The sequence below is a fragment of the Macaca mulatta genome, chromosome X (assembly GCF_049350105.2).
Source record: "Macaca mulatta isolate MMU2019108-1 chromosome X, T2T-MMU8v2.0, whole genome shotgun sequence".
Lineage (NCBI taxonomy): Eukaryota > Metazoa > Chordata > Mammalia > Primates > Cercopithecidae > Macaca > Macaca mulatta.
In genome coordinates this window covers 138,114,700-138,230,372 of record NC_133426.1, presented here as the reverse complement: position 1 = coordinate 138,230,372, position 115,673 = coordinate 138,114,700, and the positions used below count along the sequence as shown (strand labels likewise).

Here is a 115,673-nt window from a genome sequence, read left to right as displayed (position 1 = left end):
AGGGAGTCAGGACAAGAACCACATGGCCTGGGCAGGCACAGTGGCTCATGCCTGTAATCCTAGCACTTTGGGAGGCCGAGGCGGGCGGATCATGAGGTCAGGAGATCCAGACCTTCCTGGCTAACGCGGTGAAACCCCGTCTCTACTAAAAATACAAAACAAAAACAAAAAAACTGGGCGTGGTGGCGGGCGCCTGTGGTCCCAGATACTCAGGAGGCTGAGGCAGGAGAATGGCGTGAACCTGGGAGGCGAAGCTTGCAGTGAGCCGAGATTGCGCCACTGCACTCCAGCCTGGGCCACAGATTGAGACAACGTCTCAAAAAAAAAAAAAAAAAAAAAGAAACACATGGCCTGGTGCCTAGATTTGCTCTTCTCCAAGACCTTAGGTGTCAACATTTGTTTGTTTGCTTGTTTGTTGTTTCCTTAGGCATGGATTCCTGAGGTCTGCCCCAATACTACAAGACAATTTGATATAAGAAAACACAGCAGATACAATGCTGAGTGAAGAAGAGTAGAAATGAGAAGATTGGTTGTGCAGATACTGAGTTCTTGAAAAGAGGAGATGCTTGATGAGAGTGAGTGGATTACACCCCGGTGTAATATCCAATGGAAAACAAAAACAAAATGCTAAGAGTGGAATAAGTTTACACAAATTGAGCAAACTGCTCAGTAGTTCTAGTTTCTGGTGGCTTTGTCTCTTCTTGGCCTTTTTTTGAAATGTGATGGGCGGGAGAATAGCACCTAGAGCAAAGTCAGTTGGCTTTTTCCATACCATACTGCCATCATGCGGAGAGAGTTTCATAGCATCCAAAGCCCTGAGCATTTCCTCCATGTGAGCCCTGGCAGTTGAGGAAGGAAAAGCCAGTGGAAGCTGAACAGGCCTGAGACACAATTTGATCTTCCTACCCTTTTCTCTGAGGCCTGGCAGAAGCAATGAACAAATGCAAAGTCTCCGTGAAGTATCTGCTGAATGAGAGACCAGGACTGAGCCAGCTGCTTCCAGGAGGTTTTGGCACAGGAAGTAGAGGACAGGGCTCAGTTTCCTCATAGTGGGGACAAGGCCAGAAAATGATACAGCCAAGTACAGACCCTTGGGGCGTTTATGTTAAGAATATGCCCTTGGGAGCTTTAGGCAACCTGGTTGTCCTTGTGTTGTGGGGCTGTGACATTTATAGCAGCAGTGTTGGATGGCAATAACAGGCCAATTCCAGGAGCCATCCAATGTCACTCACACGGTCCTCAATACACTAAAATTATAAACACCACTGCCTATAGCTAGAGGGATCACTGTAGAGCAGTGAGGATACATTGACATGCCTGTGTGGGCCAGATCATCTTTTAGGAGAGCCGATTTGCGAAAGTGCATGAAGGCCAAGAATGTAATGAAAGGACTAAGCAATTATCTGAGCGCACAAGCCAGCAGCTTCTGTGACTTTATAAGTACAGGAGAAAGTCTTTTCAAGCCATTCTACTGTTTCAGCCTCCCAAGTAGCTGAGATTATAGGCATGTGACACCACGCCCAGCTAAGTTTTATATTTTCAGTAAAGGCGAGGTTTCGCCATGTTGGCCAGGCTGGTCTCGAACTCCTGACCTCAAGTGATCCACCTGCCTCGGCCTCCCAAAGTACTGGGATTACAGGCATGAGCCACCGCACCCAGCCTTCAGTGTTTAATACACAGTTGTATGGCATTGCTTTTCTCTTGATCACCACATCTTTTTAACTTCTTTGCAAATCCCACCTCTTTGTTACTAATGTGAAAATATAGGACTGATTCCTAACTGATAAACAGTAACACACATACACAGTAAACTCATAGGACATAGTTGTAAGCCGTTGCAGTTTAATGAACCAGGAAAATGTTTGTGTTACAATGTTATATAATGAAACCGTAAAACAAATTCCTGGGATCTATCTGATTAGCATTTATAGTCATTCCTGTATTTGTGTACATGCAAGTAGGGTTGTATGTGTCTGTCAAGCTTGAGAGTTATCTGGACTCTTATGTTAGAGCCCCACTAAATAACAGCCTCCCTCTCAACATACAAGGCCTACTGACTAGGTCTGAACATGGAGTAAAACTCCCAGGCAACCTGGATAGGGAGTCAGGAGAAGAAACACATGGCCTGGTGCCTAGATTTGCTCTCCTCCAAGACCTTAAATGTCAACATCTTTTTTTTTCTTTCTCTTTAGACATGGATCCCTGAGGTTGGTCCCCAATACTACAAGGCAATTTGATATCATAATAGAACACTGCAGACACAATGCTGAGTGAAGAAGAGTAGAAATGGGAAGACTTGGTTGAGCAGAAACTGAATTCTTGAAAGGAAGAGATGCTCGATGAGGGTGAGTGGATGACACCTCAGTTTAATATCCAATAAATGCCAAAAGTGGAATACCTTTACGCAAATGTAGCAAAATGTTAGGTAACCATAGTTTCTGGTATCTTTGTCTCTTCTTGGCCTTTTTTTTTGAAACGTGATGGGCGGGAGAGGAGCAACTGGAACAAAATTAGCTGGCTTTTCTCGCACAATACTGCCATCGTGCGGAAATAGTTTCATAACATCCAAAGCCGTGAACGTTTTCTCCCTGTAAGCCCTAGCAGCAGCGGAAGGAAAAGTCGCCCAAGACAAGTTGACATTCCTACCCTTTTCTCTGAGGCCTGGCAGAAGCAATGGACAAATGCAAAGTCTTAGTGAAGTATCTGCTGAGTGAGAGACCAGGACTAAGCCAACTGCTTCCAGGAAGTCCTAGTACAGGAAACAGAGGACAGGGCCTCAGTTTCCTCATAGTGGGGACAAGATTAGAAGATGACACAGCCAAATGCAGACCCTTGGGGCATTTATGTCATGAATATGCCGTTGGGAGTTTTAGGCAATCTGGTTGTCCCTGTGTTATGGGGCTGTGACATTTACAGCAGCATTGTTAGGTTGCAATGGACAGGCCACTTCCAGGGACCATCTGTCTGAAGCCAGTGTCATTCACATGGTCCTCAATACACAAAAATTCTAAACACCGTTGCCTACAACTAGAGGGACCTCTGTAGAGGAGTGAGGATACATTAACATGCCTATGAGGGCCAGATCATCTTTTAGGAGAGCCGATTTGCTAAAGTGGATGAAGGCCAAGAATGTGATGGAAGGCCTAAGCAATTATCTGAGCGCACAAGCCAGCAGCTTCTGTGACTTTATAAGTTCAGGAGAAAGTCTTTTGTCATAATGGGACCCCGATGTCATCTCAGTTCTCTCAAGGAGGGCAGATAGGTGGCTCTTTCCTGTTCAATGTCCTTGAGAGGTATGGCATTGTTTAGGCCTGAGCAAATCATTATGTACTGCATCCAAGCTAGTATTTTCTCTAGCAGCTTCAAATCCATTTCCTAATGAAGATATCCAACCTTTGGTATGGAGACCTCCAGATACTCTATGACTCATAATTGAAGAATCAATAAGGGTGACTAAAAGTGTATGGGTGACTTGATCCTCATGACATTCTTCCTCAGAGTTTATTATCTTAGTATCTGAATTCTTAATGAAAGGAATTAATGTTAGTCTGGTTCTGCACTGTGACATTACAGTGCTTCAAGAGCTTGTTCAGGTATGACCTCTCCTGGCCTCTGAGGATTCAGGCAGGCATTCCAGGGTAAGGCATTCTAGGGTAGCCTGGCTTTTTTGACATCTTTCACTGTGTCTAGCTCTCACTCTAGCTGGTTTTGTTGAGTTGAGTGATGATCTGCAGACATAGATGATATTGGCATGCATGAATGTCCTGGAGACTCTAGGGGAAACATTTCCCCATGATCCCTGTTCCTGGAAAGGACAAAAAGGATATCTTACCTCCCCGGAGTATTTCACCTAAAGTAAACTTAGACATCTGCTAAACTGCCTCCCTCCTATGGAGGAATAGTTTGATCCGACCATTTTCATGGAAGAATACAGACCTACCTATGGGACAGTGTCTCATATCTGAAGGTAGAAATGCTGGTGGTGCCAAACCTAGAATTCTTTAGGCTAAGTGATCTTTTATTCACCCCTTGCTAGCTATCTTTAATAAAGTGGCTATGTGCCTGGGCAGTGGATGGAAGCCTGGAAAGGAAATCACAGCTAGCCAACTACCAGTGGCAGTGACAAGGAGATTGATTGGTTTATTCTGCAATGAAAGGTAGTGTGGAGGGGCAATGAGCCTCTCATTCCCATTTAGGTTGGATACATGTCATTCATCTGTACCAGGTAGTCCCTTTATCCCTCACAATTTCTTTCTTTCTTTTTTTTTTTTAAGGCCGAGTTGCCTTCTGTTGCCCAGGCTGCGGTGCAGTGGCATGATCTCGGCTCACTGCAACCTCTGCCTCCTGAGTTCAACCAATTCTCCTGCCTCTGCCTCCCAAGCAACTGGGACTACAGCCGTGCACCACCACAAACAGTAAATTTTTGTATTTTTAGTAGAGACGGGGTTTCACCATATTGGCCAGGCTGGTCTCCAACTCCTGACCTCGTGATCCACCTGCCTTGGCCTCGCAAAGTGCTGGGATTACAGGCGTGAGCCACCGCGCCTGGCCCATCACAAAATCTTAATTTTATTCTCTGTGTCTTCATAAATAACCATTCCCTGCCTCTAATTTAGGGAGAAAAGAAAAATTATAGAACCTTGAGGATTAAACCTACCACACCGTAAGATAAATGATAAAGTATGTGTTACTCTACTTCTAACATGTCAGAAACTTAAACCAAACATATAGTCAAGTATGTATTCTATAGAGCCAGTATGCACATTGTGATGTATCTGTAATAATTTAAACAAAAAATTGGCCAGGTGCGGTGGCTCACGCCTGCAATCTCAGCACTTTGGGAGGCCGAGGTGGGCGGATCACCTGAGGTCGGGAGTTCAAGACCAGCCTGACCAACATGGAGAAACCCCATCTCTAATAAAACTACAAATTTAGCCAGGCCTGGTGGTGCATGCCTGTAATCCCAGCTACTTGGGAGGCTAAGGCAGGAGAATCGCTTGAACCTGGGAGGCAGAAGTTGCGGTGAGCCGAGATCAGGCCGTTGCACTCCAGCCTGGGCAAAAAGAGCAAAACTCCGTCTCAAAAATAAATAAATAAATAGTGTCTGCTTTTCTAAAGGAATGTTTTTGAGCATATATTTTTCAGATTTTCCTTCATTTACACTGAAGACTTGAAATGTTGAAAACAACGTTTAGTATTGATGATATTTAAATGAATTAATGCTCTTGAAAGCTTTGTTAAAATACATACTTGATCTGCTCCAAACCACAATGTAGAGTGTAACCCAATTTCAATACAGATTTATTATTTGCATGAAATTAGGAATGTATATATAGCCGGGTACAGTGGGTCGCACTTGTAATCCCAGGACTTTGGGAGGCTAAGGTGTTTGGATGCCTCGAGGTCAGGAGTTTGAGACCAGCCTGGCCAATATGGCGAAACCCCATGTCTACGAAAAATACAAAATAATTAACCAGGCCTGGTGGCCTGTGCTTGTAATCCCAGCTACTAAGGAGACTGAGGCAGGAGATTCGCTTGAACTTGGAGGTTACAGTGAGCCGAGATTGCGCCATTGTACTGTAGCCTGGGTGACGGAGAAAGTTTTGGTCCCCCCAAAGAGAAAAAGCGTGTATATATATACACGTATATATTTATTTATATCTATATTTTTATATATTTATATATGTTATATAAAAATATATATTTATATATAATCATATAAAAATCCATTATTTAATATAATTTATGTATTTATATTTAAAAATATATATTTATGTATAAAGTATATAAAAATATATATTTATATATTTTCATATATTTATATATATATTTGTATATATTTCCATATATATGGAAATAATCCACATGGTTATTTTTTGCCTTGACAAATTGTATGGTAGTGCTTTTCATCTTTATTAGCACATTGATTTTTCTCAATCTTTGTCAAGCATTATTCTTTAATTAACTAATAGGAGAATACTGTAAGACTTATATCTAAAATACAAATTATTAAAAAAGACACACACAAACACACACACCACTTAAAGTCTCAGGAAATGCCTGAAGAATATGTAGTGTCATGGGACCATGCCGTGTTTTGATGTTAAATGATGAGACCATGAGCTGAAACTCTGAGTAACCTAGACAGGAACTGAACATGTGTAGTATGAGTATCATGCCATGTGGAGCACATATGGCATGCAGTAATGACAGCTTTCTGGTTCCTCCTCTATGATTCTTGCCAAATTGTTGCCTACAATGCAACACATAAGCTAGAAGATGAAGAACTTCCTGGTTGTCGGGGAGAGGGGCCAGGTCAGAGACCACCAAGGTCTGTAACTTGTTTGCTAGAGAAGGTCTCTGAGGTTCAAGCGATTTTATCCTTGTCCCTTCATTCCCAAATTTATTCCCTGAAGAGACAGTTTGATGCCATGTAGACTACTGGACCTATAAGTCTGAGGTAAGTAATAATCATATAGACTAGGTTAGGAGGATTTTAAGTCTCTGAAGGAGTAAGATTCCCGATGAGGGTGGGTGGTTTAGGCCTTGGTTTGATTTAAGATGGAAAACAAAACAAAAGTGCCAGAGTAAGACCAGATGGCTCCAAACTCAGCAAAAAGCAAGGCAGCCATATTTCCTTGTGCCTTTGTATCTGGGTGGCGTTTTTTCAGACAGGGAAGGCGGGAGAAGAGGGATCCAAGACACATCTTGGCACATCTAGTGCACTACTGCCATCGTGCGGTGGTAGTTTAAAGACACCCTAAGCCACAACAAAGTTCTTCCCCTGAGGACTACCTGTTGGAGAAGGTCTTATCTGTGGGGACGTGGAAGAGGCCTGGGCCCCATACTGATCCTCCTTGCCTTCTCGTCCAACGCCTTAAAAGAGATGTGGACTTTGGCAGTGTCTTGGTATAGAACCTGGAGAGTGAAGAAGAGCAAATCCTGTAAATTTCCCTCGGAAGAACCCTGTCCATTGTGCGCGGATACTGATGCCACAAGAGACCCAAAGACCTGTAGCAAGATGACAACATGGGAAAGCCAGCCAACTCTTGCTCTAAGGGGCAGTAACAGGAGACAGATGCCCACAAGAGCCAGAATTCGTCTTTGAGTGAGTTCCTGCTGTCCTGCCCACACCAGGATGAACCGAGGTCCCGCCCCGGACTTCCTGTGCCAGGACAGCCTGGCAGCCGCTGCCTCACTTCAAGCCCCTCACTCTCCAGTTTCTACACCAAATTACCGTCAATGTCCCGGCCTCTCTTAAGACCTTAGAGGAGAAGGCAACAAGACCTAGTCTGGAGCCCAGTCCTTTTCCACCTCGGCCCAGATCAGACCTTCCCCCACCGCGCGACATCCTGGGAAGGAGTGCGTAATGGCGGAGTCTGTTTTTAAACAACTTCCTCACGGTGGCAGTAGTGCTTCACATTTTCACTGAAGCCCTATTTTGGAGCGCTCTTCTCCCGCCTTTTATGTCTGAAAAAACGCCACTCAGAGACAAAGGCGCCACTAAATCTGGATGCATGGAGATTTGTCCAGTTTGGTGCAACCTTGTCTTACGGTTAAATTTTTACTTTCTTTCTGTCCATCTGAAAACAAAATGAGGCCTGACCCTCCCATGCTCCTCAGGAATCCTGTTCTTTCAGAAATTAAATATACTCCTCACTGTGTCTATCTGGATAGGATTTACTACACAGTTACAGTCCAGAAAGTTCCATAGCATCGAATTGTCTCCTTCAGGTGATAAACTTGGTGGATAAAAGTGCAATAAGGAAAACGTTATTTGAAACTTGGAAGAGACCTTTGGCAAACAATTTACAAATCCTGGTGGTCTTTGACCTGGCTCCCCTCCCAGAAAACTGGGGGTTCTTCATGTTCTAGCCTCATGTGTTGTTTATAGTCAACAATTCGGCATGAGCCATAGAGTAAGGTTCAGATAGCAGTCATTACTCCCTGCCATATATGCTCCACATGGCGTGATCCTCATAGTCCCTATGTTCAGTTCATATCGAGATTACTCAGTTTCATCTCATGGTCTCAACATTTAACACCAGAACACAACATGTTTCCATGCATTACATATTCTTCAGGCATTTCCTGAGACATTAGATGCTGTGTGTGGCGGGGATGGGTGTGTGTGTTATGTCCTGTCCCTTGGAGCAAGAGTTAGCAGGCTTTCAGGCAGTATTACGGTATCATGGTCCTTTGTTACAGCAGTCTGAGAACACCAAAGACAGGCCTGTTCCAGGTGTGATAAAGCAGGAGCCAGTATGTTTTCTGATAGTCTCAAAGGCATCTAGTCTAGAGACTGAAAGGACCTAAAGTTTCACATCTTCTAGTAGAGTTGTTTTTTGGTTTTGTTTTTTTAGATGGAGTCTTGCTCTTTCTCCCAGCCTGGCGTGCGGTGGCACGATCTCAGCTCACTACATCCTCTGTCTCCCAGGTTGAGGGAATCTCTTGTCTCAGCCTCCCGAACAACTGGGACTAAAGGCAGGCTCCACTATGTTCGGCTAATTTTTGTACTTTTGGTAGAGACGGGGTTTCACCATGTGGGCCAGGCTGGTCTCGAACTCCTGACCTCAGATGATCAGCCCGTCTCGGCCTTCCAATATGCTGGATTGCAGGCATAAGCCACTGTGCCCGGTCATTCTATTTATTTATTTATTTAGTGGAGTCGTTTCACATAAAGAGATGGGAACCAAAAGGAGTGAAAAGGATTGAAAATCAATCCACATTTTAAAAGTGCTTGTCTGTTGGAGGTAGCATTACCCATGATCTCACTTTGTTAGTGGTGGCAGAGAACCAAGTTACCCCAAGTAACAGGCGGCATGTCCATATGGGTCCAGAGGAACTTCAGTCCTGTCACCTCAGAAGAAAGAACTCGACTGAGGGGCATAAAGCAAAAAATGAGACTGAGGCAAAATTCAGAGCAGGAGTGAAAGTTTATTTAACAGGCTTTAGAACAGGGAAGAAAGGAAAGAAAGAACCCTTGGAAGAGATCCAAGTGGGTGCCTGACTGGCCAAGAGAACAAAAAGACCTTTTAACCTTGACCCTGGGACCTTTTAGGCTCACCTCTTTCCCATGATTCTTGCTTTAGGGTGAGCTTTCTGCATGCGCAGTGCTCTCCTTACCGTTTGGAATTGAGCACTGTGCAGTGTGTTCAGGGAGTTATACACATGCCCATGTGAGGCTTTTTTCTTTTTCCTGGTGGCATGCACCCGGAACAACACATTTTGCCATTTTTTTCTCTTAACACGCATGCCCAAGAAGCTGCTTCTCCCTGGGGCCTGCATTCAATTCACATGCTTAATATTAACAGGTGTGGATCATCAAAAGATTGTCTCTCCCAGGCTACCAAATTATCAATTTTAGAGGGGCAATATGATCACTGCCGAACCATCATGTGACATTCCTACTGGGTGGGGGAGAGCCCTTTCCTGCCCTGCTCATTGTCTATCTAACTACTTGTAACTACTTTTTCGTATATGACTATTCTGTCAGGCACATTATGAAGAAGGATGAGTGTTCCTACAAATTCAAAAACAGGTAGCAAAAGTGACATCAATGACAATGGTGCAGTAGACACTTTCTGTTAGTCCATCTCTCCAGAAAAGCAACTCAAAACAATCAATAATGTATAATTAGAAGATCATTTTCTCAGCACGATATATGGGGCATTTATTAAAACCTACAGCTAATAATATAGTCAAGAGGGAAAGATGGAAAACTTTGCTCCTAAAATCATGAACAGGAGAAAAACACCCACTGTTGCCACTTGTCTTAAACATTATACTTAAAATCTAGCCGGAGTCATCAGTCAATGAAGATATATAAAACGTATCTCAGTTGAAAAGAAAAAATGGAAATTGTTTCTCTTCACAAATATGATGATCATATAAAAAATGCTGCCAGGCACAGTGGCTCACACCTGTAATCCCAGCACTTTGGGAGGCCGAGGCAGGTGGATCACCTGAGCTCAGGAGTTTGAGACCAGCCTGACCAATATGGTGAAACCCCGTCTCTACTAAAAATACAAAAATTAGCCAGGCGTGGTGGTGTGCGCCTATAATCCCAGCAACTCAGGAAGCTGAGACAGGAGAATTACTTGAACCTGGGAGGCTGATCTTGCAGTGAGCCCAGATTGCACCACTGCACTCCAGCCTGGGTGACAGAGTGAGACTCTGTCCCCCAGCCACTCCCCCCCAAAAAAAAGGAAGAAAAAAAAAAGAAAAGAAAAGTCTCCCTTGATTCACAGTTTGCTCTGTAAAATGTGAGATCAAGACAGAGAGCTAGCTTCTCTTCCATTTTGGTGTCCCTTGCAGGAATGCTATTCTTGCCTCAATCCCTAGGAGGCATCCTGACTGCCTGTAGGAAGAAAAATCCCTGAGGGGGGTAGTCTGAGACTGAAAGTGGAGTTGAAACTAGCAACCCCAGTACATTAAATTTAGGGGACTCTTCTTTTATTCAGGCAAAGATCTCAAACCAGAGAGGAACATCAGCAGCAACATGAAAATGAACAGGAATGGAAAAAGAACAAGAAAGGCTGGTCTTAAATAAAATAAAGTCAAAAACTGTAAAGAGAGACAAAGAAGGTCACTGTGTAACAGTGAAGATGCCAGCCGGGTGCGGTGGCTAACGCCTGTAATTCCAGCACTTTGGGAGGCCGAGGAGGGCAGATCACGAGGTCAGGAGATCGAGACCTTCCTGGCTAACATGGTGAAACCCCGTCTCTACTAAAAATACAAAACTTAGCCGGGCGAGGTGGCGGGCGCCTGTAGTCCCAGCAGCTCTGGAGGCTGAGACAGGAGAATGGCGTGAACCCGGGAGGCAGAGCTTGCAGTGAGCCAAGATCACGCCACTGCACTCCAGCCTGGACGACAGATCGAGACTCCATCTCAAAAAAAAAAAAAAAAAAAAAAAAAAGAAGAAGATGCCAATTCAGCAAGAGGATAGAATAATTTAAAATATGTATGTACCCAACACTGGAACACACAAATATATAAGGCAAACATTTGGAGATCTAAACGGAGAGATAGACTGGTGTACAACAATAGTGGGAGACTTCAGTACCCCACTTTCAGTAATGGACAGCTTATCTAGACAAAGAAACATTGGAAGTAAACTGTACTCTACACCAAATGAACTTAACTGACATTTACAAAGTATTTCATTCGACTGCTGTAGAATATACATTCTTGTCATCAGTCAGCACATGGAACACTCTCCAGTACAGAGCATGTGTTAGGCCACAGAACAAGGCTCAACAAATTTAAGAAAAGACCCGAAAATATGAAATTACTAGAAGAGACTGCGGAAATGCTTTAAGACATCATTTTGGGCAATGATTTTTTTGTAAGAGACCTCAAAAAGCACTGGTAATCAAAGCAAAAATGGACAAATGAGAGTAAAACTTCTGCACAGCAAAGAAAACAATAAAGTGAGGAGGCAACCTACAGTAAGAGAGAATATCTTTGCAAACTTAAAAAAACTCAGCTCAATAGAAAAAAAACCAAATATATCTGATTTACATATGTGCAAATGATCTGAATAGACATTTCTGAAGGAAAGACACACAAAGGGCTGATGGATACATCTAAAAGTGCTCAACGTCACTAATCATCAGGGAAATGCAAATCAAAACTACAATGGGATACCGTGTTACCCCAGTTCAAATGTCTCTTACAAAAAAGACAGAGAGTAACAGATGTTGGCTAGGAAGCAGAGAAAGAGGAAAGCTTGTATAATGTTACCTGCAATGTATATTAGTACAGCCTCTATGAGACACAGGATGGAGTTTCCCAAAAATACTGAAAATAGAATTACCATATGATGTAGCAATCCCACTTTTGGGTATATATCCAAAAGAAAGGAAATCAGTACATCAAATATAAGTATATATACATTGCATTCTCATGTTTATATGCATTCTCATGTATATTGCAGCATTATTCACAGTAGTCAAGATATGGAATCAACCTAAGTGTTCATTGATGGATGAATGGGTTAAGAAACTGTGGCATACATATAAAATGGAAGATTATTGATTTGAGCCAGAAAAAAGAATAGAATTCTGTCATCTGCAGCAACATGAATGGGACTTTAGGACACTATATTAAGTGAAATAAGCCAGATACAGAAAGACAAATTATCACATGTCCTCACTCTTATGTAGGAGCTAAAGGAATCCATCTCATGGAATGTATAGAGTAGAATGATGGATACCAGAAGTTAGGAAGGGAAGGGAATGAAGAGAGGTGGGTTAATGACTACAAAAATACAGTTAGACAGAAGAAGTAAGTTCTAGTGTTCAATAGCACAGTTAGGATGTCTATAGTTAACAATTATTTAATGGCTATTTCCAAATAGATAAAACACATTTGAAATGTGCCCGAACACAAATAATAAATGCAGTAGGGGATAAGTATCGCAGTTGTCTTTTTTTGGTTATCACACATTTTATGTGTGCATCAAAATATCATGTGTACCCCATAAATATGTACAATGATGATGCGTCAATTTAAAGAATAGGCAAAGGTCTTAAATATACAATTCTCCAAAGAAGATATACAAATGATCAACAATTACATGAAAAGATGCTTCCATTATTGGTGTTTTCAGAAATGTAAATCAGAACCACTTCATGATGCCACTTAACACCCACTAGAATGGATATTACTTAAAAAGAACAAATATGGGTGGCGAGGCGGAGAAATTGGAACCCTTCTGCAGTGAAGGTGGGAATGCTAAATTGCGAATCTGCTATGGAAAACAGTTTATCAGTACTTCAAAAATTTAAACATAGAAATAATCGTATGACCTAGCAACTCTACTCCTAAGTATACTCCGCAAACAATTGAAAACAAATACTCAAACAAGTACATGTATATACTCACTGTATATATTTATTAACAATACCCAAAAGGTGAACACAAGCAAACATCAATCACTTGATGAATGGATAAACAAAATGTGATATATACATATGGATATTATTCAGCTACAAAAAGAAATGAAGTACTGACATGTATTACAACATGGATGAAATTTGAAAACATGCTAAGTGAAAGAAGAAAGACAAAAAAGGCTACTTATTGTGATGATCAGTAGTGAAGGAAAGCAGATGAGTGTTTGCCAGGGGCTCGGCATAGAGTGGAATGGGGAATGACTGCTTCGTGGGTCCAGGGTTTTCTTTTGTGGTGATGAAAATGATTTGCCACTACATAGAGGTAGTACTTGCACTGCATTGTGAATGTACTCAATGCCACTGAATTTCACACATTTTAATGGTTAATTATATGTTATGTGAATTATATGAACAGTTTAAAAAAGTGCCAGTATTTTTAAACCTATCATTATTTCCAAGAATAAATAATTATATTTGAAAAGTACTCAAGTTATCAGTGAAGAAAACTTGTTTTAACAATTATACTATGGAGGAATTTGAACATTAGTTTATAAATGTACATATTATATATGCAAAGGAACAGATCATAATACGTAGCCCAAATATTTTAAAAGTGATTATTTCTTCTCACTAGGTTTGACCTACCATATGTTTTCTGCTTATAATTCTTATAAATAAAATATAAAAAGTTATATTTTATAAATAAGTAAAATATAAAAAAGTTCAGGCACTCAAAAGTATATATTGATATGGATATATTCAAAGATTATAAGGTGATGCTGAGGATTTTGGACAAAATTTCAAATAGTATGAATCCAGTTATATTGAAAGTAAAATGTGTGCAGGACTCTGTGTATATTCATATCTGTTCATATGCATATATAAATGTTTAAATACCATATACATGTTTTTTTACACAGGATCAGACTGTATTCCCCAGGCTGGAGTGCAGTGGCATGATCATGGCTCAATGCAGCCTCAACCTCCTGGACTCAGGTGATCCTTTCACCTCCACTTCCTGAGTAGCTGGGACTACAGGTACATGCCACCATGCCTGACCTTTTTTTTTTTTTTTTTTGGTAGAGACAGGGACTTGCTAAATTGCCTAAATTGCTAATTGATAAATTGGTCTTGAACTCTCAGGCTCAAGAGATCCTCCTGCCTCAGCCTCCCAGAGTGCTGGGATTAGAGTTGTGAGCCACCACTCCGGCCAATGCCATATATTTTAAATTATGGTCAGTGTTATACTGAGTGTGCGTTTGAATATGGTATTTTTGGCCCACAAATTCATATCTTTAATCCACAGACATTAATGAAACATTATAGCTGCATGTGAATGGTGTGAACACATCCATCTTAAAGTTTTCCTGGGGTTCACATCTAAGTGACTGAATATGAGACGTGCCTATTTCAGTTATCATTTATTGAATTTTGTTTTCTTTCTTTTGAGATTTTAAAGATAAAATTTGAAAGTAAGAATTAGAGATAAAAATTCAGGAATAATTTTAAAATCCTAATTTTCAGAGGCATAACTATGTAAAATATATATATTTATATATGTTTATATATGTATAAATAGATTTTGTAGATTAAAAAGAGCAAGGTGAGATCTTAATTCTTAATGACTAGTCCAATCACACAGTTCTTTGCAAATATTTTATTGTCCAAAATCCAGAAATTGCAAATTTTATATGGCAATGTCAAAAACCTGTCAGAAATCAAATTTTAGAATGAAAATCTTCATTCATACTATGGAATATTCATACTAAAATACAGTGTATAGCTAAATCCAATTTAAATGTAAATTCATTGTGTTGACTATATATAGAACTTTTTACCTACATATTGAAAAAAGGAATAAATATGGAAAAGGGTGTCAGTGTTTAATATACAGTTTTATAAGACTGCTTTTCTCTTGATCAGCACATGGGTTTTTTGTTTTGTTTTGTTTTTTGTTTTTACTTCTTTGCAAATTCCACCTTTTTGTTGTTACTAATGAGAAAATATAGGACTGAATCCTAACTGGAAAACAGTAACACATATACACAGCAAAGTTATAGGGCACAGTCTTAAGCCATGGCCATTTAAAGACACAGGAAAATGTTTGTGTTCCAATGTTAAATAATGAAACCATGAGACAAAATCCTGTGATTCATCTGACTGAAATTTATAGTCATTCCTGTGTTTGTGTCCATTCAAGTCGGGTTCTGTGTCTCTCTCAAGCTTGAGAGCTATCTGGTCCCTTATCTCAGAGCTCCACTAAATGGCAGCCTCCCACTCAACATATAAGGCCCAATGCTTACATCAGAACATGAAATAGAACTCCTAGGGAACCTGGGTAGGGAGTCAGGACAAGAACCACATGGCCTGGGCAGGCACAGTGGCTCATGCCTGTAATCCTAGCACTTTGGGAGGCCGAGGCGGGCGGATCATGAGGTCAGGAGATCCAGACCTTCCTGGCTAACGCGGTGAAACCCCGTCTCTACTAAAAATACAAAACAAAAACAAAAAAACTGGGCGTGGTGGCGGGCGCCTGTGGTCCCAGATACTCAGGAGGCTGAGGCAGGAGAATGGCGTGAACCTGGGAGGCGAAGCTTGCAGTGAGCCGAGATTGCGCCACTGCACTCCAGCCTGGGCCACAGATTGAGACAACGTCTCAAAAAAAAAAAAAAAAAAAAAAAAGAAACACATGGCCTGGTGCCTAGATTTGCTCTTCTCCAAGACCTTAGGTGTCAACATTTGTTTGTTTGCTTGTTTGTTGTTTCCTTAGGCATGGATTCCTGAGGTCTGCTCCAATACTACAAGACAATTTGATATAAGAAAACACAGCAGATACAATGCTGAGTGAAGAAGAGTAGAAATGAGAAGATTGGTTGTGCAGATACTGAGTTCTTGAAAAGAGGAGATGCTTGATGAGAGTGAGTGGATTACACCCCGGTGTAATATCCAATGGAAAACAAAAACAAAATGCTAAGAGTGGAATAAGTTTACACAAATTGAGCAAACTGCTCAGTAGTTCTAGTTTCTGGTGGCTTTGTCTCTTCTTGGCCTTTTTTTGAAATGTGATGGGCGGGAGAATAGCACCTAGAGCAAAGTCAGTTGGCTTTTTCCATACCATACTGCCATCATGCGGAGAGAGTTTCATAGCATCCAAAGCCCTGAGCATTTCCTCCATGTGAGCCCTGGCAGTTGAGGAAGGAAAAGCCAGTGGAAGCTGAACAGGCCTGAGACACAATTTGATCTTCCTACCCTTTTCTCTGAGGCCTGGCAGAAGCAATGAACAAATGCAAAGTCTCCGTGAAGTATCTGCTGAATGAGAGACCAGGACTGAGCCAGCTGCTTCCAGGAGGTTTTGGCACAGGAAGTAGAGGACAGGGCTCAGTTTCCTCATAGTGGGGACAAGGCCAGAAAATGATACAGCCAAGTACAGACCCTTGGGGCGTTTATGTTAAGAATATGCCCTTGGGAGCTTTAGGCAACCTGGTTGTCCTTGTGTTGTGGGGCTGTGACATTTATAGCAGCAGTGTTGGATGGCAATAACAGGCCAATTCCAGGAGCCATCCAATGTCACTCACACGGTCCTCAATACACTAAAATTATAAACACCACTGCCTATAGCTAGAGGGATCACTGTAGAGCAGTGAGGATACATTGACATGCCTGTGTGGGCCAGATCATCTTTTAGGAGAGCCGATTTGCGAAAGTGCATGAAGGCCAAGAATGTAATGAAAGGACTAAGCAATTATCTGAGCGCACAAGCCAGCAGCTTCTGTGACTTTATAAGTACAGGAGAAAGTCTTTTCAAGCCATTCTACTGTTTCAGCCTCCCAAGTAGCTGAGATTATAGGCATGTGACACCACGCCCAGCTAAGTTTTATATTTTCAGTAAAGGCGGGGTTTCGCCATGTTGGCCAGGCTGGTCTCGAACTCCTGACCTCAAGTGATCCACCTGCCTCGGCCTCCCAAAGTACTGGGATTACAGGCGTGAGCCACCGCACCCAGCCTTCAGTGTTTAATACACAGTTGTATGGCATTGCTTTTCTCTTGATCACCACATCTTTTTAACTTCTTTGCAAATCCCACCTCTTTGTTACTAATGTGAAAATATAGGACTGATTCCTAACTGATAAACAGTAACACACATACACAGTAAACTCATAGGACATAGTTGTAAGCCGTTGCAGTTTAATGAACCAGGAAAATGTGTTACAATGTTATATAATGAAACCATAAAACAAATTCCTGGGATCTATCTGATTAGCATTTATAGTCATTCCTGTATTTGTGTACATGCAAGTAGGGTTGTATGTGTCTGTCAAGCTTGAGAGTTATCTGGACTCTTATGTTAGAGCCCCACTAAATAGCAGCCTCCCTCTCAACATACAAGGCCTACTGACTAGGTCTGAACATGGAGTAAAACTCCCAGGCAACCTGGATAGGGAGTCAGGAGAAGAAACACATGGCCTGGTGCCTAGATTTGCTCTCCTCCAAGACCTTAAATGTCAACATCTTTTTTTTTCTTTCTCTTTAGACATGGATCCCTGAGGTTGGTCCCCAATACTACAAGGCAATTTGATATCATAATAGAACACTGCAGACACAATGCTGAGTGAAGAAGAGTAGAAATGGGAAGACTTGGTTGAGCAGAAACTGAATTCTTGAAAGGAAGAGATGCTCGATGAGGGTGAGTGGATGACACCTCAGTTTAATATCCAATAAATGCCAAAAGTGGAATACCTTTACGCAAATGTAGCAAAATGTTAGGTAACCATAGTTTCTGGTATCTTTGTCTCTTCTTGGCCTTTTTTTTTGAAACGTGATGGGCGGGAGAGGAGCAACTGGAACAAAATTAGCTGGCTTTTCTCGCACAATACTGCCATCGTGCGGAAATAGTTCCATAACATCCAAAGCCGTGAACGTTTTCTCCCTGTAAGCCCTAGCAGCAGCGGAAGGAAAAGTCGCCCAAGACAAGTTGACATTCCTACCCTTTTCTCTGAGGCCTGGCAGAAGCAATGGACAAATGCAAAGTCTTAGTGAAGTATCTGCTGAGTGAGAGACCAGGACTAAGCCAACTGCTTCCAGGAAGTCCTAGTACAGGAAACAGAGGACAGGGCCTCAGTTTCCTCATAGTGGGGACAAGATTAGAAGATGACACAGCCAAATGCAGACCCTTGGGGCATTTATGTCATGAATATGCCGTTGGGAGTTTTAGGCAATCTGGTTGTCCCTGTGTTATGGGGCTGTGACATTTACAGCAGCATTGTTAGGTTGCAATGGACAGGCCAGTTCCAGGGACCATCTATCTGAAGCCAGTGTCATTCACATGGTCCTCAATACACAAAAATTCTAAACACCGTTGCCTACAACTAGAGGGACCTCTGTAGAGGAGTGAGGATACATTAACATGCCTATGAGGGCCAGATCATCTTTTAGGAGAGCCGATTTGCTAAAGTGGATGAAGGCCAAGAATGTGATGGAAGGCCTAAGCAATTATCTGAGCGCACAAGCCAGCAGCTTCTGTGACTTTATAAGTTCAGGAGAAAGTCTTTTGTCATAATGGGACCCCGATGTCATCTCAGTTCTCTCAAGGAGGGCAGATAGGTGGCTCTTTCCTGTTCGATGTCCTTGAGAGGTATGGCATTGTTTAGGCCTGAGCAAATCATTATGTACTGCATCCAAGCTAGTATTTTCTCTAGCAGCTTCAAATCCATTTCCTAATGAAGATATCCAACCTTTGGTATGGAGACCTCCAGATACTCTATGACTCATAATTGAAGAATCAATAAGGGTGACTAAAAGTGTATGGGTGACTTGATCCTCATGACATTCTTCCTCAGAGTTTATTATCTTAGTATCTGAATTCTTAATGAAAGGAATTAATGTTAGTCTGGTTCTGCACTGTGACATTACAGTGCTTCAAGAGCTTGTTCAGGTATGACCTCTCCTGGCCTCTGAGGATTCAGGCAGGCATTTCAGGGTAAGGCATTCTAGGGTAGCCTGGCTTTTTTGACATCTTTCACTGTGTCTAATTGAGTGATGATCTGCATACGTAGACGCTATTGGCATGCACAAGTGTCTTGGAGACTCTCTGGGAAGCATTTCTCCGTGACCCTTGATATCTTACCTCCCCAGAGTATTTCACCTAAAGTAGAGTTAGACAACTGCTAAACTACCTCCTATGGAGGAATAGTTTGACCTGACCATTTTCTCAGAAGAATACAGATACCTGTGGGACAGTATCTCATATCTGAAGGTAGAAATGCTGATGTACCCAAACCTAGAATTCTTTAGGCTAAGTGATCTTTTATTCACTCCTTGCTAACTATGTTTAATAGAGGCTATGTGCCTGGGCAGTGGATGGAAGCCTGGAATGGAAATCACACCTAGCTGAATCACAGTGGTAGTGACAAGGAGGTTGAATGGTTTCTTCTGAAATGGAAGATAGTGCGGTGGGGCAATGAGCCTATCATTCCCATTTAGGTTGGATACATGTCATTCATCTGCACCAGGTAGTCCCTTTAGCTCTCACAAAATCTTAATTGCATTCTCTGTGTCCTCATAAACAGCCATTCCCTGCCTCTGATTTAGGGAGAAAAGCAAATTGTTGAACCTTGAGGATTGAACCTACCACACCATAAGATAAATAGCAAAGTAAAGTGTATTTTACTCTACTTCTTTTTTTGGGGGGGTGGGGGGGTGAGGGGAGGGACAGAGTCTCGCTCTGTCACCCAGGCTGGAGTGCAGTGGCACAATCTCGGCTCACTGCAAGCTCCATTTCCCGGGTTCACAGCATTCTCCTGCCTCAGCCTTCTGAGTAGCTGGGACTACAGGTGCCCATCTCCATGCCCGGCTAATTTTTTGTATTTTTAGTAGAGATGGGGTTTCACCGTGTTAGCCAGGATGGTCTCGATCTCCCGACCTGGTGATCCGCCCGCCTCGGCCTCCCAAAGTTCTAGGAATACAGGCGTGAGCCACCGCGCCCAGTGTATTTTACTCTACTTCTAACATGTCATAACCTTAAACCAAACATACAGTCATGTATGTATTCTAGAGAACCAATATGAGCATTGTGATGCATCTGTAAAAATTTAAACAAAAAATGAATAGTGTCTATATTTCTAAAGGAATGTTTCTGAGTGTATATTTTTCAGATTTACCTTCATTTACACTGAAGGCTTGCGATGTTGAAAACAACGCTTACCATTTATGATATTCAAATGAATTCATCCTCCTGAAAGCTTTGTTAAAATACACACTTGATCTGCTCCAAACCACAATGTAGAGTGTGATCCAATTTCAATACAGATTTGTTATTTATATGAAATTAGGAATGTATGTATAGCCAGGCGTGGTAGCTCACACATGCAATCCCAGCACTTTGGGAGGCCAAGGTGATTGGATCACTTGCGGGGAGGAGTTCGAGAACAGCCTGGCCAACATGTCGAAATCCGTGTCTACTAAAAATACAAAACAATTGGGGCTGGTCACGGTGGCTCACGCCTGTAATCCCAGCACTTTGGGAGGCCTAGGTGGGCGCATCACGAAGTCAGGAGATCAAGACCATCTTGGTTAACACAGTGAAACCCTGTCTCTACTAAAAACACAAAAATTAGCCAGGCGAGTGGCATGCGCTTTTAGTCCCAGCTACTCAGGAGGCTGAGGAAGGAGAATCACTTGAACCCGGGAGGCAGAGGTTGCAGTGAGCAGAGATCACACCACTGCACTCCAGCTTGGGCAACAGAGTGAGATTCTGTCTCAAAAAAAAAACAAAAACAAAAACAAAAAACAATCCAAAAACAGGTAACCAGGCCTGGTGGTGTGCACTTGTAACACCAGCTACTCAGGAGGCTGAGGCAGGAGAATCACTTGAACCTGGAGGTTACAATGAGCCATTTCACTCCAGCCTGGGTGATAGAGTTTTGGTCTCAAAAAAGAAAAAATAAAGTGTGTATGTGTGTGTGTGTATATATATATATATGTATGTATATATATGCATGGAAAAATCCAAATTTATTTATTTATTGCCTTGACAAATTGTATTGTAGTGCTTTTCATCTTTATCAGTACATTGATTGTTCTTACTCTTGGTCAAGCATTATTCTTTAATTAACTAGTGGGAGAATACTGTAAGACTTATATCTAAAAGACAAATTATAAAATACACACGCATACATACACACAAACAGACATACCCTCAGGAAATACTTGAAGAATATGTAGTGTAATGGGAACATGCTGAGTTTTTATGTTAAATGGCGAGACCAGGAGATGAAACTTTGAATAACCTTGATAGGAATTGAACATATGTAGTATGAGTATCATGCTATGTGGAGCATTTATGGCATGCAGTAATGACAGCTATCTGGTCCCTCCTCTATGCCAAATTGTTGCTTACAATGCAACACATGAGCTAAAACATGAAGAACTCCCTGGTTGTCTGGAAGGGGGGCCAGAACAGAGACCACCAGGATTTGTAAATCCTGCTGGTCTGGGAGACTCAAGCAATTTTATGCTTGTGCCTTCATCCCCAAATTTATCCCCGGAGGGAGACAGTTTGATGCCATGGAAAGTACTGGACCTATAAATCTGAGGTAAATCATAATCATATAGACTAGGTAAAGAGGATTTTAAATTTCTGAACAAATAAGATTTCTGATGAGGGTGGGTGGTTTAGGCCTTGGTTTGATTTCAGATGGAAAACAAAAGCAAAAGTGCCATAGTAAGACCTGATGACTCCAAACTGGGCAAAAAGCAAGGAAGCAATGTTTCCTTGTGCCTTTGTCTCTGGGTGGTGTTTTTTCAGACAAGAAGGGCGGGAGAAGAGGACTCCAAGACACCTGTTGACACATCTAGAGCACTACTGCCTCTGTGAGAACTTAGTTTAACGACACCCTACGCCCTATGCCTAAGCCATGTCAATGTCCTTCCCCTGAGGACAATCCTTCCACCTGTTGGGGAAGGTCTGGCCTGTGGGGAGAGGGAAGAGAGTTGAGCTCCATGCTGCTCATCCTTGCCTTCTCCTCTAAGACCACACTTTTGGAGGCCGAAGTGGGCAGATCGCCTGAGGTCGGGAGTTCGAGACCAGCCTGGCCAGCATGGTAAAACCCCATATCTACTAAAAATACAAAAATTAGCCGGATGTGGTGGCAGGCGCCTGTAATCCCAGCTACTCAGGAAGCTGAGAATCGCTTGAACCTGGGAAGGGGAGGTTGCAGTGAGCCGAGATCTCACCATTGCACTCTAGCCTGGGCCACACAGCGAGACTCCATCTCACACACACACACACACACACACACACACACACACACACACAAAGACTGGACATTGGCAGTGTCTTGGTATAGAACCTGGAGAGTGAAGGAAAGTAAATACTGTGAATGTCCCTTGGTAAAACCATGCTCCTTGTGCGCGGTACTGATGCTACCAGAGACCCAAAGACCCGTAGCAAGATGCCAGCATGTGAAAGCCTGCCAACTCTTGCTCCAAGGGGCAGGAACAGGAGACAGATGCCCACAAGAGCCTGCATGTGTGTTTGGGTGGGTTCCTGCTGTCCTGCCCGCAAGTTGGGGAAAGCAGGCCCTGCCCCGGAACTTCCTGTGCCAGGACTGCCTGGCAACTGCTGCTTCAATCCAAGCCCCTCACTCTCCAGGTTCTACACCAAGATACCACCAATGTCCAGGCCTCTCTTAAGACCTTAGAAGAGAAGCCAAGAAGACGTAGCCTGGAGCCCAATCCTCTTCCACCTCGGCATAGATCAGATCTTCCCCCACAGTGAGGCTTCCAGGGAAGGACGCTGTAATGGCGGATTCTGTGTTTAAACGATTTCCTCACGGTGGCAGTAGTGATTCACGTTTTCATGAAAGCTCTGTCTAGGGGCCCTCTTCTCCCGCCTTTTCTGCCTGAAAAAACGCCACCCAGAGACAAAGGCGCCACCAAACATGGCCACCAGGAGATTTGTCCAGTTTAGTGCAACCTGGTCTTACTGTTGAATTTTTGCTATTTTCTTTCCACCTGAAAACAAATGAGGCCTAAACCACCCATGCTCCTCAGGAATCTTGTTCTTTCAGAAATTAAAATATACTCCTTGCTGAGTCTATCTGGGTATGATTTACATCACACTGTTACAGGTCCAGCAAGTTTCATGGCATTAAATTGTCTCCTTCAGGTGATAAATTGGGTGGATAAAGGTACAATAAGGAAAAAATATATCTGAAACTTGGAGAAGATCTTTGGCAAACAGTTTAAAAATCCTGGTGATCTTTGACCTGGTTCCCCTCTCGGGCAACCAGAGAGTTCTTCATGTTCTAGAATCACGGGTTGCATTGTAGGAAAAAATTTGGTTTAAGTCATAGAGTGAGGACCAGAGAGCAGTCATTACTCCCTGCCATATATGCTCCACATGGCTTGATCCTCATAGTCCCTATGTTCATTTCCTGTAGAGATTACTCAGTTTCATCTCATGGTCTCAACATTTAATACCAGAACACAGCATGTTCCCATGCATCACATATTCTTCAGGCATTTCCTGAGACATTAGATGCTGTGTGTGGGGGGATGGATGTGTGTGATATGTTCTGCCCCTTGGAGCAATAGTTAGCAGGCTTTCAGGCAGTATTACCATATCATGGTCCTTTGTTGCAGCAGTATGAGAACACCAAACACAGGCCTGTTCCAGGTGTGATAAAGCAGGAGCCAGTATGTTTTCTGATAGTCTCAAGGGCATCTAGCTGTCTAGAGACTGAAAGGACCTAAAGTTTCACATCTTCTAGTAGAGTTGTTTTTTGGTTTTGTTTTTTTAGATGGAGTCTTGCTCTGTCACCCAGCCTGGAGTGCGGTGGCACGATCTCAGCTCACTGCATCCTCTGTCTCCCAGGTTGAAGGGATTCTCTTGTCTCAGCCGCCTGAACAGCTGAGACTACAGGTGGGATCCACCATGTTCGGCTAATTTTTGTATTTTTAGTAGAGACGGCGTTTCACCATGTGAGCCAGGCTGGTCTCAAACTCCTGACTTCATGTGATCAGCTCGTCTTGACTCCCCAATGTGCTGGATTACAGCCTTAAGCGACCGTGCTAGGTCGTTCCTGTTTTTAAATTTTTTATTTATTTACTTTCTTAGTGTAGTTGTTACACATAAAGGGATGGGAACCAAAAGGAGTGAAAAGGATTGAAAATCAATCCACATTTTAAAAGTGCTTGTCTGTTGGAGGTAGCATTACCCATGATCTCACTTTGTTAGTGGTGGCAGAGAACCAAGTTACCCCGAGTAACAGGCAGCATGTCCATATAGGTCCAGAGGAACTTCAGTCCTTGCCTCCTCAGAAGAAAAAACTCAACTGAGGGGCATAAAGCAGAAAAAGAGACTGAGGCAAAATTCAGAGCAGGATTGGAAATTTATTTAACAGGCTTTAGAACAGGAAAGAAAGGAAAGAAAGAACGCTCAGAAGAGATCCAAGTGGGTGCCTGAATGGCCAAGAGAACAAAAAGACCTTTTAACCTTGATCCTGGGACCTTATAGGCTCGCCACTTTCCCATGATTCTTCCTTTAGGGTGAGCTTTCCGCATGCGCAGTGCTCTCCTTACCGTTTGGAATTGAGCACTGTGCAGTGTGTTCAGGGAGTTATACACATGCCCATCTGAGGCTTTTTTCCTTTTTCCTGGTGGCATGCACCTGGAATGTCATATTTCGCCATCTTTTCTCTTAATATGCATGCCCAAGAAGCTGCTTCTCCCTGGGGCCTGCATTCATTTCACACTTTTAATATTAACATGTGGACCATCAGGAGATTGCCTCTCCCGTGCTACCAAATTATCATTTTTTAGGGGCACAATGTGATCATTGCTGAACCATCAGGTGAGATTCCTATTGGTTGGGGGAGAGCCCTTTACTGCCCTGCTCATTGCCTATGTAACTAACTGTAACAACTTTGCTTTTTCATGTATGACTGTTGCATCAGGCAGATTTTGAAGAAGGATGAATGTTTCTACAAATTCAAAAACAGGTGACAAAAGTGACATCAGTGAAAATGGTGCAGTAGACACTTTCTGTTAGTCCATCTCTCCAGAAAAGCAACTCAAAACAATTAATAATGTATAATTAGAAGATCATTTTCTCAGCACGATATATGGGGCATTTATTAAAAACCTACAGCTAATAATATAGTCAAGAGGGAAAGACTGAAAGCTTTGCTTCTAAAATCATGAAGAGAAGAACATCCACTTTTGCCACTTCTATTGAACATTATACTTAAAATTCTAGCCCGGGGCATCAGGCAATGGAGCTATATAAAAGACAACCCAATTGAAAAGAAAAAATTGAAATTATTTCTCTTCACGAATGCGATGATCTTATAAAAAATGCTTAAAAATCCAGAAAAAAACAACATTAGAGCTAGTGAACAGTATCTCACAAGCACAGCAGGATAGAACATTAACTCGGAAAAATCAGTTGTAGTTTTATTTGTGTACACTAGCAATGAATAATCTGAAAATTAAGAAAGCAATTCCCTTTACAATAGCATCAAAATGAATCATATTTTTAGGACAATAGTTAATAGATGTAAGTCTTATACATTGAAAATCACAAAATATTGTAGAAGAAGTTAAAGATAACCCTGATTTTAAAAAAGGACATCCCGTGGCAATGGGTTGGAAGACAAAATATTTTTAACATACCAATACTACCCATTGAGATCTATAAATTTAATGCAATCCTTCTTATTATCCCAATGAGCATTGGTTGTTTTTGTAAAAAAGGAACACAAATTCTAAAGATCCTGTTAAATTGCAAGAGATCTGATAACCAATGTAAAGTTTGAGTAAGAAAAATCAAGGCGGAAGAGTCACACTTCTAGATTTCAAAACTTACTAGAAAAGCTAGAATAATCAAAGCAGTGTGATAATTAAGTAAGAATACACACAGTGATTAATGGAAGAGATGGAGAGTCTGGAAATAAACCCAGACATTGTCGTCAATTCATTTTTGACAAAGTTATTAAGGTCATTTCATGAGTAGTTAATAGAGTCTTTAACAAATAGTACTTAGACAACTGGTTATGCACATGCAAAAGGATGAATTTAGGCTGGGCACAGTGGCTCATGCCTGTAATTCCAGCACTTTGGGAGGCCAAGGCAGGCGGATCATTAGGTCAGGAGATCCAGACCATCCTGGCTAACACAGTGAAACCCCGTCTCTACTAAAGAATTAAAAAATAGCTGGGCGTGGTGGCGGGCACCTGTAGTCCCAGCTACTTGGGAGGCTGAGGGAGGAGAATAACGTGAACCCAGGAGGCGGAGCTTGCAGTCAGCTGAGATTGCACCACTGCACTACAGCCTGGGTGACAGAGCGAGACTCCGCTCAAAAAAAAAAAAAAAAAAAGCAAAAATTATCGGGTGTAGTGGCATGTGCCTGTAATCCCAGCTACTGGGGAGGCTGAGGCAGGAGAATCGCTTGAACCCAGGAGGCAGAAGTTGCAGTGAGCCGAGATTGCCCCACTGCATTCGAGCCTGGGCAACAGAACAAGACTCCATTTAAAAAAAAAAAAAAGAAGAGAGAGAGAGAGAGATATCAAAAAGATAACCAATGGAAGAAATTTGAAAACACCTTAAGTGAAAGAGACAAGACTAAAAAGACCACTTACTGAGATGATCAGTAGTGAGGGAAAGTAGATGAATGTTTGTCAGGGGCTGGGCAGAGAGTGGAATGGGGAATGACTGCCTAATGGGTCCAGGGTTTTCTTTTGTGGTAATGAAAATGCTTTGCCAATAGATAGAGATAGTGCTTGCACTGCATTGTGAATGTACTAAATGCCACTGAATTTCACACATTTTAATGGTTAATTTTATGTTATGTGAATTTTACCAACTCAGTTTTAAAAAGTGCCAATACTTTTAAAGCTGTCATTATTTCCATGAATAATTAATTCTATTTGAAAAGTACTCAAGTTATCAGTGAAGAAAACTTGTTTTAACTATTATACTACAAGGTGGCCTGATATGGTGCCTCATGCCTCTAATCCTAGCACTTTGGGAGGCTGAGATGGGAGCGTCACTCTAGTCCAGGAGTTCGAGATCAACCTGATCAACATAGCTAAGCCCCGTATCTAAAATTTAAAAAAATAAATAAATAAAAAACAGTTATACTACAGGGGAATTTGAACATTAATTTATAAAAGTTGGTATTATGTGTGCATAGGCAAGAGTGATTATATCTTCTATGTTTGACCTACCGTGTGGTTTCTACTTTATAATTTCTTAAACTTCTCCTAGAGTAAAATATGAAAAAATTACAAGCACTCAAAAGTATATATTGATGTAGATATATTCAATGAGTATAAGGTGATACTGAAGATTTTGTACAAAATTTCAAGCATTAGGCATCCAATTATATTTAAACTGTGTCGAGTGTGTGTGTATTTATATCTGTCTGTAGGTATATTACAAAATTTTAAATGCTGTGTATGTATGACTTTTTAGACAGTGTCTCACTCTGTTGCCCAGGCTGGAGTGCAGTGGTATGATTATGGCTCACTGCAGCATCAACCTCCCTGGGCTCAGGTGGTCCTCCCACCTCTGCTTCCTATGTAGCTGGGGCTTCCGTTGCATACCACCATGCTCACCTATTTTTTGTATTTTTTGTATAGACAAGGTCTCACTATATTGCCAGGGCTGACCTTGAACTCCTGGGCTCAAGCTATCCACCTGCCTTGGCCTCCCAAAGTGCTGGGATTACAGTTGTGAGCCACTATGCCTGGCCAATGCCATACATTTTTAATCATGGTAGATGTTATAATGAGTATATGTTTGAAAATGGCATTTTTGGCCAACAAATTCATATCTTCAATTCATCGTTATATAAACAGAGACACTAATGAAGCATTCTAGCTGCATGTGAGTGGTGTGAATGCATCCATCTTACAGCTTTCTTTTTGTTTTTGTTTGTTTGTTTGTTTGTTTGTTTTTTGTTTTTGTGAGACGGAGTCTCACTCTGTAGCCCAGGCTGGAGTGCAGTGGCATGATCTTGGCTCACTGCAACCTCTGCCTTCCGGGTCCCGGTTCAAACAATTCCCCAAGTTCAAACAAATTCCCGGTTCAAACAAATCCCAAGTAGCTGGGATTACAGGCATGCGACACCATTCCCAGTTAATTTTTGTATTTTCAGTGGAGATGGGGTTTTACTATGTTGGCCAGGCTGGTCTTGAATTCCTGACCTCGTGATCCACTCACCTCGGCCTCCTAAAGTGCTGGGATTACAGGCATGAGCCACTGTGCCTGGTCATACAGTTTTCTTAGGTTATACATCTAGGTGACTGAATGTGTGAGATGCCTATTTCAACTACAATTTATTGAATTTTGTTATCTTTCTTCGAAGGTTTTAAAGATAAAGTTTTAAGGTAAGAATCAGGAATAAGAATTCTAGAAGAATTGAAAATTCTAATTTTCAGAGGTATAAGTATGTATTATACATCTGTTTATATTGTAGATAAATATGTATTTATATGTTTATGTATGTTTAAATATATATATTTTTTAGCCAGGCACGGTGACTCACTCCTGTAATCCCTGCACTTTGGGAGGCCGAGGCGGGCAGATTACCTGAGGTCCAGAGTTCGAGACCAGCTTGGCTAACATGGCAAAACCCCGTCTCTACTAAAAATACAAAATTAACTGGGCGTGGTGGCGCACACCTGTAGTCTCAGCTACTCTGGAGGCTGAGGCAGGAGAATCCCTTGAGCCCGGGAAGTGGAAGTTGCAGTGAACCAAGATGGCATCACTGCACTCCAGCCTGGGAGACAGAGTGAGAATCCATCTCAAAAAGAAAATTAATATATTTATATGTATTTATATATGTATATGTATTTTTTAGATTTAAAAGTGAAAATTGAGAACTTATGTTTTCATGAATAGTCCAAATAAGAAGTTCTTTGCAAATATTTTATTGTCTAAAATTCAGATATTACAATTTTTTATGAGAATATCAAAAACTCCTCAGCAATCAGATGTGAAACTTTTAATTCTTCAACCTTATGTATAGCTAAATTCAACTAAAATGTAAATTTATTGTGTGTTTGACTGTATACATAGAACTTCTTATCTGTATATTGAAAAAATGGGAGTAAATATGGAAATGGTTATCAGTGTTTAATATATAGTTTTATGACATTGCTTTTCTCTTCATCAGCATATGGTTACTTTTTTACTTTGCAAGTTCCATGTCTTTGTTACTAATGAGAAAATATAGGACTGATTCCTAATGAAAAAGAGTAAGACATATACACAACGAAGTTATAGGACACAGTCTTAAGTCATAGCCATTTAATGACACTGGAAAATATTTCTGTTCCAATGTTAAATAATGAAACCATGAGACAAAATTCTGTGATCCATCTGATTAGAATTTATAGTCATTCCCGTATTTTTGTCCATTCAACTAGGGCTGTGTGTGTTTTGTCAGGCTGGAGAGCTACCCAAACCCTTATGTTAGAGCCCTACTAAATATTGCCCTCCCTCTCAACATATAAGGCCTAATGACTAGGTCAGATCGTGCGGTAAAACTCCTAGGGAACCTGGGTAGGGAGTCAGGACAAGAACCACATGGCCTGGTGCCTAGATTTGCTCTTCTGAAAGACCTTAGGGGTAAGACTTTTTTTTCTTCTCTCCTTAGGCATGGAAGCCTAAGGTCTGTCTCCAAAACTATAAGACTATTTGACATCATAATAAAACACTGCAGATATGATGCTGAGTAAGAGTGGAAATGGGAAGACTTGGTTGTGCAGTAACTGAGTTCTTGAAAAGAGGAAATGCTTGATGAGGGTGAGTGGATTACATAACTGTTTAATATCCAATGGAAACCAAAAGAAAATGGCTAAGTGGGGGAACATGTTTACATGAATTGAGCAAAATATTGGGTAGCCATAGTTTCTGGTGTCTTTGTTTCTTCATGGCCTTCTTTTTGAAATGTGTAGTCATGTATGTGTAAACATTCAAACAAAAAGTTGATAGTGTCTACTTTACTAAAGTAATATTCTTGAGGCTGTATTTTAAGATTTACCTTTATTTGCCAGGCGCAGTGGCTCATGCCTATAATCTCAGCACTTTGGGAGGCCGAGGCTGACCGATCACGAGGTCAGGAGTTCGAGACCAGCCTGGCCAACATAGTGAAACCCTGTCTCTACCAAAAATACAAAAATTAGTAAGGTGTGGAGGCACACACCTGTAATCCCAGCTACCTGGGAGGCTGAGGCAGGAGAATCACTTGAAACCAGAAGGCAGAGGTTGCAGTGAGCTGAGATTGTGCCTCTGCACTCCATCCTGGGCGAAAGAGTGAAACTCTGTCTCAAAAAAAAAAAAAAAGATTTACCTTTATTTATATTGAAGGTGTGAAATGTTGAAAAATAAGACTTAGTACTGTGGACATTCAAATGAATTCGTGCTCCTCAAAGGTTTCTTAAAATACACATTTGGTCTGATCCAAACCACAGTGTACACAGTAATCCACTTTTAATATAGATTTATTTTTTGCTGAAATTAACAATGTACTTATTGAGAGATATGAATGGAAATAATCCAAAAATTCATGAGTTGCCTTGACAAGTTGTATGGTAGCGGTTTTCTTCGTTATTAATACATGGACTATTCTTAATATTTGTCAAGCATTATTTTTTAATTTACTATTTGGAGAATACTGTAATCCTTATACCTAAAAGACAAATTATAAAACTCTCAGAGAAACACACAATTATAAACACACACAGCCCCATAAAGTCTCAGGAAATACTTGAAGAATATGTGATGGCATGGGCACATGCTGTGTTTTGATGTTAAACGATGAGACCATTAGATGAAACTCAGAGTAACCTTGACAGGAATTGAACATATGTACTTTGAATATATATGGCATGCAGTGATGAGCATCACCTGGTTTCTTCTCTAGTGGCTCATGCCAAATTCTTGCCTACAATGCACCACAGAAGACGCATAAGGCTCTCAGAATAGGGAGAACTCCCTGGATGTCTCACAGGGGAGCCAGGTCAAAGAACTCTGGGATTTTAAAATTGTTTGCAGGAGAAGATCTTTTCCGCTTTCAGCCCTTTTCTCCTTTTTGTGCGTTCACCCACCGAATTTATCCGCTGAAAGAGACGGTTTGATGCCACGGAAATTACTGGACCTGTAACTCTGAAGCAAATAAAACTAACACAGACTAGCTCAGGAGACTACGTAATTTTCGAAAGAACAAGATTCCTGATGAGGGCAGCTGGTTTAGGCCTTGGTTTGATTTCTTTTCTTTCTTTCTTTCTTTTTTTATTTGAGACGGAGTTTCTCTCTTGTTGCCCAGGCTGGAATGCAATGGCGCGATCTTGCAACCTCCGCCTCCCGGGTTCAAGCGATTCTCCTATCTCAGCCTCCCGGATTCAAGCGATTCTCCTATCTCAGCCTCCCGAGTATCAGGGATTACAGGCATGCGCCACCACGCCCGGGTAATTTTGTATTTTTAATAGAGATGGGGTTTCTCCATATTGGTCAACCTGGTCTCGAACTCCCGACCTCAGGTGATCTGCCCTCCTTGGCCTCCCAAAGTGCTGGGATTACAGGCGTGAGCCACTGCGCCCGGCCTTTGGTTTGATTTCAAGTTGAAAATCAAAAGAAAAAGTGCAGCAGTAAGACCAGCAAGCTCCAAACTGCAAGATACAAGGCATCCAGGTTTGGAACGCCTTTATTTATGGGTGGCTTTTTTTTCAGGCAGGAAGGGCGGGAGAAGAGGACTCTGAAACAGGGTTTCTTCCTATATCTGGAGCCATACTGCCATCGCGAGGATGTCGTTCAAAAAAAAAAAAAATCCTTCCGCCATTACAGGGTTCTTCCCGTAAGGACTACCTGTTGGGGAAAGTCTGATCTGTGGGAAGGGGGAAAAGGCTTGGGCTCCATTCTAGGTAGGAGTCCTTGTCTTCTCATCTAAGGCCTTAAAAGAGAACTGGATATTGGCGGTATCTTGGTATAGAACCTGGGGAGTGAACATTCTGAAAGCAAATCCTGTAAACTTCTCCTGGAATAACTCTGTTCTATGTGCGCGGTACTGATGCTACCAGAGACCCAAAGATCCATAGCCAGCACGAGAACGTTGGCTGACTCTGGCTCCAAGGGACAGGAAGAAGAGACAGATGCCCGCAAGAGCCTCCATGCGTCTTTGGGAGGGTTCCTGCAGTCGTGCCCACACCAGGAGGAACCGAGGCCCCGCCCCACGACTTCCTGTGCCACGACAGCCTGGCGGCTGCTGGTTTAGTCCAAGCCCATCACACTCCAGGTTCTACACCAAGATACCGCCAGCGTTAAGGCCTCTCTTCAGGCCTTAGAGGAGAAAGCAAGAAGACCTGGAGCCCAAGCGTCTACCACCTCCCACAGTTCAGACTTCTCCCCACAGCGAATCTTTCCGGCAAGGACGCTGTAATGGCGTATTATGCCTTTATACGATTTCCTCACGGTGGCAGTAGTGCTTCACATTTTCAAGAACTCCCTATCTTGGAGTCGTTTTCTCCCGCCCTTCTTGTCTGAAAAAACGCCACCCAGAGACAAAGGCGCCACCCAATATGGCTGCCTGGAGATTTGTCCAGTTTGGTGCAACCTGGTCTTAACGGTTGAATTTTCGCTTTTTTTTTTCCCCCATCTTTAAACAAAATGACGCCTAAACCACCCATGCTCATCAAGAATCTTGTTCTTTCAGAAATTAAATATACTGCTCATTGAGTCTATCTGGGTATGATTTACCTCACACAGTTACAGGTCCTGGAAGTTGCATGGCGTAGTGTCTCCTTCAGGTGATAAATTGGGTGGATGAAGGTACAACAACGAAGATAGATATCAGATGGATAGATAACCAGTGCAAGAAATTTGAAACATGCTAAGTGAAAGAAGGAAAACGAAAAAGGCCACTTACTCTGATAATCAGTAGTGAGGGAAAGCAGATGAGTGTTTGCCGGGGGCTGGGCAGAGAGTAGAATGGGGAATGACAACTTAATGAGTCAGGGGTTTTATTTTGTGGTAATGAAAATGATTTGCCACTAGATAGTGGTAATGCTCGCAGTGCATTGTGAATATACACTCAATTTCACACATTTTAATGATTAATTTTTTGTTTTATGAATTTTACAAATTCAGTTTTTAAAAGAGCCAATACATTTAAACCTATCATTTCCATGAATAATTAATTATATTTGAAAAGTATTCAAGTTTTTAGTGAAGAAAACTTGTTTTAACAGATATACTACAAGGCAGCCAGGCTCGGTGCCTCATGCCTGTAATACTAGCACTTCGGGAGGCCGAGTTGAGTGCATCGTTTGAGGCCAGGAGTTCGAGATCAGCCTGGTCAACATAGCGAAACCCCATATCTAAAATTTAGGGGAAAAAAAAAAAGAAGAAGACAGAAAAAGAACCAGTTACACTACAGGAGAATTTGAACATTAGTTTATAAAGTTCATATTATATGAGCATAGGGAAAATTGATTATTTCTTCTCACTGTGGTTGACCTATCGTATGTTTTCTGCTTTATAATTTCTTAAAGTTCTAGAGTAAAATATGAAAAAAATTCAAACACTTGAAAGTAAATATTGACGTAGATATATTCAAAGAGTATAAGGTGATGCTGAAGATTTTGTACAAAATTTCTAACAATATGAATTCAATTATATTTAGAGTAAACTGTGTTGAGTGTGTGTGTATCTGTCTGTAGGTATATTACAAAATTTTAAATGCCATCTATATATATGTATTTTATATATATATATATATATATATATATATATATATATATATATATATTTTTTTTTTTTTAGACAGTGTCTCACTCTGTTGCCCAGGCTGGAGTGCAATGGCATGATCATGGTTCATTGCAGCATCAACCTCCCTGGGCTCCGGTGGTCCTCCTACCTCCACTACCTAAGTAGCTGGGGTTTCCATTGCAAGCCACCATGCCCGGCTATTTTTTGTAGAGACGGGGTCTCACTACATTGCCAGGACTAGTCTTGAACTCCTGGGCTCAAGCTATCCACCTCCTTGGCCTCCCAAAGTGCTGGGATTACAGTTGTGAGCCACTGTGCCCGGCCAATGCTATATATTTTTAATCCTGATAGGTGTTATAGTGAGTATATGTTTGAAGATGGTATTTTTGGCCAACAAATCATGTCTTTAATTCATCATTATATAAACAGAGACACTAATGAAGCATTTTAGCGGCATGTGAGTTGTGTGAATGCATCCATCTTGTAGTTTTCTTAGTTCACACATCAAGGTGACTGAATGTGAGAGATGCCTATTTCAACTATCATTTATTGAATTTTTTAATCTTTCTTTTAGGATTTCAAAGATCAAATTTTAAGGAAAGAATTAGGAATAAAAATTCGAGAAGAATTAAAAATGTCAGTTTTCAGAGGTATAAGTGTGCATAATACATACGTTTATATTGTATACAAATATGTATTTATGTTTATATGTGCATAAATATATTATACTTAAAAGTACAAATTGACTTCTTATTTTTTGTTTGTTTTGAGATGGAGTCTCACTCTGTGGCAGAGGCTAGAGTGCAGAGGCACAGTCTCTGCTCACTACAACCTCTGCCTCCCCTGTTCAAGCGAGTCTACTGCCTCAGCCTCCTGAGTAGCTGGGATTACAGGTGCCTGCCACCACGCCCAGCTAATTTTTGTATCTTTAGTAGAATCAGGTTTCACCATGTTGGCCAGGCTGGTCTCTAACTCCTGACCTCGTGATCCACCCGCCTCGGCCTCCCAAAGTGCTGGGATTACAGGCGTGAGCCACCGCAACCGGCCGAGTACTTATGTTTTCATGAATAGTCCAATCAAGAAGTTATCTGCAAATATTTTATTGTCTAAAATTTAGATATTGCAAATTTTTTATGAGAATATGAAAAACTCCTCAGGAATCATATGTGAAACTTTCTTCAACCTTATGTATAGCTACATTCAACTAAAATGTTAGTTTCTTGTTGTGGTTTTTTTATACTTTAAGTTCTAGGGTACATGTGCACAACGTGCAGGTTTGTTACATATGTATACATGTGCCATGTTGGTGTGCTGCACCCATTAACTCGTCATTTACATTAGGTGTAAACTGTATAGATCGAACTTTGTCTCTGTGTTGAAAAAATGGGAGTAAATATGGAACTGTTTGTGTGTGTGTTTGTTTTTGAGACAGAGTCTCGCTCTGTTGCCCAGGCTGGAATGCAGTTGCATGATCTCAGCTCACTGCAACCTCCGCCTACTGGGTTCAAGCAATTCTCCTGCTTCAGCCTTCTGAGTAGCTGGGACTACAGGCATGCGCCACCATACCCGGCTACATTTTTGTATTTTTAGTAGATATGGGGTTTCATCATGCTGGCCAGGCCGGTCTCAAACTCCTGACCTCGTGATCTGCCCGCCTCAGCCTCCCAAAGTGCTGGGATTACAGGTGTGAGCCACCACGCCTGGCCCATAATATGGAACTGTTTATCAGTGTTTAATACACAATGTTATGGCATTGCTTTTCTCTTGATCAGCATATGATTATTTTTATCTTCTTTGCAAGTTCCACAGCTTTGTTAATAACGAGAAAATATAGGACTGATTCCTAACTGAAAAACAATAAGACACATACAAAACAAAGTCACAGAACACAGTCACAGCCTTTTAATGACACTGGAAAATATTTCTGTTCCAATGTTAAATAATGAAACCATGAGACAAAATCCTGTGATCCATCTGATTAGCATTTATAGTCATTTGTGTATTTGTGTCCATTCAAATAGGGCTGTGTGTGTCTTGTCAGGCTGGAGAGCTCTCCGTACCCTTATGTTAGAGCTCCACTACATATTGGCCTCCCCCTCAACATGTAAGGCCTACTGCCTAGGTCAGATATGGAGTAGAACTGCCAGGGAACCTGGGTAGGGAGTCGGGACAAGAACCACATGACCTGGTGTCTAGATTTGCTCTTCTCCAAGACCTTAACGGAAAGCTTTTTTTCTCTTCTCTCCTTAGGCATAGCTCACTAAGGTCTGTTCCCAATACGAGAAGACTATTTGACATCATAATAAAACACTGCAGATATGATGCTGAGTGAAAAAGAGTAGAAATGGGAAGACTTGGTTGTGCAGAAACCAAGTTTGTGAGTTCTTGGTTGTGAGTTCTTAAAGAGAGGAGATACTTTATGAGGGTGAGTGGATAACCTCTCAGTTTAATAGCCAATGGAAACCAAAAGCAAATGACTAAGAGTGGAGTATGTTTACACAAATTGAGCAAAATGTTAGGTAGTCATAGTTTCTGATGTCTTTGTATCTTCATGGCCTTTTTATTGAAGCATGTAGTGATGTATCTGTAAACATTCAAACAAAAAGCTGATAGTGTCTACTTTTTTAAGGCAATATTCCTGAGGCCCTATTTTAAGATTTACCTTTATTTATATTGAAGGCGTGAAATGTTGACATATAAACTTAGTACTGTTGACATTCTAATGAATTCACGCATCTGAAAGATTCGGTAAAATACACACTTGGTCTTATCCACACCACAATGTGCACAGTAATCCACTTTTAACACATTTATTTTTTGCATGAAATTAACAATGTATGTACATATTGAAAGATATGCATGGAAATAATCCAAAAGTTCATGAGTCGCCTTGACAAGTTGTATGGTAGCAGTTTTCTTCATTATTAATACATGGATTTTTCTTAATCTTTGTCAAGCATTATGCTTTAATTTACTAGTTGGAGAGTACTGTAATCCTTATACCTAAAAGACAAGTTATAAAACTCTCAGAGACACACACAAACACAAACACACACACCCCATAAATTCTCAGGAAATATTTGAAGAATATGTAATGACATAGTGACATGCTGTGTTTTGATGTCAAATGATGAGACCATGAGATGAAACTCTGAGCCATGTTGACAGGAATTAAACATAGGTACTATGAGTGTCATGTCATTTGGACTATATATGGCATGCGGTAATGAGCGTAACCTGGTTTCTCCTCTAATGACTCATGCGAAATCGTTGCCTACAATGCACTACAGAAGGCTCTTAGAATACGAAGAACTCCCTGGATGTCTGATCAGGGAGCCAGGTCCAAGATGCTTTTTGTTTTGTTGTGTTTTGTTTTGTTTTTTGAGACCAGTCTTGCTCTGTTACCCAGGCTGGAGCGCAGTGGCGCGATCTTGGCTCACCGCAACCTCCCTCTCCTGGGTTCAAACAATTCTCCTACCTCAGACTCCCAAGTAGCTGAGATTACAGATGCCCGCCACCATCCCCAGCTAATTTTTGCATTTTTAGTAGAAACGGGGTTTCAGGGGTTTCACCACGTAGGACAGGCTGGTCTCCAACTCCTGACCTCAGTCATTCCGCCCTCCTTGGCCTCCTAAAGTGCTGGAATTACAGGCCTGAGCCACCGCACCCTCCCGCTTGGGATTTTTAAATTGTTTACTGGGAAAGATATTTTCCATGCTTTCAGCCCTTTTCTCCTTTTTGTGTGTCCATTCACCGAATTTATCCCCTGAAAGAGACAGTTTGATGCCACGGAAATTACTGGTCCTGCAACTCTGAAGTAAATCAAACCCACGCAGACTAGGTCATGAGGATATTTCATTTTTGAAAGAACAAGATTCCTCCCGATGGAGGCAGGTGGTTTAGGCCTTGGTTTGATTTCAAGTGCAAAACAAAAAGAAAATGTGCAGCAGTAAGACCAGCTGGCTCCAAAATGGGCAAAACAGAAGGCATTCATGTTTGGTGGCGCTTTGTCTATGGGTGGCGTTTTTTCAGACAAGAAGGGCGGAAGACCTGGGCTCAAAGACAGGGCTTCTTGGCATATCTGCAGCACTGCTGCCATCGCGAGGAAGTCGTTTGGTGAATCCCTACGCCGTTATTATAGCGTTCTCTGAGGACTACATGTTGGGGAAGGACTGGTCTGTGGGGAAGTGGAAGAGGCTTGGGCCCTTGCCTTTTTGTCTGAGGCCTTAAAAGAGACATGGACATTGGCGATATTTTGGTATAGAACCTGGAGAGTGAAGGTTCTAATAGCAAATCCTGTAAACTTCCCTTGGAATACCCTTGTTGATTTTGCACGGTACTTATGCTACCAGAGACCCAAAGACCCATAGCAAGATGCCAACACGTGAAAGCCCGCTGACTCTTGCTCCAAGGGGCAATTACTTGAGACAGATGTCCCCAAGAGCCTCCATTTGTGTTTGAGTGGGTTCCTGCAGTCCTGCCCACCCTAGGAACCGAAGTCCCGCCCCACGACTTCCTGTGCCAGGACCGCCTGGCAGCTGCTGCTTCATTCCAAGTCCCTCACTCTCCAGGTTCTACACCAAGATATCGCCAATGTCCAGGTTTCTCTTCAGGAGTTCCAGGAGAAGCCAAGAAGACCTAGCCTGGAGCCCAAACCTCTTCCACTTTCGCACAGATCAGACCTTCCCCCATAGCCAGGCTTCCCCGAAAGAAGCTATAATGGCGTATTGAGTCTTTAAACCATTTCCTCACGGTGGCAGTAATACTCCATATTTTCAAGGAAGCCCTATCTTGGAGCCCTTTTCTCCCGCCCCTCCTGTCTGAAAAAACGCCACCCAGAGACGAAGGCGCCACCCAATATGGCTGCCTGGAGATTTGTCCAGTTTGGTGCAACCTGGTCTTACTGTTGCATTTTTCCTTTTTTTACTCCGTGTGAAAACAAAATGAGACCTAAACCACCCAGGTTCATCAGGAATCTTGTTCTTTCAGAAATTAAATACACTCCTCACTGAGTCTATCTGGGTATGATTTACTTCACACAGTTACAGATCCAGCAAGTTTCATGGCATAAAATTGTCTCCTTAAGGTGATAAATTGTGTGGATGCAGGTACAACAACAAAGATATCAAAGAGATAGATGACCAATGCATGAAATTTGAACACGCTATGTGAAAGAAGGAAGTTGAAAAGGGCCACTTATTGTTATGATCAGTAGTGAGGGGAAGCAGATGAGTGTTTGTCAGGGACTGGGCACAGAGAGAGCCCAATGCGGAATGACTGCTTAATGGGTCCGGGGTTTTGTTTTGTGGTAATGAAAATGATTTGCCACTATGTAGTGGTAATGCTTGGACGGCATCTTGAATGTACTAGATGCCACTCAATTTCACACATTTTAATGGTTAATTTTATGTTATATGAATTTTACAAACTCAGTTTTAAGAAGTGCCAATACTTTTAAACCTATCATTATAATTATATTAGAAAAGTGCTCAAATTATCAGTGAAGAAAACTTGTTTAGAACAGTAATACTACCAGGTGGCCGGGTGCCGCATGCCTATAATCCTAGCACTTTGGGAGTCCGAGATGGGAGGATCGCTTGAGGTCAGGAGTTCGAGGTCAGCCTCGTCAATATAGCGAAACCCCGTATCTAAAATAAAAAAATAAAAAACCGCTGGGCGTGGTGGCTCACACCTGTAATCCCAGCACTTTGGGAGGCCGAGGCGGGCGGATCACGAGGTCAGGAGATCCAGACCATCCTGGTTAGCACCGTGAAACCCTGTCTCTACTAAAAATACAAAAAAAAAAAAAAAAAAAAAAAAAAATTAGCCAGGCATGGTGGTGGGAGCCTGTAGTCCCAGCTACTCAGGAAGCTTGCAATAAGCCGGGATCACTTCACTGCACTCCAGCCTGGGCGACAGAGCAATACTCCATCTCAAAAAAACCAAATCAAACCAAAACATAGCAAAACAAACAAAAAAAAGTTATACTACAGAGGAAATTGAACATTAGTTTTAAAAAGTCCATATTATATGTGCATAGGGAAAAGTGATTATTTCTTCTCACTATGTTTGACCTACCATATGTCTTCTGCTTTATAATTTCTTGAAGTTCTTGTAGAGTAAAATATAAAACAATTTCAAGCACTCAAAAGTATATATTGATGTAGATATATTTATTCAAAGAGCATAAGGCGATACTGCAGACTTTGTACAAATTTCAAACATTATGCATCCAATTATATTTAAAGTAAACAGTGTCAAGTGTGTGTGTATTTATATCTGTCTGGAGATATATTACAAAATTTTAAATGCCATATATCTATACATATATATATACACACACACACACACACACACATATATATATGAGACTGTCTCACTGTTGCCTAGGCTGGAGTGCAGTGGCATGATCATGGATCAATGCAGCATCAGTCTCCCTGGGATCAGGTGATCTTGCCAACTCTGCCTCCTATACGTACCTGGGGCTTCTGTTGTACCCCACCATGCCCGGTTATTTTTTGTAGACACAGGGTCTACTTACATTGCCAGGGCTGGTATTGAACTCCTGAGCTCAAGCTGTCTACCTGCCTCGGCCTCCCAAAGTGCGGGAATTATAGTTGTGAGCCACCATGCCTAGCCAAAGCTATAAATTTTTAATCATGGTAGATGTTATACTGAGTATATGTTTGAAGATGGCATTTTTGGTGAACAAATTCACATTTTTAATGCATTGTTGTATAAACAGAGACACTAATGAAGCGTTCTAGCTGCATGTGAGTTTTGTGAGTGCATCCATCTTACAGTTTTCTAAGGTTACACATCTAGGTGACTGAATGTGAGAGATGCCTATTTCAACTATCATTTATTAAATTTTTTTATCCTTCTTTTGAGATTTTAGAGATAAAATTTTAAGGTAAGAATTAGTAATAAAATTTGGAGAATAATTAAAAATCCTTATTTTCATAGGTATAAGTATGTAAAATACATATGTTTATATTGTATATAAATATATATTTCTATGTTTATGTATGTACAAATATACGTATATTAGATTTAAAAGTCCAAGTTGAAAACATGTTTTGATGAATAGTCCAAAGAAGAAGTTCTTTGCAAATATTTTATTGTAAAAAATTCAGATATTGCAAATATTTATGAGAATATCAAGAACTCAGGAATCAGATGTGAAAATTTTAATCTTCATCATTATGCATGGCTAAATTCAAGTAAAATGTAAATTTATTGTGGTGGTTGACTGTATATATATAACTTTTTATCTATATACTGAAAAAATAGGAGTAAACATGGAAATGGTTATCAGTGTTTAATACGCAGTTTTATGATGTTGCATTTCTCTTCATCAGCAGTTGGTTACTTTTCACTTTGCAAATTCCATGTCTTCAGTACTAATGAGAAAATACAGGACTGATTCCTAACTGAAAAGCAGTAAGACACATACACAACAAAGACGTAGGACACAGTTGTAAGTCATAGCCTTGTAATGACACTGGAAAATATTTCTATTCCAATGTTAAATGACGAAACTATGAGATAAAATCCTGTGATTCATCTGATTGGGATTTATAGTCATTCCTGTATTTGTGTCCATTCAGCTAGGGTTGTGTGTGTCTTGTCAGGATTGAGAGCTATCTGAGCCCTTATGTTAGAGCCCCACTAAATAGCCACCACTCCCTCAACATATAAGGCCTAATGACTAGGTTAGAATATGGAGTAAAACTCCCAGGGAACCTGGGGAGGGAGTCAGGACAAGAACCATGTGGCCTGGTGCCTAGAGTTGCTCTTCTCCAAGACCTTAGGGGTAAGCTTTTTTTTTTCTTCTCTCCTTAGGCATGGAAATCTAAGGTCTTTCCAGAATACCACAAGACTACTTGATACCATAATAAAACACCGTAGATATGATGCTGAGTGAGTAAGAGTAGAAATGGGAAGACCTGGTTGTGCAGAAACTAAGTTCTTAAAAGGAGGAGATGCTTGATGAGGGTGAGTGGATTACATCTCAGTTTAATAGCCAATGGAAACTAAAAGCAAATGGCTGAGTGGAATATGTTTACACAAATTGAGCAAAATGTTGGGGAGCCATAGTTTCTGGTGTCTTTGTCTCTTCATGGCCTTTTTTTTAAGAAACATGTAGTGATGTATCTGTAAAAATTCCACAAAAAACTGATAGTGTCTACTTTACTAAAGTAATATTCCTGAGGCCCTATATTAAGATTTACCTTTATTTATATTGAAGGCGTGAAATGTTGAGATATAGGACTTAGTACTGGGCCAGGCAAGGTGGCTCTCGCCTGTAATCCCAGGACTTTGGGAGGCCGAGGCAGGTGGATTATGAGGTCGGGAGTTTGAGACCAGCCTGACCAACATGGTGAAACTCCAAGGGCGTGGTGGCACACGTCTGTAAACCCAGCTACTCAGGAGGCTGAGGCAGGAGAATTCCTTGAACCCAGGATGCAGACCTTGCAGTGAGCTGAGATCCCACCACTGCGTGCCAGCCTGGGCCACAGAGCAAGACTCTGTCTCAAAAAAAAAAAAAAAGACTTAGTACTGGTGACATTCTAATAAAATCATTCTCCTCAAATGTTTGTTAAAATACACACTTGGGGTGGCTGGGTGCGGTGGCTCAGGCCTGTAATCTCAGCACTTTGGGAGGCCGAGGCGGGCAGATCACGAGGTCAGGAGATCCAGACCATCCTGGCTAACACGGTGAAAACCTGTCTCTACTAAAAAAAATTACAAAAAATTAGCCGGACGTGGTGGTGGTCGCCTGTAGTCCCAGCTATGTGGGAGGCTGAGGCAGGAGAATGGCGTGAACCCGGGAGGCGGAGCTTGCAGTGAGTGGAGATGCGCCACTGCACTCCAACCTGGGTGACAGAGCGAGACTCCGTCTCAAAAACAAAAACAAAAAAACAAAACACACACTTGGTGTGATCCAAATCACAGTGTACACAGTAATCCACTTTTAATACAGAACAAGATTCCTGATGAGAGCGGGTGGTTTAGACCTTGCTTTGATTTGAACTGGAAACCAAAAGAAAAAGCTCAGCAGTAAGACTAGCTGGCTGCAAACTGGGCTAAATATAAGGCACCCATTCTGCAGGGCCTTTGTTTACAGGTGGCATTTTCTCAGACAGGAGGGGCTGAAAAAGAGGGCTCTGGAAAAGGGCTTCTTTGCATATCTGAAGCCCTACTGCCATCCTGAGGATGTTGTTTAACAAATCCCTAAGCCATTATGACAGTGTTCTTCTGAGGACTACCTGTTGGGGAAGTTCTCTGTGGGGAGGTGGAAGAGGCTTGCTCCATGCTGGGAATCCTAGCTTTCTCGTCTAAGGCCTTAAAGGACACCAGGACTTTGGCGGTGTCTTGGTATAGAACCCGGAGTGTGAAGGTTCTAATAGCAAATCCTATAAACTCCCCTGGGAATAAATCTGTTTGTGCGCGGTACTGGTGCTACCAGAGACCCAAAGACCCGTAGCAAGATGGTAGTACGAGAAAGCCTACTGACTCTTGCTCCAAGGGACAGGAAGAAGAAGAGACAGATGCCCACGAGAGCCTCCATGTGTGTTTGAATGGGTTCCTGCAGTCCTGCCCACACTTGGAGGAACCGAGGCCCCGCCCCACCTCTTCCTGTGCCAGGATCGCCTGGCAGCTGCTGGTTCACTCTAAGCCCCTCACTCTCCAGGTTCTACACCAAGATACCACCAATGTTAAGCCCTTTCTTCAGGCCATTGAGGAGAAAGCAAGAAGACCTAGCCTGGAGCCCAAGCGTCTGCCACCTCCCACAGTTCAGACTTCCGCCACAGCAACTCTTTCCGGGAAGGACGCTGTAATGGCGTTTTTAAACGATTTCCTGATGGTGGCAGTAGTGCTCCACATTGTCAAGGAATCCCTATCTTGGAGCCCTTTTCTCCCGCCCTTCCTGTCTGAAAAAACGCCACCCAGAGACAAAGGCGCCACCCAACATGGCTGCCTGGAGATTTGTCCAGTTTGGTGCAACCTGGTCTTACTGTTGAATTTTTCCTTTTTTTTTTTTTTTCCATCTGAAAGCAAAATGAGGTCTAAACCACCCAAGCTTCTCAAGAATTCTGTTCTTTCAGAAATTAAATATACTCTTCACTGAATCTATATGGGTATGATTTACCTCACACAGTTACAGGTCCTGGAAGTTCCATGGTATCAAATTGTCTCTTTCAGATGATAAATTGGGTGGATGAAGGTACAAAAACAAAGACAGATGTCTAACAGATAGATATCAAGGAGATAGAAAACCAATTCATGAAATTCGAAACTCTAAGTGAAAGAAGCAGGACTGAAGCAGGAGATGTAAAAGCAAAAAAAAAAAAAGAGAGAGAAAAACTAGTTCTCTGTGCTGGGCTGACTCACTCCAAGGCCCAGCAGCAAGTAGGACTCTGTCAGGACTTTGATAGCACTCTCAGCAGAGCAGGGGCCCAGAAGGAATGGGCTTTAGAAGCAGGGATAAGAAAAGCAAGTTCTTTGGCCAGGCACGGTGGCTCACACCTGTAATCCCAGCACTTTGGGAGGCTAAGGTGGGTGGATCACCTGAGGTCAGGAGTTCAACACCAGCCTGGCCAACATGGTGAAACTCTACTAAAAATACAAAAATTAGCCAGGCATGTTGGCAGGCAGCTGTAATCCCAGCTACTTGGAAGGCTGAGGCAGGAGAATCGCTTTAACCGGGGAGGAGGGGGTTGCAGTGAGCCGAGGTTGCGCCATTGCACTCCAGCCTGGGGAACAAGAGTGAGACTCTATCTCAAAAAAAAAAAAAAAAAAAAACAGAAAAGGAAAACAAGTTATTTTTATCAGTTTCCCTTTTGAAATTCTTTCCCCGTACCATTGTTCTTTGTTCTGCTCTCACAACTATTTTTATAACTATTTCTGCAAGCTTGTAAGGATTTTGTAAGTTCCTGTTTTCCAGCTGTGCAGTTATGGCGAAGGTCACAAGACATGCCTGAGTTGTAAAACCTGTCACTGTTTGATAAACTGCCTTTGTTCTGCTTCTGTAAGCTTGCTTACCTGCTTTACAGGTTTTGGGCCCTTTTCAGATATATGTATAAAAGTCAAGCCCTGTCTTGGTTCGGGGCTCAGCCTTTGGACATTAATCTGCTGTGTTGGTGACCACCTAGTAAAATCCTCCTATTCCACTTGTTGGTCTCTCTGGTCTCCTGATTCTGGCAACAAGACCAACAAGGCCACCTGTTGTGATGATCAGTAGTGAGGGAAATCAGATGAGTGTTTGCCAGGGACTGGGCAGAGAGTGGAATGGGGAATGGCTAACTGATGGGTCCAGGATTTTCTTTTGTGGTAATGAAAATGATTTGCCACTACACAGTGGTAATGCTTGCACTGCATTGTGAATGTCCTAAATGCCACTGAATTTAATACATTTTAATGGTTAATTTTATGTTACATGAAGTTTACAAACTCAGTTTTAAAAAGTGCCAATACTTTTAAAGCTATCATTATTTCCATGAATTATTAATTATATTTCAAAAATACTGCAGTTATCAGTGAAAAAAACCTTGTTTTAACAGTTATGGTACATGGTGGCCAGTCGAGGTGCCTCATGTCTGTAATCCTAGCACTTTAGGAGTCCAAGATGGGAGGATCGCTTGAGGCCAGGAGTTCGAGATCAGCCTAGTCAACAGAGTGAAACCCCATATCTAAAATTAAAAATGCAAAACAACAACAACAATAACAACAACAAGTTATAGTACAGGGGAATATGAACATTAGTTTATAAAGGTCCATATTATATATGTATAGGGAACAGATCATATTACCTAGCACAGACATTTTAAAAGTGATTATTTCTTCTCACTATGTTTGACCTACCACAAGTTTTCTACTTTATAGTTTCTTACAGTTCTTCTAGAGTAAAATATAAAAAATTTCAAGCACTCAAAAGTATGTATTGATGTAGATATATTCAAAGAGTATAAGGTAATGGTGAATATATATGTGTGTGTATACGTATATACACACATACATGTACATATACATGTATGTGTGTACGTATATGTGTGTATATATATTTTAGACAGCGTCTTACCCTGTTGCCCAGGGTGGACTGCAGAAGCATGATCATGGCTCACTGCAGCATCAACCTCCATGGGCTCAGGTGATCCTCCCATTTCTGCCTCCTAAGTAGCTAGGGCTTCTGTTGTAGGTCACCATGCTCGACTATTTTTTGTATTTTTTGTAGAGATGGGGTGTCTCTGCATTGTCAGGGTTGGACTTGAACTCCTATGCTCAAGCTATCCACCTGCCTAGGCCTCCCAAAGTGCTGGAATTACAGTTGTGAGCCACCATGCCCAGCCAATGCCATATATTTTTAATCGTGGTAGGTGTTATAGTGAGTATATGTTTGAAGATGATATTTTTGGCCAGTAAATTCATATATTTAATTCATCGTTATATAAACAGAGACACTAATGAAGCGCTCTAGCTGCATGTAAGTTTTGTGAATGCATCCATCTTACAGTTTTCTTAGGTTACACATCTAGGTGACTGAATGTGAGAGATGCCTATTTCAACTACCATTTATTGAATTTTGTTATCTTTCTTTTGAATTTTTTTTTTTTTTTTTTGTGAGACGGAGTCTCGCTCTGTCACCAGGCTGGAGTGCAGTGGCACAATCTCGGCTCATTGTAACCTCTGCCTTCTGGGTTCAAGTGATTCTCCTGCCTCAGTCTCCCGAGTAGCTGGGACTATAGGCATGCACCACCATGCCCGGTTAATTTTTTTGTATTTTTAGTAGAGACGGGGTTTCACCATGTTGGCCAGGCTGGTCTCGAATTCCTGACCTTGTGATCCGCCCACCTCAGCCTCCCAAAGTGCTGGCATTACAGGTGTGAGCCACTGCACCCAGCCTGAAGTTTTAAAGATAATGTTTTGTGCTAAGAACTAGGAATAAAAATTTGAGAAGTATTAAAAATCCTGATTTTCAGAGGTATAAATATGTATAATACATATGTTTATGTTGTGTATAAATATGTATAATACATGTTTATGTTGTATATACATATGTATTTATATGTTTATGTATGTATAAATACATATATATTTTCGATTTAAAGGTGCAAATTGAGATCTTATGTTTTGATGAATAGGCCAATCACAAGTTCTCAGCAAATATTTTATTGTCTAAAATTCAGGTATTGCAAATTTTTTATGAGAATATCAAAAACTGCTAAGGAATCAGTGGTGAAACTTTTAGTTCTTTAACCTTATATATAGCTAAATTGAAGTAAAATGTAAATTTATTGTCATGTTTGACTGTATATATAGAACTTTTTATTTGTGTAGGAAAAAAATTGGAGTAAATATGGAAATGGTTAATATTGGTTAATACAGAGTTTTATTACATTGGTTTTCTCTGGATCAGCATATGGTTATTTTTATTTTTTTTTCCTTTTTTTTTTTTTTGAGATGTAGTTTTGCTCTTGTTGCGCAGGCTGGAGTTCAATGGCATGATCTTGGCTCACTGCAACTTCTGCCTCCCAGGTTCAAGCGATTGTCTTGCCTCAGCCTCCCGAGTAGCTGAGATTACAGGCATGTGCCACCACGCCCGGCTAATTTTGTATTTTTAGTAGAGATGGGCTTTCACCATGTTGGTCAGTCTGGTCTCGAACTCCCGACCTCAGGTGATCTGCCCTCCCAGGCCTCCCAAAGTGCTGAGATTACAGGTGTGAGCCACCGTGCTCAACCCTCCGCCCCTTTTATTTCTTGAGAGGGAGTCTCACTCTGTTGTCAGGCTGGAGTGCAGTGGCACGAACTTGGCTCCCTGCAACCTTCACCTCCCAGGTTCAAGTGATTCTCCTGCCTTAGCCTCCCGAGTAGCTGGGACTATAGGTGCACACCACCAGGCCCAGCTAATTTTTGTGTTTTTAGTAGAGACGGGTTTTCACCATGTTGGTGGGATGGTCTCAATCTCTTGACCTTGTGATCCGCCTGCCTCCGCCTCCCAAAGGGTTTTTTTTTAACTTCATTGCAAATTCCATGTCTTCCTCACGAATAAGAAAGTATAGGACTGATTCCTAAGTGAAAAACAGTAAGACACATATACAACAAAGTCATAAGAGGCAGTCCTAAGTCATAGTTTTTTTTTTGTTCGTTTGTTTGTTTGTTTGTTTTTGAGGCAGAGTCTTGCTCTGTCGCCCAGGCTGGAGTGCAGTGGTGAGATCTCCACCCACTGCAAGCTCCACCTCCCAGGTTCATGCCATTCTCTTGCCTCAGCCTCCCAAGTAGCTGGGACTACAGGTGCCCGCCACCATGCCCGGCTAATTTTTTGTATTTTTAGTAGATATTTTCCTCTTGTTGCCCAAGGGACATCTCTTGCTCCAAGGGACAGGAAGAAGAGACAGATGCCTACAAGAGCCTCAATGTGTGTTTGAGTGGGTTCCTGCAGTCCTGCCCACATAGGAGGAACTGAGGCCCCACCCCACAATGGGGTTTCACCATCTCAGCCAGACTGCTCTCAATCTCCTGACCTGGTGATCCGCCTGCCTCGGCCTCCCAAAGTGCTGGGACTACAGGCGTGAGCCACCGGGCCTGGCCATAGCTTTTTTTGCTTTGTTTTGAGACGGATGGAGTCTCACTTTGTTACCCATGGTGGAGTGCATTGGCATGATCTTGGCTCACTGCAACCTCTGCCTTCGGTTCAAGCGATTCTCCTGCCTCAGCTTCCCAAGTAGCTGAGATTACAGGCATGTACCACCATCCCTGGCTAATTATTTTTTTGTATTTTAGTAGAGACAGGGTTTCACCGTGTTGGCCAGGCTTGTCTCGACCTCCTGACCTCAAGTGATCCACCCACCTTGGCCTCCCAAAGTGCTGGGATCACAGGTGTGAGCCACCACACCCAGCCAGTCATAGCCTTTTAATGACACTGGAAAATATTTCTGTTCCAATGTTAAATAATGAAACCATGAGACAAAATCCTGTGATCCATCTGATTAGCATTTATAGTCATTTGTTTGTGTCCATTCAAATAGGGCTATGTATGTCTTGTCAGATTTGAGAGCTATATGGGCACTTATGTTATAGCCCCACTAAACAGCAGCCTCCCCGTCAACATATAAGGCCTAATGACTAGGTCAGAACATGGAGTAAAACTCCCAGGGAACCTGGGGAGGGAATCAGGACAACAACCATGTGGCCCGGTGCCTAGATTTGCTCTTCTCCAAGACCTTGGGGATAAGCTTTATTTTTTCTTCTCTCCTTAGGCATGGATCCTTAAGGTCTGTTCCCAATACAACAAGACTATCTGTTATCGTAATAAAACACTGCTGATAGGATGCTGAATGAAAAACAGTAGAAATGGGGAGATTTGGTTGGGCAGAAACTGAGTTCTTAAAAAGAGGAGATGCTTGATGATGGTGAGTGGATCTCATCTCAGTTCAATATCCAATGGAAGCCAAAAGCAAATGGTTAAGAGTGGAAAATGGTTACACATATTGAGCAGAATATTAGGTATTCATGCTTTCTGTTCTCTTTGTCTCTTCATGGCATTTTGTTTTGAAACGTATAGTAATGTATCTTTTAAAAATCCAAACAAAAAGGTGATAAGTGTCTACTTTTCTAAAGTAATATTTGTGAGGCCCTATTTTAAGGTTTACCTTTACTCATATTGAAGGCGTGAAATATTGACATATAAGACTTAGTAGTGGTGACATTCAAATGAATTCACCCTCCTCAAAGGTTTGTTAAAATGCACACTTGATCTGATCCAAACCACAGTGTACACAGTAATCCACTTTTAATACAGATTTATTTTTTTCATGAAATTAACAATGTATATATGTATTTAAAGATATCCCTGGAAATAATCCAAAAGTTCTTAAGTTGCCTTGACTAGTTGTATGGTAGTGGTCTTCTTCATTATTAATACATGGATTTTTCTTAATCTTTGTCAAGCATTATTCTTTAATTTACTAGTTAATCCTTATACCTAAAAGACATTATAAAACTCTCAGAGACACACACAAACACAACCACACACAGCCCATAAAGTCTCAGGAAATACCTGAAGAATATGTAATGGCATGGGCACATACTGTGTTTTGATGTTAAATGATGAGACCATGAGATGAAACTCTGATTCACCTTGACAGGAATTAAGCATATGTACTATGAGTATCATGCCATGTGGAGTATACATGGCATGCAGTAAGGAGTGTCACCTGGTTTCTCCTCTAACGGCTCATGCCAAATTGTTTCCTACAATGTATACATAAGGCTCTTAGAATAGGAAGAATTCCCTGGATGCCTGACAGGGGAGCCAGGGCCAAGACCTCTGGGATTTTTAAATTGTTGCTGGAGATCTTTTCCAAGCTTTCAGCCCTTTTCTCCTTTTTGTGCGTTCATCCACTGAAGCTATCCCCTGAAGAAGACAGTTTAATGCCATGGAAATTATTGGACCTGTAACTCTGAAGTAAATCAAACCCACACAGACTAGGTCAGGAGAATAATTTCTTAAAGAACAAGATTCCTGACAAGGGTGGTTGGTTTAGGCCTTGGTTTGATTTCAAGTGGAAAACAAAAAGAAAAAACACAGCAGTAAGACCAGCTGGCTCTAAACTGGGCAAAATAGAAGGCATCCAGGTTTGGTGGCTCTTTGTGTATGTGTGACGTTTTTTCAGACAGGAAGGGCGGGAGAAGAGGGCTACAAACAGGGCTTCTTGACATATCTGGAGCACTACTGCCATCGCGAGGAAGACGTTTAACAAATTACAGTCGTTTAACGCCATTACAGAGTTCCCTGTTGGGGTAGGTGTGGTCTGGTAAGAGGTGAAAGAGGCTTGGCCTCCATGCTGGGCGTCCTTGCCTACTTGTCCAAGGCCTTAAAAGAGACCTGGACATTGGCAATATCTTGCTATAGAACCTGGAGTGTGAAGGTTCTAATAGCAAATCCTGTAAACTTCCCTTGGAATAAACCTGTTGTTTGTGCGCGGCACTGATTCTATCAGAGACCCAAAGACCCATAGCAAGATGCCAGCATGAGAAAGCTTGCTGACTCTTGCTCCAAGGGACAGGAAGAAGAGACAGATGCCTACAAGAGCCTCAATGTGTGTTTGAGTGGGTTCCTGCAGTCCTGCCCACATAGGAGGAACTGAGGCCCCGCCCCACAACTTCCTGTGCCAGGACCGCCTGGCAGCTGCTGGTTCACTCCAAGCCCTTCACTCTCCAGGTTCTACACCAAGATACTACCAATGTCTAGGTCACTCTTCAGGCGTTAGAGGAGAAGGCAAGAAGACGTCACCTGGAGGCCAAGCATCTTCCACCTCCCCATACATCAGCCTTTCCCCGCAGCTAGGCTTCCTGGGAAGGAGGCTGTACTGGAGTATTCTTTCTTTAAACGATTTCCTCACGGTGGCAGTAGTGCTCCACATTTTCAGGGAAGCCCTATCTTTGAGCCCTTTCTCCTGCCCTTCCTCTGTGAAATAAGCAAACCAGAGATAAAGGCACCACCAAACATGGCTGCCTGGAGACTTGTCCAGTTTGGTGCAACGTGGTCTTACTGTTGAATTTTTTTTGTTTGTTTTTCTTTTCCATTTAAAAACAAAATGCAGCTTAAACCACCCATGCTTATCAGGAATTTTGTTCTTTCAGAAATTAAATACACTCCTCACTGAGTCTATCTGGTTAGATTTACTTCACACAGTTGCAGGTCCAGCAAGTTCCATGGCATCAAATTGTCTCCTTCAGGTGATAAATTGGGTGGATGAAGTTACAACAGCAAAGATAGATATCCAAGAGATAGATATCAATAAGATAGATAACCAATGCATGAAATTTGAAACATGCTAAGTGAAAAAAGCAAGGCTTTGAAAAAGCCACTTATTGTGATGATCAGTAGTGAGGGAAAGTAGATGAGTGTTTGTCAGGGGCTGGGCAGAGAGTGGAATGGGGAATGACTGCTTCATGGGTCCAGGGTTTTCTTTTGTGGTAATGAAAATGATTTGCCACTAGATAGAGGTAGTACTTGTACTGCCTTGTGAAAGTACTAAATGCCACTGCATTTCACACATTTTAATGGTTAATTTTATGTTATATGGATTTTACCAACTGTTTTAAAAAGTGCCAGTGATTTTAAACCTGTCATTATTTCCATGAATAATTAATTATATTTGAAAAGTACTCAAGTTATCAGTGAAGAAATCTTGTTTTAACAGTTCTACTACAAAGTGGCTGGGCTTGGTGCCTCATGCCTGTAATCCTAACACTTTGGGAGGCTGACATGGGAGGATTGCTTGAGGCCAGGAGTTCGAGATCAAACTGGTCAACCTAGGGAAACCCCATATCTAACATTAAAAAACAAAAACAGTTGTGCTACAGGGGAATTTGAACATTAGGTTATAAAAGTCCATATTATATGTGCATAATGAACAGATGAAAATACCTAGCACAGACATTTTAAAAGTCATTATTTCTTCTCACTATATGAGACCCAGCATGTTTTCTGCTTTATAATACCTTTAAGTTCTTCTAGAGTAAAATATAAAAAAATTTCAAGTACTCAGAAGTATATATGGATGTAGATATATTCAAGGAGTATAAGACAATGCTGAAGATTTTGTACAAATTTCAAACAGTATGCATGCAAATTATATTTAAACTGTGTTGAGTGTGTATTTATATCTGTAGGTATATAACAATATTTTAAATATATATATGATTGTGTCTTACTGTTGCCCAGGCAAGAGTGCAATGGCATGATCATGGCTCACTAAAGGATCAACCTCCCTGGACTCAGGTGGTCCTCCCATCTCCGCCTCCTACATAGCTGGGCTTCTGTTACACGCCACCATGCCCGGTTATTTTTTGTATTTTTTGTAGAGACGGAGTCTCACTACCAGGACTGGTCTTGAACTCATGGGCTCAAGCTATCCACCTACCTTGGCCTCCCAAAGTGTCGGGATTACAGTAGTGAGCCACTGGGCCCAGCCAATGCTATATATTTTTAATCATGGTAGGTGTTATAATGAGTATATGTTTGAAGATGGTATTTTTGGCCAACAAATTCAAAACTTTAATTCATCATTATATAAACAGAGACACTAATAAAGCATTCTAGCTGCGTGTGAGTTATATTAATGCATCCATCTTACAGTTTTCTTAGGTTACACATCCAGGTGACTGAATGTGAGAGATGCCTATTTCAGCTATCATTTATTGAATTTTGTTGTCTTTCTTTTGAGATTTCAAAGATAAAATTTTAAGGAAAGAATTAATAAAAATTTGAGAAGAATTAAACATCCTAATTTTCTAGGTATAAGTGTGTATAATACATATGTTTATATTGCATATAAACATATATTTCTATGTGTGTATAAATATATATATATTTTAGATATAAAAGTGAAAATGGAGAACTTATGTTTTGATGAATAGTCCAATCAAGAAGTTTTTGCAAATATTTTATTGTCCAAAATTCAGATATTGCAACTTTCTTATGAGAATTAAAAAAACTCAGGAATCAGATGTGAAACTTTTAATTCTTCAACCTTATATATAGCTAAATTCAATTAAAATGTAAATTTATTGTGGTGTTTGACTGTATATATAGAACTTTTTATCTGCGTGTTGAAAAAATGAGAGGAAATATGGAAACAATGATCATTGTTTAATACAGTTTTATGAGATCAGTACATGGTTATTTTTAACTTCTTTGCAAATTCCATGTCTTTGTTACTAATGAGAAAATATAGGACTGATTCCTAACTGAAAAGCAATATGACACACAAGAAAGTCATAGGGCACAGTTCTAAGTGACAGCTGTTTAATGACACAGGAAAATATTTCTAATTCAATGTTAAATAATGAAACTATGAGACAAAATCCTGTGATCAATCTGATTAGTATTTACAGTGATTCCTGTGTTTGTGTCTATTCAAGTAGGGCTGTGGGTGTCCTGTCAGGCTTGAGAGGTATCCGTACCCTTATGTTAGTGCCCCACTAAATAGCATCCTCCCCCTCAATGTATAAGGCCTACTGACTAGATCAGAACATGGTGTAAAACTCCCAGGGAACCTGAGTAGAGAATCAGGACAAGAACCACGTGGCCTGGTGACTAGATTTGCTCTTCTCCAAGCCTTTAGAGGTAAGCTTTTTTTTTTTTTTCTTCTCTCCTTAGGCATGGAAACCCAAGGTTTCTCCCCATTACTACAAGACTATTTGATATCACAATAAAATACTGCAGATATGATGCAGAGTGAAAAAGAGTAGAAATGGGAAGACTTAGTTGTGCAGAAACTAAGTTCTTAAAAAGATGAGATACTTGATGAGGGTGCATGTATTACATCTCAGTTTAATATCCAATGGAAACCAAAAGCAAATTGTTAAGAATGGAAATTGTTTACACAAATTGAGCAAAATTTTAGGTAGCCATAATTTCTGATGTCTTTTTCTCTTCATGAACTTTTTTTCAGAAACTTGCAGTGATGTAGCTGTAAAAAATCAAAGAGTTGATATTGTCTGCTTTACTGAAGTAATTTTCCTGAGGCCGTATGTTAAGATTTACCTTTATTTATATTGAAGGCATGAAATGTTGACATATAATACTTAGTACTGGTGACATTCAAATGAATTCATGCATCTGAAAGGTTCATTAAAATACATACTTGGTCTGATTCAAACCATGGTGTACACAGTAATCCACCTTTTATACAGATTTATCTTTTTGCACGAAGTTAATGTATGCACATATTGAAAGATATGCATGGAAATAATTCATAAGTTCATGAGTTACCTTGACAAGTTGTATGGTAGCGTTTTTTTTCTATGTTATTAATACACGGATTTTTCTTAATATTTGTCAAGCATTATTCTTTAATTTACTAGTTGGAGAATACTGTAATCCTTATACCTGAAAGACCAATTATAAAACTCTCAGAGACACACACAAACACAAACACACACCCCATAAATTCTCAGGAGATACTTGAAGAATATGTAAAGGCATGTGCACATGCTGTGTTTTGATGTTAAATGATGAGACCATGAGATGAAACTCTGAGCCACCTTGACAGGAATTGAACATATGTACTATGAGTATCATGGCATTTGGAGTACATATGGCATGCAGTAAGGAGCGTCACCTGGTTTCCTCTCTAATGGCTCATGCCAAAGTGTTGCCTACAGTGCATCACATAAGGCTCTTAGAATAGGAAGAATTCCCTGGATGCCTGACAGGGGAGCCAGGGCAAAGACCTCTGGGATTTTTAAATTGTTTGCTGGAGATCTTTTCCAAGCGTTCAGCCCTTTTCTCTCTCTCTCTCTTTTTTCTTTCTTTCTTTTTTTTTTTTTTTTTGAGACACTCTCACTCTGTTGCCAAGGCTGGAGAGCAATTGCGCGCCCTCCACTTGCTGCAACCTCCCCCTCCCAGGTTCAAGTGATTCTCCTGCCTCAGCCTCCCAAGTAGCTGGGTTTACAGGCGTGTGCCACCATGCCCAGCTAGTTTTTGTATTTTTAGTAGAGACAGGATTTTTGCCATGTTGCCCATAATGGTTTCTAACTCCTGACCTCGGGTGATCCGCCAGCCTCGGCCTCCCAAAGTGCTGCGATTAAAGGCGTGAGCCACCGCGCCCGGTCCCTTTTCTCTTTTTTGTGTTTTCGTCCACTGAATTTATTCCCTGAAGGAGACAGTTTGATGCCTCGGAAATTACTGGACCTGTAACTCTGAAGTAAATCAAACCCACACAGAGTAGGTCAGGAGGATATTTAATTTCTGAAAGAACTGGATTCCTTATGAGGACTAGTGCTTTAGGCCTCGGTTTGATTTCAAGTGGAAAACAAAATGAAAAAGAGTAGCAGTAAGACCAGCAGGCTCCAAACTGGGCAAAATAGAAGGCATCCATGTTTGGTTGTACCTTTGTCTATGGGTCGCGTTTTTTCAGACAGGAAGGGCGGGAGAAGAGGGCTCCAAGACAGGGTTTTCTGGCATATCTGGTGCACTACTGCCATCGCGAGGATGTCATTTAACGAATCCCTACGCCATTACAGCGTTCTTGTAAGGACTACCAGTTGCGGAAGGTCTGGTCTGTGGGGAGGTGGAATAGGCTTGGACTCCATGCTCAGCGTCCTTGCCTTCTCGTCTAAGGCCTTAAAAGAGACATGGACATTGGCGTTACCTTGTTGTAGAACCTGGTGAGTGAAAGTTCTAACAGCAAATCCTGTAAACTTCCCTTGGAATAACTGTGTTCCTTGTGAGCGATACTGATGCTACCAGAGACCCCAAGACCCATAGCAAAATGCCAGCACGTGAAAGCCTGCTGACTCTTGCTCCAAAGGGCAGGTAGAAGAGACAGATGCCCACAAAAGCCTCTATGTGTGTTTGACTGGGTTCCTACTGTCCTGCCCACACCAGGAGGAACCAAGTTTCCGCTCCACGACTTCCTGTGCTAGTACTTCCTGGCAGCTGCTGGTTCACTCCAAACCCCGCACTCTCCAGATTCTACACCAAGATACCGCTAATGTCCCTGTCTCTTTTCAGGCCTTAGAGAAGGCAAGAAGACAGCCTGGGAACCAAGCTCACAGATCAGCCTTTCCCCCATAGGGAAGTTTCCCGGGAAGGACGCCATGATGGCGTAGTCCGTCTTGAAACGATTTCCTCACGGTGGCAGTAGTGCTCCACATTTTCAACAAGTCCTGTCTTGGAGCTCTTTTCACCCGCCTTTTGTTTATCAAAAAACGCCACCCAGAGATAAAGGCGCCACTGAACATGGATTCCTGGAGATTTGTCCAGTTTGTTGCAACCTGGTCTTGTGACCCGTAGAGGGTCAGGATTGCAAGTTGTCCAGGTTCTTGGCATTTTGAACAAATAATTGCACAAAAATGAAACAACAAAAGAATGAAAGCAGGGGTTTACTCAAAACGAAAGTACACTCCACAGTGGGGGAGATGGCCTCAGCAGAGGCTCAAGGACCTGGATACAGAATCTTCTTTGGTTCAAATACCCTCTAGAAGTTTCCCATTGGCCACTTCATGCTCACCTCATGTAAGTGAAGTGGTCGCCTGAAATCAGTCTGATTGGTTGCAGAAAGGAGCCAACCAGAGGCTAAAGTGAAGTTACAAAGGTCACACTCCTGTGCAAACATCTGATTGGTTGCAAAAAGAAACCAATCAGAGGCTAGGGTGAAGTTACAAAGTTATACTTCTATGCAAAGGAAGACTAGGCCAGAAATCAGTCTAATTTGTTGCCACAGCCAGTTTTCCATCTGTAGTGCAGAAAAGGTCAAAGGGAATAGTCTCTGGTCCTTCTGTTACGTAGGCATTGAAAGTTAGGGTTTTCCTTTCAATTTAGTTCTAGGAAGTCAGCATAAAACAGCCTTAGGTCCCCTGCCTCCAGACCCTATTCTCCTGCTTCATCTCCCCGCTGAGAGGTGATCCTCATAAATCTTTATGTGAGGCAGAGGGACTGAAGGGCTTTCTTCTGTAACTGCTTCATGCTGATCTGGGGCATAGTCCCTACCTGTTGGAAATCACAGAACTCTCACTATGCTTTATCTAGTGGAGGCAGGGTAGTTTCTTGATGGCCAGGGGTGGTGTCTTCACCTGGAACCGGCTGGAACCCTGGTTGCATGATCATTTGAAGCTTGATGGTCTCTAGGCGAGAGGAAATGAATTTTGCTACAATATTTAATGGGAACTTCAGGGGGTTGATACCTATGCTGTCAGAAATGTTTGTTATAGAGATATGCAGGAGAAACAAACAAAATCTGGTCTCTTGTAGAATCTATGCGTTTCCCTAAAGTTTTAGCACGAGTGACTCCATTTGGTTTGGTTTGGTTTGGTTTGTTGCGGCGTAGTGCATGAGCTCAGTCAAAACAATGACCTCCCAGAAGTTTGTTTAAAAAATTACCCTTTATTCAGGTTTTCCCTTGAGTGAGAGTGTGACCAAAACTTAAGGCCTTAGCACCACTCTTGGTTATTATCATTTTGGGTTTTCATTCTCAGCATGTCATGTATAGGTTATGGTGCCCTCATGGTTGCACATTCTTTTGGCTCTTGTTATTCCAGTTGAAAAGAAACTATATTTCATTCTAGAGACGGCTGCATGCAAGCATTTAAAACCTTTGAGAGAATGCAGCACACCAGGGAGACTATGATTATGACTACTGGGAGGATATCCCAAGAGTTTGGAGTATGCCTTTACCCAAGATCCCCATAAACCAAACCTCCTAAAACCAAACAGATCAAAGAATGAGCTAGACAAAGAGTTTACTCACTTAATGAAGCAATTTCATCAATCCCCAAACACTGAATTTTTTTTTTTTTTTTTTTTTGAGATGGAGTCTCTCTCTGTCGCTCAGGCTGGAGTGCAGTGGTGCAATCTCGGCTCACTGCAAGCTATGCCTCCCGGATTCATGCCATTCTCCTACCTCAGCCTCCTGAGTAGCTGGGACCCGCCACCACACCAGGCTAATTTTTTGTATTTTTAGTAGAGACGGGGGTTTTACCGTGTTAGCCAGGATGGTCTCCATCTCCTGACTTTGTAATCTGTCCACCTCTGCCTCCCAAAATGCTGGGATTACAGGCGTAAGCCACCACGCCTGGACTCCACTGAATTTCTATAATCCTCATTTGATGTATTTCCCCATAGACCACAAGTACCAGCAGCCGCACAGATACTTTTTCTCTTTAGCCAATTCTATCCCAACTTTCACAGGAGAATTTAGAATCACTGTGCAACTGCAGCCTTTACAGTAGAATTTGCTATGGAACCTGTCATGAGGGATATATTTCCAATCATTGCTTCTTTTACTGCAAATCACGGAAAAAGGACTTAACAAATGATGCCCTTTGAGAAGAGTGAAGGCCGTCTGGCAATATTCTCTTCAACCCATGAAATGGGCCAAGAGGAGTGAACCAATGTTCTGCTTTTGACTGATGATGAGGCAATGCATGTACCAGTAAAGTTTCTTACCTACATTGGGCCTTTATCCTTTATCTATCAAAGTATAAGGTTATCCATGTAACCTTATACTTGCAGGCTGGCTGCAAGCTCCTTCACAAATAAAAGTACACCCTATTAGTGCACATAACAGACACTTTTCCACTTCTGTTGTTCACAGAAGCATAAGCAAGAAAAAACATTCAAAGAGAAGAGTTTCATGTCACTAGAAGTCTTAATCTGTGAACTTGGGAAAGCTATTCACATCAAGGATGCCATCTTCTTCTTGGGAGAAATTTCCCTGGTTAGCTTTACCTCAAGGGTTCCAGTGGGCGCACAGTTCCAAAAGAGTGGAGGGACCCTTCTTAGCTGTGAGACCATGAACCCAAAGCTCAAGGTCCCTAAATTTTGTTGTAGTGTGGATGGCAAGGATAGTCTTTTTCTGATGTTCTCAGAAGATCCAAACCATAAAAAGCCTTTTTTTTTTTTTAACCTGGTGTAAATACACTGTAGCATAATAATCTACTGTTATAACATCAGCTCTGTTGCATGGGAAAACTGCAACAAGAAAACATGCATTGAAATGACAATTGAATGATATCCCATTATAAAATGTTTGAATGGCCAATCAGGTGACCAAATGTGCCTGAAACTTTGTTTTCCCAGGAATATGGGATCAAGCATTGGTTATAAGCTATTTTAAACAGTTTTAGTATTAGATGGTTTAACACCACTTTCTTGATATTTAATTATTTGATTTACTTGAGTTAGTAGCTTTATACAAGGAAATTTGGTTATTTCTGTAATTTACAATAACAGCATAATAACTATAATCGTTATTGGTAGCATATGTGTAGACATTAGAATTTTAGAAATCCCATACAATTTTGGAATATATATTAATATTATTCACAAAAAATATAACCTAAAGAAGATTGAGCATCATTTTGGCAATCTCATTGTTTGAAATAAATTTTCAGTGCTGCAGAAGAAATAGCACTCGAACATGAATATTCTCAGCAAGCCAATTTTTCTTCTATAGAAGGGTGCATCTCACAGATGGAGCAATGGCGAGAGCACACCTGAACAGGGAAGTGGAAGGGGTTCTTATCCCTGACACAGGTAGCCCCTACTGTTGTGTCATTGCCCTATAGGCTAGGGTTGGACCGTACAGTCTAAGCTAATTCCGACTGGCTATTTTAAAGAGAGCAGAGGTAAGAACCAGAATGACGGGGTGAGCAGCTTCAGTGGGAAGGATATTTATGGAACACATGACTAAATGTGACAGGTCAGAGCAGGTGACTGGGGTGACTCAGGATAGAGCAGGTGGCCCGGGGAACAGATGTGAACTACTGATTAGAACTGATGGAAAAGGTCGTTTACTGAAACTAGGGGCAAGGAGACAAGGAGAATGAAGAAGTTAAACTTTAAAATGGAATACAAAGAACTGAACATACTGACATACTGATTCTTTGAAGAGAAATTTAGAACTCACTGTATTTAACACCATGTACCTAAACATGTCAAATAATCTTGTTTACCTCTCTTTTCTGGACACTTCAGGGGACCTCTGAAGTATTCCAAAGGCCAGGTGCCAGGGAAGACAATTTTGAAACTGAAGTTTGATTTTGGGAATTCTAGATTACTACAAGTTATTTGTTTTGCCAAAATGATGGCTCAGAAATTTTAAAGAAGCGAAAACCTTTTATAACCCTTTTGAATTTAGTCAACATGTTCACACAGAGAACCTCTTCTGCAAGACTAATTTCCACAATTCTTCCACCTCTTCTTTGAACCTTCAGCTTTTTCCTAATTTAACTCAAAACAATTCTTTAACCCTAGGCAAAACTTGACATTTCCATGCCTTCTTTTAACCTTTTACTATAAAAACACATTTTGCTGTTTTTACACACCTTGCATGTAAATCTATTTCCAGTAGTTTCAATTAATTCCTAGGAATTTTACCCTTAAGGTAAAACATGGTAAATTGCTTTACTTGTGTGCTAAGTGCAGCCAAGGCTTGCCAAGTTAAGGGTGTGGTTAGTTTCATATGTCCCCAGGTGTCACCAATTGTGAAGCAGTCAAGACAAACAGTTCTCAAAATCCAAAAAGCAGTTTGTAACCTGAAAACGCTTAGCAAGCTGTGCATCTGACCGATATATATATACATATTTTTTTGAGATGGAGTTTCCCTCTTGTTGCCCAGGCTGGAGTGCAATGGCACGATCTCGGCTCACCACAACCTCTGCCTCCCAGGTTCAAGCAATTCTACTGCCTCAACCTCCCGAGTAGCTGGGATCACAGGCATGAGCCACCACGCCCAGCTAATTCTGTATTTTTAGTAGAGATGGGGTTTCTCCATGTTGGTCAGGCTGGTTTCAAACTCCCGACCTCAGGTGATCCGCCTGCCTTGGCCTCCCAAAGTGCTGAGATTACAGGTGTAAGCCACCACACCTGGCCTCTTTTTTTTTTTTTTAGATGGAGTCTCTCTCTGTCACCCAGGCTGGAGTGCAATGGCAGAATCTGGGCTCACTGCAACCTCCGCCTCCTAGATTCAAGCAATTCTCATGTCTCAGCCTCCCAAGTAGCTGGGATTACAGGCTCCTGCCACCACACCCTGCTAATTTTTTGTATTTTCAGTAGAGATGGGGTTTCACCATGTTGGTCAGGCTGCTCACGGACTCCTGACCTCAGGTGTTCCGCCTGCCTCAGGCTCCCAAAGTGATGGAATTACAGGCGTGAGCCAATACTCTATAAAACCATCTTTATATCCCAAAGATTGCTAACGTTATGTGAACTAAAAGGCATTACACTCTCCACTTTTCTGACAAAATATTTGATTTAAGTTCTTTTTATTATTAAACCAAGTAATTTAAAACTTGAGAGGAGATTAACCAGTTTGCACAGAGAGATAGAGGCCAGAGATTGACTGGTAAGAAATTCTTACCCTTTTGCCCGCATGCCAGGTTTCTGGGTTCTCTCTCCCTGAGTGACCCTGGTGACCCTGCTTGACTGTATGCAAGCAAACACATTGCCGTGAATTAAGAATATTCGTAGTTTATAAATTTTGGAGAAATTAGCCAGAGAGAGAGAAATATGACTCAAATTCTGTTTGTGAGAGTATACTCAACACACTTAAGATATCAGGAAGCCTAAAATCCAAAAAGTTAGTTTATGGATAAAAAGCTGGTGTGCTCCATTAATTCCTGATACACAATTCAATACCCTTAAGTTCACCAATATCATTATACATTCTGTACAATTAAGAAATTTACTTTAGGCACATGACCAGTACGTACTCCAGCAGTATCCATGCCAAACGGCGCAGTGGCTCATGCCTGTAATCTCAGCACTTTGGGAGGCCGAGGCAGGTGGATCACCTAAGGTCGGGAATTTAAGACCAGCCTGACCAACATGGAGTACACCCCATCTCTACCAAAAATACAAAATTAGCCCAGCATGGTGGCGGATGCCCCTTCAACATAGCGTGAAGCAATGCAAGCATGTATGTGAAATTTGGCTTCACACTAATTCCAGCTTCATGCTTACCTATATTTAAAAAAAGAATTGTCAAACTGCTGATACTTTTTTTTTTTTTTTTGAGACAGAATTTCACTCTTGTTGGCCAGGCTGGAGTACAATGGCACGATCTCGGCTCACCACAACCTCTGCCCCCGGGTTCAAGGGATTCTCCTGCCTTAGCCTCCCGAGTAGCTGGGATTACAGGCATGCACCACCACGCCCGGCTAATTTTGTATTTTTGGTAGAGACGGGATTTCTCCATGTTGGTAAGTCTGGTCTTGAACTCCTGGCCTCAGGTGATCCAATCGCGTCTACCTCCCAAAGTGCTGAGATGAAAGGCGTGAGCCACCCCTCCAGGCTGCTGATACATTTGTTTAATATTTCTTATTTTACTTTAATGAAGACTAAGAACTTTAGCTATGAAAATGTTCATTAGCCAAATGTCTCCAATTCTCTCAGGTTTTAAAGAATATTTTATTATTTAAACTTTTCCACAACTTTCTTCCCTACTTATGATTCCTTACTACATTGTTTCATAAATCATCTTTTCAAAACTGTAATTTGAACAAAATTTAGATAACGTCTGAATTAGACAAAATTATTATGTTTCCACTAATAACATAACCCTTTCTGGCCCATTTTGTATACAAAATTACTTGATAACTAAAATTTTTATCCTTAGTAACGTAAAATGTCAGTGAAACCCTAAACAGCACTAAATTCTGAACTATCAGATATAGGCATTTATAGAAAAGAACAATTCCACAATTTTAGCAACATATTTCCCCATATCACAACCCTGTCTTAATTGAAAATGACCCAGATATTACATGAGCATAAAAAATAACTTTAAGATTTTAATTTACACAAAAATTTATCTAAAACATTTATCTCATTCACCGTACTTATTTTTCCTTTTAATAAGGGAGACATGAGACATCAATCAACATGTGTAAAACAAACAAGACAGGACAACTGGAGAGGAGGAAGCTTGGGAGATTTTAGATCACAGGTGGGAGACAAAGGGTTGCATCCTTTGAGTTTGTGATTAGCTTTTCCAAAGGAAGCAGTCACATATGCATTTATCTCAGTGAGACTTTGAATAGAATGGGAGGCAGGCTCGCCCCAAGCCCCCAACTTGAATTAACACCGACATTTTAAAATATACAGCAAAGACAGTGGGAGGCTGAGGCCACAGATCACCTGAGGTCCAGACCAGCCTGGCCAGCATGGTGGAACCCCATCTCTACTACAAATACAAAAATAACCAAGTGTGGTAGCAGGCACCTGCAATCCCAGCTACTTGGGAGGATGAGACAGGAGAATTGCTTGAACCTGGGAGGCAGAGGTTGCAGTGAGCCGAGATTGCACCGTTGCATTGCAGCCTGGGCAATAGAGAACTCCATCTCAATAAATAAATAAATAAATAAATAAAATATCTGGCAAAGACAAACATAAAATTCAGACAAAATGCATGTCGACAATTCTGAAGGCATTTCTATTTTTATTCCACCAATACTTTCTTTAAAATTTTTATTTCACTTTTAATGATTATCCAAGACCCCAGTATAACAATTAACCCAGTGGCCGAACGCGGTTGCTCACGCCTGTAATCCCAGCATTTTGGGAGGCTGAGGCTGGTGGATCATGAGGTCAGGAGTTCAAGACCAGCCTGGCTAAGATGGTGAAACACCATCTCTACTGAAAATACCAAAAATTAGCTGGGCTTGTGTTGGAACCGAACTGTCGATTCCCTCCTGGGCAGGGGTCGCCGCGAAGGATCACCGACACGAGATTCACAGCAGAGAGTTATTTATTACTAGCACGCTAGGGTCCCAAGCTCTAAGTTGGCCCTGGGACCCCGACTGCTTGTTACAGGCTGTTTATATAGGCAAACACAAGTTCAAACACAGCTTAGGGCGCGAAATTCAAACAAAGCTTTAGGCGCGTGGTAATTGGGTCTGTCTATGGCCTGAGCAAGGTGTCTTGTTCTAATTGGTTACAGCAGGACCTTATGAAGTTTTTTTCCTGGAGTTGTTGATTCCGGGAACTTCGAGGCAGGGTGGGACCCCCGGAATTGGCAGGGTGGGACCCCATGAGGTTGTTTCCCGGAATTGGCAGGGTGGGACCCTATCAGGGTGGGACCCTATCGAGGCAGGGTGGGACCCTATCCAGAGCCACCTGGCGTTAATTTTTTTAAGTTCTTTTTTTATGAGGCCTAGTTTCTAAGTTTTATGCGGCCTAGTTTCATTCCCTCCTCTTTTTGTGTCAGAGGCTCAATCTTGAGCCTCTTCTTCAGTCCTGAGGGTCTGGTATTGTTGGGTCAGAACCATAGCATGTACTATGTTTAATCTATTTTTAATAAGGGTAAGCGGTTGAGTATGCATGGCCCGAAAGTCAGGATGAGCGTGAGCAGGATGAGGGGTCCTAAGATGGTGGAGATTAGGGTGCTAAGCCAAGGGGACTGGTTGTACCAATTTTTAAACTAACTTTGTTGAGATTTTTTCTCTTTTTTTTTTCTTGTCTAATCTTTTTCTTAGTTTTGCCATAGAATCTTTAACTATTCCTGAATGATCTGCATAAAAACAACATTGCTCTTTCAGGGCTGCACAGAGCCCGCCCTCTTTCAGAAAGACAATTTCTAGTCCTTGTCGGTTTTGTAATACAACTTCAGACAGAGAAGTCAAGGACTCTTCAAGTTTTGTGATAGATTGTTCTATGGCTCTAAGGTCTTCATCTATGGCTACTCTAAGTTGTTGCAGATGATGGTTACCATGCACTAGGGCTGCTGTCCCGGTCTCAACTCTAGCTGCTACCTTAATTCCTAACATGTCGGCGAGGGTGAGGGAGATTAAGGGCGGGGAGGTGCTTTGAGGAGCTTTTAGTTGGGGCTTCTCCGATATGGAAACCGGGGGCTTCCTAGCTTCTGATAAAACCTGGTTTGGCCTTACTGCAACAGGGGCAGTGTCTGGATTGACTAATAGTCTGATTTGGAGGGGAATTTTAGGCGGGTTGTGCTGGTATAAATAGAGACCCTATATTAACCTTGTTGTTATCTATCTGTTATCAGATTTTGCCGCATCTTCAAACTTGATGCGAACCAGGTTGCAATTTTCCAAATATCGGGTTGTGGTACAGGGCTGGACAAAGGACATGGTTATATACCAAGGTTTTGTGGCTTATTTTTACTTTCTATTATTAGTAGTCACACAGGACCAGCTTTTGCAATACAAGTGAGTCAGATTTTCACAAGTTTTTCTTATTTGTCCTGTCCTGAATCCGGGACAGGCATAAAACCTGTTCTGGCTGATGGACACCTTTCTAGCCTGTCCTTTCCATTTTTGTCCATCCTGAGGAGTCCTTAATAGGACTCCTGTGGGACCAGTAAACCGGGGGCCTGTGTTTTTTATCTTTCCTGCTATTTTATTTTTTTTAGGTTGAAATAGAGGTCTGGAAACCAAGTCTTTATAGGAGCATTCTCGGAGGTCTTATTTAAGACCTCTTGATTATTAAAATTAATTATCTGTCAGGTCAGGCTAAATGGCCGGTGGGGGTTAGCGTCAAAAACTACACTAGAGACGGCGCAGGGAAGAAGGGCAAACAATAAGCAAAGAGTTAGATACGAGAGAGTCTTATCTTGAGCGGGTCCGCGGAGCGTCGGAGTTTCTATGTCTTAAGTGGTGTTGGTCCGGACGTCTCTGGAGCAGCCTTGGCGTGGGATGCGTGGATCCAAGTGGAGATTCCGTCAACCTTTATGGCTGCGGGCGTGGTCAGGAGAACAATGTAGGGTCCTTTCCACCGAGGCTCTAGTCCTTGAGTGCGGTGCCGTCTAACGTAGACAGAGTCTCCTACCTGGAAGGGGTGACTGGTCTGTGGATGTCCTGGTTGGTACAGTTCTGCCAAGGGGGCCCAGATTTGGGCCTGTACTGCTTGGAGTCCTTTTAGCCGAGCCTGTAGGTCAGTTTTAGGATCGGAGGGGGAGAAGGAGTTAAGCAAGGTTGACAAAGGGGGAGGTCCTCCGTAGAGGATTTCATATGGAGTGAGCTTAAAACGGTTAGGCGTATTTCGGGCCCTTAACAGAGCTAAGGATAGGAGGTGTCTCCAATCTTTTAAACCAGTCTCTAAGGTCAATTTAGTAAGGGTCTCTTTTATTGTTTTATTCATTCTTTTTACCTGTCCTGAGCTCTGGGGTCTATAGGCACAATGTAATTTCCAATTAATCCCCAATATCCTGGCGAGCCCCTGACTTACCTGAGAAACGGAGGCCGGCCCGTTATCTGACCTAATTACCTTGGGAAGTCTGAATCTAGGAAAGATTTCTTCCAGAATTTTCTTGGCTACTATGTGTGCCGTTTCTTGCCGGGTGGGGTAGGCTTCTACCCATCCTGAAAAGATATCTATAAACACTAGTAAGTACTTATATCCAGCATAGTGAGGTTTTACTTCAGTGAAGTCTATTTCCCAATAGACTCCTGGGCAATTACCACGAGTTCGTTTCCTTTCTGGCACTCGGGTAGCCCCAGCGTTTACCTGCTGACAGACCTTACAGGCAGATGTCACTTTTTCTACGAGGGTACTTGCCTTTGGGATTAGAAAGTCAGTTTTTTCAATCAGTAATTTTAGCTTTTCGACTACTCAAGTGTGTCCAGGCATGCATCTGCTGGATCATTGCCAGGGCCTCCTTTTGGGGAAGGACTATTTTTCCTCCTTTTTCTCAGTTTTTAGTGTCTTTGTTCTCTATAGCCCCTATGGCTTTTGCTTCTTCCTGGTCTCCTGGGGTTTAAGTATGTTTAATAGTTATGTGGCTGGTTTCGTCAGGTTCTGTGGCTAGGGTTAGTACTTCCGCCATGGCGGCTTGCCTGGCTACTTGGTCGGTCTGTCTGTTTCTTACTGCGACTGGATCTTGTCCTTTTTGATGCCCGGGGCAGTGAATTATAGCCACTTCTTGAGGAAGAAAAAGGGCTTTTAATAAGGCAATTATTTCAACTTTGTTCTTGATTTCCTTTCCTTCTGAGGTTAGGAGACCTCTTCTTTCATAGATACTTCTATGAGTATGAGCCGTTGCAAAGGCATACCGGCTATCAGTATAAATGTTAGCTTTCTTTCCCTTGGACAGCTCTAGGGCCTTGGTTAGTGCTATTAACTCAGCCTTCTGTGCAGACGTGCCAGGAGGTAGTGATTGTGCTTAAATGGTGTTGTGGCCATCTACTACCGCCGCTCCCGCCCTCCGGGTACCTGAGTCAAGGTAACTGCTGCCGTCTGTGTACCAGGTGTGATCCGCGTCTGGGAGTTCTTGGTCTTTAAGGTCTTCCCGTGTTCCATGGGTCTCAGCCAGTACTTGCCGATAATCGTGTGGGCTTGGTTGGTCTTCTGGTACCGGCAGCAGCGTAGCAGGGTTTAGGGTGACCGGAGGGCCAAACTGGACGCGGTCCGTGTCCAGTAGGAGGGCCTGGTAGTGGGTTAGGCGTGCGTTGGTTATCCACCGGTCCGGGGGCTGCCGCACTATGGCCTCTAGAGCATGTGGGGTAATAATAGTTAGTGGCTGCCCAAGGGTTAACTTAGCAGAGTCCTTGACCAGCATAGCGGTGGCTGCCATGATGCGAAGACACGGGGGCCAGCCGGCCGCCTCCGCTTCTCTCCCTCTCTCCCTGGTCCTTTTTCTCTCACAACTGCCGCCAGGATTTTTGTTAAATGCTTATCCCTCACTCGGTCCTTACGATCCTCTCGCTCCATCTGTTCCTTCACTAACCTGGCTTCCCTTTCCTCAGGGGTTTCTCTCTTATTATACACTTTTTCTGCCTCCTTAACCAATTCCTGTAATCCATAGGTTTGGATTCCATCTAGTCTTTGGAGTTTTCCTTTGATATCTAATGCAGCTTGGTCTATGAATGCCATAGCTACGGTAGCCTTATGTTCTAGGGCCTCTGGGTCTAATGGGGTATACATTTGGAACCCTTCCAGAAGCCTTTCCATGAAGGCTGCTGGGCTTTCATCCCTTTCCTGAGTTATGGTCCTTACCTTGGCCAAATTTGTGGGGCGCTTTCCTGCCCCTTTGAGACCCGCCAACAGAGCCTGGCGATAGATTCGGAGACTCTCCTTACCTGGTGCTGTTTCATAGTCCCAGTCTGGGCGGGTGAGGGGAAATCCCTCGTCTATTTTATTGGGAAGTTGGGTTGGGAGGCCTCCTGGTCCTGGCATATTTTTCCTGGCCTCCAGGAGGACTTGCTGCCTTTCTTCAGTGGTTAGGAGGACCTGCAAGAGTTGCTGGCAATCATCCTAAGTGGGCTGGTGAGTGAGGAGAATGGATTTTATTAACGAGGTTAGGGCCTGGGGGTCTTGGGAAAAGGAAGGGTTATGGGTTTTCTAGTTGTAGAGGTCAGAGGCAGAGAAGGGCCAGTACTGGACCGTGCGATTGACGGTACGGAGGGGAAAAAGGGAGGATTGCCAAGTGGAAGGGCGATCTGGGTCCTCAGTTCGCCACAAGCGGAGACAAGGAGGTGTCGGTGGCGGCATCCGAGGGGTGAGTTTGGGTGGGGCTGGCGAAGGAGACGGGGTGGAGGGAGGGGCCAAGGGAGAAGTTGGAGAAAGGGTAGGGGCCGAGGCGGTAGAGGAAAGAGCTGGGGACAAGACAGGGGGCAAGGGTGAAGCGTAAGGTGGAGGTCTCAGAAGGGGGTTTTGAGGTGGAGGAGGCAGGGGGTCAAGAAGGAGGAGATCCCTCTGGGGTTCATCTGGGAGGACTGGCTTATGTGGGTCTGGTTTCCGATTTTTTTTTGGGGGGGCTTCTAAGGCAAGAAGGGTAGACTGGGGTGGGGAAGGGGAATGGAGGAAGGGTTTCACCCAAGAGGGAGGGTTTCGGACCAGATCCTCCTAAGTAATTATGTAGGCCACCTGGTCTGGGTGTCCGTGTGGCCCAGGATCTATCACTGTTGCTTTAACCTGTAAGATAATTGGGAGGTCAAATGTTCCGTCCTGGGGCCACCCAACATGGAGGGTAGGCCACTCGGACGAGCAGAATTTTCACCATCGTCCCTTACGGACTTCTATGGAGAGGTTGTGGGCTCGAGCCCGAACGTCAGGGAAGTGAGTCAGGGTCAGAGACAAAGGAGTCGTCAACGTCTGTCTTATTTCGTCCACGTATAACAAGGACAAAACGAAAGTAACAAAAACAAAGACCAGACAAGTAAGGAGAAGCCGCGCGGCCAGAGAGTGGCGCCACAAGATCATAAAATACTCAGACGGCAGGGGCGACCTGCCTACAGATTTAAGGAGGCTGACTGAGTCGTCAGCCTTCTCCCAGACTACCGCCAGGGCGTCCCCCAGGGCATAAGTGGGAAGGTGCCGGACACGTCTGTCCCCCTTCCCCACTTAATTCAGAAGGAGTACTCCCCAGAGTTCAGAGTTAGCCGGCAAGACAGACAGAAGAAAACAAAAGTACCTGGTAGGTCCGTTCAGTCAGCAGTCCGTGGCCCGGGCCAGATGGGTCTCCGCCGGATGGGTCGGGGGTCCTCGGACGACCCCACTTCCCGGCCAACACACCAAATGTTGGAACCGAACTGTCGATTCCCTCCTGGGCAGGGGTCGCCGCGAAGGATCACCGACACAAGATTCACAGCAGAGAGTTATTTATTACTAGCGCGCTAGGGTCCCAAGCTCTAAGTTGGCCCTGGGACCCCGACTGCTTGTTACAGGCTGTTTATATAGGCAAACACAAGTTCAAACACAGCTTAGGGCGCGAAATTCAAACAAAGCTTTAGGCGCGTGGTAATTGGGTCTGTCTATGGCCTGAGCAAGGTGTCTTGTTCTAATTGGTTACAGCAGGACCTTATGAGGTTTTTTTCCTGGAGTTGTTGATTCCGGGAACTTCGAGGCAGGGTGGGACCCCCGGAATTGGCAGGGTGGGACCCCATGAGGTTGTTTCCCGGAATTGGCAGGGTGGGACCCTATCAGGGTGGGACCCTATCGAGGCAGGGTGGGACCCTATCCAGAGCCACCTGGCGTTAATTTTTTTAAGTTCTTTTTTTATGAGGCCTAGTTTCTAAGTTTTATGCGGCCTAGTTTCACTTGATGGTGGGCAACTGTAATCCCAGCTACTCGAGAGGCTGAGGCCAGAGAATTGCTTGAACCTGGGAGGTGGAGATTGCGGTGACCCAAGATTGTACCACTGCACTCTAGCCTGGGTGACAGAGTGAGACTCTGTTTCAAAAAAAGAAAAGAAAAAAAACCCCAAACCAATTAACTCAGCAGATTTTGTTCACATGAATGGCCAGAGTACAACCCCTTAAATGCTTGAATTAAGAAAAAGGCTTCAGATTTTAAGTTCTGAGGGTTTTTTCTGCTTGATCTAGTCTATCATTGAAGCTTTTGAGTGTACTTTGTATTTTCATCCTATGATTTCTTCAGTTCCACATTTGCTGTGTGTCCTAGAAAACTCCGTATCTGGTTGGTAATTACGTCAACCATATCCAGAATTGCTTCTGTCATTTTGCTCCTTTCTTTTTCAGAAGTGTCTTGTATTCCCTAATATTGGTTAAAATCAGTATGCACAATTCTCTATCTGACATTTCTTGAATTTCTTTTGGATAGGGATCTGTTGCTGGAGAATTACTGGGTTCCTTTGGAGGCATCCCGTTTCCTTGCTTTTTTATGTTTCCGGTGTCCTTCTGTTGAGATCTGCACATCTTGTGTAAATTGCTTCTTCCAAGTTTGTGAATTCGCTTTGTAAGGGAGGACTTTTTCTTTTTCCCCTCATGTGGGAGCTGCAGGCTCCAATAGCTTGCAACCTTAGCTATGAGATAGCAATATAAGCTTGCCGGTTTTACTTTGCCCCAACAGATAATCCAATAAAGGCTGTGAACCAAAATTCTGGGTAAAGCAGTCTCCATGGCAGTTTGATTTTTAAAGTCTAAACCTCCCCAGACTCCAACAAGGATCGCTGGGGCCAAACTATCAAAGGAAGGCATCACACGTTAACCAGGCCCCCTACTTAGAACAGCAGCACAAAAGCCTAGTTACATGCAACGCCATCCTGCTTTTCCATTAGACAGTAAACTTCAGATTCTAAACAATTTTGGGGCCAAGGAACATTACAACTCTGAGAGAAAATTCCAAGGAGGGCTTAATACTAGACCTTAGAACCTCTGCAGAAGGCATCCTCTTTGGAGAGTTTGAGGTCTGGAGGATCTTCCAGAGCGTCCTCTTGTGGGATCCAAACTTAGACTTCCAGACGTCTCTGGCGTTACTTAGGTGAGCACTGGTGCCACTTTACATGCATTCCCTCTAGAGCCTTCTATGAACTTTATAAGAATAGCCATGAACTGTAATAAGAACTGAATGCCAGGTGGGCCTTTTTGTTCCTTAGCCAGTAGAGTACAATAAGGAAATAATTTAGCATAACTCAGTTCTAAAAAGTGCCAATATTTTAAAACCTATTATTATTTCCAAGAATAATTAATTATTATATTTGAAAAGTACTCAATTTGTAAGTGAAGATAACTTGTTTTAATAGTCATACTACAGGATAATTTGAACATTAGTTTATAAGTTCATATTATATGTGAATCGTCAACAGATGATAACACATGGCCCAGACATTTTAAATTACTTCATCTCACTATGTTTGACCTACCATCTATTTTTTGAATTATAATTTCTTAAAGTTCTTCTAGAGTAAAATATAAGAAAACTCAAGCCCTCAAAAGTATATATTGATATGGATTCATGCAGATATTATAAGGTGTTCTAAAGATTTTGTACAAAATTACAAACAGTATACATTGAATTATTTTGAAAGCAAAATGTGTGTGGGACTGTGTATCTGTATCATATCCGTCTCGATGTATACACAGTTTTTAAATGACATATATATATTTTAGACAGGCTCTCACCCTATCACCCAGACTGGAATACAGTGGCATGATCGTGGCTCACTGCACCATCGACCTCCCTGGGCTGAAGTAATCGTCTCAACTCAGACTTCCAAGTAACTTGAACTACAGGTACACACCACTGTGTCTGGCTATTTTTTGTAGAGCCAGGGTCTCACTACATTGCCTGGGCTGGTCTCAAACTCTTGGGCTCAAATGATCCACCTGCCTCAGCCTCCCAAAGTGCTGGGATTACAGTTGTGAGCCACCACGCCTACCCAATGCCATATATTTTACTTTTTATTATTTTTTTTGAGACAGTCTCGCTGTCGCCCGGGCTGGAGTGCAGTGTTGCTATCTCGGCTTACTGCAACCTCCGCCTCCCAGTATCAAGCGATTCTCCTGCCTCAGCCTCCCAAGTAGCTGGGACTACAGGCACCTGCCACCACGCCCAGCTAATTTTTGAATTTTTAGTAGAGACAGGGTTTCACCATGTTGGCCAGGCTGGTCTTGAACTCCTGACCTCGTGTGATCTGCCCACCTCGGCCTCCCAAAGTGCTGGGATTACAGTTGTGAGCCATCATACCCGGCCTAATGCCATATATTTTAAATCATAGTCAGTGTTATAGTGAGTCCATGTTTGAATATGATAGTATTGGCCAACAAATTTATATTATTAATTCATATTTATATTAAGACAGACATTAATGAAACGTAGCTGCATGTGAGTAGTGTGAATACTTCCATCTTAAAGTTTTCTTAGGTTACACATCTAGGTGACGGAATGTGAGAGATGCCTATCTCAACTATCATTTATTGAATTTTGTTATATTTCTTTTGAGATTTTAAAGATAAAATTTAAGGTAAGAATTAGGGATAAAAATTTGAGAAGAATTAAAAACTAATTCTGAAGTATAAGTATGTATAATATATATTTATGTTATATATAATATGTATTTATATATGTTTTCATGTATGTATAGGTGGATTTTTAGGTTTTCATTTTGTTGCAGAGGCTGGAGTGCAGTGGCACAGTCCTGGCTCACCGCAACCTCTGCCTTCTGGGTTCAAGGAATTCTTGTGCCTCAGCCTTCCGCGTAGCTGGGATTACAGGCGCCTGCACCACTCCCAGCTGTTTTTTTTTTTTTTTTTGTATTTTAGTAGAGACAGCATCTCACCATGTTGCCCAGGCTGGTCTTGAACTCCTGAGCTCAGGCAATCCGCCCATCTCGGTCTCTCAAAGTGCTAGGATTACAGGCGTGAGTTACTGCAACTGGCTGAGAGCTTATTTCTTAACAACTCATCCAATCAAGTAATACTTTGCAAATATTTTATCGTTTAAAATCCAGATATTGCAAATTTTTTATAACAATGTCAAAAACTGTTCAAGAATCACATGTGAAAATTTTCACTCTAAAACATGATGTATAGCTAAATCCAATTTAAATGTAAATTTACTGTGGTGTTCGCATATATATGTAGAACTTTTATCTATGTATTGAAAGTGGGACAAAATATGGAAAAAGTTATCAGTGTTTAATACACAGTTTTATGACATTGCTTTTCTTTTGATCAGCACATAGTTTCTTTTTACTTCTTTGCAAATTCCACATCTTTTCTACTAATGAGAAAATATAGGATTGAATCCTAATGGAAAAACGGTAAGACACATACACAGCAAAGTCATAGGATATGGTTGTAAGCCATTGCCATTTCATGACACTGGAAAATATTTCTGTACCAATTATTAAATAATGAAACCATGAGGCAAAATCCTGTGATCCATCTGATTAGCATTTATAGTCATTCCTGTATTTGTGTACATTCAAGAAGGGTTGTGTGTGTCAGTCAAGCTTAAGAGCTGTCTGGACCCTTATCTTAGAGCTCTACTAAGTAGCAATAGCAGCCTTCCCCTCAACATGTAAGACCTAATGCCTAGGTCAGAACATAGAGTAGAACTCCCAGGGAACCTGGGTAGATTCAGGACAAGAACCACATGGCCTGGTGCTTAGATTTGCTCTTCTCCAAGACCTTAGAGGTAAACATTTGTTGCTGCTTTTTTTGTTTGTTTGTTTGTTTCCGTAGGCATGGATCCCTGAAGTCTGTCCCTGTTACTACAAGACATTTTGATATCATAATAAAACACTTCAGATATGATGCTGAGTGAAAAAGCAGAAAGGGGAAGACTTGGTTGTGCGGGTACTGAGTTCTTTTCCTTTTCTTTTCTTTCTTTCTTTTTTTTTTGAGACCGATTCTCGTTCTGTCACCCAGGCTGGAGTGCAATGGAGCGATCTCGGCTGGCCATTACTGAGTTCTTGAAAAGAGGAGATGTTTGATTAGGGTGAGTGGATTAGATCTCAGTTTAATATCCAATGGGGCCAGACGTGGTCGGATTACGAGGTGGGTGGCTCATCTGAGGTTAGGAGTTCCTGACCATCCTTGTCAACATGGTGACACCCGTCTCTGCTAAAAATACAAAAACTAGCTGGGCATGGTGGTGCGTCCCTGTAATCCCATCTACTTGGGAGGCTGAGGCAGGAGAATTACTTGAACCCGGGAGGCAGAGGTTTCTGTGAGCCAAGACTGCACCACTGCACTTCAGCCTGGGCAACAAGAGAGAAACACCGTCTTAAAAAAAAAAAAAAAAAATCCAATGGAAGCCAAAAGCAAAATGCTGACTGGAATACGTTTATGCAAATCAAGCAAAATGTTAAATAGTTTTAATTTCTGGTATCTTTGTCCCTTCATGGCATTTTTTTCAAACGTGATGGGCAGGAGAGGAGCGCCTAGAGTTACTTGGCTTTTTTCGGGCAATACTGCCATCGTGCGGAAATAGTTTCATAGCATCTGAAACTGTGAGCATTTCCTCCACGTAAACCCCGGCAGTCGCGGAAGGAATAGCCAGTGGAGGCTGAACAGGCCCAAGGCACAAGCTGGCATTCCTACCCTTGTCTCTGAGGTCTGGCAGAAGCAATGGACAAACGCAAAGTCTTAGTGAAGTATCTGGTGAGTGAGGGACCAGGACTGAGCCAGCTGCATCGAGGAAATAAGAATGTAATGGAAAGCCTAAGCAATTATCTAAGCCCACAAGCCAGGATTATCTGTGACTTTATACGTTCATGGAAAAGTCTTTTCTCATAATAGGACACTGATGGTTATCTCAGTTCTCTCAAGGAGGGCAGATAGGTGGCTTTTTTCCGTTGGACATTCTCTGAGAAGGATGGCATTGTTTAGTCCTGAGCAAACCAGTATTTATCTCATCCTAGTGAGTGTTCTGTATACCAGCTTCAAAGCTAGTTCTTCATAAAGATATCCACTCCTAGGTGTGGAGACTTCCAGATACTCCATGACTCATAATTGAAAAATCAACAAGGGCGGCTAAAATTGTATGGGTGACTTGTTCCCCATGACATTCTTTTTCACTGTTTATTATCTCAGTATCTGAATCTTTTAAAAAAGGATGTAATGTTAGTCTGGTACTGTAGTGTGACCTTCCAGTCAAGAGCTTCTTCAGGTAGGACTTCTCCTGGCCTCTGAGGATTCAGGCAGGCATTCCAGGATAAGGAACCTGGCTTTTGTGACATCCTTGACTATACCTAGCTCTTCCTCCAGCTGGTTATAGTTGAGTTGAGTGATGGTCTGTAGATATAGATGCTATTGGCATTCAGGAGTGTCTTAAAGATTTGGCCAGGCCCGGTGGCTCATGCCTATCATCCTAGCAGTTTGGGAGGCTGAGGCAGGTGGATTGCTTGGGCTCAGGAGTTCGAGACCAGCCTGGGTAACATGGTGAAGCTCTGTCTCTACAAAAGCAAGGCCAGGCGGGGTGGCTCATGTCTGTAATCACAGCACTTTGGGAGGCCGCAGCGGGCGGATCACCTGAGGTCAGGAGTTCTTGTTCAACCTGGCCAACATGGTGAAACCTCGTCTCTACTAAAAATAAAAAAATTAGCTCGACTTGAGTGCGGTGCCTGTAATCCCAGCTGCTTTGGAGGTTGAGGCAGGCGAATCGCTTGAATCCGAGAGGCCGAGGTTGCAGTGAGCTGAGATCGCGCCACTGCACTCCAGCCTGGGCGACAGAGGGAGACTCCGTCTCAGGAAAAAAAAAAAAAAAAAAAAAGAAAGAAAGAGAGAGAGAGAGAAAGAAAGAGAGAGAGAGAGAGAGAGAGAGAGAGAGAGAGAGAGAGAGAAAACAAACAAAAGCGAAAGTGCATCAGTAAGACCAGGTGGCCCAAACAGGGCAAAATGCAAGGCAGCCATGTTTGGTGGCTCCTTTGTCTATGGGTGGCGTTTTTTCACACAAGAAGGGCGGGAGTAGAGGAATCCAAGGTAAGTCTTTTTGACATATCTGGAGCTCTGCTGCCATCGTGAGGATGTTGTTTAACGATACCCTAAGCCATTACAGACTTCTAGTGAGGACTACTTGTTGGGGCAGGTGTGGTCTGGTAAGAGATGGAAGAGGCTTTGCCTTCATGCTGGGAATCCTTGCTTAGTCTCATCTGAGGCTTTAAAAGAGACCTGAGCATTGGCGGTACCTTGGTATAGAACCTGGAGAGTGAAGGTTCAAATAGCAAATCCTGTAAACTTCCTCTGGAAGAACGCTGTTCATTGTGCGAGGATACTGATGCCGCAAGAGACCCAAAGACCCGTAGCAAGATGTGAAAACCTCCTGCCTGTTGGTTCAAGGGGCAGGAACAGGAGACAGATGCCCACAAGAGCCTGCATTAGTCTTTGAGTGGGTTCCTGCAGTCCTGCCCAGACGAGGAACCGAGGCCCCGCCCCACGACTTCCTGTGCCAGGACCGCCTGGCAGGGGCTGGTTCACTCCAAACACTCACTCTCCAGGTTCTACACCAAGATACCGCCAATGTCCAGCTCTGTTCTTAGGGTCTTAGAGGAGAAGGCAAGAAGACCTAGCCTGGAACCCACACCTCTTCCATCTCCCCGGAGATCAGACCTTCCGCAGCAGAGAGAAGAACGCTGTTCTCGAGAACAATGTAATGGCGTAGGGGTTCATGAAACTCCGTCCTCACGATGGCAGTAGTGCTCCAGATACGCCAAGAAGCGCTGCCTAGCTCCCTCTTCTCCCGCCCCTTGTGTCTGAAAAAACTCCAGCAAACATGGCTGCCTTAAGTTTTGCCCAGTTTGGGGGCAACCTGGTCGTACTACTCAACTTTCGCTTTTGTTTTCCATCTGAAATCAAACTGAGACCTAAAACCACCCACCCTCATCAGGAATATTGTTCTTTCAGAAATTAAATTGACACCTTACCTTGTCTATGGCGTTCTGCTTTCATTATATGCAATCTGTGCAGTTCTGCTCAACATTCTATATCCAGTACTTTCCCATAGTATCAGATTTTCTACCTGAAAGGATAAGTGCGAAGTATCCAAGCTTAAGAGAGAGAATAAAATGCTGGAAGTTCAAGACTTAGAGAAAGGCCTCTCTAGCTACCCTATTTTCCTTTGAGACTCTCAAGATATTCTGCGTTTATTTTCAGTCCTACACTAATACTTGTTTGGGAGTTACAGGAACGAAGCCGGGCCCGCTGCATTTTCTAGAGGCCTAGTAGGCAAACTAGGAAAGACGGGAATTTATTGCTGTAACTGGATACAGGAAGAAGGCCGGAGATAATTCCACCAGACCAACTCAAAGTGTTACAATTTTCTTAGTGCTTATATAGGTTGGGGTTATGTGCCTACTGCAGTATAGCATTCGCCTATGTCCATTGGTAACTAATTTTGCTTTAACTAGAATGTCAGAGGCAAAAATAAATAAATAAATAAATAAATAAAAATGCTTGCTAAGTCCAATTAAAAAGGGCCCCAGTACCTTCAAAGTCTGTCTACTGTGGTACTGGAATGATTATTTCTATCTTATCTCCTTTACAGCTTGGTCCGGAGAGCTGCCTTGGACTTTCTAATGAATTCAAACAGTTGCCTCTGTTACCTTGACTCCTCTCAGATTCCATTGACCCGAGATGGGTCCTGGCACTAGGAATGTAAGACTGTCTCCATTATTTTGGCTTGCTCCAGGTAAGGGAGAAGCCGGTGCAAGGTTCCTGCTGACCATGTGTTTCTTTCTTTTCTTTTGTTTTTTTGAGACGAAGTTTCGCTCTTGTTGCCCAGGCTGGAGTGCCATGGCGTGATCCTGGCTCATGGCAACCTTCGCCTCCTGGATTCAAGCGGTTCTCCTGCCTCAGCCTCCTGAGTAGCTGGGATTACAGGCATGTGCCACCATGCCCGGCTAATTTTGTATTTTTAGTAAAGTCAGGGTTTCTCCATGTTGGTCAGGCTGGTCTCAAACTCGCAACCTCAGGTGATCTGCCGGCCTTGGCCTCCCAAAGTGCTGGGATTACAGGCGTGAGCCACCGCACCCGGCCTTGACCATATGTTTCATTTCTAGCTTTGATGTCTGGGCACAGATTTCCCTTGGTTTAACTATTTGCTCAATATTAAGGCAGCTCTGTAGAAATTTGTCTGTGTAACTGAGGTGCTATGCAGGCCTGCCTGTGTGACTGTCATGCAGGCCTGTCTGTGTGATTGTCAGGGAGAATTGGCCTGCCACAATACTTTTCTAAGCATAGCAATAGAGGTAGTTAGGGATAATTCATATATTACAGAAATTGCCTTACAGAGAGTAACACATTTCTATACTCTCCTTCCAAAACAGACACTTAAAAAAAAAAAAAAGTCATGTATGCTTGCCGTGGATCTCATTTAAGATTGCAACAGAAGCACTTTTCAATACCATTAAACGGCTTTTTACTCTTTACATATTTTAAGCTTTTTAGTTTATTTTCTTAATTTCCTATTTTTAATTTTTTGATACATTATATTTGTATATATTTAAGGGTACATGTGAAATTTTGTTACATGCATACAATATGTAATGATCAATTCATGATATTTAAGTTACCTATCAACAAAGTATTTATCATTTCTATGTATTGGGTACATTTCAAGTCCTTTCTTCCAGCTATTTTAAAACTACAGAAAGTTGTTAATTATAGTCACCCTACTCTTCTATCAAAGTTTAGAACTTATTTTTTCTAACTGTATGTTTCTACTCATTAACCAACTCTCTTCAGCCCCACTGCCCTCCTGCAAATACACCCTTCCCTGCCTCTGGTGTCTGTCATTCCACGCTCCACCTCCATGCCAACAGGTATTTTAGCTCCTACAGATGAATGAGAGCTAGATTTTCCTTTCTGTGTCCGGCTTATTTTACTTAACATAACGATCTTCAGTTCCATCCATGTTGCTGCAAATACATGATTTCATTTTTTTAATGGCTGAAAAGTATTCCATTGTGTATATATAGACTGCATATTCTAGGTTTTCCAGTTCGTTGGTGTATAGTCGTTCGTAATACTCTCTGATGATCTCTTGCATTTCTGTGGTATCAGTGGTAATCTCTCCTTTACCATTTCTGATTTTGTTTATTTGGGTCTGTTCTTTTCTTGGTTAGTCTAGCTGGTGGTTTATCAGTTTCATATACATATGTAAATATACATTCATATATATACATACATATATAAATATACATTCATATATATACACACACATATGTATGTGTGTGTGTGTGTGTGTGTGTGTCTGTATATATATCTCTCTCACCTAGGCTGGAGTGCGGTGGTGTGATCTTGGCTCACTGCAACCTCCACCTCCTGGGTTCAAGCGATTATCGTGCCTCAGTCTCCCTAGTAGCTGGGTTTACAGGCGTGCACCGCCATGCCCAGCTAGTTTTTCTGTTTCTAGTAGAGATGGGATTTCACCGTTTTGGCCAGGCTGGTCTCGAACTCCTGACCTCAAGTGATCCACCCGCCTCGGCCTCCCGAAGTGCTGGGATTACAGGAGTGAGCCATCTCACCTGGCAGTTTTGTTCATATTTTTAAAGAACCAACTTTTCATTTTGTTGATCCTTTGTGTTGGTTTTTCATCTCTATTTTGTTTAGTTCTGCTTTGATCTTTATTATTTATTGATCCGTGTTACTATGGGTTTTTTTTTTAGTAGAAAATACCTTTTATTTATAAATGGATTCAGAAAATAAGGAAATACTCTCAAAAAGAAAAGCACTGATATAAATGGACCATGTCATAATAAGCACTGATTAAATTTAATACTTCTGATTCTCTTGATTTATGCATAAATCAGTCTTTAGATTCTTGTAAAAGACATAAAGAACTGAATTATTCAATCAATAAACACAATTTACATATTAAATAAAGCACCTTACATCTCACAATTAGAGAACGAGATTTTTTGTTTTTTGAGACGGACTTCTGGCTCTGCTCTGTTGCCCAGGCTGGAGTGCTGTGGCCTGATCTTGGCTCACTGCAACCTCCAACCTCCCAGGTTCAAGCGATTCTCCTGCCTCAACCTCCCAAGTAGGTGAGATTACAGGTGCCTGCCACCACGCTGGCTAATTTTGGCATTTTTTAGTAGAGACGGGGTTTTGCCATGTTGGCCAGGCTGGTCTTGAACTCTCGACCTCAAGTGATCCGCCTACCTTGGCCTCCTAAAGTGCTGGGATTATAGGTGTGAGCCACTGCGCCCGGCGAGAATGAGAACTTTTAATAGGTTTATCAGTCATTTGGCACAAAATCATTTAATATATTAAAGTAGTAGAGATTTAGCCATCCATATCATTTGTCTGTTCAATAAATTTGGAAGTAAACAAATGTTACCAAAATCTTATCTAATCTGAAATTAATAAACTAAACATGTTTAAGCTTCTCTTTTACTCAAATAGGAAATAGAAAGGAACTTACATAATATCCAGAGAATAATTAAAGGCAAAATACATCAAGTCAAATCCTATTACGTCTGCAGATACTTTTCTCAGAGGAAAGCCTTTATCCATTAATGACTTTATTAAAACGCTTATTTATTTATTATCATAAGCTCAACTAAGTGTTATATAAAACAGTTTTGAAAATTAAGGTAATAAGACAGAAAAGAGCTAATCTTACGAAATGTTAATAAACAAATAATCCAAACAAGTGAGAAAAATTGAGTCAAACATTTTGAAAGTGAAGTCACTGGAATAGAAAGCCAAAAATCAATAATCAATGAATTTTAAGCAGATTCTTTGAAATTAACAATAAAATATGTCAGCCTTGTCTTAGTCCATTCAGGCTGCTATAGCAAAATACCATAGCTAGGTAATTTATAATATTTTGTAAATAATAAAACTTACTGCTCACATTTCTGGTGTCTGGGAAGTCCAAGATCAAGGCCTCAGCACATTCATTGTTGAAGGCTCACTCTCTGCTTCAAAAATGGTACCTTCTAGCTATGTGTTCACATGGCAGGAGAGGTGACAAGCTCTCTCAGGTCTGTTTTATTAGGGAACTAATCCCATTCAGTATGACTGACCCTCCATTATCTAATCAGCTTCCAAAGGCTACATCTCTTAATAATATCACCTTGGGGGTTAGGTTTCAACATATACATTTTTGGGAATACAGACTTTTACAACATATCTTCCCACCCTTGGGCCCCCCAAATTTGTGTCTTTCCCACATGCAAAATATATTCATTCTATCCTGATAGCCCCCAAATTCTTAACCTCTTTCTGCAGCAACTCAAAAGTTTAAAGTCCAAAGTCTCATCTAAATATCATCTACGTTAGATTTGGGTGAGACTCAAGGTATCATTCATTCTGAGCCAAATTCACCTTCTACTCTGAGCCTTTGAAGTTAAACGAGTTTTGTGTTTCCAAAACACCGTGGTGGGACAGGCATAAGTTAGAAATTCCCATTCCATAAGGGAGAGAGAAGAAAGAAAAAGGGGTAGTATGTTTCAAGCAAGTCCAAAACCCAAGAGTACAAGCAATATTAAACCTTAAACCTGGAGAAGAATCTTCTTTGACTCAGTGTCGTGCCTTTCAGACACACTTGGATGAAGATTGGGCCCCCAATGACTTTTCCGTGCATAGCCCATGCCACAGTGCTCATGTGTTGGAGTCTTGTGTTTGTGGCTCTCCTAGGCTAGAGTTGCACACTGGTGGCTCTACCATTCTGGGGTCTCTGGGATGGCCATGCCCTCATGGTTTTACCAGACTTTGCCTTTATGGTGGTTCCTCCATGGCTTTAATAGGCATTGCCCCAATGGTGGCCCATTTTTTTTTGAGACGGAGTCTCGCTCTTTCGTCCAGGCTGGAGTGCAGTGGCGCAATCTCGGCTCACTGCAAGCTCCACCTCCAAGGTTCAGGCCATTCTCCTGCCTCAGCCTCCTCAGTAGCTGGGACTACAGGCGCCCGCCACCACCCCTAGCTAATTTTTTGTATTGTTAGTAGACGGGGCTTCACCGTGTTGGCCAGGATGGTCTCGATCTCCTGAACTCATGATCCGCCCGTCTCGGCCTCCCAAAGTGCTGGGATTACAGGCGTAAGCCACCGCGCCTGGCCTAAGGGTGGCTCTTTATTGTAGTCCTGTCTCTGTGGGACATCTTTGTTCATGCCCTGCAGCTCTCTGGGGTACTCTTAGTAATATAGGTGGAGGTAGCCATGTCCCTACAGCTCATTTGCTCTGTGCTCCTATAGAGATGGCACTGTGTTGATGCTGCCAAGATTTTTACTGCCTGTGCACTTTAGAGTGGTGGCCTGAACCACATCTGGGCCCACTTGAGACACATCTGATGAGAGAGGAAGCTGAAAAATGCTGTGCCAGAATGCAGGGAGTGGAGACTTGAGGTAGTTCAGGGCAGCAAACATTGAGGTTCCTTGGGTGCCCATGGTCCCTCTTTTGACCTCATTTTATGCCCCAGGTTTGGTATTCTGAGCCTGTGATGTGAGTGGCAGACTGGATGGTCTCTAAAATGCCTTTAGGGTCATTCTCTTACTGTCATGCAGAATAGCATCTGGCTTCCTTCTATCCCTACTAATCTTCTCAAATGGTGGTTTGGTCATACCTTTAGTATTCTCCTCTGAATATGCTTTTTCATTAATTCTTTACAACATAGCCACACTGAGAATTTACCAGATCTTTACATTCTGCTTCCCTTTTGATTATAAATTCTTTTAAATTTGTTTCTATCTTCTTGTATTTTACTACAAGCGTTCAAGAGAGGCCATACTACACCCTCAAGACTTTGCTTAGATATTTATTTCACCAACTTTTTGCTCACAAGTTCTACCTTCTACAAAGCCCTAGGATATATACACAGTTCAGCCAGGTTATTTGCCACTTTATAAGAGGGATGACTTTTCCTCCAGTTTCTGATAACATTTCTCATTTTCACCTGAGACTTCATCAGAATGGCCTTTACCATCCAGATTTCTACCAAAATTCTGTTCATGATCTCTTAGGAAATCTCTAAGAAGATTAAGGCATTATTTACAGCTCTCCTCTTCTGAGGCATAACCAGATCACTCTTAACACTCTGCTCACAGAAACGTAGGCTTTTTCTAGCCTGATCCTTTGCATTCTTACAGCCTCTACCCATTACCCAGTTCCCAAGCTGCATCCACATTTGTAGGTATTTGTTAGAGCAGCACCCCACTTCCTGCTATCAATTTCTACCTTGATTCTTTCAGGGTGCTATAACAAAGTATCTTGGGCTGGGTAATTTTTAAAAACATAATTTACTGAGAATCCTGGAGTCAGGGATTTCGAACATTAAGGTGGCAGAAGATGTGGTGTACAATGAGGGCTCAGTCTCTGCTTCAAAGTTGGCACCTTCTAGCTATGTCTTCATATGGTAGTAGAAGTAAAAGAGCTCCCTCAGGCCACTTTTTAAGGATACTAATCCCATTCATGAGGGCAGATCCTCATGACCAAATCACCTCCCATAGGCCTTACCTCTTAATACCATTACCATCGGGATTAGGTATTTGGGGCAATCATTAAAAAGGTATTTGGCGATCATTAAAAAGTCAGGAAACAACAGATGCTGGAGAGGTTGTGGAGAAATAGGAATGCTTTTACACTGTTGGTGGGAGTGTAAGTTAGTTCAACCATTGTGGAAGAGTGTGTTTATTCCTCAGGGATCTATAACCCGAATTTCCATTTGACCCAGCAATCCCATTACTGGATATATACCCAAAGGATGATCAATCATTCTACTATAAAGACACATGCACACATATACATATGTTTATTGCAGCAATGTTCACAATAGCAAAGACTTGGAACCAACCCAAATGCCCATCAATGATAGACTGGATAAAGAAAATGTGGCACATATATACCATGGAATACAATGCAGCCACAAAAAAGGATGAATTCATGTCTTTTGCAGGGACATGGATGAAGCTGGAAACTATCATTCTCAGCAAACTAACACAGGAACAGAAAACCAAACACCACATGTTATCACTCATAAGTGGGAGTTGAACAATGAGAACACATGGACACGGGGCGGGGAACATCACACATCGGGGCCTGTCAGGGGTTGGGGGCTAGGGGCTATCCCGATAGCATTAGAAGAAATACCTCTTTTCGCTGCCTGACCGCTGCCATCATGGGTCGCATGCATGCTCCCGGGAAGGGCCTGTCCCAGTCGGCTTTGCCCTATCGACGCAGCGTCCCCACGTGGTTGAAGTTGTCATCTGACGACGTGAAGGAGCAGATTTACAAACTGGCCAAGAAGGGCCTGACTCCTTCACAAATCGGTGTGATCCTGAGAGATTCACATGGTGTTGCACAAGTACGTTTTGTGACAGGCAATAAAATCTTAAGATTTCTTAAGTCTAAGGGACTTGCTCCTGATCTTCCTGAAGATCTCTACCATTTAATTAAGAAAGCAGTTGCTGTTCGAAAGCATCTTGAGAGGAACAGAAAGGATAAGGATGCTAAATTCCGTCTGATTCTGATAGAGAGCCAGATTCACCATTTGGCTCGATATTATAAGACCAAGCGAGTCCTTCCTCCCAATTGGAAATATGAATCATCTATAGCCTCTGCCCTGGTCGCATAAATTTGTCTGTGTACTCAAGCAATAAAATGATTGTTTAACAACAACAACAACAACAACAACAAAAAATAGAAGAAATACCTAATGTAGATGGCAGGTTGATGTGTGCAGCAAATCACCATGGCATGTGTATACCTAAGCAGCAAACCTGCACAGTCTGCACATGTATCCCAAAACTTAAAGTATAATAATAATAAAAAAGAAAATGGTTCATATTCATAAAATATCATTCAAGGTCAAGTTTCGTGACAAAAAAATGCAATTCTAATCCCCCAACTGACTGAATGGATCCCCCACTTCTGCCAAAGAGATTCCAAAGAAACCTGAAAAACTAGTTAAGGCCATAACGGGAAGGAAGTAGGTGGTCAGACATGCCTCATTATACCCTCTCCCATTTGAAGTCCAGGCATAACTGACCAGCATGAACATTAAAACAGATCTTGGTCCGGTGAGGTGGCTCATGCCTATAATGTCAACACTTTGGGAGGCTGAGATGGGTGTATCTCTTGAAGTCAGGAGTTCAAGAACAGCCTGGACAACATGGTGAAACCCTGTCTCTACAAAAAATTCAAAAATTAGCCAGGCATGGTGGCATACACCTTAGTCCTAGCTACTTGGGAGGCTGAGGCAGGAGAATCGCTTGAGCCTGGGAGGCAGAGGTTGCAGTGAGCTGAGATTGTGCCACTGCATTTCAGCCTGGGTGACAAAGTGAGGCCACCTCTCAAAACAAACAAACAAAAACAAAGAAAAAAAAAAAAGATCTTAACACTAACACTAACAAAATAGACTCTTTGTAGCAATAAGATACCAGATTCCAACCTGACTCTAGTATAACTTCACATGATAAAAATGGAAATAAAAGTATTTTACCCCAGAGTATTTTTTTTTTGCCCTATTTTGAAATGGTCCTGCAAAGTCATTGGGAAACATTTGCATCTGTAAAGCATCTCATTAACATAAGTAGATCTTTCCTGTTCCAGGCCTTCCCAAACCTGAAGAGATTAACTGAGAATCTAGCACCTTTTAAAAGTCTAAATAGAAAATATTTGCCATCTATTATCTCTAAGACTAGCCACTTTTGAGACTTCATCTATGTAATAAAAACCTTGGTCTCCACAACCCCTTATATTAACCCAGACATTCTTTTCAATTGATTCTGGGTCTTTAGAAAATAACTTAACTCTTCCAAGCAATTGCCAATCAGAAAATCTTGGAATCCTCTTTTGACCTGTAAGCACCCACTTTCCCCTGCTTTAAGTTGTCCTGCCCTTCTGGACCAAACCAGTGTATACCTCACATGTATTGACTGATGTCTTATATCTCTCTAAAACATAGAAAAGAAAGCTGTACCCCAACCAACTTGAGCACATGTTCTCAGGACCTCTTGAGACCATGTCTTGGGCCGTGGTCACTCATATTTGGCTTGGAATAAACCTCTTTACATATGTTACAGTTTGGCTTTTTAAATCAACATTAATTGGCACCCTATATATGGGGCCTCAGAGAAGACTCAGAACCCTGAAAGAGTCACCCAAACCCAGAACTAAGGTACCAGTAGGGGCCTATTGAAAGCCCCCCAACTCCAAGCTTCTTCTTGAGTGAAACTGGTAAGTCCTTCTCAGCCCTGAACCTCTTGCTCGGTTGACAGTCCTCTGGTTTATTCTGATCTGGTTCTTTTCCTAGGAAGTTGATGTTCAGGATCTTAATTTTGATTCAGAGGTGCATTCTGAAGGATCTTTTCCATTGCCTCTTTCTCCCCAATTAATCTCACTTGGCTTGTTTGTGCATTTGCTTGAGAAACTGAACTGTCCCTTGTGTAAATCAACGAGAGACTGAACTTCTCAGCTCCACTCCACTGAAACGCAGACTACAGTTTGGTTCCTCCCTTAAAGAAAATAAAAAAAAGGGAAACAAATAATCAAAGAATGAGGAAATACAAAGATAACGATCCCCTTTTGGGCATGCTGTTTGGTTTTACGATGGCTCTACTTGCAAGCATTTGTGTAAATGGAAAAGTTTGAAGGCATACCAGGTTTTCTAATACTCCAGTTGGTTACATATTATGGTCTATTCTTGTGCACATTTTAAACTTGCGGCTAAATTACATCAAGAAAAATTCAGAGGTCAAAAGTCGACCTGCGACTATAGAGTTTTTAAAGTTTTATGTGTATTTCTCTATTTTCTTTTCTGCCTGCTTTAAATCTGCTGTTATTTTTCTACTGGGGTTGAGATAAAAACCACTGTTTGCATTCAACCATTTATTTTTCTTTCGTTTTATCAAACTGGTGAGTTTGTATTTATCTCATGGTTAGAGTTCTGAAATAAAAGCTATAAGATCTTCATTTCTATGTGTGTGTATGTGTGTTTAGGTATGTTTGTGTGTATGTACATGCATTTTTTTAATGTGTTGTGGCCACAAAGTACCAAATTGGCTTTACAGTAAAGGAGTACTCATAAATTAAGTAAATAAGCCCAATGCTTTTCCAGTTCATGTGACTTAAGTAAATCTTTAACAAATAAGCCTACTTTAAAAATGTCTTCTGAATTGTCAGCACACATTTTGTCTAGATTTACTGGTCAAGCGGTTTTATGTTTATCTCTTGCAGATATTTTATAAGGTGTTAAAGTTTGGCACAAAGGATATGGAAGTATAAACTCAGCCCCAAACTTATGATCTTTGTGTACTTTTTGATAAATAAGGCATTTTACATTGTTGGTCTAATGAAAACAGCTAAATCCTGAGTTATCAGCAAAAAACCAAAAAACAAAAAAACCCCAACATTTATTTAACTGTAAATTTCATACTTAGTTAAACACCTGATATTTACAGGCTATAAAACTGGTTAACAGAGAAATAACTTTAAATGATGACTAGTTTTGTCTGACATCACAGTTTTCATAAGTACTCTAGGTAAACTATTAAAAATAAATAGTCAAATAAATGCAATGGAATAAATGTTTATAAATAAACTTGTCCTGTAATTTTAAACTCTTAAAGTTATGTTAAGTTGAATAAGAGATAATTATTAAATATCTGGATCATGTCCAATTGTTTTAAAAGATTATATATACAAAAACATTTTCAAACAAATTAATTATAAAATGGTTTTCATCTATAAAATGCTCATGTGACAAACAATTTAAGATTTCCTATTTTCTAGGTCTTCACAAAAAATTAAGGTTACTAAAAATAAAAATTGAATTGAATATATAATTCTACATATAAAAAAATGCCAAAGAAAGGTGTATTCTGATGAAAATAAGAAAAATTATAAGACATAAAAATGTGTTCCTAATAAAAGGAAAATAATTTTTGTCTAATTCAAAGGTTACTTTGAAACAAGGTAAAATGAGCTGATAGCTAGTAAGTAAAAGAAATGTAAAGAAAGCTATAGCTATAAAAGCAGTACTTTTGGTAATAGAGTTTAGAAGGAAAATAATTTTGTGTGAAAAAGAATCTTGTATGATAAATTTTTGTCCTAGAATAAAACATAAAGTTCAAGCATGTCATAAATAGTATGTGTGATTCATAATAGGGTTCATAAAAAACAGAATTTATAAAAGAAATTTTGTATGTGATTAAGTTGGCTATACTGGAAATTATTTATAATCATCCTTCTAGAAATTGTGCTTTGATACTAAAAGTACACTAATATAAAACTAAAGTCTTGGTTAGAATATATTTTCTTAAAATATTGAGTTAATGAAATTGCAAGAAGTTTTAAATTTTTAATTATGTAACCATTTTCAAACTTGAAATTTTTGAGATTGATATCTTAGAAGTTCAAATTCTGCTGTACCCTGATGTTTTTAGCCTTTCTCTCTTTGAGAAGGCCTGGGATGCAGGTTTAACTTTCAGGTTATTCAAATAAGCTTCCCATAAGGAAAAAATAATTGCTACCATAGGTCTTTTATGTTGTTGTTGTTTTACTTTTTTGGTGATTAGCCTAAGGAACAGCGATTTTACATTTTATCGAAATAATTCCTGTGTTTTTTTAATTAGGTTTTTAAAAAATACTTAACTAAACTTAGAAAGGGTTAATGTTTTTATATTTGTGTAACTTCCTATATTGTTGTTGAAGTCTTTTGATTATGACTCTTGTTAAATGATTAACTATTATTTTATAATGTTATATGGTTCTGTTTTAATAAAATATTTTGAGACTTTTAACGTTTTTGACAAATATCCTCAAAATCAAATCCCAAATTAAGTCTCTGACTTGGACTTACTGCTGGAGGCTTATTAAAACTATACAAATTAATCACCCTAAGGATATAGAATCTTTCCACAGCTGCCAACAAGTCATAAACTCCAGTATCACCACCGCCAGCCTAACAATTAGACATCAGTTGAGAGACTCCCTCTAACCCCACTTAAAAAAGGTCTGTATGAAATGTTATTAACTAACCCTTGTGCTGTTAAGTTGCAGGGCTTTGACTCCTGGGTACATGTATCTCTTCCGAAAGGGAACCCTGATGCCTACTGAATCTTAAGAGTCAACGTTGATATCTGGCATCAAATTCAAGTTGACCAAAGTTCCATCTTCAGACCTTGGAGAAGATGACAGTCAAAATGAACTGCTTTCATGTGACACTGGACCAGGCCTATATACAAAGGCATAAATAATCATTGAATAATGTTTCCTCTATCTAAATATAATTTGTTCTATGCCTTACTAGATAAATGTTTAGTTACCTATGAGTTTTCTTTTCCTGCCATTGTCAGAGCTAGGCAGGGCTTAAGTCCCTTTTGTTTAAACATTACTAACTTGATACATAGCTTGCAAAATTGGGTAAAAAAACAAAGGTTACTTTTTCGCTCTGTCTCTGCTTAATATCGCTGAAATTTAAAACTATTTAGAATCCCACTGGCCCAATCTATTTTCAATGCTAATGCTCCACTGCTAAAACTATATAAGCACCCTAGGCTCAGGCACTATCTTGGAAGAGGTAAGTGTGTAAGGTTGATTTTCGAGCAACAAAATTAATTTAGATCTTCCAAATCAAAAATGGGCACACAGATGCCCAAATAGTTGGCAAAATAAGATACTTTACCTCCTGGACCAGTATGTGGTCCCTTTTCATCCATCCCAACCATAATTTCTTCTTTCTCGTAGAATTAAAAGAAAATTGCAAAGAGGATATGAACATACCTGGTAACAAAACCGCCTGGGTATAGTGCTCCCAGTTATGAGATTTATGCAGATTGTTATATAAAGTTTTTAAAATCAAACACCTTAGGATAAACTATTAAAAAGACTGCCAAAAGCATTGTGACACAACAGAAGTCTCTAAATTCTGTAGCTTAAAAAGTTTTAACAAAATACTTATGTTTTGCAAGCTAATTGCTACAAGTCTATAACTAAAACATGTATTAACTAATGTCTTAGGTCTCCCTAAAATATATAAAACCAAGTTGTAAACCAATCACCTTGGGCACATGTTCTCAGGACCTCTTGAGACTGTGCCTTGGGCCATGGTCGCTCATATTTGGCTCAGAATAAAATTTAAAGAATATTTTACAGAGCTGCGTTTTTCTTGTTGACTTTTTCATAAAATATAAAATGTTTGAGAAAGGCACTTCTCAAGTGGCCAAGTGAGGATATTCTAGCTTAATGCGTAGAATTTACAGCTAAGTCAATTTTGTAACCTTGCCTTTTGACTTTTGTTTCTTGACGCTTACATTACAAAATTTTAAGGTTTGATAAATGCCTGCTCCACTTCCATTCCCATCTGGCCTAGAATATTTAAATTGGCTGTAAGTCTTTTGGCTCTAAATCTGTTGGCTGTGAGTCCCCACCAAGGGATAGGATGGACCCAGGGCAGATAACCACACCACCCCAGCAATGGTATGGGACAAAATGATAGTTTGGCCATTGATGTTGCCTCTGGGAAAATTTTTTTTTTTTTTTTTTTTTTTTTATGAAGACTTGCTCTGTTGCCCAAGCTGGAGTGCAGTGGTGCATTCTAGGCTCACTGCAACCTCTGCCTCCTGGGTTCAAGTGATTCTCCTGCCTCAGCCTCCCAAATAGCTGGTATTACTGGCGTGCACCACCACACCTGGCCAATTTTTGTATTTTCTTTTTTTTTGAGACAGAGTCTTGCTCTGTCATCCAGGCTGGAGTGCAGTGGCATGATCTCGGCTCACTGCAACCTCCGCCTCCCGGGTTCAAGCAATTCTCCTGCCTCAACCTCCTGAGTAGCTGGGATTATAGGCATGCACCACCAGGCCCAGCTAATTTTTGTATTTTTTGTAGATATGGGATTTCACCATGTTAGTCATGACCTCGTGATCCACCTGCCTCAGCCTCCCAAAGTGATGGACTATAGGCGTGAGTCACCACGCCTGGCCTAATTTTTGTATTTTTAGTAGAGACAGGGTTTTGCAATGTTGGCCAGGCTGGTCTCGAACTCCTGACTTTGGGTGATCCACCTGCCTCGACCTCCCAAAGTGCTGGGATTACAGGTGTGAGCCACCACGCTTGGCCTCCTCTGCTAAATCCTGACCAGAAAAATCAAATTCTAACCCCCAATCAACTGAATTCCCCTCCATTCATCTGCCAAGGGGATTCCAAAGAATCCTGAAAAACTAGGTCAGACCATGACAATCAATATTAAAACAGATCTTAAAACTGACAAAACAGATTCTTTGTAGCAATAAGATACCAAATTCCAACCTGACTCTAGTATGACTTCACATGATAAAAAAGGAAATAAAAATATTTTACTCCCAAAATAGGTCTCTTTGACATATTTTGAAATGGCCCTGCAAGGCAATTGGGGAAATTTTGCATCTGTAAAGCAGCTCATGAACATAACTAGATCTTTCCCCTTCCAGGCCCTCCTAAACCTGAAGCGATTAACTGAGATTCTAGCACCTTTTAAAGTCTACTTAGGAAACATTCACCATTTGTTATCTCTGAGGGCAGCCACTTATGAGACTTCATCTATGTAATAAAAACCTTGGTCTCCACAGCACCTTATATTAACCCAGACACTCTGTTCTATTGATTCCAGGCCTTCCCCTTTGCCTTCTACCATGATTGTAAGTTTCCTGAGGCCTCTACAGCCATGCTTCCTGTACAGGCTGTGGAAGTGTGAGTCAATTAAATGTCTTTAGTCTTTAAACCTATAAATATCTTTGTAACAACTTCCTTAGCTACAATCTATAAGTTATTTCTAGATTACACAGTCTCACGTATTTCTTAATAGCAATGCAAGAATGCACTAATACAAACTCTGTTTTGGTCTGGCCTGTGGCTGCTTCCATATTCCTCTTTCCCAGGTCCATCTATAGGGAGATTCTGCCAAAGTGAAATAAAGACTGATAAAATTCCTTACTAGCAAACTTGTATTATAAGAAATAACTAAAAATAGTCCTTCAGTCTAAAAGGAAATGACTCTATATGGTGACTTGAATCCACAAGAACAAATGAAGAGCACAGGAAATGGTAAATAGCTGGGTTAATATAAAAAAGACTCCATGTATTGTTTTTTCATTTTTCTATATTATCTAAATGACCTAAGATTATGTGAAGCAATAATTATTACATTGTGTTGTTGGCTTTAAAACATATAAATGTAATTTATATAATAACAGCCCAATGTTGGGGGGGGGTTGGAAATAAATATGAGCAAAGTTTCTATGTTTTACTTGAAGTAAGTTAGTATTAAGCTGATGTATATTCTGATAGGTTAAAATGCACATTGTAACCCTTAAAACAACTATTAAAATAAATCAAAAACATAATTAAAAATTCAAAGAGAAGTTAAAGTGGTACATAAAAATATTTAGTGAATATGTAGTGAGAAGTTAAAAATATTTACTGAACACAAAAGAATACAGTCAATCTGGAACAGAGGAACAAATCCAGACAGGAGATATATAGAAACCAAATACCAAAATGGCAAATTCAGATTCAACTATATCAAAAATTACATTAAATTTTAGTGATTTAAACACCAAAATTAAAAGGCAGAGATTATTAGGTGGGATAAAAAAGCAAGATCTGAGTTTACGCTACCTACAGGAGACCAGTCTTAAATCAAACACCCAAATAGGTTGAAAGTAAAAGGATGGAAAAAAGATACACAGTGTCAATGGTAATCATAAGAAAGCTAGAGTGGCTATATTAATATCTGAAGAAATAGATTTATGGCAAGGTTTTATGATAAGAATATTATGAAATACACAGATAAAAATTACATAATAGTGCCAGAGTTAGTATATCCAGAAGCTAGATCAGTCATAAATGTATATATGCCTGCAACAAAGCCTCAAAATACATAAAGCAAAAAGTGCTGTAAACAAAAGAAGGCCTACACAATTCAGCAATAATAATGGGGCATTTTGCTGGGTGCAGTGGCTCACGCCTGTAATCTCAACACTTTCGGAGGCAGAGACGGGTGGATCACCTGAGGTCAGGAGTTCGAGACCAGCCTGGCCAACATGGTGAAACCCGAACTCTACTAAAAATTCAGTAATTAGCTAGGCATGGTGCCAGCACCTGTAATCTCAGCTACTTGGGAGGCTAGGCAGGAGAATCGCTTGACCCAGGAGGTGGAGGTTGCAGTGAGCCGAGTTTGTGCCATTGCACTCCAGCCTGGGCAACACAGCGAGACTCCATCTCATTAAAAAAAAAAAAAAAAAAAAGGAGGGGGAGCATTTTTATTCCTCATTCTCAATAACTGGTAGAGCAAGTGGACAGAAAGCCAGGAAGAATATATAACACTTGAAAAGACAACATCAACTAACTTCACCTAACTGATATATAAAATCACTTCACACAAGCCTGTGGCATACACCTGCTTTTCATGTACACATGGAACATTATGACAGAACATGTGATGGACCACAAAACAAGCCTCAGGAAATTTAAAGATTCCTGTCATACAAAGTATGAATGGAAGTAAATTAGAAAATAATAAAAGAATAAAATCTGGATATCCATAAATTCCACAGAATTATACACCATAGTTCTGAATAACAAATGGGATGGGTTAAGGAAGAAATCATAAAGGAAATTAGGAAATATTTTTAGTAGAATGAAATTTAAAACAACATATCAAATTCTATGGACCGCAGCTAAGGCAGTACTTACAAAGATATTTATAGGTTTAAACACTATATCAGAAAAGAATGATTTCAAACCTCATTTGCCCTTTTAGAAGCTAGAAAAAGAAAAAAACTAGGTCCAAAGCAAGCAGAAGAAAGTAAATCAGTAAGATTAGAATAGAAATGAATGAAATAGAAAACAGTAAAGCAAGAGAAGAAAGTCAATAAAATCAAAATTCATTCCATGAAAAAAATACAAAAATTGAAAAACATTTATTTATTTATTTTGAGATGGAGTCTTGCTCTGTCACCCAGGCTGGAGTACAATGGCATGATCTCAGCTAACTGCAACCTCCACCTCCTGGGTTCAGGAGATGTTCCTGCCTCAGCCTCTCGAATAGCTGGGACTACCAGTGCGTGCTACCACACCTGGCTAATGTTTGTGTTTTTAGTAGAGATGTGGTTTCATCATGTTGGCCAGGCTGGTCTCAAACTTCTGACCTCAAGAGATCTGCCGTCCTTGGCCTCACAAAATGCTGGGATTACAGGTGCGAGCCACCATGCCCTGCCAAAAAATATTTATTTAAAACTCCAAGAAAAAAAAAAAAACACGCACACACACACTTTTGGAGGCCAAGGCAGCAGGATCACTTGAAGCCAGAAGTTCAAGACCAGCCTGGGCAACAAATGAAGACCCTGTCTCTACAAAAAATGTAAAAATTAGCCAGGCATAGTGGCACGTGCCTGGAGTCCCAGCTATGTGGTAGGCTGAGGCGAAAGATTGCTTGGGCCCAAGAGTCTGAGACTTCAGTGAGTTACAGTCACCTCACTGCATTCCAGTCTGGGCAACAGGGTGAGACCCCCGCCCCAATCTCTTTAAAAGAAATTTAAAGCCGGGCACGGTGGCTCACGCCTGTAATCCCAGCACTTTGGGAGGCCGAGGCGGGCGGATCACGAGGTCAGGAGATCGAGACCATCCTGGCTAACACGGTGAAACCCCGTCTCTACTAAAAATACAAAAAATTAGCCAGGTGTGGTGGTGCGTGCCTGTAGTCCCAGCTACTCGGAGGCTGAGGCAGGAGAATGGCGTGAACCCAGGAGGCGCAGCTTGCAGTGAGCCGAGATGGTGCCACTGCACTCCAGCCTGGGTGACAAAGCGAGACTCCATCTCAGGAAAAAAAAAAAAAAAAAAAAAAAGAACTTTAAAAAAGAGAACAGGTACAAATTATCAAACTCAGTGATGAAAATGGGACATTGGGATACTACTTATCCTACATAAATTAAAAGGATTGTAAGGGAATATTATGAATCTGACAGAAAATTACACAAGTTAGATGACGTGGTCAAATTTCTCAAAGGACACAAATTATTAAAACTTATTTAAGAATAAAGTAAAAATCTGGCCGGGCGCAGTGGCTCACACCTGTAATTCCAGCACTTTGGGAGGCCGAGGTGGGCGGATCACCTGAGGTCGGGAGTTGGAGAGCAGCCTGGCCAATATGGTGAAACCCCGTCTCTACTAAAACTACAAAAAAAAAGTAGCCAGGTGTGGTGGCAGGTGCCTGTAATCCCAGCTACTCAGGAGGCTGAAGCAAGAGAATCACTTAAACCCAGGAGGCAGAGGTTGCGGTGAGCCAAGATAGCGCCATTGCACTCCAGCCTGGGTTACAAGAGCAAGGCTCTGCCTCAAAAACAAAAACCAAACCAAAACAAAAAAACCATAAAAAATCTGACTAGACCTACGACAGAAGTAAATATATTAATAATCAAAAATATTTACACTAAGAAAAATCCCAGCCCAGTTGGCTTCACTGGTGGATTATATTAAATATTTTTAAAAGAAATAATAATGCCAGTACTTCACAACTGTTTCAGAAATAGAGGCTGAGAAAACACTTCTGATTCATCCTGTGAAGCCAGTGTTATTCTGACACCAAAGCCAGAAAAAGACATCAGAATAACAGAAGACCCTTTATATCCTTCATGGACATGGACATAACACTTAAAATATTAGTAAACTTAATTCAACAACATACAAATAAGATTGTATGTCATGACCAAGTGGGATTAATCCCATGAAAACTGGGTTGGTTTAATGTTCAAAAGTCAACTAAGTACTGCACAATATTAGTAGAATATAGGATTAAAATCACATGGTTTTCTCAGTAGATGCATAAAAGTATTTATAAAAATGGAACACGCATTTATGATAAATAGCCTCAACAAGCTAGGAGTAGAAGAAGACTTCCTCAAATTGATAAAGGGCATCCATGAGAAACCCAGAGCTAACAACACAGCTAATGTTGAAGAAAGGTATTGTTTCCTCCCTCCTAAGATCACTAACAAGGCACAGATGTTCACTTTACTAACAAGGCACAGATGTTCACTTTTGCCACTTGTGTTTTAACATTTTACTGGATTTTTTAGCCAGTGCAATCAAGTTCAAAAAGAGACATTAAATGCATTTGGATTATAAAGGGAATATTAAAATGCCTTTTTTTTCTAGAAAACATCAAGGAATGCATGAAAACTATAGAACTAGTAATTGAGTTTTATAAATTTACATCACACAATATCAATATACAAAATTGATATTTCTATATACTAGCAATTAATCAGAAAATTGAATTAAAAATACAATGCCATTCACCACAACATCAACAAGAAAAAAAATACTTAGGGTTAAAATTGACAAAAGAGCCGGGCACAGTCGCTGGTGCCAGTAATCCCAGCTACTGGGGAGGCTGAGACAGGAGAGTAGCTTGAACCCCGGCAGCAGAGGTTTCAGTGAGCCAAGATCGTGCCACTGTACTCTAGCCTGGGAGACAGAGTGAGATTCCGTCTCAAAATAATAATTAAAAAAAATTGACAAAAGAAGCACAGGACTTGTCCATGAACTATAGTTGAGAGAACACTGTTGAGAGAAATCAAAGAAGGTAATGAACAGAGACACATTCCATGTTTATAAATTGAAATGCTCATTACTGTTAAGATGGCAATTGTACCTAAATTTATTTATAAATTCAAATCAATCCCCATCAAAATTCCAATAGAAATTGATAGGACGATTTTCAAATTTTTATGGAAATGCAAATAACCTAGAATAGCCAAAACAATTTTTGCAAAAGTACAAAGTTGAAAGATATGCTAACTGATTGCAAAACTTACCATAAGACCATAATAGACCGGGCACAGTGGCTCACGCCTGTAATCCCAGCACTTTGGGAGGCCGAGGCGGGCGGATCACGAGGTCAGGAGATCGAGACCATCCTGGCTAACACAGTGAAACCCCGTCTCTACTAAAAATGCAAAAAATTAGCCAGGCGTGGTGGTGCACGCCTGTAGTCCCAGCTACTTGGGAGGCTGTGGCGGGAGAATGGCGTGAACCCGGGAGGCGGAGCTTGCAGTGAGCCGAGATCAGGCCACTGCACTCCAGCCTGGGTGACTGAGTGAGACTCCATCTCAACAACAACAACAACAACAACAAAAGACCATAGTAATCAGGAGAGTATAGAATTGGCAAAAGTATAAGCATATACATAAATGGAACAGAATGGAGACTACAGAAATAAATCCTTACATCTGTATTCATTTGATTTTTGGCAAAGATACTAGCACAAATCATTAAGAAAAAAGACAATCTTCTCAGGGAATGGTGCTGGAACATTTGGCTATCCACATGCAACAAGTGAACTTAAACCTCAGATCATCACACATAAAGGTTAACTCAGAATGGACCACAGACCTAAACTTTTTTTTCTTTTTCTTTTTTTGAGACAGAGTCTCACTCTGTCGCCCAGGCTGGAGTGCAGTGGCCTGATCTCGGCTCACTGCAACCTCTGCCCCCCAGGGTTAAGTGATTCTCCTGCCTCAGCCTCCCGAGTAGCTGGGATTACAAGTGTGTGCCACCACACCCAGCTAATTTTTGTATTATTAGTAGAGACAAGGTTTTACCATTTTGGCCAGGCTAGTCTCGAACTCCTGACCTCAGGTGATCCGCCTGCCTCGGCGCCCCAAAGTGCTGGGATTACAGGTGTGAGTCACCACGCCTGGCCACACAGACCCTAGTATATGAGCAAAAACTAGAAAACTCCTAGAAGGAAATGGGAGAAAATCTTTGTTTTTGGATTAGGCTAATCCATAAACAAAAGATTGACAAATTGAATTGGACGTAGTCAAAATTATAAAATTCTGCTTTTCAAAAGACACTGTTAATAGAATGAAAATGTAAGCCATAGCTTATACAAATATTTCTAAAACGTATATTTGTTAGAGGACTTGTATGCAAGTCTTCTGTAAAGAACTTTCAAAACTCAATAATAAAAAAAAATTAAAATAGGTAGATTTGTTGTAACAAAATACCATAGACTGGGTGGCTTAAACAACAAGCATTCATTCCTTACCATTCTGGAGGCTGAGAAGTCCAAGATCAAGGTGACAGCAAAACTGGTGTCTGGTGAGGGACTGTTTCCTGACTTAGAGACAGCTTCCATCTTATTATATCCTCACATGGCTAAGAGAGAGATCATCTTTGTCATGCCTCGTCTCAGACACCAATCCCATTCCTGAGGGCTCTACCCTCATGAACTAACTCCCAGGGGCTCACCTCCAAATATCATCATATTGGGAATTAGGCTACAAGATTCAAATTTAGGAGGCATTCAGTTCATAACAATGAGTCAAATATTTAATAGATACTTTACTAAAGAAGACATATGCATAGATAAAAATACATGAAAATATGCCCAAACATCATTAGCCTTTAAGAAAATGCAAATTGAAACCATAAGGTGATAAAACTACACACATTAGAATGGCTATATAAGAAAACCAGACAATTTCACATTTTTGAGGGTGCAGTGACACTGGAAATTTCAGTCATGCAAGTGAGAATGTAAAATTTTTTCACCATTTTGGAGAAAAGCTTGACTATTTATTTTTCTTTTTCTCTTTTCTTTTCTTTTCTATTTTTGAGGCAGAGTCTTGCTCTGTCGCCCAGGCTGGAGTGCAATGGCACGATCTTGGCTCACTGCAATTCCACCTCCCAGGTTTAAGCGATTCTCCCGTCCCAGCCTCCCAAGTAGCTGGAACTACAGGCGCCCACCACCATGACTGGCTAATTTTTGTATTTTTAGTAGAGACGGGGTTTCGCCATGTTGTCCAGGCTGGTCTCGAACTCCTGACCTCAAGAGATCTGCCTGCCTTGGCATCCCAAAGTGCTGGGATTACAGGCACAAGCAATTTATTTAAAAAGAAAACATAAACTTAGGGTATGACCCAGCTATTCTCCTTTAAGGTATCTACTTGTCCTAAACCATTCATGCTTCTATAACAAAATACCACAGACTGGGTAATTTATAAGCAATAGAAATTTATTTCTCATAGTTTTGGAGGCTGGGAAGTTCCAGATCAAGGTGCTGGCAGGTTTGGTATCAGGCGAGGGTCCAGTCTCTCGCCTTCCAAGCTGGTGCCCTGTTGCTGCATCTTCTGGAAGGGATAAATGCTGTGTCCTCACGTGGTGGAAGCAACAGGAAGGGATGAACCCACTCCCTCAAATCATTTCATAAGGGCCCTAATTCTGTCCCTGGGGCTCTTCTTCTGTGACTTAATTATTTCCTAAAGGCCCAATCTCTCAGTACTATCATACTGTTGATTAAGTTTCAACGTATGAATTTTGGAGGACACATTCTAAATACAACACTATCCAAGGGAAATGAAAATATATGTCCGCACAAAGACATACACAAATATTTGTAGTAGCATTATTTATTGCAGCCTCGACCTGGAAAAAAATCCAAATTTCCATCGCCGTGTGTGAATAAACAAAATGTGACATATCTATTAGTCAGGGTTCTTTAGAGGGACAGAACTAACAGGATAGATGAATATATGAAGGGGAGTTTGTTAAGATAATTGGCTCACACGGTCACAAGGTGAAGTGCCACAATAGGCCATCTGCAAGCTGAGGAATCAGGAAGCCATTCCAAGTCCCCAAACCCCATAAAGTAGGGAAGCTGGCGAGGCCCGGTGGCTCACGCCTGTAATCCCAGCACTTGGGGTGGCCAAGGTGGGTGTGTCACAACGTCAGGAGATCAAGATCATCCTGGCTAACATGGTGAAATGTGTCCTTAACTTTTTATAATAGACTTAGAGTTTATATTTTACCACCTCACACAGAATGTAAAATCCTTGTAATTATATATATATATATATACACACACACACACATATATACTTTTACTATTCCTCAATGTCCTTTATACTATTATTGTCATATGTAATTTATGTACGTACATTATAAACACCACAAAATGATGTTAGAACTTTTGCTTTAAGCATTCAAGTGTATTTTAAAGGAACTAAGTGAAAATATGGTCTTTTGTACATGCTCAGACACTAACATTTTCTGATGTTCTTTACTCTGGAACATGTTCTGGCTCTGGAAGTTCTGAATTTTCCTCTGATATAGTTTTCTTCAACCTGAAGAATGTCCTATAGCATTTATTTTATTGTATGCCTACCAGTGACAAAGAATCTTAGTTGTCTTTTATCTGAAAACATTTATTTCACCGTCATCTATGAAGATATTTTCAAGGATAGAGAACTCTGGGTTGACTTTTTTTCCCATCAGCACTTTCAAGAGGACGTGACATTGTCTTGTAGCCTCCATAGTCACTGATGAGAAAGCCATAGCTTTTAAAATAAAACATGTGATATATGTCAGCTGCAGCATTTCAATTCTGTGGGGGAAATGACTGAGTTTTCAATGAGTGGTCTTGGGATTACTGGCCATCCGTGCGTGCAAATGAAACTTTACTTCTCCCTCACACTGTAGACAAAACTCAATTCCATAGTCTCTTTTCAGGTAGTCATGGTGAGGAAATTCATTATAAACCTGCACTTGTACTGCAGAAAGCCCAGGAGAGGAGGGAGGGCTTTGATGGATTTGAGAGGTGAGAATGAATGTCTAAGCCAGGGGTTGGCAAGCTGACTCACAGAACAGATGTGGCCAGTGACTTGTATTTGTAAGGCCTGAAAGCTAAGAGTGATTTTTACATTTTTAAAGCTTTGCTTGAAAAAATGGAGGCTATGTGACCGAGGTCACCTGTGGCTTACATAGCTTAAATGATTCACCATCAGGCCTTTTACACAAAGAGTGTGCTATCACCTGCATCTAGGACCAAAGATACCTTGACCCATAGTGTCTCCTATGTAGGGACAGGATATGTTCTAGAAACCTCACTGTGGTCTAATGTGCACGTCCTCTTCATGAGGATGGCTTCACTGACGTAAACATAAGCAGGACCAGATTAGCATTTCATGTCAGGCCAGGCCCCAGAAGCAGAGTAGAATGAGATCCAGACACAAGTTCTAACCGTATCTGTGACATGGCCTTACAGGAAACCATTGGAAATCATTCCTCAATGAAAGGCAGAGGCCTAGGAAATGGGGTTGGAGCCGGGGTGCGTGGGTGGGCACGAAGGTTTACCCTTTCTGGAGGACCTCCTAGACCACAGAATCAAGGGGGCACCTCCTGGACATCTCACTACTGCGTATCTTCCAGCCTTGATTTCTTAAAAGACAGCAAGGTGAGAGGAAGGGAAATAGAGGAGCATGCGAGAGACCACTGGGATCTTGGGTCAGGATTATAGTGCCCTCAAAATGAAGTTGGAAACTATGGAACCTATGACCCAAGATGTTGATTTCGCAAACTCTGTTAGATTCTTTTAAACCCTTGTTTCTGCATCTGATAGTGCTTTTATGCTCAGAATGCTGTCCTGCAGGCTCAGTGGTCACATTTTCAAAATAAGAACTTTCTAGGTGCTGGCCATCTGGGGTCTCAAAGTGGGGGAGTGGGAAGTGGCTATTGTACATCCCCTGCAGCCAGACTTTGGAAGATGAGGGTGCTAAATGACAAAGGACAGTTAGAATTGGCAGAGAAGGTGAGGATAAGAGTTGGGCGGTAGAGAAAGGAGGAGAGAGGAAGAAAGAGTGAACTCCCCTACACATACTCTCTCTCTCTCTCTCTTATTCATTAAAATTTCTACTCTCGGCCGGGCATGGTGGCTCACGCCTGTAATTCTAGCACTTTGAGAGGCCCAGGCTGGCGGATCGCCTGAGTTCAAGCATTTGAGACCAACCAGGCCAACATGGAGAAACCCCATCTCTACTAAAAATATAAAAATTAGCTGGGCATGGTGGTGGGTGCCTATAATCCCAGCTACTTGGGAGGCTGAGGCAGGAGAATCGCTTGAACCCGGGAGGGGAGGCGGAGGTTGCGGTGAGCCTAGATCACACCATTGCACTCCAGCCTGGGCGACAGAGTGAGACTCCATCTCAAAAACAAGCAAACAAACAACCTCTACTCTCATCTCAATCTCCTAAAATAATGATTTTTTTTTCTTGTTTCCATTTATGGAACAAAGTTGTGTCCCCATAACTTAACAAAAAGAATGATTTTAAATAGAATGATGGTTAGGGACGGATTAAAGTTTGGGAATGTTACTTATGTTACTTGATAAACACATAATCATTGGCATTAAAAAAGATAAAGGATTAGGTGTGTGTCTACTAGTTGGTGACAGTTAAAGATGGTCAGGACTAATGACAGGATGAAACCAGGGATGTGTGCTTTGGCAATCACATGAATGTTGAAAAAGATTCACTATAGGTGAAAAGGGTCTTGGTAGCAGTCAGGGATCAAGTAAGAGTCAGAGATGGGGTGAGTGAGGATCAGGTGTGTTCACAACGCAGGATTTTTGCAGTTATTCTGAATGTTAGGATCATAGGGATGGGATGTATTTGGACTTTTGTGAGGGTTGAAGATGTCTGTTTTTCATTTCCTTGATAATAGGAAGCACCAATTTTACATAGGGTAAGGGATTAGGTTGGAATCAGGGATAGAGCTCAAGTTGGGGTGGAAGCAAGTGTGAGGATAAGGGTTGTGCCGAGAAGGAATACATATTGCTTCAGATAAGTAGTGCATAGTAGGATGGATTGGGGTCAGGAATAAAGTAGGGGAGCTGCTATTCTGAAATATAGAGAGATTACACATGGCATCTCTGAGTCAAAAGGCAGGAAGAACCTGCAGGCCAGTGGTGGTGACTGTGAGCCCTCTGGAAGCATCTTTGCTGTTTGTGGCCCCGGAGGTGTCAGTTGACTGTGTGTACCCTGAATGCCTCCCTGCCTGAGCAGGAGTGGAGTGAAGCCTTTATGATCAGGAAGGGTCAGGGCCGGCCATCTGGGTCCCAGGCAAGGGAGGAGCTGGGCTGGCTGCGGCCCCTCTTGGCAGCCACATTCCGGAGGGACAGTTGAACCCACAGGGTGGAGTAGGAGGTGGCAGCTATGGAGAGGGGAGAAGGCAGGGTCCCCGGGCCTTACTCCAGAGGGCGGGAAGGAAAGGATGATGGGCTGGGCCCGGCGTCAGAGGGAACCCAGGCTACTGGGCAGAAGGAGGGCTCCGGGAGCTCCAGGCCAGGCCCTGATGGCCAACAAAAGGCGAAGGGCTCAACAAGATTCTGTCAGGGAAGGGGCCGCCCCTGTCTTCTCCATGCCAAGACAGCCTAAACTCCATCAAGAAGTTCCCGTGGGTGGAGTTCCCCCAGCTGGAGCCACCCGCAGCAGGAGCAGGCTTCTCTTGCCACCACTCCCCAACCCTCCAGCCGTGGCCCTTACATTGTGTGTGTTCCAAAACCCACTGCGGATCTCATGGCAGCTTCGGGAAAATGCACCAGAACTGCTGATACAGAGGATTCTAGGAGTTTTGCTTTCTCAGAACCTCTCAGCTCCTAGCCCTACCAAGCCCCGGGTTAGGAGCCCCTGCTCCCCACATCTCTCAGCCTCCCACCTGGGTGTTTTCCCCCACCCCGGCAGGTTGAGTTGTGTGTCATACGTCCCAGTGGCCACAAGATGGCGAAAGAGGTCTTGGCAGGACATCTTACCTCTTCCAGGGCTGTTTTTCCTGTTCAATGGGTGAAATTAGGGCTCAGGACCAACCAGTGCCCCCATATCTCTCACAGGAATGTGAGAAGGAATGAAGGCTGGAAACCACTTTCTGCTGCCACCTGGGATACTCCTCCCTTTACAGTCCTCTCCCCTCCCAGACGTACAATGTGACTGAGCATTTCCACGAATAACATGGATAGTATAGGCGCTGGGGATGTCGCTGTCTTTGGCTGTCCCCGTGTTTCTTATACCTACTGCCTCCCTCCCCATGTGGTAGGGGGCCTGGAGGTTCAGCTGTTCTTTTGAATTCAGCATAATTGACGCCAACAACTAACAGTACTGTAGGCTTAGCTGAGGACTGGTGTCACATCTTAGTAGCTGTTTGACTTGGAGCTAGTTAGTTAACCTCCCTATGCTCAGGTTTCCTCATGTACTCAATGAGGATTGTCAGAGCGTACCTATGTCATGAGGTTATTGTGAGGCTGAAATAAATGAATATTTCTAAAATACTTATGACAATGCCTGGTACATAACCAAGCACCCAATATATGTTACCTATTCTAATTTGTCATCTTAGCCTGCAGAGTAAAGCCTCAGTCATTATCTGTTTTTCTTGGCATTTCCCATCTTGAGCTCTTAGGTTTCGACTATGGACTGTGTCTCTGGTGTCATCAACTATGTCTGGCAGTTGGTAACTGCTTTTTGGTCTGAGTTTTCTACAAAGTCTGAGTGTTGATTTTGTTACTATGCGCTGGTTGAGATAGGCCTTAACAGTATATTTTTGGAGTTGCAGTATTCTCCGGGAACGTGGACAGTAGAAGCTCATTCCTCAATTCACACTCAAAAACTTTCCCCTCTAGCATAAATCTTTGATCCTGGGAGCACAGAATCAGATACCACACAGAAAATGCTGCCCAGGCAACACTAACTAAGCTTTCCCCAGGAAATCTTGTGCCCACTCAAGTATATGATGCTACTTGATAATGACTAGTGACAGGCCCTATGGTTTCCCAGTGGCTCACCTGCCACAGAGAATTGTGCACCATATTCATGTTGCCCTGGAATTTCCTTCCTGTATCTGTCTTACATTTTCCTTTTTTATCTTTTCCAAAAATTGACATCTAAATCACATATGATAATGTTCACTCTTTTAGACTGCACAACTTAGTGTTTTTTTTAGTATATTCACAAAGCTTTGCAACAGTCACCATTATCTCATTCCAGAACGTTTCATCACCTCAAAAGAAAACTTCATACCAATCAGTCATTGCTCATTCCCGACTCCTACTCCCAGCCCCTGACAACCACTATTCTGTGTTTATGAATTTACCTATTCTGTATATTTCACTTAAATGGAATCATACAATATGTGGCATTTTGTTTCTAAGTTCTTCCACTTACCATGATGTTTTCAAGGTCCACTTGTGTAATTGCATGTATCAATATTTTTTCTTCATTCCTTTTTATGGTTGATGAATGGATAAACAAAATGTAATATGTCATCTCTGTCTTTTTGAGGTGTACGAATAGTTCGGGCAAATGTAACATTATAGGATTGAGATAACAAGTCCTTATACAATATGTCCCTTTTGTTTCAGGACCAGGACCACATGTTCTCCTAATCTTGCCATTTTCAGATCAAGAGCCTCCTTTTGTTTTCACACAGTTGTGATGTGGCGCTCAATTTCTCACCTTCACCCCAGTTGCTTAGCTTTGCCATTGGGAAGACATGGCGGGAACTTTCCTGGACTGTTTTCTCCTAGTCCTGGGATGACCTAGACACCTCAGAGTAAGTCACTTTCTCGGCCTACCTCCATCCCAGAGATGTGCCTTTGTAAACAGAGAATGGACTCCTAAGGCCCTTGCTTGTGGGTCAATGTACCCACCGAATCCTGGGGCAGATTCACCAAAGTGGGAGCCAGTCCTGCCCTTAGAGAACATTTCTGACCTTTTCTGCCCCCACACTATTACCACCCTCTTTTCCCCTCTCACCCCTCTGTAAATGTGCATTGCTCTTATTTCTGGGATCAGGTGTCCTGCACAAGCGTAAGATGCTGGTAGAGACCACAAGATGGTGATAGAGAGCTTGCCTGGAAGTCTCCTCTTTGACTCCTGAGTTTGAGAGCAGCTATTTCATCTAACTCAATTTTCCTCACTCCACTATACATACAAAGCACCTACTACGTCATGGCCCTGTGCTAGGATCTCCCTCTGAGTGACAGAGTTCACAGAATGACTCAAACTACAAGACGTAAGATCTGAACTCTTCACAAATGAGCAGCTTCCACATCCCACAACCTCATTTTTTTCTCAAAAGGGACAAATTGAAGAAACGAAATCCTGGGCCGGGCGTGGTCGCTCATGCCTGTAATCCCTGCACTTTATGAGGCCGAGGCGGGTGAATCATTTGAGGTCAGGGGTTCAAGGCCAGCCTGGCCAACATGGTGAAACCCAGTCTCTACTATAAATTCAAAAAAATTAACCGGGTGTAGTGGTGGGCGCCTGTAATCCCAGCTACTGGCAGGAAAACCACTTGAACCCAGGAGGCAGAGGTTGCATTGAGCCGAGATTGCACCACTGCACTCCAGCTTGGGTGAATGAGTGAGACTCCATCAAAAACAAAACAAAACATAACAAAACAAAACAAAACAACCCTTAAAAAGAACGTGTCCCTTAACACGTTCCATCATGACCACATGCTCTCCACATCCCATTATACCTAATTAGCTTTCCTGAAGTGGACTTGCAGCTCCACACATGCTCATGCACAATTGTGGAGCATGAGCTTACCCATGGGCTCAAGATAGGTTCTCGTGTGGCTCAAATATTTTATATTGCAATATTTTTAAGGGCAGGGACAATGCATTTGTCATATTTTACTTATATATTCTGTCAATATTTTTGAGTGTCTCCAACTTGCCAAGCATAGCGCTAATTTATGTTTAAACAATGGTGAGTTAAACAGCATCCTCACCCACATGGAGTTAATTTTGTTTCCATCTGGATAGGCACAGTGCCTAGTACATATTAGAAGTTTAGTCAATGTTTGCACGACTGTTTGTTTATGTGAAAGATGGTAATTGTCAAGATGCGACATTCACATTTTCAAGTTGTGACAATGATTTTAATTCTGGCCCATTCCATTAAGTTGTCTGAGTGAAAAACGCATTAATAACACTTTCAGTGAGCTTAAACAGTTCAACTAAAGGACATATGTAATAGATTTAAATGTTAGTAAATCCTGCTAAGAGGATTACAAAGGGTAATTTCAATAGCTTCTGATCTATCGTTACTGAGGGAGGTGAAGGATCTTTAATGTTAAAAGTAAGGACTTTTGCAATGCTTAGTACTATTCTCTTTAACTATTGGAGACCCAGTACATTTGTATATATTAGCCAGTACAACTCATAATTTTTCTTTACGTTAGATGGCGTGTTTAATCTTATTTTCTGTTGCAATGTATCTACTTTGATAAAACATAATTTTGGGCCTATAAAATTCTGCCTAAGCCTGATTATCTGCCTAAAGAATTCCAGAGATATAGGTGTTTTACCTAGCTTGTGGGACAGAAGATTGAGAAATTGTTTCCAATATGTCTCTTAATGTCACAGAGAGACCACCAGATGAGCCAATATATACACTTAGGTAAAGCATAGGGTTTTGTGTACAAATATTTGTATTCAAGCCTTGCTAAGAATAAATATCTTGCCAAAATATAGAAAGGACAAAAGAAGATAACTCTTGGGAGAGTGTTTTGTACTCAAGATTGTACCAGATTAATTAACTAATTAATTTATCCAACATTTATCAGATTGCGTCTTTGCATTAGATCCTGTGCTCTGTGCTAGGCACACAGAAATAAAATCAACATATTCAACTCCAGCAACTCAGTCTACTGAAGAGGCGCACATATGAACAAAGAAGAGATGCAAACATGGTTAGTGCTCTGATAGAAGACCATAGAGAAGACAGCATGCCCGACCAGGCCAACCAGTGTAATGGAGAGGCAAGAGAAGGTGATTAGGAAGAGCATAAATGTTCATTTAAATATAGATAGTCCTCCATTTATGATGATTTCACTTAAGATTTTTTGATGTTATGGTGATGCAAAAGTGATACGTAATTAGTGAATTCAGTGGAAACCGTACTTTGAATTTTGACCTTTGTCCGGGCTAGTGATATGCAGTACCAGATTCTTGCCCTGCTGGGCAGAGCAGCAAGCTTCGGCTCTCAAGCAGCAATGTGACCATGAGGGTGCACAACTCATACCCCTATATGAAATATTTAACATTTTATTATAAAATTGGCTTTGTGTTAGATGATTTTTCCCAATGCTACATTAATGTCAATATTCTGGGCATGCTACGGAGTTTGGTAGGTTAGATGTATTCAATGCATTTTGATTTCTGATATTTTCAACTTACAATGATAAGTCCAGGAGCATCTGCACCAGAATATCTATGTGTCCTCGGCACCTCAGCTTCCTTATCTGTGAAATGCAGATAGTAATGGTACCAAATTTACGGGGTTGTGGTGACAACTAAGTAAGCACATTCCATGCAAAGCCCTCAGGACAGTACCTGGCACAGAATAAGGACTACCGTATAAGTGTTAGCTGTATTTGTTTCATATTTTATATATTTAGCAGCAGTGTTGGGTACAGCTTCACAGAGGATATGACCCATGAGCTCCATTTTGAGTGTTGTGTAGCTTTTTTTTGAGACGGACTTTCGCTCTTGTTGCCCAGGCTGGAATGCAACGTTGTGATCTCGGCTCACTGCAGCCTCCGCCTCCTGGGTTCAAGCAATTCTCCTGCTTCAGCCTCCCCAAGTAGCTGGGATTACAGGCATGTGCCATCATGCCTGGCTAACTTTGTATTTTTAATAGACACTGGGTTTCACCATGTTGGTCAGGCTGGTCTTGAACTCCTGACCTCAGGTGATCTGCCCAACTTGGCCTCCCAAAGTTCTGGGTTTATAGGCGTGAGCTACCCCACCCGGCTGCATTTTTTTTTTTTTAACCAAGTGAACATAGGGAACAGCGAGGATGCTGTGAGCAGAGATGGGTGAATTTGGTATCATGAGAAGATGTATAGAAGGAGGCATATAACATCCTGCAGGTAGATCACTGTAGCTGGAGAGAACCACATAAGGAGGAAAACCCCAAAAGGAATGGTTGTAGAGATGTAGAAGCTGCATCGCAGAGGCCATTGTGCATCATATTTCAGTGCTTAAACTTTGCTAGGTAGGTGATGGAGGTAGATATAAAACTAGAAGGGAGAGGGATGCATCTAGCAACAATCTTCAGGCTTGTGACCTATGGAAATATAGTATGGTGTTGATGATCAAGAGATATAGTGTGTCTCTGTCTGACTTCTTTAGAAAACAGAGGTTGAAGTAAAGCTTTGTGTTAGGGGTTTATTGAGGGCTGCAATTACAGAGCAGTTAGAGTGGACAGAAAAAGGTAATGTGGCAAGGAATAAGGGATAGAAAATATAAAGTAGCACATTACAGAGATTTCTACATCATGAGAAAACATAGTTGGTTGCTCTGTCACCTTGGATATGTCTAGATAAGCACTGTGAAACCCACCATACCTTGGTTCAGCTGATTAACTCCCTTGAACTCCCAGATTGTTTTACCTCACCCTTTCCAGTAATCCATGGAAAGTCACATCCTGCAGAGTATGGAATGGCACTTCATCTGAGGCTGGAAGAAGTGGAAAAGCCAGACCTTGTGCTGAAGCTGCATAAAGAAGGATCTGCTGGAGGGAGTTTGGATCTCAGCCCAGGAGAGGCCATGAGCATTGTTGATATTTGGAGACAAAGTGATAGTGGTGACAGCCAGACATCTCTTTTGAGCAAGCAGCCAAGAATTTGGCAGGCCAAAGACTCCTCTTGTGTAAACGGAATAGGGGTATAAATTTAGGCTGATGCAGTCTACCCTTGGATACTATAATTTGGAGCCATCATTTTATGAGAACAACATGTCCTCATTTCTTTTCCTGGATGAAGAAGCAATCCTTCAAATTGGTGGCCAGTTACACTCTCCTAAAAAGGCTTATTGAATGAGGGTTATTATGCCAACATAAAGTTGCTGTTACTATATCATGTCCCAGAACCATATTGCTTTTATATTTATATTTATTTTTATTTTTTAAAATTTAAGTTCTGGGATACATGTGCAGAATGTGCAAGTTTGTTACATAGGTATACATGTGCCATGGTGGTTTGCTGCACCCTTCAACCCGTCATCTAGGTTTTAAGCCCCACATGCATTAGGTATTTGTCCTAATGCTCTCCCTCCCCTTGCCCCCCATCCCCCGACAGGCCCCAGTGTGTGATGTTCCCCTCCCTGTGTCCATGTATTCTTATTGCAGAACCATAGTTTATATTACTCATCTCCCTCTACAACCACCATTCTTATGGCTTTCCTCACAATTAGTTAACACCTTGGCTAATTTAAGTTACTTGTCTAGTGGGATCATCCCAGAAGGGTTTAAGCATTCAGTTGCCTTTCTGTTTTTGAGCCATGGTTGGTGCAATTGGATGTTCACAGTTATCACTGAAAATAGATGCACTAAGAAATGCTTCAGTGGATCCCCTGAGTTTCAAACATAATCCTCCCTATCTCTATGTACAGTAGCAACTTTAACTGCTGACAGAAATGAGGGTGAGTACCTCTGTAAGTATAGGAATTTTTCTTTGCTTGTTATTCCACTGGCATCAGGAGCTCAAAGTTGCAAGATAGTGATAGAGGCTTCTGGTTCACTGAAGCATTTACTATGTCATTAGGTGGAAGTGGACCTCCTACTGTTCGTTCGTTTGTTTGTTTGAGACGGAGTCTTGCTCTTTTGCCCAGGCTGGAGTGCAGTGGTGCGATCTTGGCTCATTGCAACCTCCACCTCCTGAGTGCAAGTGAGTCTTCTGCTTCGACCCTCCTAAGTAGCTGGGATTACAGGTGCATGCCACCACGCCCAGCTAATTTTTGTATTTTTAGTCGAGACAGGGTTTCGCCATGTTGGCCAGGCTGGTCTTGAACTCCTGACCTCAGGTTATCTGCCCGCCTCAGCCTCCAAAAGTGCTGGGATTACAGGTGTGAGCCACTGTGCCAGGCCTGGACCTCCCACTCTTAGAACCAGTATCTCAAATCCACCATAGCCTATGTTTGCAGGAATGAGGAAGCCCAAATTCCACAAGTGAGTCACTGCTGTGACAATCATTGGGGTTTTACGGACCTCAATTTTTTAGCTATACAGGAAAAACAGCATATATTGGCTACAGTTTTGGTGATTACACTACATCACAAGATATTGTGACTGAGCTGGTACCTTAACTAAGACTTCAACACATCAGTCCACTGTTCTTTTAAGCTTGCTGATACTGAGTGATATGGTAAGTCCAGGAATTCTCTTCTTCATGAGCCCATTGTTGCACCTCCTTTGCAATATAATGGGCCTTTTGGTACAGTACATTATTGTGTACAATTTAATGTCAATAAGATCAGGCATTTTCTAAGCCCTTGTATTGTGGGGATGATGTGGGTTTTGCAGACAAAGAAGGCAAACACGTATCTCACTATGTATCAATTCAGATAAAGATGAGTTGCTGCTCTTCCAAAATTGAAAGGAGTCTGATATAACTGAAATTCTACCAGGTGTCTGGCAAGTGATTGTTCCATATTGGAGATGTATTGCCTGTCTCCACTGCTGGAGGATTGGGACATTCAGCAGTTGCAGAAGGATTAACCTTGTTGAAAAAGAATCCATGTTGTTGGGGTCAGACACAGTTGGGATCCTTTTTTCCATGAGCACATTGTGCAAGTCCTGGAGGTCTGTCTTGTGACTTTCTTTTAGAGGCCAAATATATGTTCCTCTCTGTTGGTCGTGAGAGTGATAAGGAGCAACAACTTGTTCCTTACTTTAGAAAAATGTCACAGTACCATCCAAGACCATCCTGCCAAAACGTTACCAATATGACAGACCCATGGACCTTTATGAGGTTTATTTACCTCCTTTTTGGCATACAAGCAAATCCCTAAAAATTTCAACAATACAGCAGATCCAAAATACAGAATTTATCTCCTATCTTTTGGTATACATGTATCTTATTCAGGCATCTAGGATATTTGTCACTTTTAGCTCAACAGGTTCAATTAACATGAAGTGGATCAGAATGATATTCTGAGGAATTTCAAAATATTCAAAGTCCTGATGGATATATTATGTAAAATAACAAAGAGTTAACATAGCATTCAGGCAAGAGAATGTATATACTCTGCTATCTCTGACATGCAAAAGTGAATGGCTTTCAATGTTTCCTGCTGATGTGCATCAAGAAGAAAGTAGTCTGCCAAATCAATAGCATTATATTAAGTGCCTACAATTTTGTTGAGCTGCTTTCATCTTTCATAAAAACACTACATCCAGAATAGCAACTTCAATCAGGACTTCAATTTGTTAAGTTTACAGTAGTCCACTCTCATGAGGCATGAACTACCTGATTTTGTAGAGGTCAAACTGGGGCACTCAGAAAGATGTAATCGGATCCACTAGCCTTACATCTTTTAAATTTTTGATGGTGAGACTAAGTTCTGCAGTGCCCCTAGCAATGTGATATTTCTCCTGATTTAGATTTCGGGAGGTTTGGGGAGCTTTCATGTGATTCTTCCTATTATAATGGTCCTTAATTCACAGGTCAGGAAAATAATGGGAGAAGACTTCCAGCATTTGAGAATATGCATTTCAGTTACACACTCAAAGACCAGAGAAAGAGCCACAGTGCAGATGTGTGGAGCTCTTTGATCCCTTATGAGATGGGCTTGAGCCAAAACTCCATTTCTTGCCTGGATTCCATGATCCTCCGCACTAATCAAAGGAAAATGTATTTCAGATTCTCTGTGATAGTGTCAGTTCAAATCTTATATATAATATTTCTAGGCCGGATGCGGTAGTTCACTCCTGTAATCCCACCACTTTGGGAGACTGAGATGGGTGGATTGCTTGAGCTCAGGGGTTTGAGACCAGCCCGGGCAACATGGTGAAACCTCATCTCTACAAAAAATACAAAAATTAGCTGGGCATAATGGTGTGCACCTGTAGTCCCAGGTACTCAAGGCTAAGGTGGGAGGATCATTTGATCCTGGGAAGCAGAATTTGCAGTGAGCTGAGATAGCGCCGCTGCATTCCAGCCTGGGCAATGGAGCTAGACCTTGTCTCAAAAAAAAAAAATGTATATATATTTCTAGAGAAGTCTGAATATTCCCTTTTCCACAGCATACAGTTACCTTGGAAAATGGCTGAAGCCCTCATTGGGGGAAACATCAAAGGAATATTCACTGTTTATACTTGAAGTAACCCAACATCAACTTGAATCAATGGATTTTGGGTCTGTGGACTGATTCAGATCTAGAAACTGCATGAAGAGGAGCAATTTTGCACGTGGCATCTGACATCAACCTTCTGATCACCAACAGCTAGTTTTTATCATAATAAAATTGAACAATAGCTAGTTGACTACCCATCTATCTTACCCCTGAGAACACCATGGCCTCTTTTCAATTGCCACAGATTCCTGGATGGTAAGACATTGTGATTTCCATTCTAGCCTTGCTGCACATCATATTAATTATGTTTAATGGCTCAGTGTTGCCATGTGGCCTCTGGCATTCCAGAATCTCATCATCCACATTGATATTATACAGCCCAGTTCCATGACAAAATAGAGCATTGACCCCAATCTACAGGCAGCAGCCACTGCTGAGCCTCTCAAAGATACTAGTGCTTCCATCACTAGCACATTACTTAATAGAGTGTCTTTCGTTGCTCCTCGTGTACATGGATGTACAATCAGTTGATGGGTTTTCAAGTCTTGCACTGTAATTCAACGCTAATCCCTTGAACTTACTTTTTTGTACTATATCAAGACAGTTTGGGTCTCTCTACCTGGGTTACTGTAGGCTATCAACCTGACCAGGCTTCACGGAGCCATCCCAAGCAAATATTAGCACTGGCTCTAGTTAGCCTTGCCAGAACATTAAATTTCAATTAAGTATGCTAAATGAATGTGATAACTTTATGCAACTTGTGATCCGTGATTTTCTTTTAGTGTAAAGGAGCAATTGATTATTAGGACAACTGATTAACTCTGGTTAAGGTGAATAAATTCACTAAAAACATTGTATTAATGTTAATATTCTCATTTTGTTAATTGTATTATAATTGTGTAAGAGAATGACTTTGATTTTAGGAAATATACACTGAAGTATTTAGGGTTAAAGGGTATTATGTCTCCAACTTAATCTCAGGCAGTTAAGAAAAATTTGTGTGTGTGTGTGTGTGTGTGTGTGTGTGTGTGTATGTGTAGAGAAAGAAAGAGGGAAGAAAGGAGGAAGAGAGAGGAAATGAGAGAGGAAGAGAGGGGTAAATGATAAAGCAATGTGGTAAAAACATTAACATTGCAACACATTGGGAATCTGGAGATTCTCTGTACCATTTTCCAGCTCATGTTAAGTGTGAAATTACGTCAAAGTAAAAGCTAAAAAATATTCCTATTCCTAGGTAAATTCCCCAATGGCAATGAATTCTTATATCTGGACTTACATTCTGCCATCTCCTGATGTTAACACTTCACTGTCACTCATATTGTCCTGGTTTCTGCTCGTACATATTCACTAGATACTATAATTCTTTGATATTTAGTGTATTGCTTTCTGAACCAGGGTTTACATTAGGCTGAATCACATCGAAATTATTCTGTCTTGAGGGGTTCACTTTTAAGCCCTACAAATTAAAACCTAAATATCCATGACCTCAAACCCTCAAACCAATTTCCAGAAGAAATGTGTGAATTAAATGTACTACTCAAAGAGCTTATAAATTTTCATTCACTTGTCCATGTAGGGTCTCCTTTTTCAGAGTCGTTATGAATTTCAACCCTGCATTTTCTATACCAGCCAGTGCCATTTTGATATCAGGCATTGGTCTATACAAGGATGAACGTATATAATCTTCAGAAGGATCTCGAGTTGAATTTTCTGGTCCTTGGATCTTTCTGGTTAGCACTACTAACCAGTGTAAATCATGGAGTACAAGATGCAAGCTGATTCTTCTGACACATCCCTTAAAACTGGGCCTGCTGGAAACTCTAAAACCAATCCTACATCCTTTCTAAGTGAGACAAGTTACAAAACCTATTACATCCCACTTCCAGCTCTTCATTTCTTTATATATACTCCCAACTTCTTATAATCACTTTTCCCCAAGCCCATCAATTTCCCGCACATTTTCATTCCATCTGAATAATCAGAGACACTAAACTGGAGTATTTATTTCATATGTGTTTCTTGCCACCTTCAAGACCCACTGGAGAAAGAACTAAAGCTTTCGTCTGAGGTATGTATTGTGTCATACTGCAATTTTACATCTGAGTAGGAATCTCAATCTATGTCTTGCTAAAATATACCTATTGATTGTCTGGGCACAGTGGCTCACACCTGTAATCACAGCATTTTGGGAGGCCAAGGCTGGCAGATCACTTGAGGTCAGGAGTTTGAGAACAGGTTGGCAACACTGCGAAACCCCATCTCTATTAAAAATATAAAAATTAGCCGGGCGTGGTGGTGTGTGCCTGTAATCCCAGCTACTTGGGGGGCTGAGGGAGGAGAATTGCTTGAACCTGGGAGGCAGAGGATGCAGTGAGCCAAGACTGTGCCACTGTACTCCAGTCTGGTGCAGAGCGAGACTCAGTCTCAAAAAAGAAAAGAATATGTGTGTGTG

At 41.6% G+C, this 115,673-nt stretch overlaps 1 protein-coding gene, 1 long non-coding RNA gene and 1 pseudogene across 5 annotated transcripts; 2 read left to right on the top strand and 1 right to left on the bottom strand.

Annotated features, from left to right (window-relative positions):
- The first annotated feature begins 15,459 nt into the window (after positions 1-15,459).
- Positions 15,460-90,420, top strand: LOC106995323 (uncharacterized). Of its 2 annotated transcripts, XR_003725848.2 has the most exons (10): positions 15,460-15,817; positions 17,431-17,583; positions 29,560-29,708; positions 35,919-36,093; positions 41,514-41,666; positions 48,929-49,081; positions 71,991-72,113; positions 74,229-74,322; positions 77,869-78,012; positions 89,323-90,420. It is a non-coding gene; the product is annotated as an uncharacterized LOC106995323 (long non-coding RNA). The 2 variants fall into 2 exon arrangements; XR_013413229.1 differs by lacking the exon at positions 48,929-49,081 and having other exon boundaries at positions 74,253-74,322.
- On the bottom strand, positions 65,540-69,791 carry LOC144338844 (uncharacterized). Of its 2 annotated transcripts, none has more exons than XR_013413228.1 (2): positions 69,554-69,791; positions 65,540-66,069 (listed from the first exon to the last, which is right to left on the bottom strand). XR_013413228.1 is itself a non-coding variant. In XM_077989665.1 (2 exons), the coding sequence occupies exons 1-2, from the start codon at positions 67,712-67,714 to the stop codon at positions 65,948-65,950; spliced, it is 483 nt and encodes a 160-aa protein (XP_077845791.1). In that variant the 5' UTR covers positions 67,715-69,684; the 3' UTR covers positions 65,540-65,947. The 2 variants fall into 2 exon arrangements, 1 of the variants encoding a protein (XP_077845791.1); XM_077989665.1 differs by having other exon boundaries at positions 67,354-69,684.
- Positions 82,090-85,651, top strand: LOC144338843 (small ribosomal subunit protein uS15 pseudogene; annotated as a pseudogene). Its single transcript, XR_013413227.1, has one exon. The product of XR_013413227.1 is annotated as a small ribosomal subunit protein uS15 pseudogene (transcript).
- Positions 90,421-115,673: the final 25,253 nt, after the last annotated feature.

Bases quoted from the DNA above. Each gene is read 5' to 3' on its own strand.
- LOC144338844 (XM_077989665.1), bottom strand. From the start codon at position 67,714: ATGGCAGCCACCGCTATGCTGGTCAAGGACTCTGCTAAGTTAACCCTT. The intron at 66,070-67,353 runs GTACCCGGAGGG...ACTGACCTACAG, and splicing joins CAGCAGTTACCTTGACTCAG to GCTCGGCTAAAAGGACTCCA.